Consider the following 144,179-nt stretch of genomic DNA (forward strand, 5'->3'; position numbering starts at 1 on the left):
GGAGAATCAACACTTATCTTATCTGTATTCCTCTCTCTAAACACACTTTTATCTTCCCTCCTAAAGTAACCTTGTTTGTACCATTTATGGTACATTCTCAACCTTATTCACTACTTGCCTTGTCCCAATATACTGACTCCAACTTCATATCCTTTGGCATAGCCTTTGGTGGGAGCACAAAATGCCATGTTTCTTCTTCTCTTATAGGTTCATAGGTAGGTACTAGGCTATTGTCCCAAGGGCCTACGTAAGCCTAGCCAGCAAGGTTCCATAGCTTATGACACCGAAGAAAGTTATTTTCCTGTGCCACTGTCCAGCAGAGACACAGAAGTGATCCCCGGGGTGTATTTCCTATTTTCCATCCACTCATCAAGATTTTTCTTGGAGTGCTAATGAAGAACTTTGCTTGTTCCAGAGTATAGGAAGTCTCTGGGACAGGAATCTATCCCTCCAGTGTGTCCTGTTTATTGTGGTGATAAGGTTTAGGTCCCTAGAGCGTGTAGCTCAGAAGGATTGGGATTTCTTTAGGTGTAGCATGTCCAACAGCTCTGGGTTTGACATAGCTTTATATGTTAGGCAGAGATCACCTCGGAGTAGGCGATATGCTACGGAGTAAAGCTGGAGTTTTTTGAGGCGGTCAGTGTAGGGCATTTGTTTGAGGCCAGTAATCCTCTTTGTGAGGTACTTCTGTGGCCTTTCCAGCTGCTGCAGATGTCTTGTGAGGTACATTCCAAAAGGGGCATTGTACTCTATAATGGGTCTAATGAGTGACAAGTAGAGGGGAACAATGACCTCTTTTTTCCTGGATGAGAACCCTTTTATGATGAGGTGTGCCACATAGAAGGACTTCCTGACTACTGTGGTGAAGTGACTATCAAAGGAGAGACTATTGTCCACTTGGGTCCCAAGGTCTCTTATCACGCATTCGGTGTTAAGTAGATTGCTGCCTATGTGGTAGTTCATGGCTACAGAGTTTTTACCAAAGGGTATGACACTGCACTTTTTGCCATTGAGCTTGAGGCCATGGCTCTGACACCAGGCATCTGTCACAGTGAGGCCCTTCTGTAGGATGTCCACATCATTTGGGGACTTGACTATGGCTCCTAGTTTGCAGTCATCTGCGAACTTCATTAGCCAGAGGCCTTCTGTGTTAGCCTGTACTTCAGAGAAGTAGATACCAAACAGGAGAGATCCCAGGATGGAACCCTGTGGTACTCCACTTGTCACTGCTTTGAGGTCAGATTTGGAGTCTGCAACTTTTACAGTGTGGGTTCTGTCAGTGAGCCAGTTGGCAACCCATCTTGTGATGTAGGGATTTATACCTAGTTTAGTGAGTTTAGTTATAATTCCAGAATGGGAGATGGTGTCGAAAGCCTTGGCGAGGTCAAGATAAGCTGTGTGAACCACCTTACCCTCATCCACGGCTTTGGTGACTGCCTCAAAGAAGTTGATCAGGTTCAGGAGGCATGATCTGCCTTTCACAAACCTGAACTGGGTGGGATCCAGAGTTTGGAGGTTACCAATGTCTTTGTTTATGAGTTCCATGATGATACATTCCATGGCCTTGCAGACCAGGCTCGTCAGGCTAATAGGTTGATAGTTCCTGGGATCAGTGGTGGCTCCCCCTTTGTGGAGTGGGATAACTGTTGCTGTGCGCCATTCAGTGGGCACAAAGCCTAATGCGAGGCTATTATTGAACATGGTGCTTAAGTGGGGAGCTAGTTCATTCTGAGGTTCATGTAAAACGCAGCCTGGGATGTTGTCTGGGCCCATGGATGCTGTGTTTTTGGCTTTAGAGAGTGCAGCTTTTACCTGCATAGTTATGATTATAGGGACTCTGCATTCTTGCTGTATAGATATGGGCCCTTTAGGGGGTGAGAGGGGTGTAAAGTTAGCACTGAACCGATCTGCCAGGATGTTGGCAATATCAGTTGGTTCTGTAATTTTCATGCCTTTGTGCTGTAACTCAGAGCAGATCTGGGTGTTGCCATCTAGATTCTTGACATAGCTATAGAATGCTTTGTGGTTGTCCTTGGATTTAGTGGCGTTAGCTTTGGAGGATCTTATAAGGGATCTCAGCTTCTTACTGAGGCTGACCAGGGAGCTCCTCCATTCATGGGATTTTACTCTCTTTTGCAACAGTTTCTTCCTTCTGTTGTACAGTTTGTTTATGGCAGGGGACCACCAGATTGGCTTCCTTTTTTTGGAGGGTAGCATCTTGGTTCTGTTTGGGATAGTACGAACCATGCACTCGTGTAAGTGCTTATAGAGTGCATTTGTCTAGGATTCAGCAGTTGTAACTGTATTGTCCATCTGCATGGGTATCATGAAGTTCACCACTTCTGTCTTAAGAAGCATGAAGTTGGCTTTGGAGAAATTTTTTACTGTGGTTTCCTTAATGGGGGGGGTGGGGGCGGGATGTGGATATCAAGGGTGATAAACTTATGGTCAGATTGGACCAACGAGGAGTTGACTTCAGGTGTGGAACACCGGTCACTCATGTTGGTAATGACTAGGTCTAGGATATTGTTGCCCCTGGTGGGGGTGTGGATAAGTTGATCTAGGGCATTGGAGTTTATGAATTCCAGAAAGCATTCAGCTAAGAAGTTGGTACACGAGTAGTTTTCCCAGTTAATGGTGGGGTAGTTAAAGTCGCTCATTATTAGGGTGTTTGGTTGAGCCCTAATATTTTCCAGTGCATCAAGGAAAGAGGAGTGGGAATCCTGGGGCATGGTGGGGGATCTGTAGCAAGCTACAATTTGGATTGCAATTTTGTCCAGAGTTAGTTGCACTTGGATAACCTCGGATGCATTATGCTGAGCAACTAGCCTGTAGATGTGGATATCCTTAATGAATATGGACACACCTCCGCCTTTGGTGTTTCGGTCCAGGTTACAGGTCTGAAACTAAGAATCTCCCTGCCTGCTTGCCTGTTTTCCATTATTGACACAACTTATACTTCCCTGCCATACAAAATATTTCCATATACGTGGTTTACTCTGTTAAATCCTAATAAGAAACCACCTCACTTTAAGAGATACTGGATCTACCAGCATGACTGTAGCTCCTACATTACACATAGGACCCATGTACTGCTCTAGTTACCTTCTTTCAATTCTTACTGTTGAGTTGTTTTCAGACACTTTTACATTCTTCCCATTCATGGAATGGCTTTTCTTCTGGAATACTTCCTTCAGCATAATCAACATAAGGCTAGCTTTACCATGTGTACCTCCCACTCTCCCCAACCTGTATCTCAGTCAGTTTGGGGGTCACAATCTAGTCTATCTTTTAAAATTAGATAGACCCACTCCTGAAAATTTTTTCAAAGTTTCTTGTCCTTTCCCTCCCTACCCCATACCTATTCCTCTTAAATTTTTCATTCTAGAGTGATTGTCCAGATTACCTTGATTTCTCACTGCACTAACAGTGGTGCATTATAACTTCCTGATCTCCCCATCATCTCCTCCAATCCTCCCATCTTCTGTTCTATATTGTAGATCTGGGCTTCTTGCTTACCTGCTTCATTCACCAGGAGATTTGTCTGGCCCAAAACAAATTCCTCTTCCATACTGCTTTAAAATTACCCATTTGTATTTCCACAAACTCCCATTTATATAGCACACTATGTAGTGCTACTAAATACTATTTTACTTCCCAGATAACTTATGAATTTACATATTGTATGATCATCCAGGACAAACCTTTAGAATCAGTTTTCCATTACTAGCACAGCTTACGAGCACCATCTGAAATATTGCACTTTTTTTTTCATTTTTCCAATCAATCAATCAATCAATGTTATAACTGGTTTCATCTTCACAACTAATAGTTTCAAAAAGAATATTTCTTCCAAGAGGACCTTATTTACTGGGTAAATGTCTAATGCTGAAACATTAATTTGGATACAGTTTTTCACGTAATTTATTATGTTTTTCAATAGTAATCATACAACACATCACACTGAAAATGTAAATAAAGTGTAACACATTAATGTGAAGTAACTACATCCAAACTACCACAACTGTAGATAGCATATTCCACACACTTTTCATATAACAATTCTACTTTAATAAAATGATATTTATTAAATAAGGTAACACTCCATAAAAACATATTATCAATATGCTACACACACACGCTCCTAATAAGGTTTTGGCTATCTTGAAGAGATGATTCCACTGAAACGTGCATCCCATCATCTTTTTCAGCAATCATGCTTTATATCTGTCAGATCAATCCGGACATCAGTGAGAACAACTCCCTGAAAAATGTAGGTATGTTGCCATTTTGTTGCCCAGAAAACATCTTCTATATTCAACCTTTAAGCTGTTACAAGACGATACAACCTCCCACTAAAAATAAAGAATGCAGTGCATTATGCAGTAATAGAAGTCCCACCTTCCTTATGATGTATTTGCAAATATTTGCATTATAAGACAAATCAGAGGTAACTACTCATACTAGCCCATAGTAAAGAAGTATACATGATTATTTCTTGGTACCATGAGTGTCCATGTTCATTTCTTGTTCTTGTTCGCAGGGAAGCTGAAATGATGATATCATAGCTGATTCCAAGAAGTAACAAAATGTACAACTTCCTCCCTTTCATCCTTCAGCTTGTACTGGCACAAGTTCTAAATTATTCAAGGATATTTTGAGCACATTGTAAAATAATTCTGTGTCAGCCTGACATATTTGCAGTAAGGAAAAACATACAAAATCTATTTCGAAGAGAAAGAGGAATATTACATTTCACATGTAAATAATAACACAATCAACATATTTTTACACTGTAGTTTTCTCATCTGTTTTAATAAGGCGATTAATGTTTATTCCTCATCATGTTACCCTTCCTAGTATTCTTCCTTGACTCTCATAGTAACGTTTATAGTCTCTTGTATCTTTCCTACATCCAATATTCAGCTCTGGATACAATTTTATCAAAATCTAATATATATATATATATATATATATATATATATATATATATATATATATATAAATATATATATATATATATATAGATAGATAGATGGGAACACTTCACAATGCCGAAATCCTGAAAGAGCGAATTTCATATGGCCGAGACCATATGATCGAACTTTCAGCATCCCGACATTGTGAATGGAGATCTGCATACAGCGCTGAATGGGAGATTTCCTTTTTCCTCGCTGTAGTGCAATCTCGGAGTTGGAATATTTAAGTAGCAGTGGTGTGGGGGGCAGCAACAATTTATGTTGTTTTTTTGGGGGGGTTTGTTTCAGAATTTCGATATTGCGAAACATCGGTTTTATATATATATATATATATATATATATATATATATATATATATATATATATATATGGATTCACTACTAAATATAGAAATTCCACAATCCTGAGACTCTGAATACAGACATCCAGAATCTTGAGATTGCGGAATCTCGTAAAAATAAACAAAAAAAACTACAACACAAAACCAACAGTAATAATGTTTATGCAGGGGGACAAGCCCCCCTGCACCCCCTATATGGGGGGGGCTGTGCCCCCACACCCCCTGCTACTTAAATATACCAACTCCAAGATCACACTACAGTGGAGAAAATAGCAAAGTTCCCATTCCGCACTGTACGGCAATCTCCATTCATTGCTTTCAAGATTCCGCAATCTCGAGATTCTGGGTGTTGGTATTCAGAGTCTCAGGACTGTGGAATTTTAATATTTAGTAGTGAACCTATATATATATATATATATATATATATATATATATATATATATATATTACACATTTGGTTATCAATAGCCAAAACTGAAAAAAAAATACATGATATTCCACAGTTATAAACTTAACCTAGGCTATTAATATTTTCAGCATGTTGTTCAATGAGGATTCATCCAGTCCATCCATTTTCTGTTAACCACTGCTATCCTTTACAAAGTCACAGGCATGTCAGAGCCTACCTCCGAAGCCAGTGGGTGCAAGGATTTAAAACCCATTTGGGATAAGATTCTGCTCTACTGAAGAATATATACTCTCACTCAGTTGTGCAATAGATGTGGTAGTCAGCTGTGTCAGTGGCTCAACAGGTAGAGAATTTACCTCTGGTACTAGAAGATCAGAAGGGTGTGCATTCTATTCCAAACCTGGGTGTTTAGATTCATTAGCCATTACTAATGCTGTAGTCGAACCTTAGGAGCTGCTGTAATCCTGAATGTGCTATCCTTTGGATAACATGTTAAAACAATGTCTCATCTGTCTTGAGTTGGTGGTACCTCATATGGATGTAAAAGATCACACAACACTTATTGAAAATATTTTTACATTTACACATCATTATTACAATATTTATACCTCATACTATTTACATGTTTTCATTTTCATATAACAATAGTTAATCTTATATACCCCACTGTTTATGCCATAATCACTTCTTTATTATTTGTTGAGAATATCACTCAGAATTAATTTTTATTGAACAACACTTCATCTCTTCTATCCCTCCATATTTCTTTTATTACACACAAAAATGTCAACTTCTTTAACTTCTTCTTCTTTTGTCTAGGTTTTATAACATCCATAAAGAATCATATCCACCTTTACATGTAATATTCCCCAGCATCTTCTTCTAATACACATATTTCCAAATTGTTTAACCTTATCACAATCCAAAAATACATTCTTGGACATTCCTTCTTTCCCACAGAAATAGTATAACCTTTCTGTCAAAACTTTCTGTTTCATTTCTACTTTAGCTGGTATTTTATCTAAAAAAACAACCTCCATAAGAAATCCACTTATGCAAATTCATCCCTTATTTTTTTCCCTTAAAGGCATTTTGAACATTGTTATATTTTTCTTTCCAGGAATTAATATAATAATTTATTTCCATAATATTCTCATACCACATTCTGCTAGTTTTAGCCTTATCATGTAATTTAATTTTCCATAATACTGGTGCAGATTCAATAAACCCTACATGGCCCACTAAGAGCGCATATTCAGTAAGTAGCTCTACATGGTTTGTAGAGCCGCACAAAAGCGGTAAACACCATGGTATGCCAACATAAGCACCTAAACTGTATGCTAATCATCCAATCCAAGATGGAGGAACCTTTCAGCAAGCTATAAAGCAACTGTGTAGACTCAGTGCTGGTTTTCCCTGAAAATTCCAAATCCTATTGGAATACAGCCATAGAAAAGAGTCTAAACAGAAAGAATGTTAGGGGCTGCTGTTACTTCAATTCATGCACATGTGCAACAGGCTGAAGTCTATGCTGCTGCTAACAGGCCATAGTCAAGAAGAAGAAGAGTTTTCAGACCCCATTTATTTATCACAATCTGCATGAGGTGGAAACTGTAGAGTGCTGCTGGGTAGATAGAGACATGCTACAGGAACTCTGCAACCTCTGTCATCCTCAACTCAGACCAAGGGCAAACAGAGGGGCACCATTACTTTTGGAGACAAAGATATGTGTAGCACTTAGAATTTTAGCTACAGAAACCTTTCAGAGACCAACAGGGGACATGCTGTGGTTGTCACAGGCATCAGCATCCAGGATCCTCCATCAATTCCTGAATGATATGCTCTGACATACCAGTGACCACATATATTTTCCCGGTACACCTGAGGATGGGGCCACAAATATGCAGGAGTTCTACCCTGTAGCACACTACCCTGAAGTACTGGGTGCCATAGATTGTACAGATTTAGAAATCAAAGCACCACCTGGGGATCACGGAAGGGTCTACATAAATAGAAAGGGGTTCCACTCCATTAACTGCCAAGTTGTGTGTAATGCTAAGAAAATCATCTTGAATGTATATGCTGGCAACCCAGGCAGTTACCACAACTGACATATCTGGCACAATTCCCAACTGTATCAGATGTTCACTAGGGGTGATATCCCACAGGGTCATTTACTGGGGGTGCAGGTTATGCACTGGAACCATGGCTCATGATACCCATAAGAAATGCACACACACAAACTGAAGAATGCCACAATGAGCACACATTCAAACCAGAAATATCATAGAGTGTGTGTCTGGGCTGCTGAAGTCACAGTTCTGGTGCCTAGATACATCTCAGGGAGCCGTGCAGTACAATCCACATACATGTACTGAAATCTTCACTGTCTGTACCATGCTTTACATCATCCTGAGAAAACAGCTTCAGCAGGATCAAACAAGGGAAGGGGCATACATCCCACCATCACTGTCAAGGTCACCACAGCCACATGCAGGTGAGGAGTCAGGGGGGAACCAGCAGCTGCTGTGGGTGCATGCCCTTTCACTGGCTAAGAGGAAATGCATAGCACACTCACTCACCAACTAAGGGGATTAAACCTTGCTCCTACACACATACATATAGTAACACTGATGTCAGGCAATGCTCACAACCTTTACCTGCCCAAATAATGGCTGTGTACTCTTAGCATCAGACAGAGTCATCCCTGAACTAAAACTGTAGCAACTGCCGGATTTACAAGCTAATTGCTAAACCTGGAACAGAACAAATATGTGTAATAATACAAATGAATGGCATAGCCTTGAATACTGTTACTTGGTAATGTAAGGAAGTAAAAGGTGGTTGATTTTTACAGCAATGACATCAAGATGTGCCAGCAGTGACTTGTGTGAATACCTGTGTCTTCTATCAAGTAAGAGGCCTCAGGCATCAAAATTCACACATTCATACCTCTCAAAAGTAGCGATGGTCACAGAATGTCCTCAGTTTGGCCTCATTCTTTTGTACTGGTAAATCATTAAAGAGAGAAGTTAGAAATTAATGACACACATTTCAGTTTCAGACGTCATATCCCTCAGAAAAATCCTAAAAATACTGATGCAAAAATGTTTGATTCTATCAACTGTCTCTAACTTTGTAAGCCCAAAATATTTAGAAAGCCTCCTTATTGTTCAGCCTTTGTCCCACGTTTTTTATGGCTTAGTCCACCTTTTTTGCTGTAAGAGTGTGGGAGGCATGTACTCTTTACAAAAACCTGTAAAAATGCAGTACAGTTAGCAAAACAGCATCACAAATACAGATATTCCAAGCACTAAGTTAGCTATGCACCCTGAGCATCAGACAAAAAGCGTATGTATCCTTGAATCCAAAAGATAGAAAACAAGGTCATGGCACAGACATGCACAGGGTGCTGTGGGGGGAGTCTGACACAAAAGACAAGTAAGTGCTTGTGGGAAAGAAAGAAAGAAATAGAAACAGGCAGAAATTTGGATATATGAAATGGCCACTGACACAGAATGAGCTTTAAGCCTTACAACTGAACCATGTAACTGTTGTGTGTGTCTGTATGGGTACTCCAGATGAAATTGGTGTGTGGGTGTCTGCAAGAACACAGCCATGCTCTGTGCTAGCTCTATGTCTTGATATGTCAGACAGGTGTCAACTGTGCATGGTAGAGGTGGCAGTTCATCGTCATTGTACCCAACCATGCGAACTGTCTCTGCCAGGAGTTGCACTGGCACTTCCACACCTATAGTCAGATGCACTGCTGCTTCCTGAATGTGACTGATGTCTGCTGGACAAACTCTCCTTATGAGTACACCCAGGACCAGGACCCCATGTCCTGCCTTGTCTGGGTGTGGACACTGACAGAGCAAAGGAAGTAGTGCCACTATGGAAGTGTGATCATGCATGGCTACACCGGCTAACATCAGATGATGTGGCTGACCTACACCCACATGGATGCCATCTCCCTCCCAGCAGACGTTCCATCACAGACACCACCAGTTCCAACATGTCACTCATCCAATCAATTGAATCGGCAACACGGTGGAGGCAGTCACGCATGTCTGCCTGTGCCACATCTACAACCCTAAGCATTTCCTCAGAGCCCCTATTGGAACATGCCTGCATGCACCTCCATGACAGCCCTAAACATATGTTGAGTGGCAGGGAAAGACACACCTGGATCAGGTAGAGGATGGACTGCAGGCCTCCTCTGAGCACCTGTAATAACTCTCCTACATGGCACCTCACCCACACTATAGCTACGGCCAGAGTCAACAGGCACTGAAGCCACAGTAACCATATTACCCTGATTGAGTGTCTCACTTCCACCTGTCCAGTATCTGAGGGTTCACTGGAATGGGTAAGAGTAGGCCTATTGGCTGCATCTGATGGAATTACAGGGGATGGCTGAATGTCAACCTCAATGTCAGATTCAACCTCTGCATCCTCTGACTGTGTCTCTGTTTGCCCACCATCATCATCAGAGTCTGCTGATACTCTGACATCAGGTGGTAACAGTCCTATACTACCACTGTCAGGATCACCTGTGATAATAAGCAACAAACAGTGGAAAGAAATTAATAGCTACATTTCTGCAGTTCAGTATATGCTAACAAACTAACGGTGGTGCCACTATTACAGACAGTATAGCAATACACTAACACCCACATCCCACATATGGCTAAAATAAATATTTCTGTGAACTGCTCATCAGTACTAAAATAAAAATGTTTGGCTTATCTTGCACAGATGACTACCCAGTTCTGAGAAAGGATGGTTCTGAAAGACGTTAAGCAAAAGGTAAGGACACCATCATCACAATTAACAGTAAAACAGGGGTGAAAGAGTTTTGGCTGTTTATATGTCTATTAACAATACATGTAATGGAAACTTGGATGACAAGTCCACCCCAAGCCCATGTGTAATGAACCAGAATGTGTTGCTAACTGTATCAACTACCCCCCCCACATAAAAAAATGGTAAACAAACCTAAATATTGTTGTCAATATTTTACTATACAAGAAAAAAATTTACAATTGACAATAGTTAAACCTACCTTGAAGCTCCTCCTGGGACATACTTGTCCTCCCTGAAACAGCAGCACCAATGTCAATCACATGCTGTTGTGAACTTTCCACTGAGCTCTCTGGATCCCTGACAGTAGATAGGAACTCTTCATTTGGTATCAGTGGTGGCTCTGTAGGAGGCCCACTGGTAGCCATCTGTCCACAAGCCATTGCAGCTGGTCTCCTCCGGGCTGATGAAATCATGACAGTGGCCCTGTGACACACCTGATCAGATGCCCTGCTGCATCCCCCAACAGCATTCACATCTTCCGCTATCTGCTTCCACATTTGCATTCTTCCAGCCATATCCTCACAGCTTCTCTGAAGCAGAAAGCCACTATGTCGCCTAAAGGCTTGTAGAGTTACATCATTCTCTGGGTCACAGAAGGGGGTTTGCAGGGATTAGGAGACTTGGATGCCATGGTTCTGGGTGACATAAAACTGAAAAGAAGAATAATAGGCATAAATAAAATTCCTGCTTAGATATAATGCATAAGAAAGTAGTTTTTCAGTATTACCACTGGAGAAAAAAATCCAAATATATTAAAATATAAAAAAGGATTTTAACATTTGGTTTTAACATATCACAGTCAGACACAAAGCAAGGCTGGATAAAAAACTAGGGGAGTAACAACAGCAAAGCAAACCTCTGTACAAACAATTTTATATGTGCCAACACAGACATGCAACTTGGCACCCCCACCCCCAAAACAAGCAAATGGCATTTTGTTAACAAAGGAATTAGAACTGTCAGTGAATTGCTATAACTGTTGTCAAAAAACTATATCCAAAACATGTGTACAAATTTAAAACATAACATTCATTTTGATACAATTGTCAGTCACCTATACCTGTGGCCAACACTCCCCTGGAGCTATCTATGGGCCATCCTAGAAGGTTAACACCCCTGTGTCATTTATGATATAGGACATTTACATTTCATAGAAAAAACAACAGAAGAATGTAAAGAGAAACAATTGTAACATTAACACTTGTGATTAAAGTTAATAAGGCTGTGCATCTGTGAAAGTAACAAGCCCTGATCAAAATGCCTGCACCCATTGGTAAATGTCTAAAAAGTGCATACAGATAAAAGTAGCATTTGCTAATGCATATATAAAAATATTTTTCTAGGTGATATCTGAGTATATCCAGTATCTAACTGAAAAATGCACTCATACCTTATCAAAATCAGTAGTCTTCTGTGAAGATAAATACAAAGTTATAACAATCTTCAACTGTGTTATCCACAAACGACTTCTCACCTTCAGGTTCTGTAGCTATACAATTACCTTTTTATAGTGTTGATTCTGGGCTGTGAGCACAGGGAAGATGCACATGAGGTGTGAACTTATTAGAATTGCTGAATCCCATATTTTTGACTCCGTGTAGCAGATATAAACATAATGCAGGCATGCCGTCAGGGTTTGATGCTAATGGATTGCAACTGTGAATGATTACTGATAGGAAGAAAGAAACACAACAGAAATTCAGACTCCCTTACCTCCAATGGGTGTATCAGATGGGTTAGACTTACAAAACGTACAAGTAATTGTATCAAAGTTTTAAAAGTAAGTAAGCAGTAGACCTTTCACAATTTCTTTTTAGTAGCATATAACCTCCACTGCATTAGTTCAAAACTGTATATTATTGCTATTTAATTTTCTCTGACATTTTTAAGGACAGTGATACAGAATGCCTTACAGACTGCATGTCTCAGATTACTGCTCAGATAAAAGAAGACTGAACACCATTCACAGATAAGACAGAGCTGCATTTCTCCAAACAATAGTCAGAAATGTTTGTGTGATCACCCATTGCATTGCATTTGAAATTAATGCATGTGCAAACAAATCAAAAGTATATAAGAGCCATATATTTTGTTGGTATTGTGGATGATTTTGGACTTGCTTGTATACACAATGATTTTCATTCTCTGCTACAAAGCTGTTTCTGTGGCAAAGAGGGATAGGACACCCTTACATTCTGTTTTGAAGGTTTTTTTGGTGTGACAGTTCAAACCCAGACTTGTGTAAAAATCTTTCATGTGTACTAACATGTATTTTGTAGTGTGTTTTATTTTATAGATTTATTTTTTTCTTTTAATGCCAGTATTTGCTCGGTGCACAGATTAGCACAAACACAGGAAATGGATAAACACAACAGACGTCATGTAATGTACTTTTTTGATAATCAGTAAATCAACTACACCTGAGAAACACCTGTGTGTATAGCACATCTGACAAACACATTGTTTCACCAAGCATATACTATCTGTACATCAGGGTTCAAGTCCCACCTTTGTCTTTTAAGGATGACACCTAATAAACACTGATCACAAGGCTAAAACAAGTTTAGCTTTGCTTTTCTCATTTGTGCGATGCTTACCATCATGCAAACCTGGACTAGTGGCCCACACAGGAAGCAGAAAGAACACCTTTACACAGGAAGTAGACATTCTAATTGTCATAAAGGATACATTGTTGCATTTATTTTGTTTTCCTTCATGCAACACTGCTTAGTGACATTATGTGGTGGTTAACAAGCTTCCCCAACACCTGCAGGTAACAGTAGACAATTTCAAAATGAATACATTGCATCAAGTGTGTTAGGCACTGCAGAAACATGCTAAGCAGCACTGCATGGTGGTTAACACACAGACATTAATAATGAATAGGAAAATATCTAACTGCTATTTAACTATTCCTGTGACAGCAGGTGTAAGTGTAAGGTTGTAATACAGTTGGTAATGGGTTCTAATACAAGAAGTTCAATATATTTTTACTGTTGCTAGATTTGAGCTTATAGTAATGAAAAGGAAAGTATCCATATTTTTACTGTTGCTACAGTTCGGTTTATAGTAATGAACAGGAAAATATCCAAGCATTATTTCAATATTCCTGTGGCAATAGGTGTAAGTGTAGGGCTGTCATACATGTGGCCCTGGGTTCTAATACAGGAAATTCCAGACATGTTTACTATTGTTCCATTTCACTTTATATTAAATATCACTATCAATAATAATTATAACTATGAATAGCAGTGGAACTCATATGAATTATATGTATGAAGGATGAGACACCCTTACTGTGTTTTGAAGGCTCAGATGTATGACTGAGGGCATACTCTCTACTATGTTTCTATAAGTATAATTCTGCTTTCTGGACGTGGATGACCTTCACATTTCAATAAGACACATTCACAAATTAATGTATAAACAAAGACCTTGTCAGGCCACATACACACATGGTTAACACCTCAGTTTGTCATCTGTATTTATAAATAATTCATGATTACATGTGCAAGCACTTCTTCTGTGGCAAAAATGGAAAATTATGACTGTGGAAGAAAATTTTGTGCCTCTTATGCATAGGTTTGAATCCCACACTGTAAAAATAAATTTTATCAGGGAATAAAGCCAAACTAGACATGTGTCAGGTCATGAAATGTATGCCCCAGTACATGCCTGCAAAGTTAAATCAAAGTTAAATCACCTAAAAGTTACAGCAGCAAATACCCTCAAACTAATGCCAAGTGTCAGATTAACCTTCCAGTTTCCAAAACTGCTTTCCTCTCTGTTTGGCACTCTTGCTCTTCACTAAATGTCATGCAAATGCAGTTGGCATCATTGCTTTGTACACTACCATTAAACGCAATAACACACATTGGCAAGAAATCGTTATTATCTATTGCTCTGGTTTCTAGTTAGACATGTCTGAAGTTAGAAGGAAAGGTGCACAATTTAGGGCATGGAGATGGGTGTTCAGGAGTTCAGAATCTTAATTAAAACCATCACAGCAAAAGGTTTTTGCAGGGGGAGTATACTGGCTCCCAGTACAAGTCTAAGACTTGGAATAGTCTGACCAAGGCTGTATTGAGTGCAACTGGCATTCCACACACTAGAGAACAGTGTAAGCAGCACTTTAATGACCTAAAAAGGTGCAAGAAGGATACACTCAACTAGTGACTGGATGAGTTCAGAACTAGCAACATTCCACAGTTGTGTAAGTATACTAATAAAGAGAATTTATAATAGCTAGAAATCTAGGCAACACTGACATGCATAATGCTGTTCTGTTGTCTTCTTTTCTTACACAGCTAATGCAGAACTCATTGTGAATAGGGAGGCCCATGTTGAGCATCTAGAGAGACTGAGGGAAGCAAGGTGTATGTATGCAGCAGAAGGGAATATTATTGTAGCTTTTAAATGAAAACAAATGTTTTTTTCTTTTCTCTACAGTTGTAGCAAAGTATGCATGCATATCCTAACTGTAAAAGCAAGTATCCATACTTCAGTCTGTAGCACAAACCAATTGTAATTGTCAAGTGTAAGACTGTAGTTAGAAGTTGTGGGTTCAAATACCACAAGTAGCAAGGATAAAATAGAGCAATCCTCTGAAAATATTACACAAATTAAATTGTACACAAGTGGCATAAATGGCCTGCTGTTAACTATATTCTGTATAATGGACCAAGCATATGTATAATATCTGCACATTGCAAAGATTACTTTGAGCAATCCATTATTATAGTTTGTACTTGTTAGAAAGTATACTTAAATGTAAACTTCCAGATAAAATAGTTGTATTATTTTGATAATGCATTGTACTATATACATTGTAGTATATGATGATACTAATTTTATCTCTTTCTTTTCTCTCACCCCAACCTTCATCTCTTTTTTTCTGTGTCATCAAAACATTTCCATGTCATCCATCTCTAACCAATCACAAAATTCTTTACAGCACAGGGAGATAGGCCAACCCAGTGGCTCCACCTGCCCCCACTCCACCAGCTCCAGCACAAATGCCCTGCATATATGGGAGCCAACCTCACAGTACTAACTCTGCTGCCCTGCACTACCTGCCACCTCAGATACCACTACCCAGGCAGCTCGTGCTGTGGCACCCCCAGGAGTACTGGTTGAGGTGGGGATTTTATCATGCACCAGGAGATGCCAGGGTTGGTGATTAGGGTTGTGCACAGCACCACTGGTGCATGCCTATGCTGGATGGAGAAGCTGCTCTCCCTCATTGCCCATAGGAGGAGGAGACATCAAGCAATCTAGCAGCCAGTAGAGTAAGAGGACGGTGATGACAGTCTTTTGGGTAAGGATCAGATTCTTACTGTCCCCATGTTTGATGGGCATGGGCTTCTGTTGTCCCTAACCCTAATCATGGTGTCCCGCAACCTTTTGTGTCCCTCACTGTCCCTGTGTCTTGTCTTGTTTGTCCTGTTTGTTTGCATCTGCTTCCTCATCTACCTTACTTCCCTGACCCAGAAATACTTACACCCCTTATCCAACATTACTCTCTTACTGAAGTTAAAAAAGAAAAGGGGCATCTGTCCCAAAAATACATTGTCCCATACATAGCTCTCCACTTTGCACTTGTCTTCTTGACACACTTAATTCAGTCTAATTGGCTGTACAATATGATTGCATTATTGTCAACCCTCTTTCTTGAGGTAACTCCAAGTGACTGATAACCCAAGGAAAACGCTGCTCCGATGTTAACAGTTCAATTGTTTAATAACACGAATCCTCACAAAGCACGTAGAGCACATAAATTCACCACATCAATCCACAGACAGTAAAGGTTAAGCGCTTTCATCTGCTAACACAGATTTCATCAGAACCTTGAATAATTCTAAGAAGATTCCTTATATAACAGTTTAGGCGCCAAAAATTAATTAGTTAACAGGCTAAAATACAAAGCTAAACTACACACTCAATGAATTGTGTAATCCTATGCAATTAAAAATATATAGTGTGCTAAAACAAAAAACAACAACATTTAACCAGCTGGGGAATGCACGAAACACCCTAGGATACATGCATTCATAAAATGCATAAGGGCTATAATGACCATAGAGTTCATCAAAATATCAAACATATAGCTAATATAAACATCTGTTTACAAGTCTAATGAAATATTGTGATACAATATACCTAATATAATATAATAATAAATTTTATAAAATTGTAAAATATATAAATAAAATATAAAATTTGTTAAATTTGTAACTTGTAACATCAAATTACCGACTGAGTACATCATGCATATGCTTAGTATATGATGATAATGTAATGTAAATGGTGAATAAATAGTGTAAAATGTTAAATATTGAATATTAAATATGTTATATATAAAAATATTAAGTATTGAATATTAACTATTATATATTAAATATGATAAATATGATAAATATGATGATATAAATATATGCATGTATAAGGTGTAATGGAGGATAAATATGTATATATACAAAAAGTAAATGTAATGAAAGAAATAGTGACACCCTAGAAAGTGGATGTGAACCTAGATTCAACTATCCAAAATAAGGAAAGGTTTGATACTAATGTGGTCATTTAGACCTGGTTTTGTAGTAGCATCACATAATATTTGCCATTTGCTTTCTAAAAGTGCTAAAAAGCATTTCCAATTGCCTGCTGTAGAAGTATGATCTATAATGTCAATAATACTGAAAAGGAAAGAATGTTCAACACCTTTATCTAGAATATGTCTGCTTAAAGCATTATTGGAATCCTGTTTCCTAATTTTATAAGTGTGCTCATATATTCTAGTCTTGAATTTCCTTTCCGTCTTTCCAATGTAGTAAGCATCACATGCTACACAGGTGGCGATATATACTATTCTGGAGGTATTGCAATTCCCCCCTTTGCTATATATACTATTGGCAGTGATGTTTTTTAACTTAACCTTGGTTTCATTGATAAACTTACATTGCTTACAAAAACCACATTTCCTAGTGTATTTAGTTCCCATAACTTCTCTATTATAATCCTTTCTCCTTTCTAAAATATTTTTAATATTTAAAGAAGTTTTATAAACAAATTTAGGTGCTTGTCCGACAATGTTACAAATATCATCAGAAGTTTTGAAGATATTCCAATGTTTCATCAAAATCTCTTTCAATATGTCGACGTAAGGACCATACATGAGTACACAAATGCAACCTTCTAATTCTTTTTTCTTCTCTTTCAAAATGAAGGGTCTTTCTAATAAAGGGGGGTATTTATTACCCCATTCCTTCCTAACATTTCTTTGTATAGGTTTGATCAAATCATCAGGGTACCCCCTATTAGAAAACATTTTATATATAAAGTTTAACTCACTTTCCATAGTTTCTCTGTTAGATGACATTCGTATGCATTGGCCCTTAAAAACATTTTTAAAAATGTGAGGTGGATGACAACTGTCATAATATAAATAATCATTTGAGAATGTCTTTTTCCTAAAAATCTTAGACTGGAATTCAGTTTCCGTAGTGTAAACATATGTATCTAAATAGGCAATACCTTCAAATTCCACATTGTGTGTGAATTTTAGGAAGTCTGTTGTATTGTTCAAATACTCAATAAATTCCTGTATCAATTGAACAGGTCCATTCCAGAGAACAAACAAGTCGTCCAAGTACCTAGTGTAATATGTTATATATTTATGATATACACTAGGAAATATAAACAATGTTTCCCATTCAAGCATCACCAGGTTTGCAAAGACTGGGGCGCATGATGCCCCCATAGCTACCCCTCTGCTCTGCCTGAATAGTTCTCCCTGGAATTGTAAGTAATTATGGTCAAGGACCAAACCCATCATGTCAACTTTTAAGTTAATTCTTTCAGAGCATAACCCTGAAAATCTCTTTAAGCTGTTAAAGAAATAATCCAAACCTTTCTCCTTAGGTATGCTGGAGAAAAGGTCGACAACATCAATTGTTATGAAAATCAGCCCTTTATGCCAGATCGTAGGGGTCAATTTACTCAAAAAATTCCAAGAATCTTTAGTAAGATGTCCAACATTATTGTATACATGTTTAGTCCATCTAACTATTGTAACCCCTAAATTATAAGTTTTGGATTTAGAACCTGAGATTATTGGTCTAAAGGGGTTTTTTTTGATATTTTTGTGTACTTTAGGAATCCCTATAATTGAAGCCATCTTAGGGAATTCCACTCTAATAAATTCATAAATCTCGTTTGTAATCCTGTTGTCAAGTAAGTATTCCTCAATGGCAAGATCTATACGTTTGTAACCAATATTCACCTGATTCAGGGACACTTCTTCATAATTGCCAGATTGATATAATATATTCATAATTTCTTGGTTGTAATTGGCAGTGTTGAATAGCACAATGCCACCCCCCTTGTCCGGCTTCATGACTCTAAGATCCTTGTTGCCTATGACCTTATTTAAACATTCTCTTTCTAAAATGGTTATGTTGTCCTGGAAGGCTATAGGGGGTTGTTGGATATTCCTCTTAATTCGGTGTTGTAACCAATACATATCATGTGCAACAAGTTTTTCATATTGTGTTACTGTAGGGTGATACCCTGGAACGTAAGCACTTTTTTTCTTCAATTGTTCACATTGATTACCCTCTTGTAGCACCTTGATATCATTTTTATTATTATCTTTATATTGTATAGCCAAGTTCATTCTTCTACAAAAAAGTTTTGTCTCCTTTATAGTATCGAATATATTGAACTTGGTTGTAGGTATAAACTTCATACCCTTACAAAATAAAGTACAGAAATCATCAGTAATAGGTGTATCGGTGTAATTATATACCTTTAAAACCTTGTAAGAATGTAAACCACTAAAATTGTTTTCAAATACATCACCCGGGCTTGATGTGAGTTCCTCAGTGTCAATCTGAAAACCTGTGGTCACCTGACAATTGGGATCTGTAAACGGGGTGTAGGCCTGTATTAAAACCTCCTTCTGTATGTTTTGGGTGCTGGATGGTATCGTTCCCCTTGAAAATTTTCATCATCCTCAATTAGCCAGGTGTTTTTCCATCCGTTCTCAACTCTTTCATATCCCTTGTTTAATCTAGTTGCTTGATTTCTACTCTGAGGCCATATATACGCTCTCTTTTGTTTGTATAACAACAGATCTCTGTCTATCTTACTGTTTTTTCTATTGAAAATAACTGTCGCCCTGTTCTCCACTGAATTAAATTGTTTATGGTATAAATCATACCATTGTTCAAAGTGCTTGTCTTGCAAAATATCTTCATTAAGTAAATCTATTTCATTAGTAATACGTGTCATTTTGTCTCCGTTACATTTAATAAGTTTCTCCATAAACATTAAACCAAATTGATCAAACATATTGTTAAATTCATGCATGATATCTTCTGTATACTTTAAACCTAAGGGTAATTTGAAAAACCTTAACCCTTTAGGTGTAATGCCCAAATTAATACATTGTTGCAGGTAAGCGTTGTCAATTCTAATACTTTTTGCCTGTAACAGCTTCTTACCCAAAGTGTAAATCTTTTGTTTAACTCCACCTTCCTCATAATTAGTATCAGTTCTATACATTTCATAATCACGTTCATTATGCTTAAAAACAACATCTCTATTTATAAAATTTTCAATATTAGAATGTTTAAAACAATTATCGTCGTTAACTGAACAGTTCCTCTTTCTGTTCTGCAGATTATGTTTGTCCATAGGACTCGATATGACTTTATTATAATTATGTTTGACAGTACCTTTCTGTGTAGTATGGTGATTTACCACCGTAGAATATGTTTTTCCAACATCCTTCCTTTTAGGTCTAGCCCCCGTTTTCCGCGATTCCTCATCAAGATGGAACAGACTGAAATCAAAAGTACAGTCTGCTTCTAAGGAAATGTTTAAGTGATTTTCTGCCATGGCTGCTTCATTCAAATTGAGCCGCTGTGGCTGCGTGAAGGCCGCCCCATCAGTTACAATGCAATTCGAATGGTGCGGTTGAGCGTTTGGAATATCTGATAAGGTGTTAGAATTGGTTTCAATACCTTGTCTGCCCATATTAAGGTTGTTTGCCTCAGCAAAATCATCCGGTCCTTTGTTGTTAGTTGGAATCTGTTCTTTACTAGTGCTAGTAAGCGTCGCAAGCTTGCTTACCATGTCTAAAAGTTTTGCAACATCGGCTTGCAGAGACGTGACCTCCGCCCTTAAAGAGACAAGCTCCTCTCTGTCGGACTGAGCTGGCGTAGTCTCAGGAACATCAGCCATCACGACAAATAACCAGGGAATAAATGAACACCAACACGAACCAAAAATAACTCCAAGTGACTGATAACCCAAGGAAAACGCTGCTCCGATGTTAACAGTTCAATTGTTTAATGACATGAATCCTCACAAAGCACGTAGAGCACATAAATTCACCACATCAATCCACAGACAGTAAAGGTTAAGCGCTTTCATCTGCTAACACAGATTTCATCAGAACCTTGAATAATTCTAAGAAGATTCCTTATATAACAGTTTAGGCGCCAAAAATTAATTAGTTAATAGGCTAAAATACAAAGCTAAACTACACACTCAATGAATTGTGTAATCCTATGCAATTAAAAATATATAGTGTGTTAAAACACAAAAAACAACAACATTTAACCAGCTGGGGAATGCACGAAGCATCCTAGGATACATGCTCTGCTCTGCCTGAATAGTTCTCCCTGGAATTGTAAGTAATTATGGTCAAGGACCAAACCCATCATGTCAACTATTAAGTTAATTCTTTCAGAGCATAACCCTGAAAATCTCTTTAAGCTGTTAAAGAAATAATTCAAACCTTTCTCCTTAGGTATGCTGGAGAAAAGGTCGACAACATCAATTGTTATGAAAATCAGCCCTTTATGCCAGATCGTAGGGGTCAATTTACTCAAAAATTTCCAAGAATCTTTAGTAAGATGTCCAACATTATTGTACACATGTTTAGTCCATCTATCTATTGTAACCCCTAAATTATAAGTTTTGGATTTAGAACCTGAGATTATTGGTCTAAAGGGTTTTTTTTTGATATTTTTGTGTACTTTAGGAATCCCTATAATTGAAGCCATCTTAGGGAATTCCACTCTAATAAATTCATAAATCTCGTTTGTAATCCTGTTGTCAAGTAAGTATTCCTCGATGGCAAGATCTATACATTTGTAACCAATATTCACCTGATTCAGGGACACTTCTTCATAATTGCCAGATTGATATAATATATTCATAATTTCTTGGTTGTAATTGGCAGTGTTGAATAACACAATGCCACCCCCCTTTTATATTTTATTTATATATTTTACAATTTTATAAAATTTATTATTATATTATATTAGGTATATTGTATCACAATATTTCATTAGACTTGTAAACAGATGTTTATATTAGCTATATGTTTGATATTTTGATGAACTCTATGGTCATTATAGCCCTTATGCATTTTATGAATGCATGTATCCTAGGATGCTTCGTGCATTCCCCAGCTGGTTAAATGTTGTTGTTTTTTGTTTTAACACACTATATATATTTTTAATTGCATAGGATTACACAATTCATTGAGTGTGTAGTTTAGCTTTGTATTTTAGCCTATTAACTAATTAATTTTTGGCGCCTAAACTGTTATATAAGGAATCTTCTTAGAATTATTCAAGGTTCTGATGAAATCTGTGTTAGCAGATGAAAGCGCTTAACCTTTACTGTCTGTGGATTGATGTGGTGAATTTATGTGCTCTACGTGCTTTGTGAGGATTCATGTCATTAAACAATTGAACTGTTAACATCGGAGCAGCGTTTTCCTTGGGTTATCAGTCACTTGGAGTTATTTTTGGTTCGTGTTGGTGTTCATTTATTCCCTGGTTATTTGTCGTGATGGCTGATGTTCCTGAGACTACGCCAGCTCAGTCCGACAGAGAGGAGCTTGTCTCTTTAAGGGCGGAGGTCACGTCTCTGCAAGCCGACGTTGCAAAACTTTTATACATGGTAAGCAAGCTTGCGACGCTTACTAGCACTAGTAAAGAACAGATTCCAACTAACAACAACGGACCGGATGATTTTGCAGAGGCAAACGACCTTAATATGGGCAGACAAGGTATTGAAACCAATTCTAACACCTTATCGGATATTCCAAACGCTCAACCGCACCATTCGAATTGCATTGTAACTGATGGGGCGGCCTTCACGCAGCCACAGCGGCTCAATTTGAATGAAGCAGCAGTGGCAGAAAATCACTTAAACATTTCCTTAGAAGCAGACTGTACTTTTGATTTCAGTCTGTTCCATCTTGATGAGGAATCGCGGAAAACGGGGGCTAGACCTAAAAGGAAGGATGTTGGAAAAACATATTCTACGGTGGTAAATCACCATACTACACAGAAAGGTACTGTCAAACATAATTATAATAAAGTCAGATCGAGTCCTATGGACAAACATAATCTGCGGAACAGAAAGAGGAACTGTTCAGTTAACGACGACAATTGTTTTAAACATTCTAATATTGAAAATTTTATAAATAGAGATGTTGTTTTTAAGCATAATGAACGTGATTATGAAATGTATAGAACTGATACTAATTATGAGGAAGGTGGAGTTAAACAAAAGATTTACACTTTGGGTAAGAAGCTGTTACAGGCAAAAAGTATTAGAATTGACAACGCTTACCTGCAACAATGTATTAATTTGGGCATTACATCTAAAGGGTTAAGGTTTTTCAAATTACCCTTAGGTTTAGAGTATACAGAAGATATCATGCATGAATTTAACAATATGTTTGATCAATTTGGTTTAATGTTTATGGAGAAACTTATTAAATGCAATGGAGACAAAATGACACATATTACTAATGAAATAGATTTACTTAATGAAGATATTTTGCAAGACAAGCACTTTGAACAATGGTATGATTTATACCATAAACAATTTAATTCAGTGGAGAACAGGGCGACAGTTATTTTCAATAGAAAAAACAGTAAGATAGACAGAGATCTGTTGTTATACAAACAAAAGAGAGCGTATATATGGCCTCAGAGTAGAAATCAAGCAACAAGATTAAACAAGGGATATGAAAGAGTTGAGAACGGACGGAAAAACACCTGGCTAATTGAGGATGATGAAAATTTTCAAGGGGGACGATACCATCCAGCACCCAAAACATACAGAAGGAGGTTTTAGTACAGGCCTACACCCCATTTACAGATCCCAATTGTCAGGTGACCACAGGTTTTCAGATTGACACTGAGGACCTCACATCAAGCCCGGGTGATGTATCTGAAAACAATTTTAGTGGTTTACATTCTTACAAGGGTTTAAAGGTATATAATTACACCGATACACCTATTACTGATGATTTCTGTACTTTATTTTGTAAGGGTATGAAGTTTATACCTACAACTAAGTTCAATATATTCGATACTATAAAGGAGACAAAACTTTTTTGTAGAAGAATGAACTTGGCTATACAATATAAAGATAATAATAAAAATGATATCAAGGTGCTACAAGAGGGTAATCAATGTGAACAATTGAAGAAAAAAAGTGCTTACGTTCCAGGGTATCACCCTACAGTAACACAATATGAAAAACTTGTTGCACATGATATGTATTGGTTACAACACCGAATTAAGAGGAATATCCAACAACCCCCTATAGCCTTCCAGGACAACATAACCATTTTAGAAAGAGAATGTTTAAATAAGGTCATAGGCAACAAGGATCTTAGAGTCATGAAGCCGGACAAGGGGGTGGCATTGTGTTATTCAACACTGCCAATTATAACCAAGAAATTATGAATATATTATATCAATCTGGCAATTATGAAGAAGTGTCCCTGAATCAGGTGAATATTGGTTACAAACGTATAGATCTTGCCATCGAGGAATACTTACTTGACAACAGGATTACAAACGAGATTTATGAATTTATTAGAGTGGAATTCCCTAAGATGGCTTCAATTATAGGGATTCCTAAAGTACACAAAAATATCAAAAAAAACCCCTTTAGACCAATAATCTCAGGTTCTAAATCCAAAACTTATAATTTAGGGGTTACAATAGATAGATGGACTAAACATGTGTACAATAATGTTGGACATCTTACTAAAGATTCTTGGAATTTTTTGAGTAAATTGACCCCTACGATCTGGCATAAAGGGCTGATTTTCATAACAATTGATGTTGTCGACCTTTTCTCCAGCATACCTAAGGAGAAAGGTTTTGATTATTTCTTTAACAGCTTAAAGAGATTTTCAGGGATATGCTCTGAAAGAATTAACTTAATAGTTGACATGATGGGTTTGGTCCTTGACCATAATTACTTACAATTCCAGGGAGAACTATTCAGGCAGAGCAGAGGGGTAGCTATGGGGGCATCATGCGCCCCAGTCTTTGCAAACCTGGTGATGCTTGAATGGGAAACATTGTTTATATTTCCTAGTGTATATCATAAATATATAACATATTACACTAGGTACTTGGATGACTTGTTTGTTCTCTGGAATGGACCTGTTCAATTGATACAGGAATTTATTGAGTATTTGAACAATACAACAGACTTCCTAAAATTCACACACAATGTGGAATTTGAAGGTATTGCCTATTTAGATACATATGTTTACACTACGGAAACTGAATTCCAGTCTAAGATTTTTAGGAAAAAGACATTCTCAAATAATTATTTATATTATGACAGTTGTCATCCACCTCACATTTTTAAAAATGTTTTTAAGGGCCAATGCATACGAGCAGCCCGAATGTCATCTAACAGAGAAACTATGGAAAGTGAGTTAAACTTTATATATAAAATGTTTTCTAATAGGGGGTACCCTGATGATTTGATCAAACCTATACAAAGAAATGTTATGAAGGAATGGGGTAATAAATACCTCCCGTTATTAGGAAAACCCTTCATTTTGAAAGAGAAGAAAAAAGAATTAGAAGGTTGCATTTGTGTACTCATGTATGGTCCTTACGTCGACATATTGAAAGAGATTTTGATGAAACATTGGAATATCTTCAAAACTTCTGATGATATTTGTAACATTGTCAGACAAGCACCTAAATTTGTTTATAAAACTTCTTTAAATATTAAAAAGATTTTAGAAAGGAGAAAGGATTATAATAGAGAAGTTATGGGAACTAAATACACTAGGAAATGTGTTTTTTGTAAGCAATGTAAGTTTATCAATGAAACCAAGGTTGTTAAGTTAAAAAACATCACTGCCAATAGTATATATAGCAAAGGGGGGAATTGCAATACCTCCAGAATAGTATATATCGCCACCTGTGTAGCATGTGATGCTTACTACATTGGAAAGACGGAAAGGAAATTCAAGACTAGAATATATGAGCACACTTATAAAATTAGGAAACAGGATTCCAATAATGCTTTAAGCAGACATATTCTAGATAAAGGTGTTGAACATTCTTTCCTTTTCAGTATTATTGACATTATAGATCATACTTCTACAGCAGGCAATTGGAAATGCTTTTTAGCACTTTTAGAAAGCAAATGGCAAATATTATGTTATGCTACTACAAAACCAGGTCTAAATGACCACATTAGTATCAAACCTTTCCTTATTTTGGATAGTTGAATCTAGGTTCACATCCACTTTCTAGGGTGTCACTATTTCTTTCATTACATTTACTTTTTGTATATATACATATTTATCCTCCATTACACCTTATACATGCATATATTTATATCATCATATTTATCATATTTATCATATTTAATATATAATATTTAATATTCAATACTTAATATTTTTATATATAACATATTTAATATTCAATATTTAACATTTTACACTATTTATTCACCATTTACATTACATTATCATCATATACTAAGCATATGCATGATGTACTCAGTCGGTAATTTGATGTTACAAGTTACAAATTTAACAAATTTTATATTTTATTTATATATTTTACAATTTTATAAAATTTATTATTATATTATATTAGGTATATTGTATCACAATATTTCATTAGACTTGTAAACAGATGTTTATATTAGCTATATGTTTGATATTTTGATGAACTCTATGGTCATTATAGCCCTTATGCATTTTATGAATGCATGTATCCTAGGATGCTTCGTGCATTCCCCAGCTGGTTAAAAATTGTTGTTGTTTTTTGTTTTAACACACTATATATTTTTAATTGCATAGGATTACGCAATTCATTGAGTGTGTAGTTTAGCTTTGTATTTTAGCCTATTAACTAATTAATTTTTGGCGCCTAAACTGTTATATAAGGAATCTTCTTAGAATTATTCAAGGTTCTGATGAAATCTGTGTTAGCAGATGAAAGCGCTTAACCTTTACTGTCTGTGGACTGATGTGGTGAATTTATGTGCTCTACGTGCTTTGTGAGGATTCATGTTATTAAACAATTGAACTGTTAACATCGGAGCAGCGTTTTCCTTCTGTTATCAGTCACTTGGAGTTATTTTTGGTTCATGTTGGTGTTCATTTATTCCCTGCTCTTTCTTGAGGTGACAGTCCAAATTCAGTTAATATTCTCTACCATATTTTCATGTTACACTGTTGAAGATGTGGATAACTATGATTCTATCCTATCTCTCTCCTGCATAATCATATATTACTTTCCTTTTATTCTTCCATCTGCTTGCCCCCATTTCACCACATTCCAGTCTACCCCATTTTAACATCTTGAATCTAGTCAAAAAATTGAATAACACACAACCCACATAAGTAACAAAAAGCATTGTAGCTGTTCACTTTTTGGCCTTTGTGTTTTTCGCAGAGTTTGGCATCGCTCACCAATGGCAAGCAATGGTGAACACCTCTTCTTTGGTGTGATTAACTCAGTGCAATGCCACTTAAACATGCTGCACTAAGGTAACACACACTAACACACAGTGAATGCAGTATAAATAATTATTTAATTGCATTATCATTGCTCATTTAAAACTATTACATACACCTGGATTCAAACCCTATATTATCTGGGGTCCAAACAAAATGTGTCAGTGCATTTACACCTGCTACCACAGAGTCAGCTAAGCAGCAGGTGTGTTTCATACACTCAGTACTCAGTATCAATGAGGCTTGTATTTGCTCACCACCTACATGCAAACAGGGAAAGCAGTAGAAATGTGTATCACACATGTGCAAACACTTTGACATCCATCACACAAACCTGCTGCTTGGCATTACACTATAAAAAGTGGACAATAGCATGACTTACTTTTTGTTTACTGTCCATTTAGTCATCATTCTATGAAACTACATATAGAAACACAAACAAAAAAGGCACTAGCTAAGAAAATAAGAAATAATTTCAATGCAGCCATCAGTTACCTCCCCCCATGCACTGCAACCTTGGTCTGTCAGTACTTGTTCACAAATATATCAGCTACATTGCAGAAATAAATAACAATTGTTGTCTTATATACCATGCACATCTTTATAATGACAATACACATTCAGATGTTCTGATACTTGTAATGTGGACACCTATTTACATATAGTTTGCAAAGCTGTCTCTTAAAGTATACTTGCACATTGGAAACACAATACCAAATACTACACATTGCATATTTATCAATCTGGTAACATGCAGAACTTTAATATCTTGACAGTTGGACATGGCAAGATATCCATTTCATGCAGGCCTCCCAACGTCTTCTCTCCAACATCCACTGCTCATGTCTTCCACTATAAGTTCTTCTGTAGCCTTGTAAAAGTCAGACTTCTACAGTGGCATTTGCATAAAGTACTGAGTTCTCTAGTCCATGCTCTAGATAAATAGGGGTTCTGGTCTCACTACAGTCAACTGGTGTGTGTGTGTGTGTGTGTGTGTGTGTGTGTGTGTGTGTGTGTGTGTGTGTGTGTGTGTGTGTGTGTGTGTGTGTGTGTGAGTGCGTGTGTTTGTGAGCACTTGCCTGATATTAGACATAGCATTTTACAGCAGCACGTCGGACACCGTTATTCCTATCTGCCTTTCACCAGACACTGCTGATGTCATCACTTATAAATTGTTGTCTGAAACTCTCCAGTTCAGACTTGGGCTATGGCACTTGTATTAAATATAAAGCTCTCTAGTGGGTGTAGTGAGATAGATGGGGGTTCTGTTCTCACTGCAGTCAATTGGTGTGTGTGTGTGTGTGTGTGTGTGTGTGTGTGTGTGTGTGTGTGTGTGTGTGTGTGTGTGTGTGTGTGTGTGTGTGTGTATGTATGCAGGTGTGCATGTGTGTGTGTGTGTGTGTGTGTGTGTGTGTGTGTGTGTGTGTGTGTGTGTGAGACTGTTCACCTGCTCAACATTAGAGAGAACATTTTACACCAGCATGTCAAAAACTGCTATTGCCATCTTCCTCTTACCAGCCACTGCTGATGTTATTATTATAAAGTGTCATCCGACACTCTCCAAGTCAGATTTGTGCTGTGGCACTTGTGTTAAATAAAGAGGTCTCTAGTCAGTGAAGTTAGATAGGTAGGGGTTTTATTCTCACTGCATTCAGCTGGTGTGTGTTTGTGCACTTGCTTCATATTAGAGGCATCATTTTATACCAGCATGTTGGACAGTGCTATTACCATCTTCCTGTCAACAGAGTCTGCTGATGTCATCAGCTTTAGCTGTCTCTCAAGCATGTCCTGTTAATGTCACAGGCTAAGTTAAGATACCTAGAGTGAGTGATTCTTATGCCATTAGATTTGTGGATGTGAACCATTTCCATCAGGCAGGGTCAGAAACTGGCTGTAGGCCAGGCACAACTCACCTTGTGCTATATGATACAGAGTACAGTGACAGGGCTTCCAGTCTACCCACATACATCATGGCACGTTTTGTAGGCCCTTTACTTTCTTGTTGAGAAACCCCTGTGGTCTCTTCAACTGGTGCAGGTGTCTGGTGAGATACAAGCAAAATGGAGCATTGTACTCTATTAGTGTTCTAATGAGATTTGAGTACAGTGGTGTTATAACATCATCACACCTGGATATGATGGCCTGACTCATAAGATGCACAATGTAGAAGGGTTTCCTTAAAACTGTGGAAACTTAGTGGTTGAAGTTCAGATTGCTATCTACCTGTATTCCCAGATCTTGCATCATTGGATTTGATCTTAGGTAGGATGTTGTCAATGTTGTAATTAACGGAAAATTCCACTTTGCAGAAAACAAATATAATGGAAAATATAACGCAATATATAAAGGAAAATATAAAGCAAATATAATGAAAACAAAATTGCCACTGATTCTAAGGACAGCCACAAAGCATTCTATAGCTATGTCAAGAATCTCAATGGCAACACCCAGATCTGCTCTGAGTTACAGCACAATGGCACGAAAATTACAGAACCAACTGATATTGCCAAAATCCTGGCAGATAGGTTCAGTGCTAACTTTACCCCCCCCTCACCCCCTAAAGGGCCCATATCTATACAGGAAGAATGCAGAGTCCCTGTAATCACAACTACGCAGGTAAAAGCTGCACTCTCTAAAGCCAAAAATACAGCATCCACGGGACCGGACAACATCCCAGGCTGCATTTTACATGAACTTCAGAATGAACTGGTACCCCACCTAAGCACCATGATCAATCATAGCCTCACATCAGGCTTTGTGCCCACTGAATGGTGTACAGCAACAGTTATCCCACTCCACAAAGGGGGAGCCACCACTGATCCTGGAAACTATCGCCCTATTAGGCTAATGAGCCTGGTCTTCAAGGCCATGGAATGTATCATCATGGAACTCATAAACAAAGACATTGGTAACTTCCAAACTCTAGATCTCACCCAGTTTGGATTTATGAAAGGCAGATCATGCCTCCTGAATCTGATCAACTTCTTTGAGGCAGTCACCAAAGCCGTATATGAGAGTAAGGTGGTTCACACAGCCTATCTTGACCTCACCAAGGCTTTCGACACCATCCCCCATTCTGGAATTATAGCTAAACTTACTAAACTAGAAATCCCTACAACACAAGATGGGTTGCCAACTGGTTCACTGACAGAACCCACACTGTAAAGGTTGTACACTCCAAATCTGACATCAAAGCAGTGACAAGTGGAGTACCACAGGGTTCATTCCTGGGACCTCTCCTGTTTGGTATCTACTTCTCTGAAGTACAGGCTAACACAGAAGGCCTCTGGCTAATGAAGTTCGCAGATGACTGCAAACTAGGAACCATAGTAGAGTCACCAAATGATGGAGAAATCCTACAGAAGTGCCTCGCTGAGACAGATGCCTGGTGTCAGAGCCATGGCCTCAAGCTGAATGCCAAAAAGTGCATTGTCATCCCCTTTGGTAAAAACTCTGTACCCATGAACTACTACATAGGCAGCAGTCTACTTAACACTGAATGTGTGATAAGAAACCTTGGGACCCAGGTGGACAGTAGTCTGTCCTTTGATAGTCACATCTCCACAGTAGTCAGGAAGTCCTTCTAGATGGCACACCTCATCATAAAAGGGTTCTTATCCAGGAAAAAAGAGGTCATTGTTCCAATCTACTCTACACTCATTATAGAGTACAATGCCCCTTTTGGAATGTACCTCACAAGACATCTGCAGCAGCTGCAAAGGCCACAGAAGTACCTCACAAAGAGGATTACTGGCCTCAAACAGATGCCCTACACTGACCGTCTCAAAAAATTCCAGATTTTCTCCGTAGCATATCGCCTACTCCGAGGTGATCTCTGCCTAACATATAAAGCTATGTCAAACCCAGAGCTGTTGGACATGCTACACCTAAAGAAATCCCAATCCCTCCAAGCTACACACTCTAGGGACTTAAACCTTGTCACCACAATAAACAGGACATGCTGGAGGGATAGATTCCTGTCCCAGAGACTTGCCATACTCTGGAACAGGCTACACATCTATGTCAAGAGAAGTTCTTCATTAGCACTCCTCAAGAAAAATCTTGATGAGTGGATGGGAAATGGGAAATACACTCCGGGGATCACTTCTGTGTCTCTGCTCAACAGTGGCACAGGAAAATAATTTTCTTGGGTGGCGTAAGCCAGGGAACCTTGTTGGCTAGGCTTATGTAGGCCCTCGGTCCAATAGCCTAGTAACTATCTATGAGCCTATGAACCTATGACACATGTTTGCATTTCTTTGTAGACTGTGTGTCTTTGGCACCACTCATTTGTCTGCATTAGCCCCTCCTATAATATGTAAATATTGTTGGTGGACTCAGTGATTGCACCAATATGCAATCATCAACAAACTTTGTAAATCAAAGGCCATATACTTTAGCCTGGACTTTCAAGAAATAGATTGCAAACAGTAAAGGGACTAATACAGATCCGTTTGGTACACTAGTGGTGATGACTCTACTGGTAGAGATTGATTCACCAACTTTCACTGTATGTGTTCTATTATTGAGCCAATTGGCTGTCTACCATTGTAAGGGTTAATTCCCAGCTGGGAGAGTTTCTCAATAATATCTGAGTGGAGGATTGTGTCAAAACCCTTGGCCAGATCAACGTAGGCAGTATGCACTATCTTACTTTCATCCAGCCCTTTGTTGACTTTGTCGAAAAAGCATGAGCTACTCTTAATGAAGCCAAATTGGGTTAGGTCTAGAGTTTGAAGGTAACCTATGTCCTTGTTGATAAGGTCTATGGTGACTCTTTCCATGGCCTTGTAGATGAGACTGGTCAGACTTACAGGTTCATATTTCCCAGGGTCGGTTGATGGCCCACCTTTGCGCAAAGAGATTACTGCTGCTGTTTTCTACTCCACTTGAACCAAGCCAGTTCTAAGGCTATGGTGACAAATGATAGCAATTTGGTCCACCAGGTCCTGTTGCAGATTGCTTAGTAAGTGATGCACACAGTACATAAGTTGTTTCACAACACTGATGGTATGGGTTACATTCAAGGCAGTGTGGACTGTGCCATAAATATGCCATGCACACCTGTCAACTAGCCTGCATTGTTCATAATGTCACATACAGGTATAGCAGTGCCCCTCCTAACACCTCCAGCAGATGTTACAGTGTCAAGACAGTGTGCTTGATTACCTCATAAATTGCTGACATCTCATAATAGTTGTATAAGTGTGTTAGTGCAGAAACATCTATGATCACTCGCAATCACATATATTATGTCATGAGCCTGTAAATATATGTCCCACCTGGTGGAGACTGCTGCTGACATTACAGTCATATTCAGACAACACATTTTGCACAGCTTCACAATATGCAGCTAACCCCTATTGTAGATAGCATCCCTGCTAGATGTGCTCTCCATTGTACATGTCAGGATGCTCATATTACAAAGACATCTTCTCCATTGTTGTTACCTTGTGTACTGTATCATGTTGTATGTGATTAGTGCTCCTGCTACAACTGTCTTCATTTAAATGTTCTCTTCTGCTGTACATTAAGATGTTTCACCTATCCACCTTCCCTGTATTCATTAAAAAAAAAAAATCATCTTTGTGTCCCTATTCAATACACACAATTTCCTGATTGTTTATAACATGCCATGTACTGTTACTCAGCATTTACACTGCTTTTGTACAGGATGCCTGAAATGGGATTTCACAATACTCTGCTCTGTATACACAGTCCTGTAATGTGTTTGGACCATATAGATTGCTATATTATTCACCCTGGTAATCACTGTGCCATTCTGTGTAATCCGGCACAACTAGTAAACCAGTCTACATGTTTGCTGCTATCCATGTTGCTTTACATGGTTTCCTGGCTGGCAAAACTGTTGTTAGCCACAAAACCATGCTTGTTTATATTTCAGTTTGGTGCACGGCATGAATATGTAATTACCACTGCTGCTCACCATGCAAACACTTAAACTCCATGTAGGCTTCAAGAAGCTTACATGAAGTTTATTGAATTCCCAGGATTATCTTATTTTGACTTTCCAAAAAGTTACTTTCCTTATAGCATCTTTATCCTTTTGTCATTCCTCATTTTTTCTAAAAGAAACAAAACTTCACCTCCAGCAGTTTTGCAATAATTCCTCCTTTATTACTGTTGTGGAAAGTTTACAAATATAGGTTCAAACCTCAAGCCCCCAAGCTCCACTTGATGTGAGCAAGACAATGTGGCATGAGTAGAGAAACAGTATTATATATTGACAAGTTATGATTTTAATTTCTAGACTGAGTGTTTTGAGAGTATAGTGTAGGATTTAGTGTAGAATAAAACATTAAAATACATACACACACACACACACACACACACACACACACACACACACACACACACACACACACACATATATAACTTTTCTATTAATACCTTTTATGGTTATATTATAGAGGAAGAAAGTGAATTGTTATAGGTTTTTCTATTCATTTCTACAGTGCACTAAGGAATTAAAAAACTTGATAAGACCGTGTTCAGAGAAACACGTTTGGGCTGTCCACAGAAATGTTTGCGAAAGATGCTCGGATCTTGTTTTCTTTCCTTCCAAGGCTAATCTTGACATGAGGAGAAGTAAATTAAAACAATATCAAACTCTGTGTAGTAATGAATCTATTTGACTGTAATAAATATTACACTAATTATAGAAAATATTAGGCAGTACATTAAATATATTCCTAAAATACATTTTGAGCAATGCCATGAAATCAGTATACTAAGAACTTAGTGTCCCATATTTAATTGTAATGTAAGCATTGAAACATATTTTTAACTAAATACATGAATGTGTGCCATTCACTTTAAAATAAAGGCTTGCCTATAATGATGCTGAATTAGATGTCTATATTTTAACTGGATGACTTTTACCCTCCTCTGGCACAGAATAATAAAGCCCTTACTGTGACTCAGATGACCCATGCCCAGTTCACTGTCATGAAGGCTGGAGGCAGAGGGGTGGGAAGATGGGAATGGAGCAGCACACTGCTCATCCATCCTAGAGGGAGAGAGGTGGCTGAGTTTGTCACTTGGCTGACATCTAGTGAGAGTTATGGTGGTGCAACCTGTGAAACCCAATCCAGAGGGAATTGCTGTTGTGGCATAGCAGCATAGGCCTGTAGAAAGACATGTGGGGAAACTCACATGCTCCTCAGTTGGAAAGCCTGGTTGCTCAAGCATGCATAACAGCTTCTGTGTGAGGGTTAGGTGCTCCAAGGGGCTGGGGAAGAAGAATGTCCTATGTCCATAAGGATGACATCTGTTAGTACCTCTCACCTCAAGGGGGCATGAAGGACAGGTTGAGGCTTGTGCACTTCTACAGGAATGATTGGGCCAATAACTTATCAGGCTGATGGCAGGTGGATACAAGAGGGCATAAAAAGTGCATTCACTCTTATAAGTGCTACATGTCATAAGTCAGCTCTAGCATGCTATCTTGCATACTGCATTTCACTGTTGGAATATTATGTATTCCAGTCATGATTATGTCATGTGTCCAAAGGTTTGATAAAATAATAAACATATACTTTTAAACATAGATTTATCACAACATAAGGTATATACTCTTTTAATACATATTTTATTCTATCATAAAAGGAGTCATTCTGTAATTTAAGTTATACAAAAATTATACTTTACATTGCAACACTCTGGGATTTTTACCAGAAATGCTGACATTTCATATATTTTATCATATAAGAAAGAATGAAGAAACTGTATGCCTTTAGGTTGTACAAAAACAACTGAAAATGGTTTTAGAACCATCTAATCAGAACTTATGAATAAATATAAGATTTCTAAAATATCAAGCTTTAGTATTCAGTTATTTGTTGATGTTCAGTAACAAGTGAAAAGCATACACACATTCTTATAGAATGGTCTGCTTTGGAAGTTCAGTAGTGTCCCTTCCAGAGTTAGATGGAATTTACATCTCTCCATGTGGCATTTCATACTCTTCTTTAAAAGACAATAAATGTATTTCTAATTCTTTAACTATTGACTGCTTTATAAATGTATTTCTTTCAACAGGTATTGGTCTGAGAGGACTGGCCAGAATAATTAAATGACCCTTACATTACATTCTGTATAATACAACATAATTTTAAAGAAGATAACTGTACAACTGGATTTATTAAACCAAAACCTCCATTTTCACATTTGACTCTTTATTGGATTTAGTCTCGATCCCCATACAATAGAGAATACAGTTTGCAACAATTCTTTTCCTTTATTTCCAGGCAACATAAATAACCCTCCTACTTAACCTAACTTACCTGATATAATTATATTGATTAAGTGTACTTTTTTCTAAAGAAAGCCAATATGTTTTCCATGATCTACTAATATCCTTAATATATTCCATTATTAATTAACTACTGTCATGCACCCAAACCTTATAGCCAAAACTGAATTTACAGTCTAAGAAAATTGCATCCCTTCTGTATAGCCTGCATTCCCATCCCTTTACCTTCAGCAACATTAAAATGCAACACCACCTCATTAAAATACCTTTTAATGCATCTAATAATGTCTGATATACATAATTTGTCTTTTACTACCAATATTACATCAGCAGCAGTACAGGACATTACTACTGGAATTTCAACATTATACCAACTAACATAACTTGCTGTCTTAAATTCTTTACTAATGTGGTTAGTTATATCATTCCTCACTAAAGAAAAGATCACACTTGTGAGGCATCCTTCCTACCAGTATAATGATCTGACTGATCGTTATAACCTTTAAACCTTTAAGATTTTCTTTCCAACACTGTACATCCCCAAAATCTTCCATAATTACTCATGACTCATGAATCATAAGTCTTTGTGATATCTGCTGCTGCTGTTAAATTTACCTAATCTCTCCCTAAAATACCTTCTGCTGTTTCTACTATTTGTTTAATCAAAATCAATAGTACTTGAACTTTTCTCCCTGCTATCCCATAAAGCCATTTAACAAACAATTCTCCCATACAGTTCTATAACCTCACCCAAATTATATTTATTAGTATTTTATAATCTACATTATTTTGTATAATTCGGCTCCATTGTTCAATTTTGCGTGTGTCCCTTTTCTTCCAAAGTTATTTAATCACTCCTTCACACACTTCTTCTTTTCAAATTCTTCATCTGTCCATTCATTTAACACATTCAAAAAGAATCTCCTTTTGTTCACTACTCAGTTAATTGTATAGATTAGATATTATACCCCATACCATCAGCTCCTCACACCGAACTTATATTAACTTTACTTAAAACTTCTCTAACTCCTGAATGTATAAACCTTTTGCAAAACCCATCACAGTTTTTTTTCTTAATTTAGATAGCAACCAACAGATTTCCTCCACTTTTATATCCCTTATAAATTTGTGGAATATCTTACTGCAGCTTCTGTGATATTGTCTTGATTATAATTTTGAATCATACTAGTGTTAAGGCAGGAAAAATAACTGTGCTTGATATGCAATTAAAAGGCATTATTTAGGATAATTGTGACATATGCATGTACAGATAGTAAAGAAAGAAAAAACTTGTTTGATATGTTAATACCTTATGTTATAGTTAACAGAAATTTTATTTTGGTGGGAGATTTCAATTACAATATGAGAAAAAAATGCAATAAAACTTGGTAAGTGTCGCTCGTCTTGGTTTATAATTGAAGATGAACAGGTGGGGTAGTTTGTTTATATGCTTTATTACACAGAAACACATCAGGATGGATAGCAGCAGTACAAAATATAAACAAACTGATTGATTGACAGACTACACAGATATGCATGCTTACACCTCCACAGCTTACTACAACATGACAGTCAGGCTCGCACGTGCTCAGTATGTATGCACTTGTGCAAGGCCATAGAAAGCTTCTTAAAGGTTTACACACATATTGATCTAACATAAGGATGTTAAAAAATGAAATAAATTATTAAGTTAAAGGGTTTAAATGTAGATAAAAAAGAGAATTTATTTATAAAAGAGGAGAATTCAAAACAGTGATAGATTATATTTTGTTTTCAAAAGGGTTAGTTGAAAGGAGAGGTGGAATTGCAGCATCTTTCAGGTCATAGGGCAGTGTGGGCTAGGTTTGGTAAAGAAAGACAATACATAGGTTCATACGTTCATACTAGGCTATCTGCCCTAGGGCATTTATAAGCCTAGCCAGAGTGTGTTTGGCTTTCGCCACCCATTTTAAATTAATGTTGCTATGCCCTTTTTCGAGGTTAGTATACTGTGCCTCTGTCTAACAGTGACACAGAAGTGATACCCGGGGTAAACCTATGATCTCCCATCCACTCATCAAGATTCCTCTTGAAGAGAGTCAATGAGGGACTCTGCCTAACCTGGACTGGGATTTTATTCCAGAGTGAAGGGAGCCTCTGGGTTATGAATCTGTCCCTCCAGCATGTCCTATTTATTTCAGTGCTGAGGTTCAAGTCTCTTGAGCACGTAGCTCAATGAGATTTGGATTTTCTGAGGTGCAGCATGTCCATTAATTCCGGGTTGGATATGGCTTTATACATCAGGCACAGATCGCCTCTGAGCAGGTGGTATGCCACTGAGTAGAGCTGGAGTTTCTTTAACCGGGCAGCATATGGCATCTGTTTGAGCCCTTTGATCCTCTTGGTGACGTACATTTGGGGTCTTTCCAGTTGCTGCAGGTGTCTGGTAAGGTACATCCCAAAAGGGGCATTGTACTCAATTATGGGCCTGATGAGGGATGAGTAAAGTGGCACAATGACCTCCCCTGATCTAGATGTGAATCCCTTCATGATTAGGTGGGCTATATAAAATGTTTTTCTAACCACTTTGGCCACGTGGTTGTCAAATGAGAGATTGCTATCAACTTAGGTTCCCAGGTCCCTAATTACTTCTTCTGTACTTAATGGATTACCACCTATGTGGTAATTTGTGGGCCCTTTGTTTTTGCCAAAGGGGATGACTATACACTTTTTGGCGTTTAGCTTGAGGCCATGGCTCTGGCACCAGTTGTCTGTTTCTATGAGGCCCTTTTGGAGGATTCTTGTGTCGGCTGGAGAGTCGATTATGGCACCCAGTTTGCAGTCATCTGCGAACTTGGTCAGCCACAGTCCTTCCGTGTTGGCCTGTACCTCCGAGAAATATATACCGAACAAGAGAGGTCCCAGGACTGAGCCTTGTGGGACGCCACTTGTAACTGGTTTGGAGTCTGACATGGCTCCAGCAATTCTAACCATGTGGGTTCTGTCTTTGAGCCTGTTTGCAACCCATCTAGTGACATAGGGGTTTATATTTAAGCTGGTGAGCTTATCTATAATGCCTGAGTGGGGTATTGTATCGAAGGCATTTGCGAGGTCCAGGTAGGCTGTGCGGACCACCTTCCCCTCGTCAATGGCCTTGGTGACTGTTTCAAAGAAATCGACCAGGTTTAAGAGGCAGGATCTGCCCTTAACAAAGCCAAACTGGGTAGGATCCAGTGTCTGTAGGTCCCCAATATCTTTATTTATGAGGTCCATGATGATCCTTTCCATAGCTTTGCAGACCAAGCTAGTCAGGCTTATGGGGCGATAGTTTCCAGGATCCGTTGAGGCACCACCTTTGTGGAGAGGGACCACTGTTGCTGTACGCCACTCTTTGGGTACATATCCTTTAGTAAGGCTGAGATTGAACAGTAGTTTTATGTTTGGATTTAGCTCTTCTTGGAGTTCATGTAAGACGCAGCCCGGGACACTGTCTGGTCCCATTGATGCTGTGTTTTTTGCTTTGGAGAGGGCGGCTCTTACCTGAGCATCTGAGATGTCAGGGGGGCAGCACTCTGCTGGGATAGATATTTGCCCTTTTGGTGGGGGGGGGAGTTTCCGCTGAACCTGTCAGCTAGGATGTTGGCAATATCTGTGGGTTTGGTGTATTTTTTGTCATTTTGGACTAATTCTGAGCATATCTGTGAATTCCCACCCATGTTCCTAGCATAACTAAAGAAAGCCTTGTGATTATCCTTAGTGTCCTGTGCAATTTTTCTCTCGAAGCTGGCCTTAGATGATTTTATGAGTGCCCGTAGTTTTTTGCTAATACTGATTAGAGATGCCTTCCCTTTTTGGGATTTTGCTCTATCATGTAGTAGCTTCTTCCTTCTATTGTATAGTTTGTTTATGGCTGGGGTCCACCAGACAGGACGTCTGCCTTTGGAGGATTGGGTCTTGGTTTTATTTGGGATTGCATGATCCATGCATTCCTGAAGGTGTTCATAGAATACGTTTATAAAGGATTCTGTGGTCTGGGCCGTATTTTCCACAGGCCCGGGGGCTTTGAAGGATTCCACCTCGGTTTTGAGGAGTGTGAAATTTGCTTTAGAGAAGTTTTTCACTGTAGTTTTCTGGGCAGGGGGTGGGGTCAGGATGTGAATATCCAGTGAGATTAGTTTATGGTCTGATCTTACCAGTGAGGGATACACTTCTGGTCTGGAGCATAGAGTCCCCATGTTGGTGATGATCAGGTCCAGTATGTTTTCCCCTCTTGTGGGAGTGGTAACAAGTTGTTCCATAGCATTTGAGTTTATAAATTCTAGGAACCTTTGGGCTAGGGTGTTGGAGCTCCCAGTCTATGTTTGGGTATTTGAAGTCGCCCAATATAATGGTGTTTGGAGAGACCTTCATATTTTCCAGTGTTCTCAGGAAGGCCGAGTGGGGTTCCTGGGTTTGGGAGGGTGGTCTGTAGCAGGCTATAAACTGGAAGGCAGTTTTACCCACCGTTAGTTGCACATGGATAGTCTCTGATACTTCATGCTGTGCCACCAACCTGGAGGTGTGGGTATCTGACGAATATTGATACTCCCCCTCCTTCTGTGGTTTGGTCCAAGTTTTGGGGCCGAAAAGCATGGTATGAGGTATAACCTGGTAGTGCTGGGGTGCTCTCGGGAGCCTTGAACCAGGTTTCTGTTACTGCACAGATATCGATGTTCTCCATGCTAAGGAGAGTTTCGAGTGCATGCATCTTGAGGTTTAGACTTCTGGCGTTGAGTAGCATTACTCTTAGTTTCTTATCCCTTGTGGTACCTATGGAGGTGGGTTTCTCTTTTGAGCCTTGCCTAAAAAAGGCACTATGGGGGTAGCAAGAGCCTTTGCCAATATCTGAAAGCCCAGGGATGACAGGTGCAAGCCGTCCCTAGCGAAGCATCGTGGCTTGTCGAGCATGTCATCCCAGGCTGACAGGCATTGGATCCCCTTTGAATGACACCAATACTTAAGCCAATTGTTGAAATTGATCATCTTGTCTTCATATTGTGGCATCATTCTTGGTGAGGGTAAGATGCTACTCAAGGTCAGGGTCATACCGTCCTGGGCTACATGCTCAGAGAGCTCCTCTATGTCTCTTTTCATGTAGTCCAGGGAGGTACGTCTCAGGTCATTCACACCAGCATGGACAATGACTGAGTCATATTTGTACTTGCCTTGGAGTGACCTGAGTGCTTGTGTTATGTGGCGGATCCTAGCGCCTGACAGGCAGCTCACCATGACCTTCTCCTTGTTCAGCCTGGTGAGCGGGATGTCAGTGTGCCTGACAATAGATCACCTATTACAAGTGTATCAGGTGTGTTGTTTAGCCTTAAGGGCTGTGACTGTTTGGCACACTGGCTTTGTGAGCTATGTGTTGTACGTGTTTTGTTTTGGGGTAGCGGTTGCTTGTGTGTCTGCTTTGGAGGTCTCTGCTGCTTAGGCAGATTTTTATTTAGAGCCTCCGAGTATGTTTTTGTGTGTTTATGTGTTTGGTTTGCTGTCGTGGTAGGTCTATGTGAGACTGGAATTGTAGTGAGTGTGGTTTCCTTCTCCTCCTGACTGGTTACGCCAGTACTGAGTTGAGAGAGCTTAGCCTCCAGTTTGGCTATATGGTTGCATCTCTCACATGTGTTGGAATTTGTTGGGAGGAGGAGAGGGTTGTCTGTGTACATGAGGCTGTTGTAACATTGCCTCAAGATTCCCAGATTCACCAGCTGGACTGGAGAGGAGATTGACAACTGACCTTTGGACATGCTAGAATAGTATTGGGAATTCCTTTATAATTGAAAAAAGGGCCAATGGGGAACAAGGTACTCAAGGGGAGTTTGTGAGGATGTAGTGCTTTTAATTTTTTAGTGCTGACATAGTGCCAGGTAACTTAAATGCAATGTGTTACAGGTAACCTAAATGCAAAAATGACAAACAGTAACTTTCTTTCAAGTGAAACAAGGAAATAAGTACAGTAAGCAATGCAGATATCACTAGGGATCCATAGAAGCACTGAAAAGCCGCATTTAGGTGGAATTAGCATTTCAGGGAAATAACAAGCAAACAAACAACAAGCATACAAACAAAGCTAGATTCAGCAGGCCTGGATCTAGTCTATGCTACAGCAAACAAGGTGTACCAATTTCAGTAAGAAACAGTTCAAATATGCAGGCACTATAAGCCTTTAACCAGAAATTCCCAGCTCAGAAGGGCAGAGTCCAGCCTCTCCTCCCACAAGAGTGCAGACCACGAACCTTCTTAATGTAAAATAACTGGCCTGAAGCCCAAGTGCTTAAACCAGAACTAATACACTTTTAGAATAACAGACACTGAGCTCTCAATCAGCAGTTCCCAACTTAGAAGGATATAAGCTACCTATCCTGCCACCACAGTGCAGGCCACAAACCTTCCTAATGTAAAACAACTGGTCTGAAGCCCAAGTGCTTAATCCAAAAGACTTAGAATGATAGCTACACTTTAATCAAGTTACTACCAAGCAGTAATAAATACAATTGAATACTTTAAAGAATGCCTGGATTAGTGCTCAAGTTATACAAACAGAGCTAGATTCAGCAGGCCTGGATCTAGTCTATGCTACAGCAAACAAGGTGTACCAATTTCAGTAAGAAGCAGTTCAAATATGCAGGCACTATAAGCCTTTAACCAGAAATTCCCAGCTCAGAAGGGCAGAGTCCAGCCTGTCCTCCCACAAGAGTGCAGACCACGAACCCTCTTAATGTAAAATAACTGGCCTGAAGCCCAAGTGCTGAAACCAGAATTAATACACTTTTAGAATAACAGACACTGAGCCCTCAATCAGCAGTTCCCAACTTAGAAGGATGTAAGCTACCTGTTCTGCCACTACAGTGCAGACCACAAACCTTCTTAATGTAAAACAACTGGTCTGAAGCTCAAGTGCTTAAACTAAAAGGCTTAGAATGAGTTACACCAAGCAATAATAAATACAATTGAGTACTTTTAAGATGACACAAAAGCAAAATAAAGTAGGAAGAAACACAAATACAGTAAAAGCAGATACATTTCTTTAAGTGGAAAGTGAGAAAGGAAAGAGAGAAAGGAGTAGCAGAAACTAAGCTGATTGGCCTTCACAAATGTTCTCCCTGTACTGGGTAGAATGAGGTAATGACACTAGACTGGGAGGAGGGTCCCAGATCAAATTTACACTAGGGGCGGGCAACTGCAAAGCCACCAACTATAAAAACACTATACCAACAGGGAGGGAGGATGGGAAACAAACTGCAGAAATGTTTCTCACAGCTGAAAAGCAGCAGTGAGCCTTTAAATGAAAGTTTTAAACAGCAAAAGGAGCCTCTAGAAAAAAGAGTTTAACTGCAAGAAGTTATCAGAAACAAACAACCCAACAGATGCTTAATAAAAGTGGACAATTTCCATTTAATACCTCACACACAGTGAAACTAGCTAGAAAAATACACGGTACACAAAGTGCTATAAATAACAAAGAAATAAAGAACAAAATAAACAAAAAACAGGATACTTAATGTTATATATTATAGCTCTGAGTTTCCTCAGTGTCTTTCCTTCGATCAGCTCAGTGTGAAATGGCAGAACACTCACAACTGAACTTCTTAAGTAACAGAAAGTTGAAACCTGAGACAGCTTTTAAGAAAGAAATCTCAAAAGAACCAATGAGGTGCTTAGTCTAAGCTGTAGTCCAGGTGACCTCAGTCAGCCAATGACCTCAAACAATTCTCTCTCACTGAAATGCCTGATGGCTTTGGCTAAACCAAGATGTCCCTGAATATGTGCTCAGACACACAGCCTCCACAAACACTAGGCCCAAATACAAGCCTGAATATGGAAATGCTGCAAATATCCCCACTACTTAGAACAAACTGCAGAAATGTTTCTCACAGCTGAAAAGCAGCAGTGAGCCTTTAAATGAAAGTTTTAAACAGCTAAAGGAGCCTCTAGAAAAAAGAGTTTAACTGCAACAAGTTATCAGAAACAAACAACCCAACAGATGCTTAATAAAAGTGGACAATTTCCAGTTAATACCTCACACACAGTGAAACTAGCTAGAAAAATACACAGTACACAAAGTGCTATAAATAAAGAAAGAACAAAATAAACAAAAAACAGGATACTTAATGTTATATATTATAGCTCCGAGTTTCCTCAGTGTCTTTCCTTCGATCAGCTCAGTGTGACATGGGAAATATGAAAAAGATTAAAAAATTAAATAATGAGGAAGTTAAAAAGAAGTTTTGGAAATAATAGAACAAGCATGGAAATATCAATGGACTAGGAGATTTAAGTATAACTGGACAGACTGGTGGGTGACCTACAAAAGAAAAGTTGGAATGGAATATGAAAGAGTTCAAAAAGAAATTATGAGCAGAAAGAAGAATGGATATGGGAAAAAGGAAAAAAATGTGGAATTTAATGAAAAATAGTGTGGAGTTTCTAGAGAAAGAATTATGTCCAGAAAATAAAAAGCAAAGAAGGCTTATTAAGAAAGTAGAAAGTCTGTGTTCAATGTAAAAAGGTAGAAGTTAAACCTTTTCTTGGAAAATAATGTAAAAAGGAACATATGGTACTGGAAAAAATATAAATGAAAAAGAAAATTTGTTGCAGATCAAAAGAAAATAGAAGAAAATGTTATTTAATTTATTGAAGAAAGATATAAAAATAACACTGAGAAGTATAAAAAGAAAGTGTGGTATTGTGTAATGTTTGCAAAAGCAGAGCATGTATTATTATTAAAAGACATTGGTGCAGATGAAATGAAAGAAGTATTAAGAAAGGTGAATGTAATTTTGTATCCTGGTAGATTAGGAATTTTATAAAAAGATGAGGAAAATCCAGAAGTAATGTTTGTAAAGGTCATGAATGCATGAAAAAAGTTAGATTTTGGTAAAAATAATGTATGTGAGCAATGTATGTAAGGGGCAAGTAAGTTAATTTGGAAGAAAGGGAAAAGGGATTGTTAAATTGGAGACCAATAATGCTAATGATTGTAGATTATAACATTTTAATAAAAAATAATTCAAAATAGATTAGAAAAGATAACTGATGATGAATGATGTAATGGAATTTCTGGGATGAAAGAAAAAATGAGTAAAATGCTATTATTTATTAAAGAAATTATGTATTATATAAAAGAAGGATGAAAGGAAGTTAGATTGTTTTTTTTCTAACAATGATGTTAAAGAAACGAATGTTGTAAAAGTCTTGTATGAAGAAATTGAGATACAATTAATTATGGAATATGTGGATGATATAAAATTGATTGCAAGAAATATAAAATTGTTCATAGAAATTATAAAAGCAGTCATAAAATTATAAGAAGATGTAGGTTTGAAAATTAATAAAGAAAATAATTTGAGGAAATAAAGAAAGGAGGCAGTTATTTTAATAATAGAAATATATACATTCTAAGAATACATTTTGGAAGTTATGGTACTATGAAATATCAGTGGTGGGAGTTAGTGGAAGAAATAAAAAGACTTTGATTTTATGGATTTTTTTTTATTTGAGTTTTAAAAAGAAATGACTTTTATTGAAGGGGTATGTTTTGGGGAAATTAGGTTATTTAGTGTCAGTGAAGATATGTCTGGATGAAATAGAACTTTTTTAGGTTTCTATAGGATTCAGGTTTGAATCCAGTTAAGATAGGTGTTATATACAATAATGTTGAAAAGGGAAGTTTGAGTTTAAAAACTCCAAGGGTATTTTGGTCTTTTTTAGCTTTACATAACATGTTGAGTGGAAGAATAAGAAAAGAAAGGGTAGATAAATTCATAGAAGTCAAATAAAAAATTGTGGGATGATCTAAAAGGAAATAAGAGAAAAATAAGTATATTAAAAGGAGAAAGTAGAGAAATGAAAAATAAAGTAATACATTGGAAAATAAATATAAATAATTTGGTAGAGGATAGAGAAAGATGGTATGAAAATACGACAGAAACATTATATATATATATATATATATATATATATATATATATATATATATATATATATATATATAGATAGATATATATATATACACATACACACACACACACACACACACACACACACACACACACACACACACACACATACACACACACACACACACTCACACACACACACACACACAATTGCACTACAGTGGGGAAAAGGACATATACCTTTGATTTGCCTTATTGTACTACTTGTCAGTGAAATGAGTTTTAGGTGAAATGAGTTTTTGGTGAAATTAACTTTAGGTGACATGGTCTTGGTGAAATGAGTTTAGGTGAAATGAGTTTTAGGTGAAGTGATATGTACCATATACAGACATATATATATATATATATATATATATATATATATATATATATATATATATAAACACTTTATAATCCCGAAATTCTGAAATACTGAATTTCAGAATCCCGAGATTATAAAGCTGAAAGCTCAAAAGTTTGAAACTCCAGAGGCACAAATTTCAAAATCCTGAAGTATGGAGATTTTGAAGGAGAGCTTCTGGTGTTGCGCTGTGTGAAGGGATAGCTGGAAGTTCAGGTAAGTATTTATGTTTAAGGGTTTTGGTTAGGGGCTTTAGTGTGTGTCAGTGTGTTTGGTTATTGTGATCTGTGTGTGCGAGGGAAATGTAGCTTGTATGGTGGTGTTTCTGTGTTTGTGTAGTGCAACCGTGGAGTTAGTATAGTTAAGTAGGGGGTGTATGAGGCACAGCCCCCCACATGGGGGATGCCGGGGGGCTTGCCTTCCTACTTGTATGTAGTGTAGGTTTGAGTGTTTGTGTGTTGGGGAAGCTGTGTGTGTGTGTGTGTGTGTGTGTGTGTGTGTGTGTGTGTGTGTGTGTGTGTGTGTGTGTGTGTGTGTGTGTGTGTGTGTGTGTGTGTGTGTGTGTGTGTGTGTGTGTGTGTGTGTGTGTGTGGTGTATGGTTAGTGTAGTGTTCACGATTTTAAAATTCGCACTTCTGGGATTTTGGGGTTGTCAGGTTTCGGCTTTATGATCTCGAAATTCTGAAATTCGATATTTCAGTATTTTGGGATTATAAAGTGAAAATATATATATATATATATATATATATATATATATATATATATATATATATATATATATATATATATACAGTGGATATAAAAAGTGTACACACCCCTGTTAAAATTCCAGGTTTTTGTGATATAAAAAGAGACCACAATAAATCATTTCAAAATCTTGAAAGTTCAAAATACTGAAATCTCAAAATACTGAATCTCATAATACTGAAAACACACAGGATACTAATACTTACTATATACCAGCACAAGTACATACATAAACAAATAAAAGACAAACCATATTACTCTTCTCCAAGTATAAGCAGGGGGCAGATTGCACTTAGTGTAGTGAAGTGCAATCTCAGAGTTGATACATTTAAGTAGCAGGGGGTATGGGGGCACAGCGCCCCACATGGGGATGCATGGGATATGCCCCACCTGCTTATAGTTGAAGGGTAATATGTTCCTGTATGTACTTGTGCTGGAATCTAGTAAGTGTTGGTATCCTGTGTGTTTTCAGTATTATGGGGTTTAGCATTTTGAGTTTTCAGTATTTTATATATATTTATTTATTTATATATATTTATATATAATATATATATATATATTTATATCACTACACAATCAGAACCAGCACAACAAAGAATGTAGAAACTGAAAAAAGCACACAGAAGTCAAGAAATAGATTCTTAGTCAACTTTAATGGCCAATAGGTCTAATCACCTCACCAACAAACCAGGTTTTGCCTTAGTGTCATCAGTGCATGTAAGCAGCAGACCTTTCACAATTTCTTTTTAGTAGCATATAACCTCCACTCCATTGGTTCAAAACTGTATATTGTTGTTGTTGTTTGTCTTTCAGCTTTTCCTGGTTAGGGTTCGCCACAGCAGAACTCCGGTCCGCTAATGATTGGCAGTAGATTTTAATGAACGCCGAGGTGCCAGCCCGATGTCCAACCTTCAATGAAGGCACGCCCATTTACACATGTCTTTTGAATGCCCATCCAACCGTGAGGAGGACATGCAGACTCCACACAGAAGGCACTCCCCGCACTCCAGCCGAGAATCGAACGGGAGAACCTCTTGCTGTGAGGCAACAACGCTACCACTGCACCACTGCGGCTGGTTCAAAACTGTATATTATTGCTATTTAGTTTTCTCTGACATTTTTAAGGACAATGATACAGACTGCATCTCTCAGATTACTGCTCAGATAAAAGAAGACTGAACACTATGTATGAACACAACATAAGACAGAGCTGCATTTCTCCAAACAATAGTCAGAAATGGTTGTGTGATCACCCATTGCACTACATTTGAAATTAATACTTGTACAAACAAATCAGAAGTATATAAGAGCCATATATCTTGTTGATATTGTGGATGACTTTGGACTTGTTTGTATACACAATGCTTTTCATTCTCTGCTACAAAGCTGTTTCTGTGGCAAAGAGGGATAGGATACCCTTACACTGTGTTTTGAAGGTTTTTTTGGTGTGACAGTTCAAATACAGACTTGTGTAAAATTCTTTCATGTGTACTAACGTGTATTTTTAGTGTGTTTTATTTTATAGATTTCTTTTTTCTTTAAATGCCAGTATTTGCTCGGTGCACAGATTAGCACAAATATGGGAAATGGATAAACACAACAGAGGTCATGTAATGTACATTTTTGATAATAAGTAAATCAACTACACCTGGGAAACACCTGTGTGTGTAGCACATCTGCCAAACACATTGTTTCACCAAGCATATACTATCTGTACATCAGGGTTTAAGTCCCACCTTTGTCTTTTAAGGATGACACTTAATAAACACTGATCACAAGGCTAAAACAAGTTTAGCTTTACTTATCCCATTTGTGCAATGCTTACCATCATGCAAACCTGGACTAGTGGACACACAGGAAGCAGAAAAAGCACATGCACACAGGATGTAGACATTCTAATTGTCATAAAGGATACATTGTTGCATTTTTTTGTTTTCCTTCATGCAACACTGCTTAGTGACATTATGTGGTGGTTAACACGCTTCCACAACACCTGCAGGTGACAGTAGACAATTTAAAAATGGATACATTGCATCAAGTGTGTTGGGCACTGCAGAAACATGCTAAGCAGCACTGCATGGTGGTTAACACACAGACATTAATAATGAATAGGAAAATATCTAACTGCTATTTAACTATTCCTGTGACAGCAGGTGTAAGTGGAAGGTTGTAATACAGTTGGTAATGGGTTCTAATACAAGAAGTTCAATATATTTTTACTATTGCTAGATTTCAGCTTATAGTAATGAAAAGGAAAGTATCCATATTTTTACTGTTGCTACAGTTCGGTTTATAGTAATGAACAGGAAAATATCCAAGCATTATTTCAATATTCCTGTGGCAATAGGTGTAAGTGTAGGGCTGTCATACATGTGGCCCTGGGTTCTAATACAGGAATTTCCAGACATGTTTACTATTGTTCCATTTCACTTTATATTAAATATCACTATCAATAACAATTTATACATACTTATATATAACCATAGCTATGAATAGCAGTGAAACTCATATTATGAAGGATTTGACACCCTTACTGTGTTTTGAAGGCTCAGATGTATGACTGTGGGCATACTGTTTACTATGTTTCTACAAGTATAATTCTGCTTTCTGGATTTGGATGGCCTTCACACTTCAATAAGACACATCAACAAATGAATGTATAAAGAAAGACCTTGTCAGGCCACACACACACACACATGGCTAACACCTCAGTTTGTTATCTGTATTTATAAATAATTTATGATTACATGTGCAAGCACTTCTTCTGTGGCAAAAATGGAAAATTGTGATTGTGGAAAAACATGTTGTGTCTCTTATGCATAGGTTTCCCGCATTGTAAAAATACATTTTATCAGGGAATAAAGCCAAACTAGACATGTGTCAGGTCATGAAATTTATGCCCCCAGTACATGCCTGCAAAGTTAAATCAAAGTTAAATCACCTAACAGTTACAGCAGTAAATAACCCTCAAACTAATGCCAAGTGTCAGATTAACCTTCCAGTTTCCAAATCTGCTTTCCTCTCTGTTTGGCACTATTGCTCTTCACTAAATGTCATGTAAATGCAGTTGGCATCATTGCTTTGTACACTACCATTAAACACAATAACACACATTGGCAAGAAATCGTTATTATCTATTGCTCTGGTTTCTAGTTAGACATGCCTGAAGTTAGAAGGAAAGGTGCACAATTTAGGGCATGGAGATGGGTGTTCAGGAGTTCAGAATCTTAATTAAAACCATCACAGCAAAAGGTTTTTGCAGGGGGAGTATACTGGCTCCCAGTACAAGTCTAAGACTTGGAATAGTCTGACCAAGGCTGTATTGAGTGCAACTGTCATTCCACACACTAGAGAACAGTGTAAGCAGCACTTAATGACCTAAAAAGGTGCAAGAAGGATACACTCAACTAGTGGCTGGATGAGTTCAGAACTAGCAACATCCCACAGTTGTGTAAGTATACTAATAAAAAGAATTTATAATAGCTAAAAAGTTAAATCTAGGCAAGACTGGCATGCATAATGCTTTTCTGTTGTCTTCTTTTTTTACACAGCTAATGCAGAACTCATTGTGAATAGGGAGGCCCATGTTGAGCATCTAGAGAGACTGAGGGAAGCAAGGTGTATATATGCAGCAGAAGAGAATATTATTGTAGCTTTTAAATTAAAACAAATGTTTTTTTTTTCTTTTCTATACAGTTGTAGCAAAGTATGCATGCATATCCTAACTGTAAAAGCAAGTATCCATACTTCAGTCTGTAGCACAAACCAATTGTAAGTTTCAAGTGTAAGACTGTAGTTAGACGTTGTGGGTTCAAATACCACAAGTAGTGAGCAGATAATAGTGCAATCCTCTGAAAATATTACACAAATTAAATTTTACACAAATGGCATAAATGGCCTGCTGTTAACTATATTCTGAATAATGGACCAAGCATATGTACATTATCTGCACATTGCAAAGATTACTTTGAGCAATCCATAATTATAGTTTGTACTTGTTAGAAAGTATACTTAAATGAAAACTTCCAGATAAAATAGTTGTATTATTTTGATAATGCATTGCACGTCACATATGATGATACTAATTTTATCTCTTTCTGTTCTGTCACCCCAACCTTCAACTCTTTTTTTTCTGTGTCATCAAAACATTTCCATGTCATCCATCTCTGACCAATCACAAAATGCTTTACAGCACAGGGAGATAGGCCAACCCAGTGGCTTCACCTGCCCCCGCTCCACCAGCTCCAGCACAAATGCCCAGCATATCAGGGAGCCAACCTGGCAGGACTAACTCTGCTGCCCTGCACTACCTGCCACCTCAGATACCACTACCCAGGCAGCTGGTGCTATGGCACCACCAGGAGTACTGGTTGATGTGGGGATTTTATCATGCACCAGGAGATGCCAGGGTTGGTGATTAGGGCTGTGCACAGCACCACTGGTGCATGCTTATGCTGGATGGAGAAGCTGCTCTTCCTCATTGTCCACAGGAGGAGGAGACATCAAGCACTCTAGCAGCCAGTAGAGTAAGAGGATGGTGATGACAATCTTGTGGATAAGGATCGGATTCTTACTGTTCCCATGTTTGATGGGCATGGGCTTCTGTTGTCCCCTCCCTAACCCTAATCATGGTGCCTCCAACCTTTTGTGTCCCTCACTGTCCCTGTGTCTTGTCTTATTTGTCCTGTTTGCATCTGCTTCCTCATCTATCTTACTTCCCTGACCCAGAAATACATTCCTCTCTTACTGAAGTTAAAAAAGAAAAAGAGCACCTGTCCCAAAAAAATATATTGTCCCATACATAGCTCTTCACTTTGCACGTCTTCTTGACACACTTAATTCAGTCTAATTGGCTGTACAATATGATTGCATTATTGTCACCCCTATTTCATGAGGTGACAGTCCAAATTCAGCTAATATTCTGTACCATATTTTCATGTTACACTGTTGAAATGGATAGCTATGATTCTATCCTATCTCTCTCCTGCATAATCATATATCACTTCCCTTTTATTCTTCCATCTGCTTGCCCCCGTTTCACCACATTCCAATCTACCCCATTTTAACATCTTTAATCTAGTCAAAAATTAGAATAACAGACAACACCCAAAAGTAACAAAAAAGCATTGTAGCCCTTCACTTTTTGGCCTCTGTGTTTGTGCAGAGTTTGGCATCGCTCACTAATGACAAGTAATGGTGAACACCTCTTCTTTGGTGTGATTACCTCAGTGTAATGCCACTTAAACATGCTACACTAAGGTAACACACACTAACACACAATGAATGCAGTATAAATAATTATTTAATTGCATTATTACTGCTTATTTAAAACTATTACATACATCTGGATTCAAACCCTATATTATCTGGGGTCCAAACAAAATGTATCAGTGCATTTACACCTGCTACCACAGAGTCAGCTAAGCAGCAGGTGTGTTTCATACACTCAGTACTCAGTATCAATGAGGCTCGTATTTGCTCACCACCTAATTATGTGTAAACAGGGAAAGCAATAGAAATGTGTATCACACATGTGCAAACACTTTGACATCCATCGCTCAAACCTGCTGCTTGGCATTATACTATACAAAGTGGACAATAGTATGTCTTACTTTTTGTTTACTGTACATTTAGTCTTCATGCTATGAAACTACATGTAGAAACACAAACAAAAAGGCACTATCTAATAAATAAGAAATAATTTCAATGCAGCCATCTGTTACCTCCCCCCATGCACTGCAACATTGGTTTGTCAGTACTTGTTCACAAATATATAATCAGACTTAAATAAACTCCATATTTGTAAATATTGTAAAAATCAGAAAAAAAAAAAAAATTTTAGTTTTTGTTATATACTGTCTCACAATGAATATTACCGTTTTTCATTTGAATGTATGTAGTTCCACTGCATGTATGAACCATACTACTGTATCTCATCTCCAAAATTATGTAACCTTTCTCATTGTTTTGTAACCCTTATCATACTACTATTGTACATGGAGCTTTTCTCCCCAGGCCTCCACTGAAAATGGGCACTTCTTGGCCCAGTGGACTTCCCCGGTAATCAAACTGAAATAAATAAATAAATAAATAAATAAAATATATCAACTACACTGCAGAAATAAATAACAATTGTTGTGTTATATACCATGCACATCTTTATAATGACAATACACATTCATATTTTGTGATACTTGTAATGTGGACACCTATTTGCATATAGATTCCAAAGCTGTCTCTTAAAGTATACCTGCACATTGGAAACACAACACCAAATACTACACATTGCATACTTATCAATCTGGTAACATGCAGAACTTTAATATCTTGACAGTTGGACATGGCTAGATATCCATTTCATGCAGGTCTCCAACATCTTCTCTCCAACATCCACTGCTGATATCATCCACTAGAAGTTCTCCTGTATTCTTGTAAAAGTCAGACTTCTAAAGTGGCATTTCCATAAAGTACTGAGTTCTCTAGTCCATGCACTAGATAAGTAGGGTTTCTGGTCTCACTACAGTCAACGTGTGTGTGTGTGTGTGTGTGTGTGTGTGTGTGTGTGTGTGTGTGTGTGTGTGTGTGTGTGTGTGTGTGTGTCTGCGTGTGTGTGTTTGTGTTTACTTGCTTGATATTAGAGATAGAATTTTATACCAGCATGTCGAACACTGTTATTACTGTCTTCCTTTCACCAGACACTGCTGATGTCATCATTTATAAACTGTTGTCTGACACTCTCCAATTCAGGCTTGTGCTATGGCACTTGTGTTAAATATAAAGCTCTCTAGTGGGTGTAGTGAAATATATAGGGGTTCTGTTCTCACTGGAGTCAATGTGTGTGTGTGTGTGTGTGTCTGTGTGTGTGTGTGTGTGTGTGTGTGTGTGTGTGTGTGTGTGTGTGTGTGTGTGTGTGTGTGTATGTCTTTATAGTGACAATACACATTCAGATTTTCTGATACTTGTAGTAATGTGGACATTTGTTTGCATATAGTTTGCAAAGCTGTCTCTTAAAGTATACCTGCACACTGGAAACACAACACCAAATACTACACACTGCACACTTATCAATCTGGTAACATGCAGAACTTTAATATCTTGACAGTTGGACATGGCTAGATATCCATTTCATAAAGGCCTCCCAACATCTTCTCTCCAACATCCACTGCTGATGTCATCCACTATAAGTTCTCCTTTAGCCTTGTAAAAGTCAGACTTGTACCATGGCATTTGCAAAAAGTACCGAGTTCTCTAGTCTATGTACTAGATAAGTAGGGGTTCTGGTCTCACTACAGTCAACTGGCGTGTGTGTGTGTGTGTGTGTGTGTGTGTGTGTGTGTACACTTGCTTGATATTAGAGATAGCATTTTACACCAGCACATCGGACACTGTTATTACTATCTTCCTTTCACCAGACACTGCTGATGTCATCACTTATAAACTATTGTCTGAAACTCTCCAATTCAGACTTGTGCTATGGCATTTGTGTTTTAGTGAGATATGTGGGGGTTTTGTTCTCACTGCAGTAAATTGGTGTGTGTGTGTGTGTGTGTGTGTGTGTGTGTGTGTGTGTGTGTGTGTGTGTGTGTGAGTATGTGTGTGTCTTTGTTCACCTGCTCATCATTAGGAAGAACATTTTGCACCAGCATGTCAAAAACCGCTATTACCATCTTCCTCTTACCAGACACTGCTGATGTTATTATTATAAAGTGTCATCCGACACTCTCCAAGTCAGACTTGTGCTGTTGCACTTGCGTTAAATACAGAGGTCTCTAGTCGGTGTAGTTAGATAGGTAGGGGATTTATTCTCACTGCATTCAGCTGGTGTGTGTGTTTGTGCACTTGCTTGATATTAGAGACAGCATTTTATACCAGCATGTTGGACAGTGCTATTACCATCTTCCTGTCAACAGAGTCTGCTGATTTTATCAGCTTTAGCTGTCTCTCAAGCTTATCCTGTTAATGTCACAGGCTAAGTTAAGATACATACAGCGAGTGACTCTTATGCCATTAGATTTGTGGATGTGAACCATTTCCATCAGGCAGGGTTAGAAACTGTCTGTAGGCCAGGCACAAGTCACCTTGTGCTACACGATACAGAGTACAGTGACAGGGCTTCCACTCTATCCACATACATCATGGCATGTTTTGTAGGCCCTTTACTTTCTTGCTGCGAAACCCCTGTAGTTTCTCCAACTGGTGCAGGTGTCTGGTGAGGTACAAGCAAAAGGGAGCATTGTACTCTATTAGTGTTGTAATGAGAGTTGAGTACAGTAGTGTTATAACATCCTCACACCTGGATATGATGGCTTGACTCATCAGATGCACAATGTAGAAGGGTTTCCATAAAACTGTGGAAACTTAGTGGTTGAAGTTCAGATTGCTATCTACCTGTATTCCCAGATCTTGCATCATTGGATTTGCCCTTAGTTGGGATGTTGTCCATGCTGTAATTAACGGAGAATTCCATTTTGCAGAAAGCAAATATAATGGAAAATATAATGCAATGATGACTCTACTGGTAGAGATTGATTCACCAACTTTCACAGTGTGTGTTTTATTAGTGAGCCAATTGGCTAACTGTCTACCATTGTAAGGGTTAATTCCCAGCTGGGAGAGTTTCTCAATAATATCTGAGTGGAGAATTGTGTCAAAACCCTTGGCCAGATCAACGTAGGCAGTATGCACTATCTTACTTTCATCCATCCCTTTGTTGACTTTGTCGAAAAAGCATGAGCTACTCTTAATGAAGCCAAATTGGGTTAGGTCTAGAGTTTGAAGGTCACCTATGTCCTTGTTGGTAAGGTCTATGGTGATTCTTTCCATGGCCTTGTAGATGAGACTGGTCAGACTTACAGGTTCATATTTCCCAGGGTCGGTTGATGGCCCACCTTTGCACAAAGAGATTACTGCTGCTGTTTTCTACTCCACTTGAACCAAGCCAGTTCTCAGGCTATGGTGACAAATGATAGCAATTTGGTCCACCAGGTCCTGTTGTAGATTGCTTAGTAAGTGATGTACACAGTACATACATAGCTGTTTGACAACATTGATGGTATGGGTTACATTCATGACAGTGTGGACTGTGCCATACATATGCCATGCACGCCTGTCAACTAGCCTGCATTGTTCATAATGTCACATACATGTATAGCAGTGTCCCTCCTAACACCTTCAGCAAATGTTACAGTGTCAAGACAGTGTACTTGATTACCTCATCAATTGCTGACATCTCATAATGGTTGTACAAGTGTGTGAGTGCAAAAACATCTATGATCATTCGCAATCACATATATTATGTCAGAGACATGGGATTACTGGTGGTATTAGTCTGATATTGTCTGTGATTGTGAGTACTTCAGTTTACTGTTGTCCATGAGCCTGTAAATATATGTCCCACCTGGTGGAGACCGCTGCTGACATTACAGTTATATTCAGACAACTCATTTTCCACAGCTTCACAATATGCAGCTAACCCCTATTGTAGATAACATCCTTGATAGATGTCCTCTCCATTGTACATGTCAGGATGCTCATATTACAAAGACATCTTCTCCATTGTTGTTACCTTGTGTACTGTATCATGTTGTATGTGATTAGTGCTCCTGCTACAACTGTCTTCATTTAAATGTCCTCTTCTGCTGTACATTAAGATGTTTCACCTATCCACCTTCCCTGTATTCATTAAAAAAAATCATCTTTGTGTCCCTATTCAATACACACACTTTCCTGATTGTTTATAACAGGCCATGTACTGTTACTCAGCATTTACACTGCTTTTGTACAGGATGCCTGAAATGGGATTTCACAATACTCTGCTCTGTATACACAGTCCTGTAATGTGTTTGGACCATATAGATTGCTATATTATTCACCCTGGTAATCACTGTGCCATTCTGTGTAATCCGGCACAACTAGTAAACCAGTCTACATGTTTGCTGCTATCCATGTTGCTTTACATGGTTTCCTGGCTGGCAAAACTGTTGTTAGCCACAAAACCGTGCTTGTTTATATTTCAGTTTGGTGCATGGCATGAATATGTAATTACCACTGCTGATCACCATGCAAACACTTAAACTCCATGTAGGCTTCAAGAAGCTTACATGAAGTTTATTGAATTCCCAGGATTATCTTATTTTGACTTTCCAAAAAGTTACTTTCCTTATAGCATCTTTATCCTTTTGTCATTCCTCATTTTTTCTAAAAGAAACAAAACTTCACCTCCAGCAGTTTTGCAATAATTCCTCCCTTATTACTGTTGTGGAAAGTTTACAAATATAGGTTTAAACCTCAAGCCCCCAAGCCCCACTTGATGTGAGCAAGACAATGTGGCATGAGTAGAGAAACAGTATTATATATTGACAAGTTATGATTTTAATTTCTAGACTGAGCGTTTTGAAAGTATAGTGTTGGATTTAGTGTAGAATAAAACATTAAAATACACACACACACACACACACACACACACACACACACACACACACACACACACACACACACACACATATATATAACTTTTCTATTAATACCTTTTATGTTTATATTCTAGAGGAAGAAAGTGAATTGTTATAGGTTTTTCTACTCAGTTCTACAGTGCACTAAGGAATTAAGAAACTTGATAAGACCGTGTTCAGAGAAACACGTTTGGGCTGTCCACAGAAATGTTTGCGAAAGATGCTCGGATCTTGTTTTCTTTCCTTCCAAGGCTAATCTTGACATGAGGAGAAGTAAATTAAAACAATATCAAACTCTGTGTAGTAATGAATCTATTTGACTGTAATAAATATTACACTAATTATAGAAAATATTAGGCAGTACATTAAATATATTCGTAAAATACATTTTGAGCAATGCCATGAAATCAGTATACTAAGAACTTAGTGTCCCATATTTAATTGTAATGTAAGCATTGAAACATATTTTTAACTAAATACATGAATGTGTGCCATTCACTTTAAAATAAAGGCTTGCCTATAATGATGCTGAATTAGATGTCTATATTTTAACTGGATGACTTTTACCCTCCTCTAGCACAGAATAATAAAGCCCTTACTGTGACTCAGATGACCCATGCCCAGTTCACTGTCATGAAGGCTGGAGGCAGAGGGGTGAGAAGATGGGAATGGAGCAGCACACTGCTCATCCATCCTAGAGGGAGAGAGGTGGCTGAGTTTGTCACTTGGCTGACATCTAGTGAGAGTTATGGTGGTGCAACCTGTGAAACCCAATCCAGAGGGAATTGCTGTTGTGGCATAGCAGCATAGGCCTGTAGAAAGACATGTGGGGAAACTCACATGCTCCTCAGTTGGAAAGACTGGTTGCTCAAGCATGCATCAGAGCTTCTGTGTGAGGGTTAGGTGCTCCAAGGGGCTGGGGAAGAAGAATGCCCTATGTCCACAAGGATGACATCTGTTAGTACCTCTCACCTCAAGGGGGCATGAAGGACAGGTTGAGGCTTGTGCACTTCTACAGGAATGATTGGGCCAATAACTTATCAGGCTGATGGCAGGTGGATACAAGAGGGCATACAAAGTGTATTCACTCTTATAAGTGCTACATGTCATAAGTCAGCTCTAGCATGCTATCTTGCATACTGCATTTCACTGTTGGAATATTATGTATTCCAGTCATGATTATGTCATGTGTCCAAAGGTTTGATAAAATAATAAGCATATACTCTTAAACATAGATTTATAACAACATAAGGTATATACTCTTTTAATACATAATTTATTCTATCATAAAAGGAGTCATTCTGTAATTTAAGTTATACAAAAATTATACTTTACATTGCAACACTCTGGGATTTTTACCAGAAATGCTGACATTTCATATATTTTATCATATAAGAAAGAATGAAGAAACTGTATGCCTTTAGGTTGTACAAAACAACTGAAAATGGTTTTAGAACCATCTAATCAGAACTTATGAATAAATATAAGATTTCTAAAATATCAAGCTTTAGTATTCAGTTATTTGTTGATGTTCAGTAACAAGTGAAAAGCATACACACATTCTTATAGAATGGTCTGCTTTGGAAGTTCAGTAGTGTCCCTTCCAGAGTTAGATGGAATTTACATCTCTCCATGTGGCATTTCATACTCTTCTTTAAAAGACAATAAATGTATTTATAATTCTTTAACTATTGACTGCTTTATAAATGTCTGAGAGGACTGGCCAGAATAATTAAATGACCCTTACATTACATTCTGTATAATACAACATAATTTTAAAGAAGATAACTGTACAACTGGATTTATTAAACCAAAACCTCCATTTTCACATTTGACTCTTTATTGGATTTAGTCTCGATCCCCATACAATAGAGAATACAGTTTGCAACAATTCTTTTCCTTCATTTCCAGGCAACATAAATAACCCTCCTACTTAACCTAACTTACCTGATATAATTATATTGATTAAGTGTACTTTTTTCTAAAGAAAGCCAATATGTTTTCCATGATCTACTAATATCCTTAATATATTCCATTGTTAATTAACTACTATCATTCACCCAAACCTTATAGCCAAAACTGAATTTACAGTCTAAGAAAATTGCATCCCTTCTGTATAGCCTGCATTCCCAATCCCTTTACTTTCAGCAACATTTAAATGCAACACCACCTCATTAAAATACCTTTTAATAAATCTAATAATGTCTGATATCCATACTTTGTCTTTTACTACCAATATTACATCAGCAGCAGTACAGGACATTACTACTGGAATTTCAAGATTATACCAACTAACATAACTTGCTGTCTTAAATTCTTTACTAATGTGATTAGTTATATTATTCCTTACTAAGGAATATAGCATCACACTTGTGAGGCATCTCAGCCTTACCCTTCTTTGACACTAAACTTCCTACCAGTATACTGATCTGACTGATCATTATAACCTTTAAACCTTTAAGATTTTCTTTCCAACACCATACATCCCCAAAATCCTCCATAATTACTCATGACTCATGAATCATAAGTCTTTGCGATATCTGCTGCTGCTGTTAAATTTACCTAATCTCTCCCTAAAATACCTTCTGCTGTTTCTACTATTTGTTTAATCAAAATCAATAGTACTTGAACTTTTCTCCCTGCTATCCCATAAAGCCATTTAACAAACAATTCTCCCATACAGTTCTCTAACCTCACCCAAATTATATTTATTAGTATTTTATAATCTACATTATTTGATATAATTGGGCTCCATTGTTCAATTTTGCGTGTGTTCCTTTTCTTCCAAAGTTGTTTAATCACTCCTTCACACACTTCTTTTTTTCAAATTCTTCATCTGTCCATTCATTTAACACATTCAAAATGAATCTCCTTTTGTTCACTACTCAGTTCATTGTATAGATTAGATATTATACCCCATACCATCAGCTCCTAACACAGAACTTATATTAACTTTACTTAAAACTTCTCTAACTCCTGAATGTATAAACCTTTTGCAAAACACATAACAGTTTTTTTCATAATTTAGATAGCTACACAGACGACCCTCTCCTCCTACCACCCAACACTACGACCTGTGAGAGATGCACTTATATAGCCAAACTGGAAGCAAAGCTCTCTTTACCAAAGACTGGCCTAGACAGTCAAGAGGAGAAGGTAAACACTTGCACCGCACCACACTCATCACATAGTCCCTCAAAACCTACATCACCAAAACACACACATAGAACCACAAAACACACACCTGCATTCGCGGAGGCTTTCAGTACTAATCTGCCCAAACAACAGAGACCTCCAAAGCAGAAATGCAAGCAACCTCCACCCCCCAACACAACCCAAATGACACATAGCCCACATACTCAGTGTTCCACTCAACTACAGCCCATAAGGCATAACGTACCCAACACTCTAGTCATAGGTGACTCTATAGTCAGGCACACTGATGTTCCACTCACCAGGCTAAACAAGAAAAAAGTTACTATCAGCTGCCTGTCAGGTGCCAGGATCCGCCACATAACGCACGCACTCAGGTCACTCCACAACAAGTACAAATATGACTCTGTCATTGTCCATGTTGCTGTGAATGACCTGAGAAGTACCTCCCTGGACTACATGAAAAGAGACATGGAGGAGCTCTCTGATCTTGTAGCCCAGGCCGGTATGACCCTAGCCCTGAGTAGCATCCTGCCATCACCCAGAATGACACCACAGTACAAGGACAAAATGATTGACTTTAACAATTGGCTAAGCTTCTGGTGTCATTCTAAGGGAATCCAGTATCTGTCTGCCTGGGATGACATGATTGACAGACCATGCTGCTTTGCCAGAGATGGCTTGCACCTGTCGCCCTTGGGATTCCGGATACTGGCAAAGGCTCTTGCCACCCCTATAGTGCCTTTTTTAGGCAAGGTTCAAATGACAAATTCACCACCATAACAGGTACAAGCAAGCAAAATCTAAAGGTAATGCTACTCAATGCTAGAAGTCTTAACCTCAAAATGCACTCACTTGAGGCACTCCTTAAAATGGAGAACGTTGACATCTGTGCAGTGACAGAGACCTGGTTCAAAGCTCCAGAGATCACCCCTGCATTACCAGGCTATAATTCATACCACACCTTTCGGCCACCAAACCTGGACCGAAACACTAAAGGTGGAGGCGTGTCCATATTCATTAAGGATATCCACACCTCCAGGCTAGTTACTCAGCATAATGCATCCGAGATTATCCAAGTTCAACTAACTCTGCGCAAAACCGTAATCCAGATTGTAGCTTGCTACAGACCCCCCCACCATACCCCAGAATTCCCACTCCTCTTTTCTTGATACACTGGAAAATATTAAGGTACAACCCAACACTCTAATAATGGGTGATTTCAACTACCCCACCATTAACTGGGAAAACTACTCATGTACCAACTCTTTTGCTCAACGTTTTCTGGAAATCATCAATTCCAATGCTTTGGATCAACTTATCCACACCCCCACCAGAGGCAGCAATATCCTAGACCTGGTCATCACCAACATGGGTGACCGGTGTTCCACACCAGAGGTCAGCTCCTCGTTGGTTAGATCCGACCACAAGCTAATCACCCTAGAAATCCACATCCCGCTCCCACCCCCCATTAGGAAAACAACCGTAAAAAATTTCTCAAAGCCAACTTCACGCTTCTTAAGACAGAAGTGGCAAACTTCATGACACCCATGCAGATGGACAGTAGAGGTACGACTGCTGAATCCTACACAAATGCACTTTATAAGCACTTACACGAGTGCATGGATCGTGCTATCCCTAACAGAACCAAGATGCTATCCTCCAAAAAAAGGAAGCCAGACTGGTGGTCTTCTGCCATAAACAAACTCTACAACAGAAGAAAGAAACTATTGCAAAAAAGAGTAAAATCCCATGATTGGAGGAACTCCCTGGTCAGCCTCAGTATGAAGCTGAGATCCCTCATAAAATCCTCCAAAGCTAGTTATGAAAACAAAATTGCCACTGATTCTAAAGACAACCACAAAGCATTCTATAGCTATGTCAAAAATTTCAATGGCAACACTCAGATCTGCTCTGAGTTACAGCACAATGACACTAAATATACAGAGCCAACTGATATTGCCAACATCCTGGCAGATAGGTTCAGTGCTAACTTTACCCCCTCTCACCCCCTAAAGGGCCCATCTTTATACCGGAAGAATGCAAAGTTCCTGTAATCATGGCTGCACAGGTAAAAACTTCACTCTCCAAAGCCAAGAACACAGCATCCATGGGACCTGACAACATCCCAAGCTGCCTTCTACATGAACTACAGAATGAACTGGCACCCCACCTAAGTACCATGTTCAATCATATACTCACCTCAGGCTTTGTGCCCATTGAATGGTGCACCGTGACAGTTATCCCACTCCACAAAGGGGGGGGCCACAACAGACCCTGGGAACTACTGCCCCATTAGCCTGATGAGCCTTGTCTGCAAGGCCATGGAACGTATCATCATGGAATTCATAAACAAAGACATTGGAGATCTCCAAACCCTGGACCCCACACAGTTTGGGTTTGTAAAAGGCAGATCATGTCTCCTAAACCTGATAGACTTTTTTGAAGTAGTCACCAAAGCCATAGATGAGGGTAAGGTGGTTCACACAGCCTATCTAGATCTCGCCAAGGCGTTCGACACCATCCCCCACTCTGGAATTATAGATAAACTCACTAAACTAGGTATAAATCCCTATGTCACAAGATGGGTTGCCAACTGGCTTACTGAAAAAACCCACACTGTGAAAGTAGCAGACTCCAAATCAGACTTCAGACCAGTGACAAGTGGAGTACCACAGGGTTCAGTCCTGGGTCCTCTCCTGTTTGGTATCTACTTCTCTGAAGTACAGGCTAACACAGAAGGTCTTTGGCTAACTAAATTTTCAGATCACTGCAAACTAGGAGCCATAATTGAAACTCTTAATGATGTGGACATCTTACAAAAGGGCCTCACTGAGACAGATGCCTGGTGTCAAAGACATGGTCTCAAGCTCAATGCCAAAAAGTGCATTGTCATCCCCTTTGGTAAAAATTCTTTACCCATGAACTACCACATAGGCGGTAGTCTACTTAACACCGAAAGTGTGATAAGAGTCCTTGGGACACAGGTGGACAGTAGTGTCACCTTTGATAATCACATCGCCAAAGTGGTCAGGAAATCCTTCTACGTGGCATACCTCATCACAAAAGGTTTCTCATCCAGAAAAAAAGAGGTCATTGTTCCCCTCTACTCATCACTCATTAGACCCATTATAGAGTACAATGCCCCTTTTGGTATGTACCTCACAAGACATCTACAACAACTGGAAAGGCTGCAAAAATACCTCACAAAGAGGATTACTGGCCTCAAACAGATGCCTTACTCAGACCGTCTCAAAAAACTCCAGCTTTACTCCATCGCATATCGCCTACTAAGAGGCAATCTCTGCCTAACATACAAAGCTATGTCAAACCCAGAGCTGTTGGACATGCTCCACTTAAAGAAATTCCAATCCCTCCGAGCTACACGCTCTAGGGACCTAAACCTTGTCACCACAATAAACAGAACATGCTGGAGGGATAGATTCCTGTCCCAGAGACTTCCCATACTCTGGAACAGACTACCTATCTATGTCAAACAGAGCTCCTCATTAGCACTCTTCAAGAAAAATCTTGATGATTGGATGGGTAATAGGAAATTCACCCCGGGGATCACTTCTGTGGTTCTGCTTGACAGGGGCACAGGAAAATAATTTTCTTGGGTGGCAAAAGCCAGGGTACATTTTTGGTTAGGCTTATATAGGCCCTAGGGCCAATAGCCTAGTAACTACCTATGAACCTATGAACCTATGAACCTACCAACAGATTTCCTCCACTTTTATATCCCTTAGAAATTTGTGGAATATCTTACTGCAGCTTCTGTGATATTGTCTTGATTATAATTTTGAATCATACTAGTGTTAAGGCAGGAAAAATAACTGATTGATATTCAATTAAAATACGTTATTTAGGATAATTTTGACATATGCATGTACAGATAGTAAAGAAAGAAAAGACTTGTTTGATATGTTAATACCTTATGTTATAGTTAACATAAATTTTATTTTGATGGGAGATTTCAATTGCAGTATGAGAAAAAAATGCAATAAAACTTGGTAAGTGTCGCTCGTCTTGGTTTACAATTGAAGACGAACAGGCAGGGTAGTTTGTTTATATGCTTTATTACACAGAAACACAGGATGGATAGCAGCAGTACAAAATATAAACAAACTGATTGACTTGACAGACTACACAGATATGCATGCTTACACCTCCACAGCTTACTGCAACATGACAGTCAGGCTCGCATGTGCTCAGTATGTATACACTTGTGCAAGCCCATAGAAAGCTTCTTAAAGGTATACACACATATTGATCTACAGTAAGGATGTTAAAAAATGAAAGAAATTATTAAGTTAAAGGGTTTAAATGTAGATAAAAAAAGAGAATCTATTTATAAAAGGTGAATTCAAAACAGTGATAGATTATATTTTGTTTTCAAAAGGGTTAGTTGAAAGGGGAGGTGGAGTTGCACCATCTTTCATGTCATAGGGCAGTGTGGGCTAGGTTTGGTAAAGAAAGACAATACATGGGAAATATGAAAGAGATTAAAAAAATTAAATAATGAGGAAGTTAAAAAGAAGTTTTGGAAATAATAGAACAAGCACAGAAATATCAATGGACTAAGAGATTTAAGTATAACTGGTCAGACTGGTGAGTAACCTACAAAAGAAAAGTTAGAATGGAATATGAAAGAGTTCAAAAAGAAATTATGAGTGAAAAGAAGAAGAAAGATGGGGAAAAAAAAGAAAAAATGTGGAATTTAATGAAAATAGTGTGGAGTTTCTAGAGAAAGAATTATGTCAAGAAAATAAAAAGCAAAGAAGGCTTATTAAGAATGTAGAAAGTCCTTGTTCAATGTAAAAAGGTAGAAGTTAATCATTTTCCTGGAAAACAATGTAAAAAGGAACATATGGTACTGGAAAAAAATATAAATGAAAAAGAAAAAGTGGTTGCAGATCAAAAGAAAATCGAAGACAATTTTATTTAATTTATTGAAGAAAGATATAAAAATAATACTGAGAAGTATAAAAATAAAGTGTGGTATTGTGTAATGTTTGCAAAAGCAGAGAATGTATTATTATTAAAAGACATTGGTGCAGATGAAATGAAAGAAGTATTAAGAAAGGTGAATGTAATTTTGTATCCTGGTAGATTAGGAATTTTATAAAAAGATGAGGAAAATCCAGAAGCAATGTTTGTAAAGGTCATGAATGCATGAAAAAAGTTAGATTTTGGTAAAAATAATGTATGTGAGTAATGTATGTGAGGGGCAAGTAAGTTAATTTGGAAGAAAGGGAAAAGGGGATTGTTAAATTGGAGACTAATAATGCTAATGATTGTAGATTATAACATTTTAATAAAAAATAATTCAAAATAGATTAGAAAATATAACTGATAATGAATGATGTAATGGGATTTCTGGGATGAAAGAAAAAAATGAGTAAAATGCTAATATTTATTAAAGAAATAATGTATTGTATAAAAGAAGGAGGAAAGGAAGTTAGATTGTTTTTTTTATAACAAAGATGTTAAAGAGAAGAATGTTGTAAAAGTCTTGTATGAAGATAAAATTGAGATGCCATTAATTATGGAATATATGGATGATATAATATTGATTGCAAGAAATATAAAATGGTTCACAGAAATTAAAAAAGCAGTCATAAAATTATAAGAAGATGTAGGTTTGAAAATTAATAAAGAAAAAAAGTAAATAATTTGAGGAAATAAAGAGAGGAGGCATTTATTTTAATAATACAAATATATACATTCTAAGAATACATTTTGGAAGTTATGGTACAATGAAATATCAGTGGTGGGAGTTAGTGGAAGAAATAGAAAGACTGATTTTATGGATTTTTTTTTTAAATTTGAGTTTTAAAAAGAAATGACTTTTATCGAAAGGGTATGTTTTAAGGAAGTTTAGTGTCAGTGATGATATGTTTGGATGAAATAGAACTTTTTTAGGTTTCTATAGGACTAGGTTTGAATCCAGTTAAGATAGGTGTTATATACAATAATGTTGAAAAGGGAGGTTTGAGTTTAAAAACTCAAGGGTATTTTGGTCTTCTTTAGCTTTACATAACATGTTGAGTGGAAAAATAAGAAAAGAAAGGGTAGATAAATTCATAGAGGTCAAATAAAAAAATATCTAAAAGGAAATAAGAGAAAAATAAGTATATTAAAAGGAGAAGGTAGAGAAATGAAAAAGAAAGTAATATGTTGGAAAATAAATATAAATAATTTGGTAGAGGGTAGAGATATTACTCTTCTGCAAGTATAGCCAGGGGGGCAAGCCTCCTGCACCCCCTGCTACTTAAATATATCAACTCAGAGATTGCACTTCACTACACTAAAGTACTATCTTGGAGATGACATATTTAAGTAGCGGTGCGCCCCCACAGGGGGGGGGTTCAGGGGGCTTGCCCCCCTGCTTATACTTGTAGAAGAGTAATATGGTTTGTGTTTTATTTGTTTCAGTATGTACTTGTGCTGAAATATAATAAGTTTTGGTATACAGTGTATTTTCAGTATTTTGAGCTTTAGAGATTTTGGTCTCACTGTTTAAAATTTAGGTTTTGAAAGTCAATATTCTGAAGTGGACCCATATATCTATCTATATACATATATATATATATATATATATATATATATATATATATATATATATATATATATATATATGGGTAGGTATCACTTCACCTAAAACTCATTTTACCTAAACTTAATTCATCTAAACCAAATCACCTAAAGTTCATGTCACCTAAAACTAATTTCATCTAAAATTAATTTCACTGATAAGTAGTACAATAAGGCAAATCAAAGGTATATGTCCTTTTCCCCACTGTAGTGCGATCCTGGTGTTAGTATATATAGTTAGGAGGGTCTGGGGGCACAGCCCCCCACTTATTTTGGTTTTATATTGTCTGGTTTTGGTTTACATTATTTGATAAAAGCCAACTGGGGGGGCTACACCCCCCACATCACCCAATGTGGGGGGCTGCGCCCCCCTCACCCCCTTACTATATATACTAACACCAGGATCGCACTACAGTGGGGAAAAGGATATATACCTTTGATTTTCCTTATTGTACTACTTGTCAGAAAAATGAGTTTTAGGTGAAATGAACTTTAGGTGATATGGTCCTGGTGAAATGAGTTTAGGTGAAATGAGTTTTAGGTGAAGTAATACGTACCCATATATATATATATATATATATATATATATATATATATATATATATATATATATATAAATATATATATATCACTTCTGTGGCTCTGCTCGACAGTGGCACAGGAAAATAATTTTCTTGGGTGGCAAAAGCCAGGGTACCTTTGGCTAGGCTTATATAGGCCCTAGGGCCAATAGCCTAGTACCTACCTATGAACCTATGAATATATATATATATATATATATATATATATATATATATATATATATATATAGGAACACTTTATAATCCCGAAATTCTGAAATACCAAATTTCAGAATCCCGAGATTATAAAGCCAAAAGCTCAAAAGTTTGAAACCCCAGAAGCACAAATTTCAAAATCCCAAAGTATGGAGATTTTGAAGGAGCGCTTCTGTTGTTGTGCTGTGTGAAAGGCTAGCCGGAAGTTCAGGTAAGTATTTAATTTTAAGGGTTTTAGTTAGGGGCTTTAGTGTGTGTCAGTGTGTTTGGTTATTGTGATCTGTGTGTGTGAGGGGAATGTAGCTTGTATGGTGGTGTTTTTGTGTTTGTGTAGTGCAACCATGGAGTTAGTATAGTTAAGTAGGTGGTGTGTGGGGCACAGCCCCCCACATGGTGGGTGCAGGGGGGCTTGCCCTCCTGCTTGTATGTAGTGTAGGTTTGAGTGTTTATGTGTTGGGGGAAGCTGTGTGCATGTGTGTGTGTGTGTGTGTGTGTGTGTGTGTGTGTGTGTGTGTGTGTGTGTGTATGGTTAGTGTAGTGTTCGCAATTTTAAAATTCGTGCTTCTGGGGTTTTGGGATTGTCAGGTTTCAGCTTTATGATCTCGAAATTCTGAAATTCGATATGGATTTCGGGATTATAAAGTGAATATGTATATATATATATATATATATATATATATATATATATATGTATATATATATATATATATATATATATATATATATATATATATATATATATATATATATATATATATATATATATATATATATATATATATATACATATACAGTGGATATAAAAAGTGTACACACCCCTGTTAAAATTCCAGTTTTTGTGATATAAAAAAAGAGACCACAAGAAATCATTTCAAAATCTTGAAAGTCACACAGGATACTAATACTTACTATATTCCAGCACAAGTACATACATAAACAAATAAAAGACAAACCATATTACTCTTCTCCAAGTATAAGCAGGGGGCAGATTGCACTTAGTGTAGTGAAGTGCAATCTCAGAGTTGATACATCAGGGGGTATGGGGGCACAGCACCCCACATGGGGGGTGCAAGGGATATGCCCCACCTGCTTATAGTTGAAGGGTAATTTGTTCCTGTATGTACTTATGCTGGAATATAGTAAGTGTTGGTATCCTGTGTGTTTTCAGTATCATGGGAGTCAGTATTTTGAGTTTTCAGTAGTTTGAACTTACAAGATTTTGGTCTCAGAATTTTGGGTTTCAGGATTTTGTAGCACTTTTATATATATATATATATATATATATATATATATATATATATATATATATATATATATATATATCACTACACAGTCAGAACCAGCACAACAAAGAATGTAGAAACTGAAAAAAGCACACAGAAGTCAAGAAATAGATGCTTAGCCAACTTTAATGACCTCACCAGCAAACCAGGTTTCACCTTAGCATCATCAGTGCATATGTTAGGGAGTGCCTTCCCCCTCCTTTTATACATATTCATTTAAAACAACAGTGTACTTTATACCTTATTAGCATCAACCCCACATGAAAGAATATAACTGAACAACATTATTTATATTATTTTGATACATATCAAATAATTGTGTTGTACCATAATTTTAACAAACCAAATATTTTACATACATCATAAATACAGTTATCACAAAACATGGCTTATATTTACCAATGATCATTCAGTCCAGGTTTAAACAAAGCACCCAAATTTACTATCCATTGTCTTTCTTTTTTCACAAAAATTTTTTGTTTATGCATCATAGATAGGTTATCACCTATCACCTTATCTATACCCAAAAATATAAAATGTGCTGTTGGGTGTGCCAACATGTGTTTATATAATGCACTTCTGTGACAATGACAATTGTGACTCATATGCAAAGCAATACGTTGTTTAAAACTTAAAGATGTTTGCCCTATATAAAAAGAGCCACACTGGCATACTGCCATATAAACCACACATTCTGTTGTAGATGTAATCAAATGACGAATGTCATACATTTTTGATGTATTAATAGAAGTGTATGATTTAGTCTTAGATATACGTTTGCAATAAATGCAATGTCCTCAATAGGTACTCCCAACAGCCATAGTTTTCATTTGGTTTTTATACCTGCCATGTCCCTTTTTGAAACTTGACAAATGTTCACCTATGTTTCTGCCTCTACTACAATGATTTCCTAACACTGTATTGAAAAATTGGTCTGACTTAAGTATATGCCAATGCTTTGCAATAATCTGCCTAATCTTAAAGATCTTAGAGATGGCACAATGGATGCCACCTTGTACAGAAAACCTTTCTCCAAAAATTCAATATTGCATGCCAACAGCAGTCATCCACACCACACAGGGAATAACATTCCTAAGGCCCAGTTTACCAGAATAAGAAGGATTTGCTCTAATAATGATGAGTTTAGGAGACAAGCAGTACAGCTTTAAAACAATATTTTCAGCTAGGGGGTACGACTATAGGAAGTTAGGTAAAGCTTTTATACAAGCAGAGGTCCAGTCCAGAAGTCAGTTACTAAGGGAAAAGGAACCAGCACATACCAAGGAAGATCAAATTAGGTTTATTACTAAGTATGGGTCTAATACTTTTAAGATTAGGCAGATTATTGCAAAGCATTGGCATATACTTAAGTCAGACCCATTTTTCGATACAGTGTTAGGAAATCATTGTAGTTTTGGCTTCAGAAGAGGCAGAAACATAGGTGAACATTTGTAAAGTTTCAAAAAGTTCCCCCCACACCCCCCCACTTTAATATTCTCACTCTGAGATTGCACTACAATGGGGAACAGGGAATGTTCCTTCATCCCCACTGTACTACAATCTCAACAACAGTCCGCTTAGTTGTACATCAACATTAAACGTTGATGTACAACTAAGTTAACATGCAAACTGCATGTTTTGTCTTTATTTACATAATTTATTTTTTATTTTACCTAATTTACGCGAAAGTGCGTTTTCGATAAAACGCACTTTCGCGTAAATCCACTAGTGAATTACCCGTTTTGGTGAAATGGAATTCGCTAAAATCAAGTAGATCCTTAACTAGATATATATATATATATATATATAACTATATATACATATATATATATATATATATATATATAGATATATATATATATGTATATATATATATATATATATATCTATATATATATATCTATATATCTATATATATATTTATATATATATATATATATATATATATATATATATATATATATCCTTGGAAAAATTAAACAAGAAAGTGAAAGACGCTATTAAACAAAGGCAAAAAATATTCAAAGAGTGGGAGGAAGGATATATTTTTATGGAGGTTAATGATTAAAAAATAGTGGTTAGAGCCAAAATGAAGTATAAAGAAATAGAACATAGAAAATGTTTTGTGTGTGGAGAATTATAATCAATAGAACATTTTTTTTTGGAATGCATGGGGGTTAAGAGGTTATGGGAAAATGTTTTAAATGGGAAGGATGGGAGTGGATTAAAAATGTAAAGACAGAGATAATATTTGTTATGGATGATTTGGAATAAAGTGTAATTATATTACCCAGCTAAACTGCAACAACTGCAACTCTCATCATTGTAGATATGTTAACTAGTGACTGGGAGTTGTCATATACTTCAAGACCAACGAAGTAATGGGGAATTATTTTATGCTATCTCCCTAAGTAAAAGCTGGATATATCTTAACAAGATTACCATAGCATTGTACAAAGTTTGTTTTGCTTAGATTATGTTGGTGTCACTCCTGCTGGTTGAAACTGGACTGTTTTTGCAAACATGAAATTTATCTAAGTATTTTCCTTACTGCTGAAGTACCTCCATTAAGCAAAAGCTATATTGTATTTATCTATTACCAGGTACTAGACCCCCTAAACTGTCCTCCTCCTGAAAGGCTTAAAATGATAGAAGGACTCCTCAGCTGCAAACTATCTGAAAAAAAATTCTGTGTTGTCCCTTGGAACTACAACATCTGATAAGGTTTCTACCACCTCAATTCTATTTGCTTGTACTACTTTAGCAAGTCGTACTGGGTCTGTAGCACTCCTAGATGCCCCCACAAAACCCCCAAGCTAAAATACCACCATAATTTGGCTACTCTATGTTAAATAACCTTAAGGGATCTCCTAACTCTATTTCCTATCCCTGTTGGCCAAAAATACAAATCTAACATGTATTTAGATTAAAATGCACAGCACAGAGTTTCATTAGTAGGAGGTTCCCCTGGCTCTATTCCTACCTTATTACATATAAAACTGCAAAATCTAGCTGATATTTAGCATTAATCCCCTAGTGCTTTTAATTAGTGGATTATAAACTGGAAAACATATACCAGTAAAGTTATTAAAAAGGGCTAAAAAGTTAACAAAAAAAGTTAAATTAGTAAAGGCATGTACCTTAATTGGCAAATGTACTTATGTAGCATACACAGATCCTAAGAACCTCATGGTCTGGTTAAACCCCACTTCGCTCACCCTCGCTGCACTCAGGCTCACTCCACGCCCCACTCTGTCCCCAAATTCCACCCACCCCTTGTAGTGCCAAATTTATAGTATTGTTATCATACACCACCCTCTAGAACCAATCAGCAATAACTAAGTAATTAAAAAGGCTCTCCCTTTCTCACCCTATTTCACTTATCTTCTTATAACACCCAGAGCACTATCCTATAGCTACACAATGGCATTGCTGCTCTCTCCACCCAAATTAATGTTGATTATCTCTATTATACCTCTGATGCTTATCCTATACATGTTTACTACCTATGAACATCAGGACTATTATGGTTTCCATTACCCAAGAGGCCATACAAACACACTGATAGCACTCTATAAGTTAAAACATTTGAGATATCCGCTAATGAATAACTCCTCACACAGTCAACACCGCCTACCCTTAGATCAAGATACATCAATCCAAAAACCAAAAGATACCAAAACCAAATTATCAAATTCCTGAAGTTGACCATTAAATCTCAATGGAACCTCATATTGGATGATGACATCCACCCAAACTCTGGCCCATCTCCGACCAATGACTCTAGCCCCAGTACTACCTCTTTCCTAAACACTCAAACATTAAACAAACCTCCTAACTTACTCCTGGTTAGCCATCTAACATTAGGAGCATACATAATAAGGTTCAGCACCTTCATGCCCTACTAGATTATCTTTCCCCAGATATTCTATGCCTCACTGAAACCCGGCTAAAACCATCAATGTCAGACAATGAGGTTATACCACCAGAGTACAATATATTAAGGCTTGACCATACCACTAAGAAGGGAGGTGGGGTAGCGGATCTATATAAAGCCACGCTTGAGATGTCCAATGTTGCCCCACAATCATTACATGTTGACATGGCTGAAATTATCATTACTAAGCTTAATATCAATAAAAATAAATGCATATACATAGTCTGTGTCTATATTCCCCCAGGTAATAACATAAAAACTCTAGAGGACATACTATGCTGGCTGTTAAATAACTACCCCCAAGGAACCATTTTTCTTGAAGAGTTTAACATTGACTGGTTCACCTGTTCCTCAGAACCCCCCCATTCACCATATCAGCCTTTATGGATTCACACAGATCATATCCTCCCCCACTAGGTTAAGTAAACCTAACAATAAAGAAACTACCCTAGACTGGATACTTATTAATAGTCATACCTACATGTACAAAGCTGAGACTCTGCCTGACGATATAAGTGATCACTTTCACACCTATATAATTAGGCAAAAGGTGGACATTCTCAACCAGTCCATCTATAAAACAATTAGGAACAAGAAAAACTGTAACCTCACTAACTTCCAAAAAGAACTCAAACAGTGTAATTGGCCTGTCCTAAAACATCTGCCACTAGAAGAAGCTGTAAAATACTTTAATAGCAAATTCTTAGCTATCCTAGACACACACACCCCATCTTGTTCTATTATGACTAAAACAAAAGCTGCCCCATGGCTTTCAGTAGAAATCAGACAAAAACTCACTTAGAAATAAAGCTTGGGAAACTTGACGAGCCACAAAACCCCCAAAGATCAAATTAGATACAGGCATCTAAGGAATGATACAAAAAATCTGTTTTGACTGGCAAAAAAACTATTATTGATACCTACAACAGAAACACCAAAATAAACCCCCAAAATTTTGGGCAGGTATAAATAAACTTCTCCGCCCAGGTAAATCTACCACCCCTACCCTTTCAACTTCTATTGAAAAACCTCCAGTTGAAGTTGCCAATACCTTCAATAGCTTCTTTACATAAACTATCCAGCATCTAGCTAGTCAGTTATTCCCCAGCTGCCCAAATCCAATTGTTAGTACACCCAGTGCCCAAATTAACTTTAACTGTCAACCAGTCTCAACATCATTTATCCAAACACTAATTAAAAAATTAAAACCAACTACCCTATCGTCTGACCTCCTCCCAGCAGAGTATTTACAAAAAAACAGCTAATGCTGTAGCTTACCCAATATCCATCCTGATCAATAGAACTATATTGGAAGCTTCCATCCCCTCCATCTGGAAAATAGCCTATGTTATCCCACTCCATAAAGGAGGCAGCTCCTCTGAGCTCTCTAATTATAGACCTATAGCTATCCTGCCTCCATTTGCCAACATTATGGAGAAATGCATACACAGACAGCTCCTGAACTATCTTATCATGAACAATCTCCTGACAAACTCCCAACATGGGTTTAGACTTTACTATAGTACCAATACTGCCCTTTTCTCCTTCACTAATGTTATAAATCTAAACCAAAACATTAATAAATTTTCCTCAGCCATTTTCTTAGACCTTTCCAAGGCCTTTGACATGTTAAACCACCAAATACTTATACAAACACTGGAAACCATTTCCATAGGCACTCAGGCTATCCAATGGTTCCAATCTTACCTGAGTGTTAGACAACAGGCGGCCCTTTGGAAGGACAACCTATGCACCCTGCTACCCATCACCTTAGGAGTCCCCCAGGGGTCCATCTTAGGACCCCTCCTATTTTCTATATTTATAAATGACATGCATAAAGTCATCCCAGAGGCTACCTGCATTCAATACGTGGACGACTCGACTCTAATATGCTCAGCTATATCCCCAACAAAACAGCAGTCTTTATTCCAAAAAACTTTAACACAGTTGAAAACTGGCTTCTTAATCACTGTCTCATGTTAAATCCCAACAAAAATAAGCTGTTGCTTTTCTCTCCATCTCAAAGGTCCACCATTCTGACCTTCACCATAAAATCTAACAATGGCACCATTATTTCACCAGACCCCACGACCAAGCTCCTAGGTGTAGTAGTTGACAATAGCCTTAAGTTTGACATGTATATTAACCATACGATTAAAACAGTTAATAAAAAACGTGGCTGTCTATACAAGATTAAACCCTTCCTAACTCCCCTAGCTAGGACTATTATTGCCCACACACACCTAATCTCTACCCTCCTCTATGCCACCCCCTTACTCACAAACTTGAGGAAAACCAACTTGAACAAACTCACTAGCTGCTATAATTGCTAGATTTGCCACTGGTGCAGCCTATAGAACCCACCATTGTATTAACCTTCATCTCCTAGGGTGGCTTGAACTACCTAATCTACTAAAGGCCAACCAACTAGCAAATGCCCATAAGATTCTCTACCAGTCCAAATACATGCCTGTTCTTAAAAACCTTATCACCACCTACCAGAACTTCAAAACACTCTGATCGTCTAACAAAATGTTAGTTTACACACTTAAAACTAACAACACAGCTGGGGATGCTCTGTTTGCCAACTCTGTAGGCAAAACATGGAACTCACTCCCTGCTGACCTAACATCAGAACCCTCTTTATTCCAGTTCAAGAAAAATCTTATACTATACTTTAAAACATGGTGGATATGTCCTTGCTTTACCCCCAATTAACTTTTACTCCCTCAACTGTGTGCCTAATTAGGACTTCCTGCCTCTAATTGCCTCTACATGACTATATACTAGTTATTTGGTTAATAACCTAATTACTTTGTATTAACTGGGGTGACTGAGTTATGTTATGATCCTTTTAATGAATGTATTTTTGTTTGGAAATTGTAAAAACCTAATGTATATGTATCTATTAAATAGTATTTTCAAGGTGCTAATCATGGTGCTGTTACTGTGCTGGATTCGAAGTCTTCTTAAGACACTAGGTCTTGCTGGCTAAATTCTGCTAAAATCAAAGTCTAGTTATCACAGTCCTTTGCCCACAGAAACTCTTTTGTAGACCATTCTGTGAAAATATTCTATCAGTTATGAGCTGTGTCTGCTTTAGTTTTATTTTTAACTTGATTAATTTATTCTTTTGCAATCACAAAATTTAATTTATGACTTAGAACTGTTCCATTAACTCTTTGCAACTGTTGAATTAACTGTTTTACTTTTAAAAGTATTTAGTGGAATCGCTACCATAGGCATCATCTCTCCTACTCTAGGTATTAAACTATATACCCAGCAATGCAGCACCAAAACTCTGAGCAGTAACCAATAAATAGCTTTTTATAACAAACCACACGTACTACTGTTGCAGCTTTAGTTACACTCTTCTACTTTACTTCTCAAACAGCATGGATGATATGAGAGATACAATACAAAAAATATCTCTAACAATGTTATCTGCTATAGTCTCTTTATAGTAGTTTTACATCCTGTTTTTCCCATGGTACTCTATTTTGGACTTTGTATGAGAGCATCTGTTTGCTGGTGTTTGCAGAAAAATATGTTTTCATCCTGTACTGGTACCATCTTGTGCAAATGCTGACTTGATAAAAGCACCATTCAAACTCCCTTGCTTAACAATGTCATGTGATAGAAACTTGTACAGATTGTTTTCCTGTTGTCCACTCTTTACAGAAGCAGGTTAACTTTCTTACTGACAATGTGAAATGCATACATCCTGTTTTTTACATTCTTGCCAAGTCTGTAAGAGGTCAGCTTTCTTGGTGACAGTGTGAAATGCACACAATTTTATTTTGTTACATTTTGCTGAGTCTGTAAGGAAACATGTCCATTAAGCAGATTCCTTATTTTTCAAGTCACAGTCATTTAGTATGGATGCTAATCACATATTGCTAAACTCTCTTCCTACATTTAAGCAAGCTTTATTTTATACCTTATTTATTTTGCATATTTGTAACAGAATTACTTTCAACCTTTTATTCACTGTTAAATACACTCTAACAATTCCGTCTTTTTATTTTAAAACATACTCAAAACACTTTATACTGATATGTATTTTTGATCAGATTATATAGAAAACACATTGAGGAACAAAACCTTTAGTCTTCTTTTGATATAACAAGTCAAAATGCAATTTTACATAGTTAATACAATGATATCAAGTATTACTACCAAATCAGAATGTATCTAACAGTTTTCTCTTTTGTAGACCATTCTGTGAAAATATTCTATCAGTTATGAGCTGTGTCTGCTTTAGTTTTATTTTTAACTTGATTAATTTATTCTTTTGCAATCACAAAATTTAATTTATGACTTAGAACTGTTCCATTAACTCTTTGCAACTGTTGAATTAACTGTTTTACTTTTATTAATCATTTTATACAAAAAGATTAGAGATAGACTAATATCTATAAGAGACAAGAACTGTGTGCTACTGCAAACATTATTTAGTGCCATAAATATGCAATTTCAATGTCATTTTAACCATAACATTGTGGTCATATCTCTGAATTGCCCATTAACACCTTGGTTGACAGTGAAGTGAACATATTAAACACCTTGGTAAAGTACTGAACTGGGTGTAGATAATAAATATTTGAATGTAATTATTTCAGCATATTTCCATTAGCTGTATGAGTACAATATTTTAATATAATTTTCCTGTAACTGAGGTAACCAGTACTAGTACTGATAAAATAGTGGTCCAAAAACAGTGATAAAATTACAATTAGTAATAAAATTACAACTTGACAAATTTCTGTTGAACTTATTACTTTACAATGTGTCCTATACAGTATATATCTACACAGACCGTTTGTTACTCATGCATTTCAATCTAGTAGGTACCCTGGACCTATTTTTTAAACATGGTTTTCCACATATATTCATTGCTAGACATTCATTTTATTTGCACTGCATTCTTTTGTATTTGTACATACAAAGACTATAAAGTACACTTAGTCCAATCTATAAATTTAGTAACATTAACATCAAGCAAAATCTTGGGAAATGTTTATGTCTCTTTAAAAGTATTTAGTGGAATTACTACCATAGGCATCATCTCTGCTACTCTAGGTATTAAACTATATACCCAGCAATTAGAAACATTCATGCTTTTTGCATACCAACATTGTCTTACCAAAAACATATTAAGAATACAATAATAATTAGCATCATAGCTATTAGCAACTTGTAAAATATCTTATCCTGTCAGGTTCAATCTGTTTACCAGTATTTCTAATGCACTAATACCTGTTTTTCCCTCCCCCTGAAAGACTGTTGTCAAGAACGAATGAGATATTACTTCTTCCTGTAGCTTTATTTTAGACCCTTTTGCAATTCATACTGCTTACTCAGTCAGTGTAAAACTGAGAAAGTACCCCTCCCCCTGTAGTACTGCAGTATTGTTTATTTGCTTTATAATGTATGTCAGCCCAACACTTTGGTTATAAATTTGCTTTATTAGGTTACTAATAAACTATGGACCTTTAGTGGGGAACTGGTTAAGTTAGTTAATCATTATTGGAATTATTTCAGTTCCCTACATAATGTGTCTTTATGGTTGGATGCTGATTTACGATTTTCATATAAGAGAGGTAGGAATATAAAAAATGTTCTAGTAAAGAGTAGATTTGTGATGCCTGTGGCTAGTTTACAATGCAATTTATCATTTAGTGGTACTTTGAAGTGTGGGAAATGTAAAGCTTGTGGTTTTGTGGTTAATAATTTTTCTTATATTAATAATGTTAGGTTTAACACTTGCGATGTTTTAGCTGTAATTCTGAGGGGGTGATTTATGCCCTTAAATGCCCATGTAATAAATTTTATATTGGTGAGACCAAACGGGCATTTAAGGTTAAGTTATTGGAACATGCTAGGGACATTATTAATAATAGAGAAGAAAGTTCTGTAGCTGTACATTTCAAAGATTTTCATAATAGTAAAAATGAAGAACTTCAAGCCACAGTTTTAGAAAAAATAAATTGTTCCTGACACAATATTTTGTACATCAAACAAGCTCTGATACATAAGGAAGCTATGTATATTTTAAAATTTAACACTATGTATCCACAGGGTCTTAATGAAGACTTAAATTGGAGAGTATTTATTTAAATTAGGTTATATTGTCAATTGATTAATTGAACTATTGTTTTATTAATTAACTTTGTATATATAAATGAAGTGTGCTATTATGTTTTTTACTCCTTGAAGGCTACGGCCGAGACGTCAGAGGAATAAATTCGTTTTTTTCTGTTCTTCTTTTGTGGATTTGTGGATTTGCAAGAGTTGTTTTCTACATTTTACCTGCTGGTTTTTTGGTTGTTCACATAAACTATGGACCTTTGTCTGATTTGATAATTTTTTGGCTGTTTTCAATGACAGAATATATGTTTTTCTGTTGCCTTTGCTGTCGACTACTACTATTAGGTATTTATACCCTCCTGTATACTTTATTTGAACTCTATGTATACTATAGCCCATCTGCTGACTATACTTGATGTAACTGAGAATTTGTTTTACTTTTAACATTTACCTGAAAACAGATTATCAGTGACATATATGCACAATTGTGATGTTTTTTTTTTACAATTACCAAATAGTGTTGCATGTGAACATTTAAGAATTATGTTTTAATAACAATAATGTTTTAGAAAAACTCAAGCCACTTGTCTGGAAATCAGTCTTGTTTTTTACCTTATCTGCTCAATATTTCCTGTAACTATTTATCCAGTATAGGAAGGTCTGAGCTCACATTTCAGACTTTGTAAATTATAGTTAACTCTTTTAGCATTTTTCCTTTAATCATCTGTTAATACACTTGCAATTTGATATTAGAATGCAATTGTAAAACATTTAGAATTATAATAAGTATTTGTGATTTGCATAACTATGCATTTATACTACATAACTAGACATTACTTTACAATTAGCTTACATGAAGAAGTACAGGAGAGTATACAGAGAAAGAGGTTGGTGAAGAAGAAGTGGGATTGTCAGAGAGATGAAGAAAGTAGAGAAGAGTATAAGGAGATGAGGTGCATGGCAAAGAGAGAGGTGGCGAAGGCTAAGGATAAGGCGTATGACGAGTTGTATAAAAGGTTGGACACTAAGGAGGGAGAAAAGGACCTGTACCGACTGGCTAGACAGAGGGACTGAGCTAGTAAAGATGTGCAGCAAGTAAGGGTGATAAAGGATAATGAGGGAAAGGTACTCACAAGTGAGGAGAGTGTGTTGAGCAGATGGAAAGAGTACTTTGAGGGGCTGATGAATGAAGAGAATGAGAGGGAGAGAAGGTTGGATGATGTGCAGATAGTGAATTATGAAGTGCAGTGGATTAGCAAGGAGGAAGTAAGGATAGCTATGAAGAGGATGACGAACAGAAAGGCTGTTGTTCCAGATGACATACCTGTGGAAGCATGGAGGTGTTTAGGTGAAATGGCAGTGGAGTTTTTAACTAGATTGTTTAATGAAATCTTGGAAAGTGAGAGGATGCCTGATGAATGGAGAAAAAGTGTTTTGGTACCAATTTTTAAGAATAAGGGTGATGTGCAGAGCTGTAGTATCTACAGAGGGATTAAATTGATCAGTCACAGCATGAAGTTATGGGAAAGAGTAGTGGAAGCTAGGTTAAGAAGGGAGGTGATGATTAGTGATCAGCAGTATGGTTTCATGCCAGGAAATAGCACTACAGATATGATGTTTGCTTTGAGAGTGTTGATGGAGAAGTACAGAGAATGTCAGAAGGAGTTGCATTGTGTCTTTGTTGATTTAGAGAAAGCATATGACAGGGTGCCTAGAGAGGAGTTGTGGTATTGTATGAGGAAGTCGGGAGTGTCAGAGAAGTATGTAAGAGTGGTACAGGATATGTACACGGGTAGTGTGACAGCGGTGAGGTCTGCGGTGGGAGTGACGGATGTGTTTAAGGTGGAGGTGGGATTACATCAAGGTTCAGCTCTGAGCCCTTTCTTATTTGTAATGGTGATGGACAGGTTGACAGACGAGATCAGACAGGAGTCCCCGTGGACTATGATGTTTGCAGATGACCTTGTGATCTGTAGTGAGAGTAGGGAACAGATGGAAGAGACCCTGTAGAGGTGGAGATATGCTCTAGAGAAAAGAGGAATGAAGTTCAGCAGGACTAAGACAGAATATATGTGTGTGAATGAGAGGGAGGATAGAGAAATGGTGAGGATGCAGGAAGTAGAGGTGGCGAAAGTGGATGAGTTTAAATACTTGGGATCAGCAGTTCAGAGTAATGGTGAGTGTGGAAGAGAGGTGAAGAAGAGAGTACAGGCAGGATGGAGTGGGTGGAGAAGAGTGTCAGTAGTGATTTGTGACAGACGAGTACCAGTAAGAATGAAAGGGAAGGTCTACAAGAGGGTAGTGAGACCAGCTATGTTATATGGGTTGGAGACAGTGGCATTGACAAAAAGGCAGGAGTCAGAGCTTGACGTGGCAGAGTTGAAGATGTTAAGATTTGCACTGGGTGTGACGAAGATGGATAGAATTAGGAATAAGTATATTAGAGGGTCAGCCCAGGTTGGAAGGTTTGGAGACAAAGCCAGAGAGGCAAGATTACATTGGTTTGGACATGTGCTGAGTAGGGATGCAAAATATATTGGGAAAAAGATGCTAAGGATGAAGCTGCCAGGTAACAGGAAAAGAGGAAGGCCTAAGATAAAGTTTATATATGTGGTGAGAGAGGACATGCAGGTGGTTGGTGTGACAGACCATGATGCAGAGGACAGGATGAAATGGAAACAGTTGATCTGCTGTGGCGACCTCTGATGGGAGCAGCTGAAAGAAGAAGAAGAAGAAGACTTTACAATTAGCTTACATATTTTTGTAACTTGGATTTCAGTATTTTATTTATTCATTTAACTGCTCTGCCATTCATTTCACAAAGACTGTTTGAGTAATATCATCTGTGATTTTATTTCTTTTTAAAATTCAGAACTTTAACTGTTTGGTGTGGTGTTACTATGCAAACATAAACCCCTACATCATGAGATGGGTTGCCAACTGGCTCATGGACAGAATCCAAGTGGTAAGAGTTACGGGAGCTAGGTCTGACTCTAAACCGGTTACAAGTGTTGTTCCCCGGGGCTCAGTCCTAGGACCCCTCCTGTTAGAGGTACAGGCAAGCACAGGAGGACTTAGGCTGACCAAGTTCGCAGACAACTGCAAACTAGGGGCTATAATTGACTCTCCAGCTGACACAGACATCCTCCAAAAGGGTCTCACTGAGACAGATACCTGGTGTCAAAACCATGGCCTCAAGCTAAATGCCAAAAAGTGCATAGTCATCCCCTTTGGAAAAAACAAAGTACCCACAAACTACCTCATAGGTGGTAGCCCCCTAAATATGGAAGATGTAATAAGGAATATGGGGACCCAAGTAGATAGTAACCTCTCCTTTGATAATCACATTGCCAAAGTGGTTAGAAAATCCTTCTATTTGGCCCACCTAATCACAGATCCATATCGACGCATTACTCATCAGACCCATCATAGAGTACAATGCCCCATTTAGGATGTACCTTACAAGACACCTGCAACAACTGGAAAGACCACAGACGTACCTCAGCAAGAGGATCACTGGCCACAAGCAGATGCCCTATGCAGCTTGACTGAAGAAACTCCAGCTGCACTCGGTTGCATACCACCTACTCAGAGGTGATCTCTGCCTGACATACAAGGTCATGTCCAACCCAGAATTGATGGACATGCTCCACCTAAAGAAAACCATATCCCCTTGAGCCACATGCTCCAGGTATCTAAACCTCACCACAACAATAAATAGGATGTGCTGTAGGGATAGATTCCTGTCCCAGAGACTTCCCATGCTCTGGAACAAGATTCCAATCTACATTAGGCAGAACTCCTCGCTAACCCTCTTCAGGAGAAACCTTGATGAGTGGATGGGAAACAGAAAGTTTATCCCTGGGATCACTTCAATGGCTCTGCTGGACAGAGGCACAGGGAACTAATCTAAGGGGGCGGTGAAAGCCAACACATTCCAGCTAGGCTTATAAATGACTTCGGGCAGATAGCCTAGTACCTACCTATGAACCTATGAACCTAAAATAGATATTAGCTTAACTAACACATGTTTATATTTACATGATTTACATTTGCTGTTGTCTGCCTTTTTTCTTGTGCATTTTAACAGATGTACTTTAGATGAAAAGAAAATATATGCATGTCAGTCTTGTGACTTTAGATTTTTACTGTTATTAATTACTCTCATTTGATTTTTATGCACCAGAACTGTTTTGTTTACCTTTTGACTATGCTATGAGAATGGCAGTCATACGCTCTAGTTTACTGTAGTACTAATAAATATCTTGCTTTAGCTGAATGGAAGTTTTAAACATTTGAGAATGATTTGTCCAGACATCAGATCACACCAGCCTACCATGTATGCTTAACCATTTTCAAAACACAAGTATATTATAAAATACATCTCTTTTATACAGATCAGCTGTAGTTTCCTGCTCTTTTGCAATATTTTATTAAGCTCAGCTGTTGTATGCAGGAAGTCAGTCTCTGACAGTTCAGCTAATTTATTTTCTTTATCCTGTAACTGCTGTTCAAGAGTTTCACGTAATGTTGCATGGTCTTTCTGCCATTTTTCTGTAACATGTTCTGCTGAATCTAAAACTCCTATGCACTTTTGAAAAAATGTTTGTATAACTTGTCTAAACTTCCTGAACTCATTGTGTCTGTCTTTTAGAAGTTTATTACATTCTTTTCTAACAAGATATACTGGAGGTTCTGTCAGTAAGTGATTTGCCTCCTGTTGTAACTCTGAAATAAACCTTTTACATGTGGTGGCAGGACATAACTGTTCAACATCTGAATGTAATGGAAACACTTTACCCTTAGTTAATTTTTTATCATGAAAAGGTCTGTCTTCATTAGCAGTACCATGCAATACTTTTTTACGGCATGGCACAGAAAATTGAGTTTCTGTTGAATCACACAATAAACATTTCTCATAGCCAACATGGTTTTCTTTGAGATACCAATCAAATATTGTAATCCAATTGCATAATCCCTTACTATCAACTTGCCCTAATAAGGTTTTACACTTACTAATGTGCTGTGTATACCAACCTTGCAATTTAAAGCTTGGCTTACACCTGCTTGAATTCTGTCTAATAGTGTCCATACTAAAAATGTGACACAGAAAAAAGGTCTTACCATTTAGCAAGAAAACAGGTGATCAGGCTGTTGTTGCAGATGGCTGGAAATTTTTCAGAGTCACTCAAGAAGCTGGTGAAACACAACAGGCAGTGAGCTGATGTGCAAAGTAGGTAGTCACCTTTTCTTGAAGATTGTATGGCACTGCGACTTTCCTGGATTGCAGGCTCAATCTGGATTCAGACGTCTGAGAAACTGTACTACTGCAAGCTGCATAATCTGGAATACTTCTGTTTAGGATTTATACATATGTACAAATGTTAGTTACTGCAACTTGACTGAAGTGACCCTCTGCAGGGCTTACCACTCCCTCTGTGTTCGAATGCAGGTAGACTCGGCATTGAAAAATTAATTATTAAGATGCTAATCACAGTGCTGTTACTGTGCTGGATCCAAAGTCTTCTTAAGACACTAGGTCTTGCAAGCTGGATTCTGATGAAATCAAAGTCTAGTTATCACAGTCTGTTGCTCACAGAAACTTGCAGAGTGTGCACTGACACTGATGCAGCACCAAAACTCTGAGCAGTAACCAATAAATAGCTTTTTATAACAAACCACACATACTACTGTTGCAGCTTTAGTTACACACTTCTACTTTATTTCTCAAACAGCATGGATGATATGAGAGATACAATACAAAAAAACTCTAACAATGTTATCTGCTATGTCTCTTTATAGTAGTTTTGCATCAGGTTTTTTTCCATGGTACTCTATTTTGGACTTTGTATGAGAACATCTGTTTGCTGGCATTTGCAGAAAAATATGTTTTCATCCTGTACTGGTATTGTCTTTTAAGAAACCATCTTGTGCAAATGCTGACTTGATAAAAGCACTATTCAAACTTCCTTGCTTAAAATGCCATATGATAGAAACATGTACATATTGTTTTCCTGTTGTCCACTCTTTACAGAAGCAGGTTAACTTTCTTACTGACAATGTGAAATGCATGCACCCTGTTTTTTTACATTCTTTCCAAGTCTGTGATAGGTCAGCTTTCTTGGTGACAGTGGGAAATGCACACATTCTTATTTTTTTACATTTTTGCTGAGTCTGTAAGGAAGCATGTCCATTAAGCAGATTCCTTATTTTTCAAGCCACAGTCATTTAGTATGGATGCTAATCACATATTGCTAAACTCTATTTCTACATTTAAGCAAGCTTTATTTTATACCTTATTTACTTTGCATTTTTGTAACAGAATTACTTTCAACCTTTTATTCACTGTTAAATACACTCTAACATGTATGTTTTAAGAAGTTTGGAGCTTTTCTCCCTGGGCCTCCGCTGAAAAATGGACACATATCCGTTGGACTATCCCGGTCAACAAATGTAAAATAAATAAATGAATCATGAATAAGATATAAAATTAATGACAAGTGTATATCAAAATTTGCAGGCTGGAATAAATGAAATGTTATTTAACAAAAACTTGAATGACAAGATTTTAGATAAAATAAAATATATATACTTTTTTATTTAAGATGTCATTTGTTTTTACATATATGGGAAGGTTTTGTATGAGCTAAGGTATTTAATGAGTGGGGATATACCTTATGTAAGAGTAATATTTATTAAGTTAAAAATAAAAAGTCTCTGAATGTGATTGTTTGTATAGATGGATGGGTCAATAAAAAAGCCTTACTGTTTTTGATAGATTCCCATGGGATCTTTTACATCCATTTGAGAAACCACTATATCAGACAGATAGGGCCTCAGTTTATTTGTTATTTATTTACATATGATTATCAGGAAAGTCCAACTGGGTAGAGGCCCATTTTCAGCAGAAGCCTGGGAAGAAAAGCTCCAAAGTATTACACAACATTTTAAGAATAATAATTTTACAATCTTTAAAAATAATAACTACATTTTAGATACAAAATTAGACATAATATGAAAACATTGGTTAACAATAGATACAAGTTAGATGATAAAGATTTAATATTCAGAGGACTTTTAGCCGATTTATAAAGAAATTAAAGTTAAGTTAATATAACACAAACAGGAATTGCAATATGAAATGAGAGAAAAGCAGGCTTAGGATGAAGACCATGACTGTAAAGAAATACCTCTACATAGTAGGGGAGAGAAATTGATATAAGTAATTAAGTGAGTGAAGAGGGGAAAGTAAAGGGGGTGTAAGGTGTGAATAGGCATTTGTTCATATTTAGGGATATAATTTAACCTGGCGTTGAGCAAGAACAGAGCCATTTCTTGGCTATGAAGTCTTTCAGAATGATTTTGAAGGATGGGAGGGAGGAATGGATAAAAGTAAGGAATTTAAAGTCTCATCTCATCAATGACAGGAGTGCAGCACACCACTTATGCTGAACTGTAGCATCATCAATCCATCTTCCATGTGTAGGAATAGAACTCACAGCATTCTGCACCAAAGGCAAGTGTGTGATCTGTTGCATCACTGACCATTTTGTAGTTTCAGTATTTAGTATTTGATATTGCTTGTCTATTCGCTTTCTCTTCCTTCTATAAATAGTTACATTTTCTGTGTTCACCTTATAATTTTGTGTATAGATCAGATATAGATGAGTATAAATATGTGCATAACAATGTTCAATTTATATTCACTTATGTAAATCTATAATAACTAAATGCATGGTTGATGTTTTGATTTTAAATCATATTTAAAGTGTAAATGAAAAGTTGCCAGAACAAGTGGTTTGGCACTATAGTTATAAGTCTAAACTTAAGTACTTAACTCATATTAAAAATATAGCTGTCAATTTCATTGCTTATTCCATCCTAGCTAATTTACCCTACAGAGCTATCTTATGAATCACCTCCACTCTTTAGAGCAAAGCTTTCATATAACCTTTATTACATTTATTTATAGCTTCTCATCTGTCTATTTAGTATCCCTGTCTTTAACTCTTCAGTCTACTGTTTTGCAAAAATATTACAAAACTACTGTTTTGCACAGACAAATACTAGCTGATGTTTCAATTTCCTTCGATGACTACATACTTCTACTATAAATTTGACTTATTTAGCATACTGCTACCATCACTTTTTCTGTTTTGTAGAGTATTCGTAAGCAAATAATACCTTACTAAATGTTTGTTGCTATTCTCTTATGTAGTATTTTGTATATTGCTTGTATTTGTGGAACTTTTATTCCAGGGATTCTGCTAAAAATAGGTTGTTTACTCAGTTGGACAACTTAAAATGTGTATAACAATAAAAGTCAAAGGATGTGACTGCAAAAGGTAAACTGCTGCTGTTGAATGAGACAGTCAGAAAGTATAAATCAAGGTACTCTCACTGCAGGTGAAAGAAGTGTTCTTTTCACCACAGTCTACTCTATCTCCATAAATTTAGATAAGGGAAGTGAAGACATTGACACAGCAGTTATCCACCCCCCCCCCCCAAACAAAAAGGCTGACTCAGGTTATAACTAATTACAAAATAATATAAACCAATTAGAGGAATGCAGAAATGTTTGTACTGCAGAAAAAATGAACTATGACTTGTTGTTTGAGGGGAGATGGCTTCAATATAATGTTTTACCTGTATGTTAAGTCTTTAATGTATGGAACCATATTTGTACACTATGGCTCCTTTAAGTTGAACAGTGCCTTATATTTTATTTATTTATATTTATTTAACATTTGTTTACCAGAAAAGTCCGACTTGGAATGAGCCAATTTTCAGCAGAGGCCCAAGGAGAAACACTTCAGACACATGTCTTTGTAATGTGGGAGGAAAACATGCAGAATCTACACAGAAGGCACTGCAGAAACCACTGTACCACTTCGCCATCCTATGTAATGCCGTTTTTTTATGTTTCTGCATATTATTCATCATTTTATATATATAGTATAATGTGAATGTAAGAGTTCTTGGATTGGTTCATTTACCTACTTGACAAATGTAAAATAAATAAATGATAAATGACTGGCAGCCATTGCAATGGATGAAGGAGTTGAGCTGTTAATAAACTGCTTCAGTAGCTTGTTTGACTCTCTTCATCTTCATTTGTCTAATGTAGGACCCTATGCAAGTCACTTCAGCAAACAGGACATGCACGCATGATTGTGCATGGAAGAAAAGCTCCTTTAGAGCAACTGTGCTCTCCCACAATGTTTTTAGTATACATTTTAAACAGATGCAGAAAACTCAACAAAATAGTGTCACACTGCCAGCCCAGCTATCTTGAATTTTGTAAATAATTCAATGAAATTTGTGAATATTAGTATGATGCCAGGGTAATCCGATGGGCGAGGCTTGTAAAGGCTCCAGGGCTATTAACCTAGTACATACCTATGAACCTATGAGCCTATAAAGAACAGTATGTCATGTACTGAGCTTCAAGAATGTAATCACAGCATACACTGTTGGAACATAGAAGATTAACTTGCAAAACTTCAAGAAAATAAGTTAAACTTAAATTATTTTACGATTGTGTTATAAAAATTAGGTTCAATGCAGCAAGGATACAGGATGTCTAGAACTAGGGTGCCTTCTGCATTGTTTTGTAAGCATTTTATTGTTTTATGTCTTCTAGAAACTGTAAACATATGAAGGCTATGTATTTTTCACAAGGAGATGTCAAATTCTACAATAGTGTTTATAGGTTCATAGATTCATAGGTTGGTACTAGGCTATCAGCCCTAGGGCCTGTACAAGCCTAGCCATAACAATTCCCTGGCTATTTTTTCCCACACTATTTACTTCCCTGGAGCCTGTCTAGCAGGGTGACTGACGTGTTCCCCAGGGTGAATTTCCTTTCTCCCATCTAATCGTCAAGGTTCCTTTTGAAGAGGGCCAAAGAGGCCCTCTACTTGACATGTATGGGCAATCTATTCCAGAGTCTGGGGAGTCTCTGGGTCAGGAACCTATCCCTCCAGCATGTTTTGTTTATTGTGATGACAAGGTTTAGATCCCTGGAGCGTGTGGCTCTGAGGGATTGGGATTTCTTTAAGTGTAGCATGTCCAACAGCTCAGGGTTTCACATGGCCTTGTATGTTAAGCAGAGATCGCCTCTGAGTAGATGATATGCGACAGAGTATAGCTGGAGTTTTTTAAGGTGATCAGCGTAGGGCATCTGCTTTAGGCCTGTGATTTTTTTAGTGAGGTATTTCTGTGGCCTTTCCAGTTGTTGCAGATGTCTTGAGAGGTACATACCAAACGGGGCGTTGCATTCTATAATGGGTCTAATGAGGGATGAGTACAGTGGCACAATGACCTCCTTTTTTCTGGATGAAAAGCCCTTAGTGATAAGGTGTGCCACATAGAATGATTTCCTGACTGTTGTGATGATGTGGTTATCGAAGGTGAGACCACTGTCCACCTGTGTCCCTAAGTCTCTTATCACACTTTCGGTGTTTAGTGTACTGCCACCTATATGGTAATTCACAGATACATGTTTTTTTCCCAAAGGGGATAACTATACATTTCTTGATATTGAGCTTGAGCCCATGGCTCTGGCACCAAGCATCTGTTTCTGTAAGGCCCTTTTGTAGAGTATCCACATCACTTGGGGATTCAATAATATCTCCTAGTTTACAGTCATCTGTGAACTTTGTTAGCCAGAGTCCCTTAGTGTTGGCCTGCACTTCAGAGAAGTAGATGCCAAACAAGAGCGGTCCCAGGACTGAACCCTGAGGTACTCCACTTGTCACTTGTCTGGAGCTGGATTTGGAGTCGGCTACTTTTACAGTGTGGGTTCTATCAGTAAGCCAGTTAGCAACCCATTGGGTGATGTAGGGATTAATGCCCAGCTTAGTAAGTTTATCTATGATTCCAGAGTGGGGGGTGGTGTCAAAGGCCTTGGCAAGGTCTAGATAGGCTGTGTGGACCACCTTACCCTTGTCCATGGCTCTGGAGACTGATTTGAAGAAGTCAATCAGGTTCAAGAGACACGATCGGCCCTTCATGAACCCAAACTGGGTGGGGTCCAGTGTTTGAAGGTTGCCAATGTCTTTGTTTATAAGTTCCATGATAATACGCTCCAGGCCTTGCAGATAAGGCTTGTCAGACTGATGGGATGGTAGTTTCCGGGATCCAAGGTGGATCCCCCCTTGTGGAGTGGGATAACTGTAGCTCTGCACCACTCAGTGGGCATGAAACCTGAGGTGAGGCTATGATTAAACATGACACTTAGGTGAGGTGCCAGTTCATATTGTAGTTCATGTAGTACACAGCCCGGGATGTCATCTGGTCCCATGGATGCTGTATTCTTAGCTTTGGAGAGTGCATTTTTTCACCTGTGTGGCCGTTATTACTGGAATTTGGCAATCTTTTGGTATTGAGATGGGCCATTTAGGGGGTGAGAGGGGGTGAATTTGGCACTGAATCGATCTGCCAGGATATTGGCAATATCCTTGGGATCAGTATATTTAATGCCATTCTGTTTTAGCTCAGAGCAGATCTGAGCATTGCCATTTAGATTCTTGACATAGTTATAGAATGCCTTGTGGTTGTCTTTGGAATCTTTGGCAATTTTATTTTCATAACTAGCTTTGGAGGATTTTATGAGGGATCTCAGTTTCTTACTGAGGCTGGTAAGGGAGTTTTTTGCATCCTGGGATTTTTCTTGTTTTTGCAACAGTTTGTTCCTTTTGTTGTAAAGTTTATTTATGGCAGGGGACCACCAGATTGGCTTCCTTTTTTTGGATGAGAGCATCTTGGTTCTATTTGGGATGGCACAATTCATGCATGAGTGGATGTACTCGTACAGTGCCTTAGTGTAGGATTCAGCCGTTGAACTTTCAGTTCCCATCTGCATGGGTGTCATGAAGTTTGCCACTTCTGACTTGAGTAGCATGAAGTTGGCTTTGGAGAAGTTTTTTTATGGAGGTTTCCTTACTGGGGGTGGGTGTGGGATGTAGATGTTAAGGGTGATTAGCTTATGGTCAGACCTGACTAACAAGGGGTGACCATAGGTGTGGAGCATCGATTTCCCATGTTGGTAATGACCAGGTCTAGGATATTAGAGCCCCTGGTGGGACTATGGATTAGTTGATCCAGGGCATTGGAATTTATGAATTCCAAGAACTGCTGGGCAAAGGTGTTGGTACATGAGTAGTTTTCCCAGTTAATGGCAGGGTAGTTAAAATCACCCAGTATTAGGGTGTTTGGTTCTATCTTAATATTTTCCAGTATGTTTAGAAAGGTGTAGTGAGAATCTTGGGGTATGGTGGGGGATCTGTAGCAATCTACAATTTGGATTGCAGTCTTACTTAGTGTTAGTTGCACCTGGAGAATTTCAGATGCATTGTGTTGGGCAACTAGCCTGGTGGTGTGAATATCCTTGGTGAATATTGACACTCCTCCACCTTTAGTGTTTTGGTCCTGATTTGGTGGCTGAAAAGTGTGGTAAGAGTTGTAGCCTGGTATTGCAGGGGTGCTCTCTGGAGCCTTGAACCAGGTCTCAGTTACTGCACATATATCGATGTTCTCCATTTTTAGGAGTGCCTCGAGAGAGTGCATTTTGAGGTTTAGACTTCTAGCATTGAGTAGCATTACCTTCAGATTTTGCATGCTTGTACCTGTTACGGTGGTGGTTTTGTCCTTTGAACTTTGCCTAAAAAAGGCACTATAGGGGTGGCAAGAGCCTTAGCCAGTAACCTGAATCCCAGGGGTGACAGGTGCAGACCATCTCTGGCAAAGCATCATGGTCTGTCGATCATGTCGCCCCAGGCAGACAGATACTGGATCCCCTTTGAATGACACCAGAAGCTTAGCCAATTGTTGAAGTCAATCATTTTGTCCTTATATTGTGGTATCATTCTGGGTGAAGGCAGGATGCTACTCAGGGCTAGGGTCATACCTGCCTGGGCCACATGATCTGAGAGCTCTTCCATGTCTCTTTTCATGTAGTCCAGGGAGGTACGTCTCAAGTCATTCACTCCAACATAGACAATGACAGAGTCATATTTGTACTTGTTGTGGAGTGACCTGAGTGCATGCGTTATGTGGCGGATCCTGGCACCTGACAGGCAGCTGACTGTAATTTTCTCCTTGTTCAACCTGGTGAGTGGGACATCAGTGTGCCGGACTATAGAGTCACCTATGACTAAAGTGTTAGGTACATTGTCTTGCCTTAGGGGCTGTTGCTGGGTGTCACACTGGTGTTGTGAACTATGTGACACTTTAGTTGTGATTGGTGTTTGTTTGCGTTTCAGCTTCAGAGGTCCTTGTTGCTTGGGCAGGTTACAGTTAAGGGCCTCTGCATATGTGGATTTAGTATTGCTATATGTGGGTGTTGGTGGTGTGGGTTTAGAAGGGCTATGTGTTGCTTGAGGTGTAGTGCAAGTGTTAACCTTCTCCTCTTGACTGTCTAGCACAATCTTGGATAGAGAGAGCTTTGCTTCCATTTTGGCTATGTAAGTGCATCTCTCACAGGTTGTAGTGTTGGGTGGTAGGAGGAGAGGGTTGCCTGTGTACATGAGGCAATTGCTGCATTGCCCCAGTATGCCCAGATTCACCAGGTGGACAGGAGAAATCATCGGAAGCTGACCCTTGGACATACCTGGTTTGGTGCTTTTTTTTTTTTTTTTTTTGTAAAGTACAGGAGCTGTTTTCCCTTACCTTAGCAAGGTACTTTGCAATTATAGGCTGTTTAGTGCCTACTATTAATTTCTCCTTATTAACAAGGAGATTTGAGTGTTTGTATCCATTTAAGGCTTCCTAGTGCTTTCCAGCAGGTATTAGAGAAAGTGCTAGTCACAGGGATGCTTAAAAGTAAGATGGAAAAAAAATGCACACTGCAGTGTGGACTAGAGAAGTTAGATGTGAAAGTAGGTAACTTAAGTTTTACCTGTTTAAAAAGTTAAGGTTTAGTGGAGAGTTACTATTTTTAAAACAGCAAGATGGATTGAAAAGGGTGGTCACTTTTGTATTCTGGTACTATGAAATACAGTAGGATGGCCAATAAATTTAAATAGTTGAAATAGTTTAATAGTTTAGCCTGGGAATTGAAGACAGGTGACAAAAAGTGATGTCATCCAAGCTAACCTACCAGTAATATTTGATATTAATTTAAGAACTCTCTCAGGAAGAGACTGCATTTTGTATTTTATCTTGGACCTAGCAAGAACATCAACTCATCATCACCATCTGCACTTGGCTTGCTCTGTAGGTAAGATTTAGGGCATAGTATCTCTTTTAGATATAGTTAGGAATATAGTAAAGCTTAGTTTAGATATTTTCTGCATTTATTTGAGACTGTTCTGCAATGTTGTTTTAAAATATTTCCTGTGGTTTTGAACTCTGAAATTATTGTGTTGATGTACTGAGTGTTATCTTGTTCTTTTATTATTTATTATTAAATATATTTAAACCTATCTTTGTGGCTGATATTTATGTGACATATTTAAGTTCTTAGAGTACTTGCGTATGTATTTGTTAACATTGTACAGGCCACTCCTAATAGCCTGGCGCTTGGTCAGAACTACCATTTGGATTATTAGTAACATTACACAGTAGGATTGGACACCCTTTGTTAACGGCCTAGAGTAGCTGATAAGAGTGGTTGGTGGCAGTGATAACTGCCTTACAGTCTGGGCAGAAGGGGGCATAGCTAGTAAACCTGTGCCAGCCTTTCCCAGGTGTGTGTGTGTGTGTGTGTGTGTGTGTGTGTGTGTGTGTGTGTGTGTGTGTGTGTGTGTGTGTGTGTGTGTGTGTGTGTGTGTGTGCATGCATGTGTGCATGTGCGTGTGTGTGTGTGTGTGTGTGTGTGTGTGTGTGTGTGTGTGTGTGTGTGTGTGTGTGTGTGTGTGTGTGTGTGTGTGTGTGTGTGTTTTGGTATATAAATCAAATCTCAAAATGTGTGTGTGTCAGCTACTTGGACAGGGATATGAAGCACTGGTTGGACAGAGAGGGTGCTGTAGGTTTTGGCTTGACCACTCAGCTGAGATCTCAACCCTATAGCTGTGCCAGTGGGGAGTTTGATTGGGGATCTGGAGAAAGAGGGAGAAACCACACCTAGATTGACTGTGGTCTCTGTGTGCACTTAAGGGAAAATGTACTTTACTGTGTGTGTACTTGTTATCCTCCCAATGTGTACATCCCCTATCTGTTGCCAGTGGTGAGGAGTGAGGTACCTTGATTACTGGGCCAGTGCAGGGCGTCACAAATGCAATAATTATTTGTAACATTTCCCCTTCCAATAAACATTGTTTGAATGAGTTTTTTTTATTTTCTTATTAGAAATTTAATTTTACGTTTCTAGGTATTTTGTATGAGTTTTTTTTTTCTCTCTTAAAATAATAGTGGTCCAAAAAATGTAGAGGAGCCTTCAGAGGTACTGAAACATGCTATGTCCAGCTTGACCATACTGATACAAGCACTTCTGCAAGACACTGCTGTTTTGAAGGAATCTATAGGTACACAAGATGACAAGCAACAGTCTATTACATTCACAAGAACTGTTCAACAGCAGGAATTATGCCAGCAGGGGCAGTGGTCTCTTCACACAGTATAACCATCTTAAAATTACCAGTAAGAACTTTTCAGCTGGAATTCAAAATAGATTATTTTGACACTAGAAGCCGTAGAAAAAAATCTTCAGTTTATTGGCCAGCTGGAAGGTAAAGAAGGGGAAATATTGTGGAATTCAAGAAACAGGAGTTATGTATGTGTCACTATCTTCCTCCACAGACCAGATCCTGTGGTCACTACATCTGACCTCAATATTGCGGGAGCTCTGTCATAAAGCCCTACACCTGCAAGTTTACTGAGACTTTTGTCATTGTTTCATTGCTTGTGGTCACTACATCTGATCCAAAAATTGCATGAGCACTATCACATTTCCCTACATCTACAAGTTTTCCGAGACTTTTGTCATTGTTTCATAGCCTGCCATCACATCTGACCCTGATATTACATGAGTTCTGTCACAAAACCCTAAACCTACAAGTTTACTGAGACTTTTGTCATTGTTTCATAGCTTGTAGTCACTACATCTGACTCCCATATTGCAGGAGTTTTTTTTTTTCATAAGCCCCACACCTACAGGTTTACTGATATGTTTGTCACTGTTTCATAGCCTGCAGTCACAATACCTGACTCTGATATTGCAGGAGCTCTGTCACAGACCCATACACCTACACGTTTACTGAGACCTTTGTCATTGTTTCATAGCCTGGGTCACTACACCTGACCCTGATATTGAAGGAGCTCTGTCACAAAACCCTACACCTACAAGTTTACTGAGATTTCTGTCATTGTTTTATAATGTGTGGTGACAGCATCTGACCCTGATATTGCAGGAGGTCTCTCACAAAGCCCTACACCTACAAGTTTACTGAGACTTTGGTCATTGTTTCATATCAGGACATTTATCAGGAAGAACCTTGCTGCATATTAACTTTAAACAGTCAAATACATGCCTGCTCTGTGAAATAGTAGGACCCCTTACTAAGTTGGCAACTGTCTCCTTTTGCTTGACCAGTAGACTATACTGCATATGCCAGGCATTTAGTCTCAGGAAATGACAGAAACCCTGTTTTACTTGCATCTCTTTGTTAATTGCTTTGTTCTGGCTATAAAGTGTTTGCTCTCAGTTATAAATTGACCTGAGAGTGGTTGTCTCTATAGTAACACATATAACTAAACATTCCATCAGTGCTGTCTCTTCTTTCACTCACTCACTATCTTACTTCACAGAGCATGTATGTGTCATATGTTATCACATTTCTGTTTGTTCTAAGACTGTGTAAAATGGTGAAATGACTTGTTATATTTGTAACAATTTCATTCAGATCGGAAAACCTTTGAGTGTGTGTGTGTGTGTGTGTGTGTGTGTGTGTGTGTGTGTGTGTGTGTGTGAGTGTGTGTGTGTGTGTGTGTGTGTGTGTGTGTGTGTGTGTGTGTGTGTGTGTGTGTGTGTGTGTGTGCACTTGTGTGTATATGTGTGTGTGCACTTGTGTGTATATGTGTGCCTCTCTCTCTCTCTCTCTATATATATATATATATATATATATATATATATATATATATATATATATCAAACATATCAAACACCGTTTTGACATACTGGTTTAACCCATGAATTATTCTAAATGTTGGTGTTATACTGTGCCTATCAGTGTAGTGCCATGTTCTGATAATTTGTTCAGTACAGCTGTATATTTACACTGCATTAATGTGGTTCTCTGTCAGTATACTTTCTGCTACAACTACTTTGAGCTTACATGCATACACTTTTTTGCCATCACTCTACTCTTATATTTCCCCTGTATTCTCTTGCTTTGACTCTCATATTTCCCCTGTATTCTCTTGCTCTGACTTTCTCTGGTCCTTCCTCCATCTCTTTTTTTGTAATAATAAGTACTAACTTTATTCCCTCAATATAATTTTACAGCTTAGTAGAGTTTATTTTTTTTCCTTCATTTCAGAGCCTGTGGTTACTACATCTGACCTTGATATTGCAGGTGCTCTGTCGCAAAGCCTTACACCTACAAGTTTACTGAGACTTCTGTGATTGTTTCATGTACACGTTTATTGTGAAGAACCATGCTGTGTATTAATTTTAATCAGTTAAATGCATGCCTGCTCTGTGGAATAGCAGGATACCTTATTATGTTGGCAACTGTTTCCTTTTGTTTGAACCGTAGACTATACTGTATATGCAGGTATTTAGTCTCAGGAAATGACAGAAAACCTGTTTTACTTGCATCTCTATGTTAATTGCTTTGTTCGGGCTATAAAGTGATTGTTCTCAGTTATAAACTGACCTCCCCTATGCTACCCCAATCTCCACCACCCCCTCTTAGTCTAATATTATACTTTCTATGTACACATTTCACTTGTGACTCTTATTCCACAGCTCTCCCCAGATCACTTTATTACTTCCATAAATACCCTTTTGTTACTCGTTTTCTACTTCGTTATCTCTTTTTAATTGTTAGCCCCATTCCCAACTATTTTTCTCACTCCCATACCACTTTGCACTATATCCATTTATAATCACACCTTCGCTAAAAGTACCTGTCTATTCCACATTGTATCCTTTTCTTTTCCCACATAAACCCTCAGTTTTCTTATTTTGATTACATCATTATACTCTAGTCTTTAATACCCCTCTATTCCTTCATACCAGAGAAGATACTAGGACAAGCTACCACTCCCCTTTTATAGAAACACTCCTCTCTTGTCCTATCCTCTTCCACCTTTCATGTTTCACCATCACTGAATCTCCTACTGTCATGCCAGTTCTTGTTCCTTCTTCATTGCTACTGCCCCACCCACTATCTGACATCTATAAAATACAGATTCCTGTACTCAATTATGCTACCCTACAGCTTATCCTCCTACTGTGCCATCCTACTATGACTCAATAATATATCACAATATATCTCTAACTCTGTCCCAACCACCTATCCATACTTCCTCTTTACACCTTCCACACAATGCACCAAACCTATTTAATATTGCACCTCACCTTTATTCCACATATAGGCTAATAATTCCACTTCAACTCAAACCAAAGCAAAATTAAGTGCAAGAATCCGCTCCAAAAAAAGCAAGTATGCATTATACCCAGATACACTAAAATACATCTAGGAGGAGATATTCACCATAATCCTAGCCCTTTCTATCACAATAAACACAAAAATAATTCTCTTCTATGACTGTAACCCAACAACAGTCAATCTCCCACTCTGATGATCTAATTTTTCCTGCAATAAATTTAGAAGTATAAGAAATAAAACTGCTGAACTACATGCCTGGATTACCCAACTGAATTAGCCAACAGGCCTGATGTTCTTGCTGTTACTGGAACGTGGCTTAAATCCAGCAGAAATGACTGAAGTTATACCTCCTGGCTATAATATCATCCATGATGACTGTATAAAGAGAAAATGTGGTGGTACTGCTTTAATATTTTTCAATACCTAGCACATCTCCTTACAGCAAACCAACCCAAAAATTCAGTTCAGCAGAGTTTCTTATTGCTTTCCTCAAAATAAACAATTACAAATATACATTACTGCACTTTATATCCCTCCTGACAACAATACGGCTATACTAGAAGATATCCTACATTGAATATCTTTAACATTTCCACAAGAAAAAAAATATTACTAGGTGATGTAAATGTCAATTGATCGGACAAAAACTCTAACTCCCCTACATCTAGCATGAACTTATATGGTTTCACACAACTAATTAATAGCCCCGCACATTATAGCAAGGCATTCATTTCTCTACTAGACTGGGTCCTAGTATCAGACCCTAACAAATACTCCACCACAGGTACAATGTCAGGCTCTCTCATAGGTTCATGGGTTCATAGGTAGGTACTAGGCTATTGGTCCTAGGACCTATGTAAGCCTAGCCAAATGGTACCCTGGCTTTTGCCACCCAAGAAAATTATTTTCCTGTGCCCCTGTCAAGCAGAGCCACAGAAGTTATCCCAGGGGTGAATTTCCTGTCTCCCATCCAATCATCAAGAATTTGCTTGAAGAGTGCTGATGAGGAGCTTTGTTTAATATAGATAGGTAGTTTGTTCCAGAGTATGGGAAGTCTCTGGGACAGGAATCTATCCCTCCAGCATGTTCTGTTTATTGTGGTGACAAGGTTTAGGTCCCTAGAGCATGTAGCTTGCAGGGATTGGGATTTCTTTAAGTGGAGCATGTCCAACAGCTCTGGGTTTGACATAGCTTTATATGTTAGGCAGAGATTGCCCCTGAGTAGGCGATATGCGACAGAGTAAAGCTCTCAGTGATCATCTCCCAATCTATATGACTAGAATCTCACACATCCAGTTAAACAGCATATTTATAAGACAACGCATAATCTTTACAAGTTTAATGAGAACTGTTCATTAGTACACTGTCATCTATTAACTAGAACTTCCTAAAAATCATCCCATGCTGTAATTGAATTCAGTACAATGTTTCTAAATATCTTAAATAGCCTTGCATCTCCTAGAAGAAAGAGCATGAAAACAAATAATGCAGTTTGGCTATGCAAAAAGAGTAAGAATGTTAATGCAGGATAGAGAACAAGCATGGAAAGGATGGCAAAAATATAAAACACCTCAATATATTTAAAACTTCAGAATGCTTTGCAATTATACTAAAAAGCAAATAATTAAGACAAAAACACAACACTATAATAAATTTCAAAATAATACTAAACACAACCCTAAAAACTTTTTGGCATCCATTAAAGAAATCTTACATCCCGGCCAAAAACTCAGCCTAAACCCCTCTCCCAATAACTCACCACTCAAAACTGCATAACAGTTCAACTCTTATTTTACAGGCAGTATAGCATCTCTAACCAAGGATTCTTCAAGGATTCCTCAACATCTAATCCCAACCCTGCCCAACAGCCACATATCACCACATCCATTTTCACCTTCAAACCAGTGCCCACATCCTATATAAAACTACTCTTAAACAAACTTCTTCAGCTGATGACCATCCAAGCAAGTACCTAAATATAGCAGCCGATAGCATTGCTTCTCCTTTCTCAATCTTTATAAATAGGTCAATCAGTCACACATTATTCCTCTGCACAAATAAGGAAATTCAACAGACATGAATAACTTTAGACCTATAGCAATCTTATCTCCCCTCACCAAAATACTTGAAAAATGTATTCAAAAACACCTGCTAGACTATCTCCTGCAGGAAGAGCTCCCATACTCTAGACAACATGGCTTCCATCCTTCCCATAGTATTAGCACTGCCCTTCTAACCTATATAGATAGTGTCAATAAAGCTAGAGATAATGGCAAGCTAATATATTTCTTATTTCTAGACTTGTCTAAAGCCTTTGACACAGTTTGTCACAGCAAACATCTTCTTCAAATGTCCTCACTCAGTCTCTCTCAGTCCACCCTTCTGTGGTTCAAAAGATACGTGTCCAATAGGTATCAGTCAGTAAAATGGCACTCTATGCTCTCTCCTTATCCTCCTGTCTAAAAGTCACCACCGGTGTACCATAAGAACTTATCCTTGGTCCTCTCCTCTTTAACATTTTCACCAACACCCTCTATACTTCCACACAACAGGCCACCCTAATACAATACACAAATGATTCCACTCTCATTTGCACATCTGACAATGTGGTACGCCTCCAAAAAATTACTCGGACGCTTTACCAGCCACTGAAACATGGTTTTGTAACTCACAACTCATGCTCAACCCAAAAAAAGACCAAACTGCTACCTTTTTCCCTAAATCCCTCTCTCTTGAAGAACTAAATTTAAAGTCCTCTCTCTTGATAATACAACCATTGAAGTCACTTATAGCAAACTATTAGGGGTGACAGCGGATGATAATCTTACATTCTACCTGCATATACAAAACTGCATATCAAAAACTCATCAAAAACTAGGGATGTTTTATAGAGCCAAACTCTTTCTCACTGATGCAACTAAAACTACACTTGCCACTACTTATCTCCTCTCCACTCTTCATTATGGTGCTCCCATCCTTACTAACCTCCAGGCTTCACAAAAATTGAAACTTGAACAATGCTATAACAAAGTTGCTAAATTTGCAGATACCCCTTTCAGAACCCATCACTGTATACCAATGAAAAACCTAAATTGGTTAGAACTGCCAAATCAACTAACATATACACAGCTTCTTACCACCTATAAATTTATCCAACGTCCATCACTAAATCCAGCACTAAAAACATTCAACACAACTGTGTTCCCAGTTGGTCGTTATGATCCAGTGACCAAAAACTCCTTTCTGTCTATAAACCTAGCAAATCTGCTGGGCACTGTCTTTACTCATACAAGGTTGCTAAGGAACTCCTTACCTGTATCCATGAGGTCTATACCCACTCTGCCATCTTTCAAAACCACTCTGAAAGACTTCCTAGGTAAAATCTGTCGCTGTTCTTGTTCAAAATCAGGATGACCTATATCCCTAAAAGTGAACAAGTACTTTTCATTCTTTATACTTCCTTACTCTCCCTTCTTCACTTACTTCCTTACTGCTATCTAATCCTCTTCTCTGACTTTCTCTCTAAAAATACCATAATCGTGTTTTCCCTCAGCTCATATTGCAAGTCACTTATAGCACTTATAGTCACTTATAGCACTTATACCTTTAATTTGTCTACAAACTGTCTAAAATTTATCTAAATATTAAATGATTGTCATATACCTTGTATCGATTCTTAACCAATGTTTTTTATGGCTAATTTGTTATAATTGTTTAAACTGCAGATTTTTTTGTTGTTTTTGTTTTTATTTTTGAAGACTAAAATTATTATTCTGAAAATGTTTTCTAATAATTTGAAGCTTTTCTTCCTGGGCATCTGCTGAAAATGGGCTTCTGCTCAGTCGGACTTTCCCGGTAATCAAATGTCAATAAATAAATAAATGTAGACTTGAAATTGCCACAAACTCCTACTATGGAGTGAACACATAGAGTAGGCTATAGGATTGATGCAAATAATTTACCCAGACACTTGGTATTAAAATTCTTCCCCTATAATGACAGAGAGACTTAGGAAAGAGATGGAACTGGGGACCTCCTTGGACATAGCAGGAGCTGATGTCACAAAAGCACCAGACTGCAGTAATGCATTGTTCAACAGAAAGAAATTGAGGGCACCTGTTATCAAAAAGCTTAGAGATGTAGGTTACCAATGTCAGCTGCATTTCCTGTTAATGCTTAAAATTGAAATAGATGGCCAACAAGCAAATTGTAATAGTACAGAAGTGGTCAATAGCTTCATTTAGACCCTGTTGTCACAAAGGTCCCAAACGAATACTTGGCTAGATCTATGTGAGATGGCTCATCCATCAGGCGGAAGTCACAAGGTGAGATCTGACAGACGTCCTCCAGTTTCACCTGCAAAGACACCAGCAGACAAGAAAATGAGGACAACCACTTTGGTTAAGCCAACCAATCTGCTTCATTCACACCAAGAGTCATTTTCCTAACCAGACAAATACAAACATTTCAACTCAAAACAGACTGTAGACAACACAAGAAAAGCAGATAGGGGCAGCCAGTTTAGAATACTAAACCCATCGTTAATAAACTTCAAACTGATAGATGTCATGACTATGAAAGAGCAGCCTTGGAAAGGAAAACATTATTATATAAAAATATCCACAACCTGAGCTGGGCACTTTGTCACATTAATGGACACTATTACAAAGGGGACAGTAAGCTTCCTACTGTAGTTCTCTGTTTCACTAGTATAAAACTTATATAAGTGGCAGGACTACTGTTCTGTAGTTTGATTTCAATTTGATTATTCAAAAAGGGCTAATTGTTGATATATTATTAACCTGTATGATGAATAGTTAAAGTTTCCAATGGAAGTTAGAAAAGTTGCTGGGGGACAGCATGTCCTGTATAGCTTAATATTTTCCCTTAGCCACCAATGAAATAACAGTGTAATCTTAAGTTTTGACATGCTGGGCAGGTTGTCTCTCAATGGGCTCTAAAGAGAGTTTTTTTCCTTCATCTTTCCATCTCTCTCTGGTCTTCCAGGGTCACTGTCCTATAGGATACATAAGCACACATACATACTATGTGGGCGAATAACTTGTACTAAACTGCTATTGTGTTTATTTCATAATTAAAACTGTTTGTTTTGCATCTTAACTTGTCTCACCTAATCTCTGGTATATAGGGTTATATAGGGTTCTGGGTGTAACCAAGTACACAAGGGGACACATAACACACAAATTAAATTCATATATTGGAATGTAAGGGGAATGCTAACATGGAACAAGTTCAATTAATGTTGTTTTCCATTAACCAAGCAGTATGAATTAAATGCTCCATGAGTGTTGTTTTTACTTGAAACTAAATGTACCACTTAAAATATTGATAATATATGTATATCTATATATATATATATATATATATATATATATATATATATATATATATATAATGGAGTGGAAGCCAGTTGTGTGGGGTAAGAGGATCATAATAATTCTGATTCACCAAACACTCAATTGGAAACTTTTAAAACATGATAGCGGAGACAGATGGTTTATGTTGAAAGTAAACACCTGAAAGGGGGCTTTTCTACTAATTAATTTCTACAGAACAATTTAAGATTCATTAGAAGTATTTAGCCAATTTCCTAGAATGGTAGTACAAATGGGTAGTTCTTGTATCTCTATTGTTATGGGGAAGATTTAAATGTTGCTCTTAATCCACAAAAGGATAGGCTTATGGCAGGCATATGACATCTTACGCATCTAATTAAAGCAGTGAATAATCTTTCTGTAGATATGAGTATTACAGATAACTGGAGGCACAGCATTCAATGGATGCAGAATATATTTACCAGACTCCTGCAGCAGGAAGTGCAAGCAGGCTAGACTATGTCCTTATTAGAGCAAGGGACTTTCAAAAAATTATAGCAAGTGAGCAGCTGTCACTTTACCAGATCACAGTGCTGTGACAGTGGAAAGTACAATGGGCCTACAGAAAGTGCAAGTTCAATACAATCAAAGTATGAAGGTTCAAAAGAAATTACTGGGCAGACTTTACAGGAAATCATGAAAAGGGCCAGGATATCAGAATAGGCTGGGAGGACTTGAAACTAATATCAAAACCATAACACAGCACCTAAGATGGGAGGGGGAGGGTACAGGCCACAAACAATAGGAAACTAGAGCACAGTATTAAAGAAAAGGAAGCTACTTATAAAAAGGGATGTGTAATAGCATGACTCTAAGGTGGGAAATGATGCAGCTTAAGAAAAGCAAGACACTTCAGCTGCTGCAGATGGACATTTGGGAGGGTGGCTCAATGGCTAAGGTGTTTGCCTTACAAACACAAGGTGCAGGGTTCGAGTCTCACAAGGGATAATTGGCTAGGCTTAAAATGTCTCGCAAGGGCAGTTAACTTAGTACTAAACTAAACTAAACTAAATAGATGAGAAAGATGCAAATGTTCTACATGGGTCAAAAACAAATCCTCTTCAAAATTCTTGGCCATAGGCTAAAAGAAAGGAGAAGAGAATTTGTTAGATGAAGAGGGGATACACTAACAGAATGCTTACATCAGTCATAAAATGACATTGGTATACCAAAATGTGTTTGAGTCACAAGATAGATCCACTCTGTTAGAGAAAGATTTTTTAAGGGATTTCTGTCCATCAGTTAACAGAATAAGACTAAGAATTCATAAATAAACCAATTTTGTGGAAGGAAATTAGCCAAGCACTTTTCTATGCTTTCAGTAGGTAAGGCACCAAGCCCCAATAGTATACCAAGGAAATTTGCAGACCCCGGGAACTATTGCCCTATAAGTCTGACTAGCTTGGTCTGCAAGGCTATGGAGCGCATCATCATGGAACTCATTAACAGAGACATTGGGAACCTCCAAACACTGGACCCTACCCAGTTTGGCTTTGTTAAGGGCAGATCATGCCTCCTAAACCTGGTGGACTTCTTTGAGACAGTTACCAAGGCTACAGACGAGGGGAATGGTGGTACACACAGCCTACCTAGACCTTGCAAAGTCCTTTGACACCATTCCTTATTCTGGTATTATAGACAAGCTCACCAGCCTGAACATAAACCCCTATGTCACAAAATGGGTTGCCAATTTGCTCACGGACAGAACCCACATGGTGAGAGTTGCGGGAGCTAGGTCTGACTCTAAACCGGTTACAAGTGGCATTCCCCAGGGCTCAGTCCTAAGACTCCTCCTGTTTGGCATATACTTCTCAGAGGTACAGATAAGCACAGGAGGACTATGGCTGACCAAGTTCACAGACGACTGCAAACTAGGGGCTATAATTGACTCACCAGCTGACGCAGACATCCTCCAAAAGGGTCTCACTGAGACAGATACCTGGTATCAAAATCATGGCTTCAAGCTAAATGCCAAAATGTGCAGTTATTCCCTTTGGAAATAACAAAGTACCCACAAACTACCACATAGGTGGTAGTCCCCTAAATATGGAAAACGTAATAAGGGATCTGGGGACCCAAGTAGATAGTAATCTCTCCTTTGATAATCACATTGCCAAAGTGGTTAGAAAATCCTTCTATGTGGCCCACCTAATCACAAAAGGGTTTGCATCCAGATCAAAAGAGGTCATTGTGCCTCTCTACTCATCACTCATCAGACCCATTATAGAGTACAATGCCCCATTTGGGATGTACCTTACAAGACACCTGCAACAGCTGGAAAGACCACAGAAGTACCTCACCAAGAGGATCACTGGCCTCAAACAAATGCCCTATGCAGCTCAACTGAAGAAACTCCAGCTGTACTCGGTTGCATACCACCTGCTCAGAGGTGATCTCTGCCTGACATACAAGGCCATGTCCAACCCAGAATTGATGGACATGCTCCACCTAAAGAAAACCTTATCCCCTCGAGCCACACACTCTATGGATCTAAACCTCACCACAACAGTAAATAGGACATGTTGGAGGGATAGATTCCTGTCCCAGAGACTTCCCATGCTTTGGAACAAGATTCCAATCTACATTGGGCAGAGCTCCTCTTCAAGAGAAACCTTGACGAGTGGATGGGAAACAGAAAGTTTTCCCTGGGGATCACTTCAGTGGCTCTACTGGACAGAGGCACAGGGAACTAATCTAAGGGGGCGGCGTAAGCCAACACATTCTGGCTAGGCTTATAAATGCCTTCGGGCAGATAGCCTAGTACCTACCTATGAACCTATGAACCTAATTTACTGAGACTTTAACAGAACAATTATATGCTCTTTATAATTTCTCAGAACTATATCACCAATTTCCACTTTTGTACCACCTTGCTTCAATAATCTTTCTCCCCAAGCCTGAGCAGGATCCTCACTCACTCATTGGTTATAGACAAATATCCCTTTTGCAGTCAGAGACCAAACTATAATGCAAGAATCTTAGCTCTGAGACTGGAAAGATACAATTGAAACTCATACACCATGCTTAACAGGGTAAACTCATGCACCATGGTTAACAGGGTAAACTCATGCACCATGCTTAACAGGGTAAACTCATGCATCATGCTTAACAGGGTAAACTCATACACCATGCTTAACAGGGTAAACTCATGCACCATGCTTGACAGGGTAAACTCATGCACCATGCTTGACAGGGTAAACTCGTACACCATGCTTAACAGGATAAACTCATACACCATGCTTAACAGGTTAAACTCATACACCATACGTAACAGGGTAAACTCATGCACCATGCTTAACAGGTAAACTCATACACCATGTTTAACAGGGTAAACTCATACACCATGCTTAACAGGGTAAACTCGTACACCATGCTTAACAGGATTTCATAAAGGATACAGCAGGTGGGCCAAATCTGATAATGTAAAGTTTGCATAAAACAGTGAGGACCAGCTCACTCAAATGGTAGGATGCCTGCTCAAACATCAAAAAAGGCATGTGACTCCCTGGTGAAGGGTCTGTTCCTTGATAAAAGTAGCCACCTTTATGTGGACCCACTGGCATAGGTGATAACAAATGTTACCATTTATGTCCACAACAAGGATAACCACTTTCCCCTTGCTCTTCCTATTAGCCATAGAGGCATTAGCTGCAATTCTTTGACAACACTATGCCCATGCCAGTATTCATTTAAATTGGAACCTGTTTTATTTCTCCTCATGGTTTGCTGATGATAGTCTCTTGTGGATAAGCAACCCCTAAAGAACTTACCTCCAGTTTTTATGCTGTTGATACAATTTTTAGTACATTATCAGGGTTAACCCTAAATTGGCAAAAATGGGTTTTGCTACCAGTAAACTCTACAGTTATGGCTCAAAATAAAACTCTAATGTATTTAAAAATCCCAACAAAACAGTACTCCGATATGGGAATGCTAGACTTGTATCTCAAAACAGTTATTAGAGAAGGCTGAGTCAGTACTACCTGAGGGGAGGAAGCTACACCTTCCATTTCTGGCCAAACTTAGTGCCTTTAAAATGTGTCGGTTGCCCAAATTTCTCTTTTTTGGGAGACATATCCCCTTTCTAGATAAAACTAATTGTTCTGTGAACTTTCAAAAATTACTGATATCCTTCCTTTGAGAGGGGAAATTTTAGTTTCCAGGAAAACTCTCATGAGCCCATGTAATAAGGGGGGGGGTAGGTTTACCGAATATTAAACAGTATACCAGTGAGGCATCTATAGCACAAACCCTTCAAGCAAGATCACTTCCAGTCTCCATATTGGAACCAATACAATAAAAGGCTACCAGCATTTGAAAGTTAATCATAACTCAGGAAAGCAGGTACAAGATTTGAGATCCCAGAGGAAGAGATAGTCAGGATATGCAGGATTTTTTAGGCTATAAGAAGATTTATCATACATGCACATTACACGGGATAGGGGACAATACCAAGTATAAGGTGAAAGGTCATCCCATCCATTGGCAAGTGTGGATTAATTAGGTATTTTCTCAAATACTTTTAGGATGTGGCAATATTTTCAAATAAGGGCATTGCACCATTGCCTTAAATCAGAATTTCCTGCACAAAGTATGAGGAGACTACCTGAGAAGATTGTTTTGAACAAGACTATATCAAAGGGATAGTCTTTCCATAATTTATACTAATTTCAGTAGCTTAATGCCTGTGGATGTGGATTTGCTGAGAAATGAATGGGATGCATCCTTACATATACCAATTCCAGATGAAAGATGGCAGGGAATTTTAGAATCATGGTATGACTTTTTGGACATTCCTAGAATAGTGCTGACATATTATAAAATGATTCCCAAATGGTAACACCCACCTTTTAGAACAGCCAGGTAAAAATGCACTTATGGTGATCAATGACAGAAATGTGGTTTCCTGAGTACTAGCTATTGCCATATGTTATGGAATTGTCCTCTGATGGAAGACACAGCATCCTGGGCAGTATGTCAGGTTCTCTTGGCCATGATGACCCTAGCCTTTGGCTCTCAGAATAAGGAATTCACCCTGTTCACTTACAACAATTCAAAGCAAGGGGTTGAGAATGGCTGGCTTATTGCTCACAGCTATCATATTTAGTCACTGGAGAAAAGAGCTGTCAGACCTTCTAAAGGAATTATCTAGATATGAAAATAAACTTTGCAATAATTATATGTATAAATCATATGGTCCAGAATTTCAAGAATACTGGAATACTGGTCTTTTTTTTATTATTATTTGGTCTGAATCAATGATTTGTACCCAACAACAGGCTAGTAGAATATGAACCTGGTTATATAAGATAGTTACATAAACAAATAGCTTTTCTTACAATGGTGGTAATACATTCTGTAACAAATGTTAACATTTGCATAATACCCAAGTTAGGATGATTTAAGAAATTGGGAAGGAGCACCTTCTTTTGTTTGTTTGTTTCTTTCTGTAATTATTTATTTATTTTCTTTTTGTTTTAGTATTCATCTTTTACAATGTGGTAGGTATTGTTTGTGGAATACAATATGTATTCAAGACATATGATATTTTTTTTCAGAGAGTTGATGTGTGTACGATGTTGATCATGCAATTGCGTTAAGTGATTTGTGTTTTGAATAAAGCCAAATTTTAAAAAAAAGTCACTTAACTAAAGAGTGCCATGGCAAAACTGGGTTAGGATCATTGTGCTGCAGGCCTAGTAACTGCCTACAGTGGTGGAGCTAGGCATACTCACTCTCTTAAAGTGAATATATTTTTTCTGAGCATCTCTCAGAAACTTTAGAGTTCTAACAGCACAGAATGTTTAGAAATGTCTAAACTGTTGTCTGTTGTACAGTGGTATAAGAAACATGCTTTTTCTGAGAGGAATACACCTCTGTAATATAATTTTTCTGGTTATAAGTAGTAACAACAGAAAATAAAAAGTGTCCCTTTCTAAACTGTATGGGGGAAACATTTTGAGAGTTGAGTATAGTTTTTTTTTTTTTTAATGATAAGTGATTGAATACAAAATATAAATTTGTGGCTACACACCTGACTGACTATGAATTAAGGCATCCCCCCACACATACACACAGAAACACACAGACACACACACATGCACATGCGCACTCATACACACACTCACACACACACACACACACACACACACACACACACACACACACACACAAACACACACACACACACACTTCTAATAGTCAATTGTCCTTTAACAACTGAATCTGTTCAGAGCCTATACTATATATTAAATGTTGACATAAAGGTATACTTTATTTCTTGGGGAATTCACAGTGTTGCATCGATTAGAGTACTGAAGAGCACAGAGCAAGGGGTAGGAAATAAGTTTCATATTACTCTAAAGCATACTTATTAACTAATGTATTTATTACACATATAACCACAGCAACCTACAGCCTGTGCAGTTGGCTGAAGAGTAGGCACTTGGAGTTTGAGTGCAATTTTAGCAATACATCTTTTAAAGGCTAAATGCAGTGCATTACACTTACATCTTTTTTTATGGACTTATTTACAGTTATATAATGTCACTGCACTCCAGTATGTCCCTGTGCCTACATGTGCAACTTGCCTGATATAGTGCCTTTTTAACTCACTAACCATGACAGTTTTATAGAGAGAAACAAATAGGTGCTTTGGATATGATTATTAGCCAGCCTAGGAAAGATGTTTTCTAAGTTGCCACTTACTGTCTATGCGACAGGGAGTCATATGTCTTTGCTTTTAGCTTAAGACACCTGTGACTCATTTCTCTTGCTCTGTGACAGATGATTTTGTCCTAATTTACCAGACAGAGAATTATTCATAGGGCAGCCTGCCATAGCTCTCAACCAGTCATGGACAAATCTTAGCAGAATCAGAGACAAATCCAGAAACAATCAGGGGCAATCAGGGACACCTTTAAAATATGAATACTGTTAACTTGAGAAATCAACAAATAAGAAAATGTGAATTAATATATATTTACGGAAAGAAAAGAAGTGTATATAATTATTGTCATTGCTCATTAACTGTAATTTTCTGCCTTTTCTCATTCCTCTCAACTGTCCCTAATTTTGACTCAAATTTTAGCTCTGAGAATTACATGCAATAAATAATGACAATAATTACAGTTATAGACTTTTACTTCAGAAAATGTATACTAACTTATATTCTCTTATTATGCCAATGTCTCTAGTTAATAGTACTAATATTTTAAAAGTGTCCCTGATTCCCCCTGATTATTTTTGGATTTGCCCCGGATTCTGATAAGATTTGTCCCTGATTGGTTGAGAACTATGCTTTTGCTCCAAAAGCCATCAGTTTAGAAGAGTTTATGAAGGCCAGCGATAAAATTTGAGTCAAAATCAGGGAAATACCTGAAAATCAGGGACAGTTGAATGGTGCGATCAATATCTCCTTTGCTAAACTGAGCACTCTCTGCACAGCGACCAATGGAAAATACTGGGTAATACAGACTGTAGTCTAGGTGAGTGTTGTGCAGACTTAAACAGCAAAGATACTGTTGTTGCTGCTGCTGCCGCTGATGCTAATTGTGGCCAGTGTATGCTTGGTTACATTTGCTTACCAAGAATGTCCAGTTGGGAGGTCCTAATTTTAGTGGAATCCCGGGGAGACAAGGCAATAAACAGAGACAAGAAAGCAAAGCAGCAAGTTTTAGTAGCTATTATGTCAGCTAGCTATTATGTCAGTTAATGTACACAGTACAATCCCTTAACATTGTAACAATAAGATATAAAAGGTAACTATTTATGTCTTACATGAAATACGTTTTCTAAAGCAAATATTACACATTAATTGCAGTTCTCCTACATATGCACTTGCAACGCTCCGTAAAGCAATAATGCAAGTTTTCATTATTTTCTTCCAATAATGAAACAATAGATTTTTATATAGAAATGTTCGAGAAAATATTAACGTGCTTAATCATTAAATGCCACGCCATGATTTTTGTTTCTATCATCTGGTGCTGAATTCGCTGTACTGTAAAAAAGTAGTATTTCACCGTATTTCTCATTACAACATCTGAGGGTCGTTAATACTCGTTTACTATAACTTAACTTGGCTACTACCCACTCAACCACGAGTCCGATGAAACTCGATAACTGTTTCAGTTTGCATTCACCTCGGTGGTGCAACCCAAAAGTATAGTACTATTGTATCCAATATTAAAACAGATCAAATGAAAAAAAGGTCTGGAATATACAACCAGTAACATCTTGCAGAGTATATGTACTTGCAAATCTAATACTGTTAACTATTAGGTTCCCATCATAGGACAGCTGCCTGAGAAATTGCAAAACGAGCAGTGCATTTTGTTTCCAAAGTGTACTGTGGTGATGTTGCTTCTCAAACTCGTAATTTCTTCATATTCCCAAAAGTACACAGCCGTGGAAAATGGGAAAAACAAAGTGTCGATCCGAAAAGGGTGTCACCTTTGCCACGAGACTTTGGTGGTGAATGAGTCACTGCTTAACAGATGCAACACAAGACAACAAGTGAAAACAAATGATCTACATGGGCAAAGGTGAGGTAGCCAGGCACACGTTTTGTACTCTGCTGAATACAAATGTCCATACATTACTTAGAGAAACAATTATTTTTTAGGCCATACTATGTCCATAACTGTCTAAAAGTAATGCCTCCAATAAGACTTCCATAGATTGAAAAATATATATATGTAATGGTTTTAGAGGCATAGTGGTGAAAATATTTATGAAGTGGTGGTGGCCTTTATTTTTTTAACTGACAGTTGGGTTGGGGGCAGCCAAAAGAGCAGACCAGTATGAAATTAGATTCTCTGGTTACACCCCTGTACATGGCTTACCTTTTCAGTTGCTCAAAACTGTCCTTTTCATTTTGTAGGAAAATACATACCCTCAAAGAATGCAAACTAATTATACTCATTTTATTTCCAAAAATAAGACTTGGTGCCTTACAAGTCCAGCTGTTTTACTGCTTTATAGCAAATTAAGTTGCTTCTGTCACATTATCATAGTGTTTCTGAAATATTTACCGGAAAAGTACCGTTCTTTAAAATATCAGAACTTTTTGTCGCTTGTCTTAATTGCCACAAGGCCCATCTGTCCAAATAAGAACTATTCTGCGAAAGAAGTAAAGTGTCAACTGTAATCTAACTGGAGTTTAAGGAACTCGTGCAAAACCAGATACTAAGCTTTTACATTAAACATGCCATCATGCAACATTGCGCAGTACTGCAGCATTAGCGCTCAAACTAAAAGTCTTTAAACCTGTTTTTCCCCTCTGAAGTGTGTGTGTGCGCGTATGGTATGTGTGTGTGTATAAAGACACACACATTATATATATATATATATATATATATATATATATATATATATATATATATATATATATATATATATATATACATGTGTGTATGTATCCTCTGTTAAAAGTCGTGTCTGCTCTGTAGTAAAGCTCTACTGCATGGCTCTGTGTGTCTATGTATATATATATATATAAAACACACACACATATATACATACACACACACCTATGCAATAGAGTTTTACCACAGAACCGATACGGCTTTTAACAGAAAAAGATGGGAAACAAAGGAAAGAAGACTGAGGGATATTAAGTGGCATAAACTAATAACTAAAGTGGAGAGGCACAAAAACAGGTTCGTTTAGAGTACATCACTGCTGTTTTAGCATCTTTCCTACATCACCGTAACACAAATCTACAGTAGTTACATCCCAAGTAGCATTCGATATAGGCATTTAAACATTTGGAAGCTACACGATATGTGAGCTCAGACTGTGTTTTATGAACGTTTTCAGAATTACACACACACACACAAACACACACACTCTTCCCGATGGTTGGTAAAACAGGCCGCAGACGCAGGATGTTGTATTCTACCCCATTCACGGAAAATATACATTTTATATACTATTTTTAACACGCTTTGTTTATTAGCATTAATACGTCCAGTTTTCAGATCTGTTATTACACACCAACATACGCATTTAACATTGTTTAATTATCTATTAAGACAGTAAATCCAGTAAGCACAAGAACATATTTTAAGGGAAACCTAGGAGTACTGTCTGGGTTGTTCATAGGTTCACTTTGTTGCAGTAAGCCTCCTTCAAACCATAGAAAACTATTTCATCCTGTTCAAGCTATCAGCAAGTACTTTTTGGTCTCCTCGTGAAAATAAATAAATAAAACGTTTTGGAAGGTATGTCCTGCAAAAAAAAAAACATAAAAATATAAATGTTCTGAGATTTCAGGACCAAAAGTATTTTCTAAGTTTCCATAAATATTGGAATAAAAGACTTAATTTGTACCGGAAACGTCTTAATATTATATGAAACAACAGAAGCAACTCAAATTCTAAAATAATGAAGATTTTATTTTGGCAAAAAATGAAGTGTGGTCTTTTGCAGTGTTTGTGTGTGTGTGTGTGTGTGTGGGGGGGGGGGGTACTATGAAACTCCGAATTCCTGAAAGTGAACGATTCAAAAGAAAGAAGAAAAATACCCGAAAACCAAGAGAGAGAAAACTCCATTTTTTTCTTTCTTTATTTTATTTTTTATATATATACCAACTTCACGATCCCACCAATTCAAGAAGGGAAAAGCAATGCTCTCAAGTGAATCAGGGACAAATCTCAACAGAATAAAGGACATAAATAATCAGGGACACGTTTAACATATCAGTACTATTAACGCGAGACATCATCAGAATAAGAAAATTTGAATTAATATCCGTTTTCTGACGTGAAGGAAGTCGGTAACTTGATTATTGTCATTACTTTTAACTGTAATGCAATATATTTCTCCAAAATGCACCAGTTTTAGGAGGGATTAAGAGGGACAGAGCTAAATTTTAAGTCAAAATCTGGGACCCCCTGTAAATTAGGGACAGTTGAGAGGTATGGGAAGAAATCTCCCTAAAACGTGTATCATTATCTGCTGACAATTCGAAATCGCGCAGGCGATGAGTTCCTAAGGAGGGAAGCGTTCGGCCTTTCATATTTTTTCCCTGTGCGCTACTGTTTCACGGGGAATTTCTACTCCAGAATGCATTGGTAAACCTATCCGGTTGTGGTGGATTTAGTTTGTCCTGAAAAATCTCACATTTCCATAAAAAGTCAAATGTGCAGAAGCACAAAATCACCTAACCAAGTGTACAAAGATGTAGCTCAGCAAACTTTTTAAACAATTGATGTGTAGTCACGCAGTACTGTCCTCCTGAATTCAGTCTGATCCCATACAGAATCACCACAGATCTTTCCCCAAGTGTTCATCATTCTCAGATCTGCTTGAATTTCAACCTCCAAAACCAGCCTCACCATTTATTAAGCACTGGTCAAGATCATACATCTCAACCTCTTAGAGTAAGCAATCTGGAGAACGCCTAAAATAATGAGGAAAAAGGCTGAAAATGTGGACAGATTAAAAAAAATTTATATCATTATCTTATAAACTCAGAAAGTTGCTAAAATAACAGGATTTTTGTTAGTTCGCGTTTTCAATTTTCTAAACGCAAATGTGTGTCATTATTTATTGACTTCGGTAGTCAATGATTTGCCAGAAAACCATAAATGTTGTGAGATATTGACCAAAATATGAGGCAAATATCTGGACAGTCGAGAGGTATAGTCAAGATAGACGGCTCGCAACTAGATAGCGAAGGAACCAAACCCACGGTTTACAGGACGAAGCTTGCTAGAATTTCATTATCCTGATGTTCTATGCCAAACTGATAGCTTATATTGTAATGCACTGTCAGAAGTTTCCACTTCACTCCCTACGTTTTAAATCTATCACACATATTTAGGATGTATATGTTTTCACACTGCATTTGCCTATATAATTGATCTAATACCGGCACATCTGATGAATACTTCTCTCATCACCGTAACTCCGAAATAAGAAAAATGCACTTTTAGAATAATTACTATCAGGGAAATTAATATTTAATTGCAAATGTCCATTGAATACTATAACACGTGTTTTCATTTCTCTGTCTCTCTTTTCCTTGTTTTAATGGTGATAATCTTTATCATTTTTATTTTCCGGGTGGGTGAACTGATCTGAGGACCCTTTCCGGGTGCCAATGCACAGTTACAGAATATATAAATAATTAGATCTTCCCGGTGTATAGCAGCGACATATTCTACATCATTATACTGTGCATCGTACTGTTAGATCTCGGCAGCCCAAGACGAGCAGCCAGAAGATCCTGGAGACTGCTATGTTTACATGATGACTCTTCAGCTGTGAAATATATAATTACCTACACAGTGGTAAACGGTTAAGAGAGCTGAGAAGGAATAAATAAACCATGCTAAAGCCACTCCTTGTATTGCAGATATGGGTGTTTTACAGTCCTAGGGTGTGATGAACTAAAGGAAGTTTTGAAGGTGTTAACCGAACTGAAGCCTGAACTTAAACTAAAACGCACTCGGGAACTTGTGGTTTGCGAACATCTTGCCGATCATGTGAAGGGTACATGACATGAGTAACAATGTAACAAAGTGCAAGGCTTAATCAGTCCTTATTACGTTAAATCTTGTGATCATTTCCAACTACCCGCCCTTTCCCACTGCTTTTACCATCTATTGCTGATCAGCGTACTGTGTCGCCCTAATTACTCCTATTCAAAATGTCCAGGGCAGCGTATCGCCACAGTTACACCGGGGCCTCTTGTACCAGCTAAGCCAAGCTTTCCATCAGAATACTGTAAGATGAGCAATGCATAACAGATAGGAAACACAATAAGCAGCTGTACAGTCTGTTCTGACGGTTCTGATTATCTTGCAGGGTCTGTAAAGAGTTGTTCGCCTTGGCAAAATAATAAGGGATTCATATTTCTTTATTTATGGATGAGCTTTTCTCCCAGTGCTGTTCTGTAAGTAGTCTTTGCAATAAATAAATAAATAAATAAAGTTAGAAGTTCAGGCATATATATATCACTTTTACTTTGAAATAAAAAGAAAGAATCCAATAACCTGAAAACACGTATTTGTTGCCAATAACAGCAAACTGCGAAAGCTGCTATTACACATTAAAATCCTTGCTTTTGGTGGTGTTTGCGGGGTGGGGGCTTTGTCCCCCTGCACCACCAAGTGAGGGGCTGTCCCTCTTTACTTATATATACTAACATCGATGTCGCTGCATGTCGAATAAAAAGACTTTCTACGAGAATACTCCCTGGCTTATACATACATTCTCCTAATGGCACTTCTTATGGGAGAAAACTCACCTACTATAGTTAAATTCACCGTAGTTGAACGTCAGAGCTACACATTCGTAAGTGGTATTTGATTATATGAGGCAAGTTATCGTATGTTAACTTTAAGTCCTTATTTGGAAGAAATAACCCATACCTTACAGAAGAGTACGCATTTATTGGAACAGATTTGTTTTTCACAGCTAAGTCTGTCCATGTATGCTAAACTAAGCCCGTCTGTTTTAACTTTCTGTGATGATTAAAATACTTTACTGTTTAATTTAACTGTGTCCTGGCAAACAAAAGACTTTTGGGAATCAGTCCATAAATCTGTATTATTATCATTATTATTATTATCATTATTGTTATTATTATTCTATATTGCAAAGAAATCTATAGCAGCACGTCATTATCTAATCTTATATTTATTTAAATGTTACTTTATGAAAAAAACATACCTTCAAGGCTGTGAAAGCCTTTCTTTCAAAGACAGAGCATATATAAAGGTCTCTGGATGCAAAAAAAAATCCAGTTATTTTATTTTTAGCTAATAAAACGCTGCTGTTAGTCTGATTTCTTAAGAAAACGGATCTAACTAATAATTGTAAAAATAGGAGTCAATCCTGATTTTTATGTGCCCATTCTTGTCAGTAAGTAAATTCCTGATTGGTTCTTTGCTGATATTTCCAGGGGGAAAGCCACCTGCGTTTACCCTGCTGTTAGCAAAGCACCTCGTCGTTTTCTTCTGCACAGTTTTAAATAGGAAATGCACTTTCCTTGTATCACTTTAAACCAACTCCAGGTTACTGAGCTGTTAAGTGAGAAATATTTTAATTCGTAATACAGGAAGCTCTCGTCGCTTTTTAAATTTCGTTTGAAGTCATGTTTTAAAGGATTTGGACCTAATACGTTAAGGTGCAAATGAAATGCGTTTGTGTGACTAAAGGTTTCATTTGTTCTAAGAGTCCGTCATCAACTTTTCCCTATTTACTCAGGGAATCAGGGTAAGCAAATGCCATCTGGTTCTCTGCTGCTGTCGGCTGTAACTTTAATTACCCTAACCAGAATCTAATAGAGATGATATTAAACTAAATCTTTTTGACATTAAAAGTAATTATCGCAAAACCAACATGCAACTGAATTACACTCTCCTCCCACATCCACCACCCCCCCCAAAAAAAAGAAACGAAAAAGTTCATTTCACTACTTATTTTGGACGTCTTTTTCTGTTATAGTTGAACATCACATGAGATCTATATCGGTTACGGTATTTCATATAGTAGTAACATCACCATACTTCTTAACCTCTTAGCCAAAGAAATCTTAACAAAGGCCCTAAAATGGAGACATATTTTAAATATTGCTCTTATAAAGTTGCTAGAAATTTGTGATAGCATGCATTTTCCTGAAGGATATGAACTCAAACTCAAATGTATGTCATTATTTTAGTTAATTTAGTCTTCAATAGTTTGCCAAGAAAAAAAAAACACAAATTTTATGAGGAACAGACCATAAATATGAGACAAAGATCTGGACATTCTGCGATAATCTGGACAGTTGAGAGGTATATCATAACATGTTCATTTACATTATTATCAACCATTTATAGAATCCATTGTGTTGTTTCCAATTTACCAACAATTAACTATTTTGCATTATATTTTACAATCTTATTTATTTTAAACATATGCACATATGCTACAACATACACCACATATATCTAATTACATTCTTAAGATAGTAATTTGCTCATTTGCGATTTTGAATTACAGGCTTGGTTACTGAAGTGGAAGGGTTATTAATCTGCAGCCTGCTTATTATTACCTCCGCTTTATTTTTCACAAATAACCTAAAATGGCTAACGTATTTTGTAACAAATTCTTCTGTATACGTCTACAGTGGCATCATTTATTAAAGGGTCTCAGTTTTAAGAGATGGCAGAACAAAGCAGATATACCTCTCAACTGTACATATTTTCGCAGAATGTGCAGATTTTTGCCTCATATTTTTGGTGTGTTCCTCCTAAAATCTGTACTTTTCTGGCAAATAGCTGAGGATTAAAGTAATTAAATAATGACAAACATTTGAGTTTAAAACTCCACATCCTTCAGAAAATGCATGCTATTGCAAAACCTACTATTCTATCAACTTTCTAAGCTTGTAAGAGCGATATTTAAAATCTGTCCCTATTTGTTCCCCCATCATTTTAGGCTTTGTCCAGATTTTTTGCTCTAAGAGGTTGAGAGGTATGTGTATAACTGATTACTGCCAGCACCGTTTCATTTTGTACAGCAGCTATTACTAGGTTACGGACTTTCCAACAAAATAATGGGTGCAATGCTTGTTTAAAATAGCATTTGTTCATTTTGTGATATCCACTTTCGTCTATTCAGGGTCGCTGGAAGCCCCATCCTCTTGCAGCATGCAGCCAGTTTAGAACTACTGCTGGCCAGGACGCCAGTCCCTTGGACGTGCACCGCACCCAGGTGTTTTGGCGGTTAAAAGATCCTCGGACCACCGGAGACAACGGTGAAGGCGAAAGGAAAAGTCAAGTCCGCAGAAAAGGCACCCAGCTAGGAAGAGAACTAAGCTCCATGCAATAAAAACTGTTAACTGACGCACTACGCTGCCAACCAGATTAGAACGAGATTTCTGTTTGCCACTAATACTCTTTTTATGCAATCCAGAGGGAAGTTAAATGGCAAGCTCCGAAACGTTGAAGTGGACCCCGTCCCACTATCAGACTATAAGAAAACGTACTAAAGAAAAAATGTTTATGTATGTGTGGTTTGAAAGCTGCACATTTCACGCAGACACCCTGCATACAGATATATTGTAAATTTAATAAACGTAAGGTAGGTTTTCTTACCCATTTGTCACACGTCTTAATCCAGTTTTTGTGGCAGAGATCACTTCAGTAAAGCTTGTAGGCCTGCAGGGGGTGTAATGGATCAAGTGATCAGACCTATTACATCTTTACATCTCTTTCTCTCTTTTCGCCTGCGCCATTCTTAACCGCCCACCCCAGTGAATGCAGTCTACACAAACCACACGGCTCCTGTTTATTTACTGTTGCCCTACTTTGCTGTATATAATTATCGCTGTCATTAAATACGTTTTTTTTCACTTAGTAATATTCACGTTAGTGTAGTTTTTCCACACAGTTGCTGTTAATCTGTCGGGAAAGTACATTAGATGTTTTAGTCAAGTAATACCTTCAAGTACTTGAAATTAAATTATTGCTTTAACTAATAATTTCAGTAGTTTTCACATCATTTTTTGTGAGCTACAAATGTGGCTTCAAATACACGAGTAAAAGGCCTTTTGTCCCAGTGTACATCGTGGTTATTTATTCTTGCTCAATTCAATGACTTTAGCCTTCCACTTAAATTTGATTTATTATTACCTCTTGGTCGGTACGTTAAATACTATTTACATTCAGTGCTTTGTCAGTTTGCTTGTCTATTGTTCGCATGCCCGTTTTCACAATGAGCAGAATGCGGCTGCTACCCCTAGTACTGAAAACAGTCCTTGAAGCATACTTCTCAACTGTCCCTAATTTTCAGGGAATGTTCCTGATTTTGACACAAATTTTAATTGTATCCCTCTTAATCCCCCTAAAACTGGTGACTTTAGGAGAAAAGGGAGTGAATTACATTTAATAATAATGTCAATAATTATAGTTATAGACGTTTTACATCAGAAAATGCATATTAATTCATATTATCTTATTCCACCAATGTCTCATATTAGTAGTACTAATATTTTAAAAAGTGTCTCTGATTATTTCTGGATTTGTCCCACATTCTGTGTTGTAATTTGTCCCTGTTTAGTTGAGCTATTGTCTGAAATTCAAATGCAACTTATTATTTAGTGACTTCAACCACCAATGATTTTCCAGCATATACTACAGCAATTTTCAAACAGTAGGTAGACAAACTATTATACATCAAAATTAATATATATATATATATGTATATATATATATATATATATATATATATATATATATATATATATATATGGTTTCACTTCATAATCTGGAATTACTCAAATCCCAAATTTCAGTAACCGGAGACTATAAAGTCGAACCATTCACAAAATCAAAACCCACAATCCTGAATCACACAATCACGAACATACATACACCATACACACCATTCCACCCACAGCACACAAACCACACAACCGTAGTTTTGTTGTTCCAACATGAATTTATATATATATATATATATATATATATATATATATATATATATATATATATATATATATATGGGTCTACCTTCAATGGCCGAATTTACACTATACCGAAACCCATTTCACCGAAACTAAATCACCTAAAGCACAAAACTTTGAAACTCCACTTTGCAGAATTACAAATCACCAAAAAATCTTATGCCAATGTGATGTTGCACACCACCGTCCCATTACACCAAAATAAAGTGAATACACACTCATTGTAAGAATCTGCACATATACATGAAATATCCAGTGTGAAAAACAACGTATTACTGGTAATATTCACCGTGCTTCAACCCTTTACCAAACATCACTCTCCAAACTATTTACATTTTTAATAACGTTGCAATTGCTCTTATGTACTCCATACTTGTATACTCCTGTTTATGTTCAAATATGCACTGAAACTGATGTCATTTAATAAAGTACTGCTTTTTAGGTGAAGGAGGACATGCAGCAGTCATTCTTACACGCATTTCATCCACCCTGTTTTGTTCACATAAAATTGCTGACATTACCACAAACAAATCAGTAACATGTCTGCCAATCAAATATTTAAACCTTCTGTGCCAAGCTTCCACACTATTTTGTGCTCTTGGCAAAATATTTAATTTAACAGAGATACATTCCAAAACGTGATCGGAAATAACTGTGGAAACCTTACACATCTTGCAGAATGAGTACTAAATTTGAAAACGTACCACTCTGCAAAATATTTCACTAAGTCTTTCTCCTCATCTGGGAAATCCTCTTTCAGTAAATTAAATGTGGGTATGGTTTCACTTCCTTCTAAAAAGCCAGATCAGCTAATTTCTTAACATACAGCTGGAAACCCATACTGCCGCTGTTCAGAGCTGCTAATCCAAGTCCTTGTACCTTCTGCCAGAGATTTTTGCCTAAAATGAAAAAAGCAGCCCTTGCACATTACGCCGCTAACATTCATTTTCACATTTTTATAGTTGCTACTTCGAAATCACATAAGCAATATTTGCAAGTTATATTCAAACCACTGCTAGTGAGTGCCACATAAAAGTGTACGATCACAATGATAGCAATAAACAATAGGTGCCGATTTATTATACGCACCATATTTCACTAGGGCATGAATAGTATATAGCTGCCTGCAGACTGTGCCTCTAGTGATATACGTGCCACCCATTAACCATATGACAGCTTTACTTAAATCAGAGGGATTCCAAAGAGTACTAAACATAACAACTACATTTTCTTGAGATGCATCCGACACCCCTTTCATAAGAAATTCTCCCACCTTTAATAGAAAATCTTCAGTGTCGATATTACTTAAAGTTAAAGAAGTGCAAGTACTTTTTACAGCAGGCCATGTTTGTACTCTTCTCACCTGCTGTAATAATGCTTTCCTACTAGGCAGAGTGGTAGAAAATTCTAGGGAAGAAGGAGCAATCACGTCATCAACGATACATGGACTGTCCCTAGACAGTGATGCTTTTTGTTTCAACTTATTACAAACAGCATATATTTACACTTCAGAGGGGTCATCTGAATGGTTATGATACACTGACTGCACTAACTCCTCACCGTTAGTTACACACGCTGTCACAGCTCTGCCTTTACATTTCTGGGAAGGGTCCCTCTTACGTTGTCAAACTTTTAAAAGTTCGAACGCTATATGGTCGGACCCATATGTTCGAACTTTTAAAAGTTCGAATGTGTTAACGGAGATCTCCATTCAGTGCGGAAAGGGAAGATTTCCTTTTACTGCACTGTAGTGCAGTCTGGGAGTTGGTATATTTAAAGGGAGGGCCCCGGCTTACGGGGGTGCAGGGGGCTTGTACCCCTGCTTACAACCGTTAGGTAGTTTTTTCTGTTTTTTTATTTTTTTTCTGTCATTTTCGAAATTTTAAAAGTTCGAACATATGGGTTCGACCATATAATGTTCAAACTTTTAAAGTTTCGAAAACGTAATTTGAACTAGGAATACTTGTACTTACATGGCCAGTATTTATGCATCTAAGTGAAATATAAAGCCATCAATAATAAGGATATCTTGCCCTCTCTGCGACTTTTCCCAGTTGTAGATATTTCCTACAATTCCGGATGAGCTGTTCCTTATGTTCGCCATATTGTTTAAAGGCACGGTGTATGAAAATGCTCAGATCATGTATGCATTTATACCGAGACAAACGGAATGTTTCAGACGTTGAATTTTCGTTTAAATGTAATTCGGCAAAGTTTCGACGTTTTGTGGTTTAGGTGACTTAGTCTCGGTGAAATGGGTTTTGGTATAATGTAAATTCAGCCATTGATATTAGACCCATATATTATATATATATATATATATATATATATATATATATATATATATATATATATATATATATTTATTTATTTATTTTACATTTGTTGACCGGGCTAGTCTAACTGGACATAAATATCCGTTTTCAGTAGAGGCCCGGGGAGAAAAGCTCCAATACAGGCAGTAAACAATGATTTCTTACATAATGCATAATATAAGTAAAGAAAACAAATACAGGTAGAATGACACACACACACACAGACAGACACACACACACACACACACATATATATATCGTTCAGGGAAGAAGAATGCTTGCCTTCATTGGGAGTATGAGGAATATTTTTTTTTGTGTTTTCTAACTCTGGGAATGTCATTGTTTTGAGTAGACATTTCCAGGTTTTACATGCTTTGGAGTTGAATACATTTTGATTAAATAAGAAAAAAATATATATTCCCATAAAACCCTTTATGTAGATTTAGAAAACATCTGTCCATAAAATAATTATTTTTTTGTGGGGGTGAGGGCGTATGTCAAAAGTCTGTTGGAACAAGTTTGTGTTTAATATATCTACAAGTGCATAGTTTGGGTGAGGGTGTAAACTATTAGTTGTAGATAAATTATTTGATATCTAGTTATACAAGTTCATGATAAAAAAACTATATGCAGTCTCACTGTATGTTATATTCTGCTGCTTAAAAAAATAAAAGCAACCAGGCAACTAGAATGCAATATTATTCATATCAGGTAAATTTTGTAAAGTCCATTTAATGCTATATGTAGCTTTATTCCATCACAGTATCAGTTTATTGCAGTTCCACATTAGATGGAAGCTGTCTTATGAATTCAACATTTACCATCACAGAGATGTGAGGAGATAGCTATCCCCAGCATTAAGACACCTCAAGGATTGACTTCACTTCCTTGTTATTTGTGAAAAATGAAAAATAAAAACACTTAAATGTTGCAACATAAAAACAGTCCAAAAATTCCTCTTCTATGAAGGCACTGATGAAACAAATTCAAACAGGCTTAGTCAAAGGAATAACTAAGATTTCATTTATGATAACAGTGTCATCCACCAACGGGACTTCATCAAATCAGCTTTTCAACAACAGCTTTAACTAATGGAAACTAATATAGAGATAAAAAGCACAAGACATCCTAAATCATGATTGACAACCTCATACATAATGAGCCTAGCCTACAACTAAAAGCTAACACCAGATGTAACACAAGTCATTTTTTATAATCCAAACTAAAATAGGAAACATAATGAGTACATAGAAAACAAAGTCCAAATAAACTGAAGTGCAGAACTAGTAATTGACTCATAGTCTGTTCCAGACAGGGACAAGGTGTCACAAAACTCCCTTCACTAATGTCTATTTACCACCAAGGTGATAACAAGAGCCTCCGAAAAGGAGTGATAAACTAAAAAAAAAAAAAAAAACTAAAAAGAAACCAAACAAAAAAGTCACAGAGCTGAAGTGAAGAAGTGTGTGTGTGTGTGTGTGTGTGTGTGTGTGTGTGTGTGTGTGTGTGTGTGTGTGTGTGTGTGTGTGGCAACAGGCACATGAATCAAGAAAACAGCACACACTTTAACCTTGGAAGAGATGAAATATAAAAAAAATCACAGATAAAAATACAATCAGAATAAAAACTGTAATCATAAGTGTATTAAAAACAAACAAAAAGGAAACAGCCTTCACCCATGTGGCTTCATCAGATCATTGTTAAATCATTAAAAAATCATCCAAAATACATCTATCAAAATATTTTGATGTAGTTTTATCTATTTCATCCACAAAGGGCTTCTTTAGAATAACTAACATTTAAAACACATTTGTTATATAATAATATCAAATGATCAATCATCCAGTACCAGCCCCCAGGCAATAATTAATAACCAATAAAAAACATTGTATAATTATCTAACTTAATTGTTACACCATAAAAAACATTTAATATTAATTGCTTTATTGAGTCCCGGAAACTTGTCTGCCTGCAGTCTAATCTGCCATTCAGTTTGTGGATGAAAGCACTAAAACTACATTAAAATATTTTTGGTAGTCAAGTTTGGATGATTTTTCACCAGATCAATATTAAAACAAAATGAGCATCCATAAAATCAATTATACACTAAAAATAGGGGAAAAATCAATAAAATGTGTGGAACAATACACATGACTATACATATGTATATGTTGTAACAGAACAGAAAACAAGCAGAAACCATCAAAAATACAGGCATAAAAAATTTCCAAGAAAAGTGAAGAAAGGCGCAAACATGTCACGTCAAAACCATTAATAAAACAATCTGTGGTCCAGTTTCCTAAGCTGAAGAAGGTATTTAATTGAACAAACAAAATTAAGTCCAGGTGGGTTGTAGGCATTAAGGTGCATTAACCATTCCATCTCCTTTTTCAAGAATGGCATTAGAGTTCCCTTTAAGTGGACCTGTCCTGATCATATTCAGAATGTGAAAAGTGAAAAAAGAATGCCGTGGTGATTCAGTGTTTATTTTATTATTTATTTTACATTTGTTTACCAGGAAAGTCCGACTGGACACAGCAGAAGCCCGGGGAGAAAAGCTCCAAGAGTAACAAATACATATAATAGAGAAACAAATATAGGCAAGTGAGAAGCAAATACGTACAAGATAGTGGTTTCAGACTCAATAAGCAGAGCAACAGTAATTTACATAAACAACAGTTGCTTACATTTAGTGGCTATATCCAAATGATTACGTACAGTTAAAGTGAAACTACCATTAGTGGTAGATCATGCTAGTAGAGTAAGAGTAATGATAATAGAGTGAAAAGGAGGAATAGGTTATCCAGGGGAGTTGCAGGTGCAAAGCCAGGTGTTAGTAAGCTGTATTTTTAGACGTTTTTTAAATTGAAGTGTTGAGGAGTTATTTACTAATGAGTTAGATTATTCCAGTGTTTGGAGATGTAGTTAGAAAAAAGTGATTCACCTGCTGAATGGTGGTGTGTAGAATGTTATGCTTTGCTAGAGGAGTCTTGCTTAGTATATTTCTAATTTTAGAAGCTTGTTTGTTTATCCTCCTTTTAAAGTTAAGGGATAGTCTTCCCTGTGTAAAAAACTTGACACTTGGAGCACTGAGCTCTGTAAACAATCTTTTCACTGTTAAAGATCCCAGCCAGCTTACTGTTATATTTATTACCCATACTGAGGCAGATGAAAAAATCTTTGTAGCTCATGAACTCACAAAAAGTAGAGAAACGCGGCCCACATTTGAAGGTGCTAAGCCTCTCCATACAGTCCTTGTTGAGTTGGTGGACAAAAGCACTTATGAAAAATTAAAGGTGAGTTATTCCTTTGACTAAGCCTGTTTGATTTTGTTTCTTCAGTATCTTCATAGAAGAAGAATTAACATCTGCAGTTTTGGACTGTTTATTACTATTGTTTAATACTGTAACATTTAAGTGTTTTTATTTTTTCATTTTTCACAAATAACAAGGAAATCAAGTCAGTCTTAATACTGGGGTCAACTATACCCTCACATCTCTGTTGTGGTTTTTGTACTTGTTTGTCCTGTGACTCATTTTTTGTGATACACAGGAGACCTGGATGTGAGGCAGATTTACCAGAGCCATTGATGATCTTTTTTTTAAACAAGATACATCTGTATTGAATTATCACTTATGACAGAGGCAGTCATACAATTTTATAGATGAAAACAAACCACACTGACATATTTTCATTTGCAAACATTATGGGATCATAGGAAGCTACTAGGCTATTGGCCCTGAGGCCCTTACAAGCCTAGCCAAGAATGTATTTTTTTATTTTTATTTTACATCGGGTGCTGACTTGTTGTTTAGCCCATGTTCCAACAAGTCAGCACCTAATGCCACTATCCAGAAGGGACAAAGGAGGAATCCCAGGGGTGTATTTTCTGTTCTCCATCCAGTTATCCAGGTTGCACTTAAAGAGGGTTAATGAGGTTCTCTGCTTGATGTGGAGAAGAGTCAATTCTACAAGAGGAGAAATCTCTGGGACACAAATCTGTCCCACCAACAAGTCCTTTTGATGCCACAGACCAGGCTGAGGTTGTGTGTGTGGGTTACTCGAGTATAGCTTGTGGGGTCTGAGATTGCTTTGTATGCCAGACAGAGGTCACCTCGGAGGAGTCTGTGTGAGGCTGAATAGAGGGACAGGGCCTTTAGCCTTTCTGTGTAGGGTAGATGTTTGAGGCCCTGGATTCTCCTGCTGAGGAACCTCTGTGGTCTTTCCAGTTTCTGCATGCACTTTGTGAGGTACATGCCAAAAGGGACAATGTACTCAATAATGGGTCTTATAAGGGAAGAATACAGGGATGTTATGACCACCTTGTCCCTGGATGAGATACCCTTGAGGTGGACTGTGTAGAAAGCTTTCCATACAATGGAGGCAATATGGTGGTCAAAAGTCAGTTTGCTATCAACCTGGGTGCCCAAGTCCCTCAAGACTGATTGTGTGCTTAGGACCTTGTTATTAATGTGATAATTTGTGGGGATGTCATTCTCCCCAAAGGGGATGATGATGCATTTTTTGGTATTCAGTTTGAGGCCATGTTTCTGGCACCAGTCATTTGTTTGGGTGAGACCTTCTTGGATGATGTCCACATCACTAGGGGAATTGATGACAACACCCAGCTTGTAGTCATCTACAAACTTGGTCAGCCATAGCCCACTAGTTTTGGTCTGCACTTCAGAAAAGTATATCTCAAACAACAGAGGCCCCAAGACCGATCCCTGGGGTACACCATTCATTACAGGTCTACTGCTTGAGGTGGCTTCCCCTATTTTAACTAGGTGGCTTCTATCAGTGAGCTAGTTTGGCACCCATCTGGTAACCTATGGATTGATGCCTAGTTGAGAGAGGTTATCTGATATGCTCAAGTGGGGAATAGTATCAAAGGCTTTGGCCAGGTCAAGGTAGGCAGTGCGCAAACATCTTCCCCTCATCCATGGCTTTGATGACCATCTCAAAGAAGTTGACCAAATTTAACAGGCATGACATCCCTTTGATGAAACCAGACTGTGTGGGTTCGACTGCTTGGAGGTTGCCAATGTCCTTGTAAATGAGGTCCATGATAATCCGCTCCATGGCCTTGCAGATGAGGCTAGTTAGGCTGATGGGTCTATATTTTCCTGGATCAGTGGACTCTCCATCTTTGTGCAAAGGGATGACAGTGGCTGTCTTCCACTCAGCTAGGACAAAGCCGGTACTCAGGCGTTGGTTGAATAGGGTACCTATTGGTGCTACAAGTTCCTGCCTGAGTTAATGTAGGATGCAACCTGGGATGTTATTGCGTCCTATGGAGGCTGTATTTTTTGCCTTTGAGAGGGCAGCAATGACTTGCTCCCTAGATATAAGGGGAGGGGGGCAGGTACTGGGAATGTCCTGATTTACTGATGGGGAAGCAGAGGGGGTGAAGTTTTTACTGAAGCTGTCTGCCAGCAGGTTGGCTATATCTATGGTGTTTGTGTATGTGGTGTCCTTGACTACCAGTTCTGAGCAGATCTCGGTGCTTCCTTTGAGATTGCGGACATATGTGAAGAAGGCCTTATGATTGTCTTTAGTAGATGTGGCCAGTTTGGACTTGGTTTGCTTTGGAGGATTTCACTAATGCTCTTATTTGCTTGTTCAGGCTACGGAGAGATTGCTTTCAAACAGCCACCTGCTCCTTCTTGGTCCTGGACAGCAATTTTTTCCTTTTATTATTATACAGTTTATTTATTGCAGATGTCCACCAGACAGGTTTACTCTTCCTTGAGGAGGATCCTGTTGGATATTCCTGATTCCATGCAGCTATATAAATGCTTGTTTAGTACATTGGTGTAGGTTTGGACATATGTGCCAATTCCTATGGAGGGAGAGGGGGCTGTGAAGCTGTTTATACCTTGACTCAGGAAGTTGTAATCGGCTTTGGAGAAGTTTTTTGTTTGACCCTAGATGGTGGGGGAGGGGCAGTGGAGATGGTGACTTCAAAAGTGACAGCTTTGTGGCCAGATCTTACCAGGGATGATGACACTATAGGAATGCTGCAGTGTTTACTCATGTTAGTTAATACAAGTCCAAGATGTTTTCACCTCTTGTGGGGGTATCAACAAGCTGGTCCAAGGCATTTGCATTGACAAAATCAAGGAATCTTTGGGCATTTGTGCTTTGGCATGAGTATTTCTTCCAGTCTATTGTTGAATAGTTAAAGTCACCCAGAATCATGGCAAAGGGTTGAATCTTGATAGATTCAAAGAGGTCCAGATAGGTGGAATGAGCATCTTGAGTCAAAGTTGAGGCCCTGTAGCTAGCTATAACTTGAATAGGGGTCTTGTCAATTGCTAACTGCACCTGGAGTGTCTCCTGTGCATCATACTGTTTGACCAGTCTGGAGGTGTGTATGCCTCTTATATATATATTGCAACTCTACCTCCTTTTGTTTTGTTACCCACGGTTTGGGGTCTGAATGTATGATAGGATGAGTAACCTGGTATGGCTGGGGGTGCACTCTGCAGCTTTGAACCAGGTTTCTGTGACTGCACAAATGTCAGTATCTTCCAGGGTAAAGAATGCTTACAATGAGTGAAGTTTCATGTTTAGACTTCTAGCATTTAGCAGCATGACCTTTAATTTACGTTTTGATGAAATTTTCATATTATAAATCACATGTAGTCTTCTATACAGCCATTGTCACTTAAATATCGTTTAGCACATTCATTTCTGCCTTCCCTTAAACCTCATAACATTATTCTGCATGTATTGTTCCCACAACTCCAAAATTTTTTCTATGTAATTTGCTCCTACCCTTTTCTAAAGATCCCACTTCCAGTTCTTTTATCTCTGTTACTATAGTCACTACTTTTAGTTCTGTTGGGTTAGACTTTGAGTTCCATTTTCTAGTATTTTTTTTTTTTTTTGGCAGCCGTCAGAATTAAACTCAGATTCTGTATCACAGCTCAAAAAAAGTCAATCTGATGTTGTAAATCTTTATTCATTACTTACTGTTAGGACCTCGGTTCCATCCTCGGAACCGATACGGCCATTTCCCAGCTCGCGCAAGCCAAAAACTCTCAGCTAAGAATCTACCCACAATGCCCCTCTCCTAGATACTCCAGATCTCGTTTGCCACATTCCTAGTTAGACGTGTTAGCCATCTCTCTCAAGCTAAGTAGTATTTTGTTGTTTTTATGACAGTTTTTCTTCTGAATTACAAAATTTTTGGTCAAGTTAGTCTTTTATCACTGTCGCCTATAACCTAGGCCTATTTCCTACCCTTTTTCTTGGTAATTTAATTTTTTACCTCTTTTGACTGTCCCTCTCTCCTGTCTTTGACAAGCCCCCTTTTACTAGTGGTATTCCTTAACTTAACTCCACTGTTTTTTCTTCCTTAATTTTTCTACAGGATAGCATTGTTTCCTCACCATGTCAGACAAAGCTAAGTTGGGTTTTAAACAGTGTAACAAGTGTGGACGTAAGATGCCTAACTCAGATAAACATGTCTGTTGTGTCTACTGTTTGGGCGTGGATCATTTTAAAGCTGATTGTGACATTTGTGCTGGTTTTTCTAATCGGACACTAGCAGAACGTAAGAATAAACTTATTTTAAAAGGTTTACTCAAGACACCTTTCTCGGAGGCTCTATCTGGATCGGAGGTCTCACTCCCTCCTAAGACCAAGAAATATAAGGAAAAATGGAGTCACTCAGTTCCTGCATCTCCGTCAGTTATGGAACTGATTTGGCTCCGTGCTTCACCGGCACTCTTGGCGCAGACCTCTTCGGCACCAGGATCTGTGTCCTCTCCCTCAGTGCCGACCAAGGTATTCACTCCTATCTTGGTTCCAAAACAAGCACCACTGACTTTGGTGTCATCTTTGCCTCCTACATCGGTTTTGATGACTGTTCATGCCTCGGCTTCATCCCTGTCCATGGTGCCGACACTTTCCTCGGCTCCATAGGCTCTGATGACTGTACATACCTCTGCACCATCTCCGTTCACAGTGCTGACAGTTTCCTCAGCTCCATGGGCTCCAATGACTGCACATGCCTCAGCACCATCCCCATTCATGGTGCTGACAGTTTCCTCAGCTCCATGGGCTCCAATGACTGTACATGCCTCAGCACCATCCCCATTCATGGTGCTGACAGCTTCTTCGGCTCCATGGGCTCCAATGACTGTACATGCCTTGGCACCATCCCCGGCCATAGTGCTGACAGTTTCTTCAGCTCCATCATCTCCAAAATTCAATTACCTGCCAAGGACAAGATATTCTCCTAATTATGACCCTTTCTTGGGGCAGAGGTTTGGCCCCTTTCTAGAAAGACCTGATTCCCCTTCAGCAGCCTCTCTTAGATCCACTAGGACTTTTTCGGAGCTAAACCTAGTGCGGGTTGTGGATCAACTTCTGGTAGCCAGGGGACTGCCCATTCCAGCTAGACCTTCTGTCCCTCCTGGCTCGGAATCTTTTTTCTCATCTTCCCCTGCTTATCCTCCCCCAGCACCCACTTCGGTGCATTCTGTCTCGGCTCCGACAGCAGTACCTCTCCTGTTGGCACCGAACACCCTTGTAGCATTAGCTATGATGAAGTCAATGCTTTCTTGGAGCAGTGCTTGGACTGTCCATACCTTGGTACCTAACCCGGTACCTATTTTGTCATTGGCACCATCTACGTCCATGGTTCCAATGTCTTCCAGTTCTCTCATAACCCCTCAACTGGAAGTGGGCTCAGGTGCACCAGCTGTACAGGTAATGGATATGGCCCTTCACTCCAAAGGCTCACAGCCAGCCCCTAGGACACCAGTATCAGAACCCCCTGTGAAGGGAACCCCTTCTTCGGAGTCCTCCTCAAAAGATCCCACTGGAGAGCCACCCCAGAAGAAATGATGCAAGAGGAAGCACCTTAACTCCCTGGAGGAATCTATCACAGAAGACACTGATTGTGATGAAGGAGAAGGGTCCCCTCATTCTCCCCCAGATGACGTCTCATTTGGAGACAGTCTCAAAATCTTCAAAGAGCGGGGGGAATGGAAGTCCTCTAACCCTTCTTCTGAGGAATAGGTGTTTCTGCAGGCCTTCCATGCCCAGCCATCTACTTCCTGGGTGACCCCACCAGCAGATAATCTTGTTAAACTAATTGTGCAGCATGCCTGGAAGGCCCTGGACAATGTAGAACCTGTCCCCTGGAGGCCAGACAAAAATTTTATCTACACCTGAAGACCAGCCCCACTGGTCCAAACAGCTGACAGTTGATTCTATGGTCGTGGCTGCGGCCAGCAAGATGGAACTGGCAGAAGATAGTTCCACTGTCCATCCTCCAAACAGGGAGTCCCAGACCATGGACAGATTAGGGAAGCAGACCTATGCTTCAGCGACCTTCGCCATTCGGTCACTGAATTATCTGGCACACTTTACTCACCTCCAAAGAGACCTAATTTCTGAAATGTCTTCCTCTTTGGTGGGGATACTGCCTGATGACATGCGTTACACTGTCACCTCACAGCTAGCTACCCTTGAATCCATCTCAAACACCTCAATGCATTTGATATCTCACACCACCGAGGGGGCAGCTCGAGCTGCCGCATCTGGTGTTGTCATGAGACGTAATGCTTGGATGTGGTTGTGTGATTTCGCAGACTCCTTTAAATCTTCCTTCGTTAATGCACCTATTGATGACACTGCACTTTTTGGACCCAAGGTATGTGACACACTTGAACGTAGTGAGAAAGATGGAAATACCTTGTCTGCTGTGGGCATATACTTTTCCAACCCCCAGAGGCCCTATTCCAGGAACCAGAAGGGGGGAAAGATATGGTTCAAGAAATCCCAAGGATCCTTTCATAACATTCATAGTGAACAATTTCTCCCAGAGCAGAGGGGGCAACTCATATGGAAGACGCCCCTTTCAGGGTAGAGGGGGTCCGCATAACCAGGAAGCCAGATATTCTTTCTCTGGCAGACCCTGCCAATGCTCCTGAGCAGCTGCCTGATTGCTTTCCTCTGGAAGCAGTTGGGGGCCATTTCTCTCTGCATCTACCAGCCTGGCATCTTATTACTACCGATGTTTGGGTGCAGAGAATAATATCCAGAGGCTACCAAATACCTCTTGACCTAACTCCCAGACCCGTCAAATGAATCCCCGATGTACAGCCCAATCAGAGGAAATTAGCAGCCTTAGAAATAGAAAAACTGCTAAGAAAAAGGGTCATCCAACCAGTCCCACCAGAACAGATAGAATCCGGGTTTTACTTGAGGTTTTTTTAGTGCCAAAAAAGACAGGGGACTGAAGATCAGTCCTGGATCTCAGCCTACTGAACAAATTTATCAAACCTCAAAAATTCCAGATGGTCACAGTACAGTCCATTCTTCCCTTCCTAGGGAGGGACAATTGGATGTGTTCTATAGACTTACAGGATGCGTACTACCACATAAACATGGATCACCGCTCCCGGAGGTTTTTCCACTTCTGGCTGGGAGCCAATCACTATCAGTTCAAGGCACTGCCATTCGGTCTTTCAACAGCCCCCCAAGTGTTCATCAAATGTATGGCAGTTGTGGTAGCCCATGTTCAACTACAAGGATTCCAGGTGTTTCCCTATCTAGAAACAGAAAAACAAATCTCAAACGGCTACAGGTACACTGAGGTGCCAACAGCTACGCCAATCTATCATTAGTAAGATGGGAAGAAGAGCATGTTTTATCGGTCTTGAATCCTTATTATGATTGTATCCTTTGGTATGTACGTCTCGTGGATGATGTTTTTATTTTGTGGAGAGGACATGGTTCCAATATCAGTCATTTTGTAGATTATTTACACAGTACAACAGATTTTTTGAAATTTTCTTTTACATCTTCTGACACCTCCATTGACTTTTTAGATGTAAGTGTAACTAAAACTAATTTAAAACAGCTGAAAACTAGTATTTACTACAAACCTACTAGGACCAACTCCTGTCTTCATAAATCTAGTATGCACCCGAGACACATTTCTAGAAATGTTCTTAAAGGATAAGTTTTTAGAACTTTACGCCTACATAACAATGATGAAGAGGCTGCAGGGGCACTGGATAAATTACACAGTGAATTTGAGCAAAGAGGCTACTCAAGTTCAGAAATCACGAATGTGATAACAGAGGCATGGAAAGTTAGATCAACAAGATGTAAGCCTTACATGAGCTCTCAAGAAACTGATATGAGAACGCCTGGTAATAGAGACATTGATAGGAATAAGTTTAGAGTAGTTTTTCGATTTGCAAGTGATATCAATAAGTATACAGATATCATTAAGAAGAACTGGCACTTATTACAGGCAATACCAGACCTTGTCCCTATGATCGGTGATGCATCAAGTTTTAGTTTCAAGAACAACGTGTCATTGAAGCAACATCTTTGTAATAAAGAACATCAACTCCATAGAAAAAACCTCTCCAACAGACAAGGCACTTTTCCATGCAGGAATTGTGCAGCCTGTCAGTACATTTATACTAAAAATGAGTATATTCATCCAATGAAACATTTTATGTTATATACTAAGAAATACTATGATTGTAAGAGTACAAATGTTATTTATTTTAGTTTTTGTCAAGCATGTCATGCCTATTATGTAGGAAAAACAAACAGAACTTTCAAAGATAGAATATTAGAACATGCAAGGGATACACGAAATCTGAAACAGTCTAATGCCCTAGCAAATCATATTTTAAATACAAACAGTACTCACTGCTTCAAATTTTTGGTTTTACAACAAGTATTAAGGACAAATAGAGGTGGGGATATAGAAAACTATACGGAAGAGCTAGAACAGAAATGGATTATCAAGCTGAATGCAGATAGATATCCAGGCTTAAATGGCTGTACTTCACTAGTTCCTTGCCTTAAAGCAAGACGTCTTAAACATTAATTTCCAGGTTTTAATGTGGTACTATGGTTCATCAAGCTCTTGCATTTACTTATATATATATGTAAGATTTTATATAGGACATATTTTTATATTATATACATTTTTTATACTTTTTACATATATTATGGTCAACAATGATGGTTTTCATAGAGAGACATGTATTTTAAGGTTGGTTTTAAATACATAGTTTGCATAAGCTTGTACTAACAGTGTCTAATTGTTAAATTATTTTGACTGTATTGCTTTAAATGGTTGAAACCACACTGATTGCTTAAGTATTTAACCAAGCATGGTCTACATTAACATTGTCTGATGAAGCAACACTGAGTTGTGAAAGCGCTCACCTACTGTTATTTTTTCTAAATAAAGTTACTGTGGATAGTTCAGTGTGTAACTTTGGTGCCTCATTCTATCCTTATTGTTTCCCTATCTAGATGACTGGCTCCTTACAGCTCCAACCAGGGATCTCCTAGTCCGCAGCCTCTCATACACTCAAGATCTCGCTCTCTGCTTGGGGATTACAATCAACAAAGACAAATCTCAGATGTCGCCAGTGAAGACACTGGAATTTATTGGAGCGGTCTTCAACACAACATCCTGTCAAGCTTCTCTCCCCCCTCACAGGCTTTTGAAAATAAGACACCAAATTCAAGACCTTCTTCCTCACACGTTTGTACCAGCACATCTTGTATTGCAACTCTTGGGCTCCATGGCAACTGCCATTACTTTGGTACCTCTGGCGAGACTGCACATGAGAATCCTGCAGTGGCTCCTTTCCGCACGATGGTTGTTGTTAACCCACCCACTTAACCACATGATACGCCTTACAAACCATTGCAAGGAGGAAATGCTATGGTGGATGGAGCCACAAAAGAATCTTTGGTGTCGACCATTCTGTCTTCCCCAACTCACGGCCACGGTGACCATGGACACTTCACTATTAGGGTAGGGGGGCATTTTCAGGGAAAGACTGTCCAAGGCACCTGGACCCCCCTTGAGGCCAATTTGCACATAAATGTCCTGGAACTGAGGGAAGTTCTCCTAGCATTGCAAACGTTCCATGTATCCCTGCCTTCGGGGACCATTGCAATTCAGTCAGACATGTCAGTCGTCTGGTATATCAACAAGCAAGGTGGAACCAGATCTTACCCCCTGTGTCAGGAAGCCATGAGGATTTGGCACTGAGCGATAGCTTCCAATTGCTTTCTTATAGCAACGCACATTCCCTGGAGTTCCAACCTTATTGTGGACAATCTGAGCAGGAACATCCTGAGGCCTCATGAATGGTCCCTCAACCCTGTAATAGCAGCTCGGATCTTCCAACATTGGGGCAAGCCTTGCTGCAACCTGTTTGCTTCCCCCTGAATTACAAATGCAGGAGCTATTTTGCCTTGATCCCCCCCTCAGGGGGATCCACTGAGGGGTGCTCTAATGCACGATTGGCCCCGGGTCTTCTGCATGCCTTTCACCCATTTCCCCTCATTCCAAAATTTCTCCAGAAAGCTCAGAGGTTGAAAAGCAAAGTGACCCTCATTGCTCCCTACTGGCCACATGAAGTCTGGTTCCCATTTCTATGGCCTCATCTGATTCACAGCCCGTGGATCCTGCATCATTCCCAGGATCTGTTATCCCATCCTCAGGGATTGATTCACCCGAACCTGCACAGTCTCAAGCTCACAGCATGGTTCCTCCATTTCCAATGATTGCCAGGCTGCCTGACATCCCATCTCCTGTTCGTGAAATTCTTCTGGCCTCACACAAACCTTCCACTAGAAAGGTTAATTCTAGTAAATGGACTAGGTTCTCTATTTGGCCAAAGACCAGAACTTAGACCCTTTCTCTATGCCTATTCAAAAGATTCTGCAATACCTGACTACTTTCCTGCATGCAGGAGCCTCAGCTTCAATGATCACTGTACATTTAGCAGCTATCGCCAATTTTCATAATGGTCTTGAAAATTCTTCAATTATGTCACACCGCCTATGCAAGACTTTTTTGAAGGGGGTATTACATGTTAAACCTGTGGTCAAGCCTCCCTTAGATCCCTGGGACTTGGACTCTGGTGCTTCAATCTCTTACAGGCTCTTCCTTTAAGCCCTTTGATTCACGTGATTTGAAATTTTTGTCTTGGAAAACCATACTTCTAGTAGCACTCACCTCAGGGAGAAGAGTATCTGAGATGTAGGTCTTGAGTGTCAAGAGTCCTTACTTGATCTTCCACACAGATAGGGTGTCCCTTCATACTGACCCTTCCTTCTTGCCCAAGGTCATTTCTGGCTTTTCTATTAACTAATCTATTGACCTGCAAGTTTTCTTCCCAAGGCATTCTAATAGAGGGGAGTACCTTTTGCACACCCTTGATGTGCACTGATAGCTTTGTTGTTATCTGGACAGGACTAAATCTTTCAGGAAAACAGACCAATTGTTTGTGGCCTTTGCAGGACCCAGATTGGGTAAACCTGTTTCCAAAGTGACTTTATCCTCTTGGCTTAGAAACATCATTACCTTTATCTACCAATAGAATAAGCCACCCTTACCTTCCAGAATAAAGGCTCATTCTACCAAATCTATGGCTACCTCTGTAGCTTTTCATTCCAGAGCCTCTATAGATGATATATGCACAGCAGCCACGTGGGCAAGACCTCATACCTTCATACATCATTACAAACTGGATTTGGTCTCCAGGGGATGAGCATCTTTTGGTTCTATGGTGCTCAGGAATATCCTTCCTTAGGGCCGCCCAGGACTCAAGTAGCTGGGGGCTCGGTCCTAACAGTAAGTAATGAATAATAATTTACAACATCAGATAAAGAAGTTATGTCTTACCATAATGTTCTATCTGTGTTGTAGATCTTTATTCATTCCTTACTGCCCTCATTCCCCCTGCCTGGACTCCTGGTGGACTTTAGGTACTCCTGGTTAGGGTATTTGCTCAGACAGAGCCTCCTACTTTTTTCCTGTATTACTACTTCTTCTATCTAGGGTGGGCAAACTCGATCTGGAGTATCTAGGAGAGAGGCATTGTGGGTAGGTTCTTAGCTGAGAGTTTTTGGCTTGTGCAAGCTGGGAAATGGCCCTATCGGTTCCGAGGATGGAACTGAGATACTAACAGTAAGGAATGAATAAAGATCTACAACACAGATGGAACGTTATAGCAAGACATAACTTCTTTTTTCCTTAGTTACACCAATTTGCTCATTCAGCATTTCTGACAGAGTAGTCTGCAGGGAATTTTTAAAGCCTGTCAACTCATTACATTTCCAAATAATATGTTCTTAATTGCCTCTTTCTTCCCCATCACACCTCCAACATATGCAATCTACTTGAAGAACAATCATTTGGAGTCTGCTTGGGGTATAAAAATACCTATTCAAACACTTCCAAGCAAAAATCCTAAATCTTTTAGACTTTGCTGCATATTTTGGAGCTATACATATATCCTACCATTGTTTCTTTATGAATTACTAACCCAATCTCTCTTCCCAATCTTTTCCTACCTCATCTGATTGATTCTGATAGTTATCATGCCATATTTTGAAGGCCCTAATAGTCATCCCTTTTTAACATCAGCTTCTGTTCTACATTGTACTAAAAACTCTAACAGTGCTGGTCTTTGACTTAAGATTCCGCTATCCCTTTCTCTTTGCCTATACTCTGATATCAATCCTTGATAGGGAAGGCAGTCTCTAGCCTGCAGTCCAAATGTATTCTTGGCCTCTTCCCATTCTATTATCTTGCCCTCTCTAATTATTTGCTCCCAATACCTTGGTTCCTTTGCCAGTTTTCTCCAGTAAACTCCAGCTCCCTTTTGCCTATTGTCTGTACCCCTAATTGCAGTCATCGCTATCAACAGACTCTCCTTTCTCTATTCCCGTTTTGATGTAATTAAACTATTTTCTGCTAATTTATGAATATAATATTCTGTGGCGTTATTGTTATTCTTCTTAAGGATCTGCATCCAAACCCTATTCTGCCCTTATTTCAAAGCCATTGGTGATCTTTGTCATTTTATCTAGTCAGCATTTCCAAACAGTTTCTCCTGTTACTGCAGCATTTTCTATAAAGTCTTGCTGGAGAATTTCCCATGCATTTATAAAAACTGAAAGAGACGTAGTTATTGGTTCTAAAATGCACTGTTTGCCATGTTACTATCTACTATCTTTGTAATAGAATTACTGGATATACTTGTTTGCATGTCAACAATTCTTACATTTCTCATATAACTTCAATAAAAATGTTTATTATAACAGAAAGATAAACGTGCAGTTAAACTGTTTGACTTTTTAAATGGAATTGTATTTGAAAAAAATAAACTTGGAAATACAATTTTTGGAAAACAAACCACTGAAAAAATTCACAGAGAAGCAGCCTCAGTCCAGCACGACACACAACTCACGTTTATTAATATTATGAGCGCTTTCATTTGGTATGATACCAAACTTCTTCAGAAAAACACATGTAACACAAAACATTCAACTGTTATACTTTAAAATTCATCATGTGATCAATCACCTGATCCAATTCCAACATTAATCATGTGGTTTGCCCTACAAATTACTTAAAGACATACATATTTTATATGCTATAAAGCTTAACTCATTGTTGCATAAAATGTTTATTGTAATAAAACATTATTTTACATATATTTTAAAACCATATTCAAACATGAAACCATTAAAAATTAAAAAGATATTTAATAGTTATTTGTTAGCATCCCTGCCTTACCTATCTATTCAAGCTCTTTAACTTTAGTATGGAAGTAACTGAACAAACATCATTTAACCCAGGTAATACATATGAATGGCAACATAGTTGCCAAACTAATTCACATGCTTCTAATTTTAAAGATGCAGGTCCCCCCTCTGTTCTTTTTGGATTTGTTCAATAATCCTGAACTTAAACCAGTGTCCTGGATGTTTTTTACATGGCTTGCTAAAGCATTTTCTAACTTTTCTTTCTTTATAGCATAGAGATGTTCAAAAAGTCTCTCTCTCAGTTTCCTACCTGTCTTCCATATGTAGAAACTGGGACAATGTTGGCATAAAGCTATATAAACAACTCCACTAGAATTACAATTATATTTATGTCTTGTCTTATACTTTCTATCTCTAATGGTGAAGGAACTTCCTATGTCAATGTACTTGCAATGAGGGCAAGATTTGCATTTGAACATGCCTTTAATTCTACTATTAGGTAAATCCTGAAAATTTAAAATGTTCTTAAAATTCAAACCTTTCTTAAAAACAAATTTCGGTTTCAGATTACTAAAATTATTGGAAACTGTGTCTGTAGCTAATAAGGGCCAATTTTTATATATAATATTTCTTATAGCTAGTGCATCTGTGTTAAAGTAGTGATGAATAATAAGTTGTTGGAAAATTCACTATTAGTTACACTATTACCCATGTTTATGTCATTCAAAATAAAATCCTGAGCATTATGCTCACTCAAAATTGCTTTATAAACTCCTTGTGTTCGTTTATTCACTACTTCAATTCTTATCTCATTCACAAAATTGTCTGGGTATCCCCGCTTAATAAACATGGAAGTCAAGTTATCACATTCTACTAAAAAATCACTTTCTGTTGTGACCATTCTGGCTGCCTGAACAAATTGCCCCTTTACTACTGACTTTTTTTGTTGTAGGAGATGTTGACTTGTATAATGAAGAAAAGAATTTGAAAATGTAGTTTTCCTAAAAATTGTAGCTTTATAACTATTACCTTCATGGTCTTTTGAAAGTTTCATATATAAAAAAGAAATTCCATCTTTTTCATATGTGTGAGTGAACTGTAAAAAAGTTGTAGTGTTATTTAAATATTGAATAAATAAATTTACTTCATATTCACTACCATTAAATAAAATAAAAACATCATCTAAAAATGTGTGTAAAATTTTATCATATTAAAAAAATTGTTGGTGTCATTAAATATATACCTGCTTTCCCATTCAGCTAACACCAAGTTTGCATAACTGCCACCACATGGTGACCCCATGGCCACTCCTTTTTTTTTTGCAAATACAATTTCGTGTCATACAAAAAATAATTGTTGTTTAAGATAATATCTAAAAGTTCCTCTATGTTCAACAACTCAAGGTTTGTGGCTCCCCTACTTCTCAATTTTGAGCAAACCCATTCAACACCTATTTCATGGGGTATACATGTGTATAAATCTTTCACATCAACAGTTAAAAAGGCATATTGTTCACTGTATGTTAAAGCATTAATATCATTCAAGAAAGACCACAAATCTTTGCATATATGTGATTCTTTGACTATGTATTTCTTTAATATACTATCCACATATTTTGCTATTGGATATGTCAAAAGATTGTCTACTATTCACTATGGGTCTTAGAGGGGGGTTCTGTAAATCTTTATGGATCTTCAGAATCCCAAAGATCACTGGTATTTTTGGTGCAGGCATAGAAAAATAGTTATGTACTTTCAAATCAATTCTACCTTCAATAAATAAATCACTGGTATACATTTTAATTCTATTATAGGCAATATTTAACTGATTCAGTGAAATAAATTCATAATTACTTTCATCACTTAACATCAATGCCATTCATCTTACATAATCACTTTTTTCCATGAATACCAAACCACCTCCCTTGTCAGGTTTCATAACCCTTACCCCACTGAATTTCAAGTAGTTTATTAAATCATATTCCAAGGTAGACATATTTTTATACCTATTATGTCCCTTTCTATCATGAGTGAATACACTTCTAATGTCTAATTCACATATTTTTTCAAATGTGGAAATAATAGGAGCTAAAGGTGGATTATAAGTGCTTGGAACCACAAATTCACTTACATTTTCATTTTGATGGAATATTAATTTAAAATTAACCTTCCTTGTAAAAAGCTTTAAGTCAATTAATGCATTTGCAATGTCTCCTTGGCAAGTTGGAACAAATGACAAGCCCTTTGATAACAAATCAGCTAGCTGGCAGTCAATTTCAGTCTGAATAATTATATATGTTAAAGTCACGCTCAGCATTTGTTATTATTTTAACATGTTCCTCACCTTCCAATTCAGTCTCAACTATAGTAGGTGGAATACCTAGTGTTTCGGCTATTTCTGTTGCTGTCGTCGTTTCTGATAGTAGTATCTCCTGTTGTAACCCCCTTGGTGAGAATCCCATTGATTACTGTTCTGGTTACTTGAATTTGTACGATGCTGGTAATTTGAAGTGTTAGAATTACCATTATTCTGTTTTTTCCATTGAGGGCCGTTCCTTCGGTTCTGGATACGTTCGCTTTGCCTTAGCACTCCAGGTCCATTTGAGGGTTGTTGAACCACTGTTGCATATGTTACGTCACCTGCTACATCGTCACTGTTTTTGTCATCTTCAGAAAACCCGTTACTAGGATTTGAGTTGTTTATATCTACGTCATCTCGGTTGTTCCACTGTTGAGCAATGGTGGGGGTGGATATGCCGAACCATTACTATATTCTATATTATCCCGTTCTAATTTTTTATTTTTAGTTGCTTTACATTTCAAAATTTGACTGTCAATGCTAGAAAAAATACATGAATACTTGTATTTGTATCTTCCAAAGTCTTGGTTGTTTTTAATTTGTGTATCAATAATGTTTATTTCCCTTACAAGGGAATCAACCATAAGCTGATAGCGCTTTATTAACATTTGCAACAGTTCAAGTCCTTGATTATCGAACAATTTTATTAAGTCCAAATGAAATGGGGAATTTCTCACTAACCCAGTTGGGTAACGCCAGATTCTAAGTCCTTTAGGTACTTGTTGTCTCCTTAAACACTCTTGAAAATATGAAATTTCTAGTTGAAGTTTTTTCAACTTCAAAGATTTGTAGTCAAGGATATTTAAATTGTTGGCTATCATATCCGTTGAAGAAGAGCTGCCTAAATTACTTGTATTGAATATATTTTCTGTTTGCAGGGAAGTTGGTGCATTTAACCCTTCACTTAAAATAGGTGCATCAGTAACTGATTCATGTCCATTTTCCATACCGTGTGTTATAGCTCGTGTATTCGTTTCCTGAGAGCTACGATTTTCATAAGTCTGAGATGAAGGCACCCTGCATTCATCTCTATTGTTGGTTATCACACTGTCCATTTCTCTTGGGCAAACCAATGCTGGCAGATCCACTTTTTTTGTTAATAAACTGACTAATTGAGTCAATTTAACAAGTTCAGACTCTTGATTCATAGTAGTATAATTTTCATTACTATTAACATTGTTGTTAGGTGTACCAATAATGCCTTCTGTAGCCATGCTTTACATCACCAAACAAACTTGGAAATACAATTTTTGGAAAACAAACCACTGAAAAAATCCACAGAGAAGCAGCCTCAGTCCATTATGGCACACAACCCACGTTTATTAATATTATGAGCGCTTTCGTTTGGTACAATACCAAACTTCTTCAGAAAAACACATGTAACACAAAGCATTCAACTGTTATACTTTAAAATTCATCATGTGATCAATCACCTGATCCAATTCCAACACTAGTCATGTGGTTTGCCCTACAAATTACTTAAAGACATACATATTTTATATGCTATTAAGCTTAATTCATCGTTACATAACACTTTTATGTTAATAAAACATTATTTTACAATACTAAAGTTAAAGAGCTTGAATAGATAGGTAAGGCAGGGATGCTAAGAAATAGCTATTAAATATTTTTTAATTTTTAATGGTTTTATGTTTGAATATGGTTTTAAAATATATGTAAAATAATGTTTTATTAACATAAAAGTTTTATCTAACAATGAATTAAGCTTTATAGCATATAAAATATTTATGTCTTTAAGTAATTTGTAGGGCAAACCACATGACTAGTGTTGGAATTGGATCAGGTAATTGATCATATGATGAATTTTAAAGTATAACAGTTGAATGTTTTGTGTTACATGTGTTTTCCTGAAGAAGTTTGGTATTGTACCAAACGAAAGCACTCATAATAGTAATAAACGTGGGTTGTGTGTCATACTGGACTGAGGCTGCTTCTCTGTGGATTTTTTCAGTGGTTTGTTTTCCAAAAATTGTATTTCCAAGTTTGTTTGGTGGTGTAAAGCATGGCTACAGAAGGCATTATTGGTACACCTAACAACAATGTTAATAGTAATGAAAATTATACTACTATGAATCAAGAGTCTGAACTTGTTAAATTGACTCAGTTTATTAACAAAAAAAGTGGATCTGTCAGCATTGGTTTGCCCAAGAGAAATGGACAATGTGATAACCAACAATAGAGATGACTGCAGGGTGCCTTCATCTCAGACTTATGAAAATCGTAGCTCTCAGGAAACGAATACACGAGCTATGACACACGGTATGGAAAATGGACATGAATCAGTTACTGATGCACCTATTTTAAGTGAAGGGTTAAATGCACCAACTTCCCTGCAAACAGAAAATATATTCAATACAAGTAATTTAGGCAGCTCTTCTTCAACGGATATGATAGACAACAATTTAAATATCCTTGACTACAAATCTTTGAAGTTGAAAAAAATTTAACTAGAAATGTCAT

The sequence above is a fragment of the Protopterus annectens genome, chromosome 10.part0 (assembly GCF_019279795.1).
Source record: "Protopterus annectens isolate FY-2018-M chromosome 10.part0, PAN1.0, whole genome shotgun sequence".
NCBI classification, from domain to species: Eukaryota; Metazoa; Chordata; order Ceratodontiformes; family Protopteridae; genus Protopterus; species Protopterus annectens.